Below are 143,166 nucleotides of genomic sequence, written 5' to 3' on the forward strand. Positions count from 1 at the left end.
GTCGACGAGCTTGTCCTTTCGGACTAGTGAATCTGAGGCAACTAGTTCTTAAAAATTGGCACCAAGGGGAAAACCTTCAACGATCGAGCTCGTGCTTCTAACCTCTCACATCTGCATCTTTCTCAATACGTATTTATGAGTAGGTTTTAACCTTATTTTGTAGTGGTATAACAGCACGGTTATTAATCTTGCCCCAGCACTTACTGCATAACATGTCATATACTGTACGTGTTATTTGAAATTTCACTTCGAGGATCTTATAATGTATATATTTTCGGTTTTTATGAGATGGACAGAGACATAAAAATGGCAACGACGACGCGGTTTTGAGGTGGGATTTGCCGTTGGCATTGCTTGGTTCATGCTGGTTCGATGAATGCCAAGTTGTACATTTTGTTTTCTTTACACATTGGCTGACAATATAACTAAAATCTAGAACACGATGATGAGCTTTGCAAGTAAAGTATGTTTTTGGAGTTGGGTCTGGAAAATATTCTGCAAACATAGTGTGTTTTTAGTTTTGGATTGTCATAGAAAATGATTGTTTTTCGTAATAATTTACTTTTCAAAGCCAAATCGGTACAAGCCCACATGATAATAATACATGGAAAAACCCACTAATAAACTATCTCAAATGCAATCTTGATGCAACCATATTTGCAACACAAAAATTTGTGTGAGATGGTTTCACATGTCGTATTTTGTAAGACAGATTTCTTATTTGGGTCATACATGAAAAATATTATTTTTATGCTAAGAGTTTTGTTTTTTTTATTGGGAATATTAATAAGGTTGATCCGTCTCACAGATAAAGATTCGTGAGACCGTCTCACAAGAGACTTACTCTATTTGCAAATAGCTCACATATTGGCTATGTATGCATGTTGAGGAATTCACAAGGCCAAGCGATTGATGCAGTTTTGCAGACTACATGGGAGTAATAATCAACCGTAGCTGAAGCGATGGGTATCGGAGAAGCTCTTACTTGGCTAAAGAATTTGCATATCTCAAATGTTATAATCGAATTTGATGTTTCGTTGGCGACTGATACTTAAAATAATCCAAAACTAAACCACTCCAACTTAAGTTAGTTTGTCGAAGATTGACTATCCTCGTACAAAGATATAACATCTTGTACTTTTGTTTTTGTGCGTAGGTCAGTAAACCCAAACTGTCCAAGCTCTAACAAGTCCGACTGTTCCTTGCCTGATCTTATAGAAATGACCACCACCCTCCTACAATTCTTTTGGATATTGCTTAATATTAATTCCATGTTTTATTAAAAAAAAATTAGAGCATTAAAGACTTTGAAGAATAAAGAGACATTAATTAGCCGGATATATTGTCCTTGCTATAATTTAGTAAGATAATGTTTTGTTGGAGGGATAAGGTGGGTTTATGATTTTTTAACCCACTTAATCCCATATTTGGTAGGATTTTTATTTAACCGGCCTTCTTATTAATGATTAAGTTATATTAACTGTGATAAAATAATCATTTCTCACCGGTTAGGATTATTTATCATACTCTTAATCCATCATATTTTTCCAATTTTACAATTCTCCTAAATCCAAACTCACCACCACTTCCTTCACCACCGTCGCCGACCATCGCCGCCCACCGCCGACCACCGACCGACCGACCCTTGATAGACCACTGCCGCCGACCATCGCCGCCTCCGCTGCCGACCACGCCCTCCTCCCGCCGGCCGCCGTCGCTTCCAGCCGGCCGAAAGCCGCCGCTGTCGGCAATCACACCGCCAGCCGACCACCACCCACCGCCGCAAAAGTGTAAGGACAATTTTGTCAATTAATCAAAAGATTATTAATTATCTCATTCTTAATAATCATATCAAACATAATATTATTTTATCATTATATATTATATTTCTATTTCAATAATTTTTTTTATCATTTTTCTATTAATCATTTTTTAATTTTATCTTCTAAATAAACGTAGTTTTAGAGAAGTTGACTTCAAACTTTTGAATTATTTCAGCAATTTGAACTTCAAATTCATTATTTATTTTAAACTTGAAAATATCAATCAATAATATATGTATATTTATTTAATTAATTAATGATACCATTTATCTAATTTTTTTCTATTCTTAGCCAAAAACCAAAGCAAAATGTGAATGCAATATTCTTGTTTTTTAAGCTAAAAAAATTTAAAAAATGAAATAATGCAATAAAAAATTGACACATATATCATTAAATAATTTAGAAATGGGTTTCACATAAAGCTCAAAATGAATTTTTCCATTTCTTTTAATCAGATTTTCTCGTCTGAGCATACAATATTATCATGTGCAAGGAAACCAGATTAAAGAGGAAGCGCGGCCGCGGCGCCGAATCCCGGCCGCCTGTCGCCGCCGCACTCGACCACGGAAATGATTCATCTCCCTCCGTCGCCGCTGTCTCCTCTGACAATGACGTTGTATTTTCAGTCAGCAACGTGGAGCTCATCGACCCTAGTTCTCCCAAAGCCTCCCACCACCACCTCCGACGCCGGGGCCGCCCCAGAAAAAGCCCGATTCCCGATCCTCCTGCAACTTCGAAAACCCTGTCAATACCCGCTCCATCTATCCCTAATGGATCGTTGTCAGCTGTGCTGATTAACGAGGATAATGCGGTGGCTAGGGTTGTTCCCGCCATGGACTCCGTGGTTAAGGTATTTTGTGTTCATACGGAACCAAATTTCTCTTTGCCATGGCAGAGGAAAAGGCAGTACAGCTCGAGTAGTAGTGGGTTTGTTATAAAAGGGCGGAGAGTTTTAACCAATGCCCATTCCGTGGAGCATTATACACAGGTTAAGTTGAAGAAGAGAGGCTCAGATACCAAGTATGTGGCTACCGTGCTTGCCATAGGGACGGAATGTGACATTGGTGAGACTTGCTATTTGTTCTGGGGATTGATGTATCTTCTTTTAATTTGGGTTTCCGGAGCAATATTATCATTTCTTAGATTCTAGGGGAGAGATAATTGTAAGTTGATTAATGTACTTTAAGCTGACAATTACGCATAAAATTTGATGTTTAGATTTTATTTCTCATTTTTCTGATTATGATTTGTGTTACGGGTTTGGGCTAAGGGGCTAGTGGGCTGGGTTCAAATAGTGTAGTTATAGAAGTAGCATATAAAAAAGAGGGGGATTAGTTATTTTGAAGGGTGGTAGTTTTGTTTGGAAATAACGTTACGTTGCTGGCAATTGCTAGGGAGAGGGAAGATTATTCTGTGAGAAATATTTTCTGCTCTATGGGGCCATACTCTTTGTGAGGATTGGTCATTATTTTTATGTGATCTTTCTAGTTTAGTTGATTAAATTACATTTGCTTTTATAATTGTGTTTTGAGTTAGTATCAATATGATTGCTTCCTCAACCTATCTGGTTTCACCCTGATTTTTGTTGGTCCCCCTTGCGGTAATTTGAGATAATAAAACCTAAAAATAAAGAATAAACTGGACAACGAGATTTACGTGGAAAAACCCTAAAAATTATTAGAGTAAAAACCACGGGCAAGATGAAAAGATTTTCACCATAATATTTTATGTTGTACAACTCACTCACTGTGTTTCAAAAGAGAACACTCTCTTAATACAAGAGAATAAAACACCTCACAAATATTTTAGAACTAAGCATTCAAATGCTTATAAGATGAGAGAAAACTCGAAAAAGAGATGATTTTAAAATGAAAGGGAAGAAACTCTATTTATAGAGCTTCATGTTAGTGTGAAAACGCGTTTCATATTAAATGAAACGCGTACTCAACCAATTCTCCCCAACCGCTACGAATTATTTTATAACCGACATGCAATAAATGTGACTGACATTTCTCCCACTAGGATATTTGATTGAGAATCAAACACATCTGCACACATCCTTTCAATCTTGCCATTCCCTGCTGCTTACGTTTCCGCTAGGCCACTTGAGGATTTACACCACTCAAACTTATTAGTGTTCACTGCCTTGGTCAAAAATCAGCTATGTTATCTTTTGTATGAATCTTTTGCATATTCACGCTTCTTTCCTCTACTACTTCTCGCACAAAGTGAAATTGTACTCCAATATGTTTCGTCCTGGAATGAAAGGCTGGATTCCTTGCGATGTGCAAGACAATCTGACTGTCACAAAACAAAGAAACCTTCTCTTATTTGTGCCCGATCTCCTCCAATAACCTTTTAATCCATATTGTCTCCTTGCAAGCTTGAGTATCTGCCATATATTCTGCCCCCGTTGTAGATAACGCCACAACTGTTTACAATTTTGAAACCAAGCTTACTGCTCCCCCTGCAAGCATAAACACATAACCAGTAGTAGATTTCAGGATCACTTGCATAATCTGAATCGATATAGCCCTGAGTGTAAAATATGATCCTCCATAACATAACGCAGCATTTGAGGTACCCTTACTGTATCTAAGGATCCTCTTAACAGTGCTCCAACGCTCTCGTCCAGGATTCGCCATATACCGACTAACTGCTCTCACTGCTTGAGTAATGTCCGGTCTTGTACAGATCATGACGAACATCAAACTTACCACTGCTGATGCATATGGTACTCAAGACATCTCCATCCTCTCTGCTTCACTGCTAGGACACATCTCGGAGGATAACTTGAAGTTAACAGGAAGAGAGGTCGATATTGGTTTACTATCTTGCATGTTGAAGCGTTGCAAGACTTTCTTCAAATAATTTTTTTGGGAAAGCCAAATCTTTCTGTTTTACTTCTGTCTCGATGAACTTGCATCCCTAGAATCTTGTTTGCTGGTCCCAAGTCCTTCATATAAAATTCGCTAGCCAAGTGTGCCTTCAATCCTTGGACCTGATCTTTGTTGGGGCCTGCCACCAACATGTCATCTACATACATAAGCAAAATGATATAATCATCATCAGACCTCTTGAAATATGTACAAGGGTCTGCACACAGTCTATTGTATTCAAGACTCATGATATAGAAATCAAATCTCTTGTACCAACACCTCGGCGCCTGTTTGAGACCGTACGTAGATTTGTTCAACCTGCAAACTAAATTCTCTTTGCTTTTTTCCGCAAAACCTTCTGGCTGGAGCATATAGATTTTTTCTTCAAGATCTCCATGAAAAAATGCCGTTTTCACATCTAGCTGTTCTAGATGTAGGTCAAACACCGTACATAATGTCAACACTACTCTGACTGTTGTAAGCCGAACCACATGAGAAAATATTTTATTGAAATCAATGCTTTCTTTCTGAGCATATCCTTTTACCATCAATCTAGCACGATACCGCTCCACTTGGTTATTGCCATCACGCTTGATCTTATAGACCCATCTGTTTCCAGTTGCTTTCCTCCTTCGTGGTAGTGTAACAAGATCCCAAGTTTTATTCATGTCTAATGCCTCCAACTTTTCATGCATTGCTATCATCTACAATGATACATCCGAGCTTTAAGTAGCCTCATGGAAACTCGATGGCTCACCATCCTCTGATAATAGATAATATGCAATATTGCTTTCAGTGGCATAATCTGAAAGCCAACCTGGTGGTCTTCTGTCTCGAGTTGACTGCCTCACATTGGAAACCTCAGACTCAACATGTTCTTGTTCTTCGTTCTCTGGTACTGCTTCACAAGAGATTTGATTTTCATCTGTCTTATTTTCCACCTGAAATATAGTAGTTTCTGAATTCAATGTGCTTTTGTCTCCCTTTACTTTATCTTCCTCGAAGATAACATCTCTGCTGATGACAAGCTTGTAAACAGTATCCCACAAGCAAAACCCCTTTACTCCATCAGCATAACCCAATAAGATACATTTTCCGGATTTTGAATCCAACTTTGATCTTTCTTGCTCATTGTACAAAACGTACACATGACTTCCAAATGTATGCAAATGAGAATAATCTGTTGGCTTCCTGGTCCACATCTCCATCGGAGTCTTCAGATCAATCGCTACTGAAGGAGAACAATTGATAATATAACAAGCTGTTTTGACTGCTTCTGCCCAAAATGACTTGTCTAGACCCGCAATCCTCAACATAGCTCTTGTTCTGTCCAACAAGGTTCTGTTCATCCGCTCTGCCACTCCATTCTGTTGAGGTGTTTAAGCCGTCGTGAATTGTCTTTTGATGCCTTCATGTTGACAATATGCATCAAATTCGTCACTGGTATATTCTCCTCCATTGTCAGTCCTCAGACATTTGATTTTCTTTTCAGAATCAAATTCAACCCGCGCTTTGAATTCTTTGAAGATCTGGAAAACATCTGATTTCTTCTTGATCGGATACACCCAACATCTCCTAGAGAAATCATCAATAAACGAGACAAAGTATCAAACTTCTCATAGGGATACAACTGGTGCTTGTCAAACATCCGAATGAATCAGCTCCAATATACCTTTTCTTCTGGCAGTAAAAGTGCCAAACTTTAATCTGTGTTGTTTACTGGTAACACAATGCTCACAAAAAGGTAATGACACTTTTGTAAACCCCGGCAGCAGCTTCCGTTCCGAGGAGAATTTTTAACCTTCGTTCTGACATATGCCCGAACTTTCTATACCATAACACTGTTAATTTTTCTCCTGAACCAATTGATGCAACAGCTAGTTCCGCCTCTTTGTGTGTTTCTCCCAAAAGTACATACAGATTTGCAGCAACTTTTTCCGTCTTCATAACCACAAGCGCACCCTTCACAATTTTCATGATCCCGTTCTCGATACGTGTTTTGCACCCGATTTCATCCAAAATGTCGGCCACATTTATTGCATGTCGGTTACAAAATAATTCGTAGCGGTTGAGGAGAATTGGTTGGGGACGTGTTTCATTTAATATGAAACGCGTTTTCACACTGACAGAGAGCTCCCTCCTCTTCATTATGAAATCATCCATTCTTCGAGTTTTCTCTCGTCTTATAAGCATTTGAATGCTTAGTTCTATAATATTTGTGAGGTGTTTTGTTCTCTTGTATTAAGAGAGTGTGTTCTCTTTGGAAACACAGTGAGTGAGTTGTACACCGATAAAATATTATAGTGAAAATCTTTTCATCTTGCCCGTGATTTTTACCCTAATAATTTTTAGGGGTTTTTCACGTAAATCTCGGTGTCCAGTTTATTCTTTATTTTCGGGTTTTATTATTTCAAATAACCGCAAGTGGGACCAACAAGTGGTATCAGAGCCTTGTTTTAAAATTTCTTAAAATTCTGAGTATGCTCTATGGTTGCAGCCTATATTGATCTTCCACATCAGAAAAGATTTTTTTATTAAGGCGATATTATTTTGTTCAGTCTACTAAATTGTTGTAGATACAATGGCGGGAAGATACGAGATAACAAAGTTCAACGGAAGCAATTTTATGCTGTGGAAAATAAAGATACAAGCAGTTTTAAGAAAGGAGAATTGATTGGCGGCTATTGGAGATAGACCGGTGGAAATTACGGATGATGGAAAGTGAAATAAGATGAATGACAATGCTGTTGCCAATTTACACTTGGCTATAGTAGACGAAGTATCGTCAAGTATCTCTGAAATAAAAACAACAAAAGTTTTCTGGGATACTCTGATAAATATGTACGAGGTCAAGTCTTTACACAACATGATTTTCCTAAAGAGATGACTTTATACTCTTCGGATGGCGGAATCCTCGTCGATGACCGACCATATCAACACTCTAAATACTCTATTTGCCCAACTCACTTCCATGGGACATAAAATAGCGGAAAATGAACGTGCAGAGCTTCTACTTCAAAGTCTACCAGATTCATATGATCAACTTATAATCAACATTACCAACAATATTCTTATGGGCTTTCTAAAATTCGACGATGTTTTAACTGCGGTTCTCGGAGAAGAAAGCCGGCGCAAGAATAAGGAAGATAGGTTGGTAACCTCGAAGCAGACAGAGGCTTTGCCGATGATAAGAGGAAGATTTATGGACCGTGACTCCAGTGGGAGCCAAAGACGGGGTAGATCAAAGTCAAGAAGTAAGAAGAAAAATATTTACCGCTTTAAATGTGGCGGTAAAGGACACTTCAAGAAAGAGTGTACGAGTATCGAAAAAATTTACAAGGAAATGTGGCCAGTACTTCAGGCAGTGGTGAAATATTATTCAGCGAAACGACAACAATTGCAGAAGACAGACACAAATTTTGTGACAAATTGATTATGGATTCAGGGGCGACGTGGCACATGACGTCTCGGAGAGAATGGTTTGATCAATATGAATCAGTCTCAGGAGGATCTGTATTTCTAAGAAATGATCATGCCGTGGAAATCACTGAGGTCGGTACTATCAAAATAAAAATGTTTGATGACATCATTCGCACCATACAGGAGGTACGACATGTAAAAGGACCAACAATTTTATTGTGATTGAACTTGTCGATGGTGGGAATTACCTGTGACCTTGTGAAAAAAATGCCAGCTGGAGCCATTTTGAGTTTACTTCCCTCTGTTGTCTCAATTACCTTTGGCTAATTGAAAGTGAAAACAAGCCTGTTGTGCGTGTAGTCATATAGTTTATGGAGAAGTTGTGCCAAAAAAATAATTATTTATTCTGACTTTATGTGTAAATCCAAGGTAAATATGTCTTGAGTTTTGGTGTTCTCGTCACTGTATAATTTCTTTGTAATTGAGTGCAAAATTTATGTGTGACAGTTTGAGAGAAGTTGATGCTACTGAACTCATGTCAATCTACTGGATGGGATTTCTCCTCAATTTTGAAGATTACAATCTAATAATTTGGAGAAATTTGTATTTGCTATTGTCCAAGTAAATCATAATAGGAATTACGAAGCATGCTTGGGGGGTGGATTATAACATTCATGACTCCTTTCGAGTCTATGAACAATCTCAACAGTTGGCCTTTTCTGTTATAAGATATTGTTCGGCTGTCAGTATTTCCTGATACATGGTGATAATGGACACTGTTGAGTACCTGATAGTTACATTAGGGGCCTTAAAGGCACCTGGAATGAGAAAACCTGGATAGACACATCATCATTGTTCCCAGAAACATGAAAGAAAGAAAGTTCTGGTAGAAAAGGTGTTTAAATTGGAAAAGAAGCGTCTAAATATATATGTATTCCTGTTGATGTATAGGTGACTGGTTTACAAAAGGGTCTCGAGAGGGAAAAGTCGATAACTTGCAACTGTTAATTTGCAAAATTGAATTTGTGCAAATAACTGTTTTCCCTGTGAATATGCTTCATTTACTTGCAGCTAATACTTTACAGTTAAATGACCAAAAAAAAGGGAATTGGATAAAATACATGTATATAAATACGTAATATATCGGATTAGATTATGAAGTTATTTTTACATGCGAGATGCAGCCATGCTTATGGTGGAAGATGATGAATTCTGGGAAGGGGTTTCACCTGTACAATTTGGGGATTTGCCTGCACTACAAGATGCTGTGACAGTTGTAGGCTATCCAATTGGAGGTGACACTATCTCCGTAACAAGTGGAGTTGTGTCACGGATAGAGATCCTTTCTTATGTTCATGGATCCACTGAACTCCTGGGGTTACAGGTAGATCATTCGTGTTTCACTCACAACTATTAATAGCTGTCAGAATGAATTACACCAATGCATTTCAATTTTTTTTTTTGCAGATTGATGCTGCTATTAACTCTGGGAATTCCGGTGGACCTGCTTTTAATGACAAGGGAAATTGTGTTGGTATTGCATTTCAATCACTCAAGCATGAAGACGTGGAGAATATTGGTTATGTGATACCGACACCAGTCATCATGCACTTCATACAAGATTATGCTAAGAATGGATCATATACTGGTAAGTTCATCAAGATAGATTACCTCACTCATTTTTTATTTCTCTCTCTCCTATTTTTGCATTTGACTCGCAGGTTTTCAATTGTGGTTAAGTGAACAAGGTGATTTATATTGTATGATAATATGTATGGGAATTATATTGTATACCTAGAAAAAATGGTTCACGTTAGAGGGAAAATTGTAGAATGCCAAGGTGCTTTTGTGAGATCCAAGAAGACAAACTGACATATTGAACATGCATTCCAAGATTCTGATTCCTACATATCTAAAATAACGTTCTCTCTCACAAATGTTGCAAATAGCGGGAGCGGTGGTGGGGTGGTCAGTGACCGCTTACCGCCTCGGCCGCCTAAGCACCGCTACCGTCTAGGCGGTTGAATTTTTTTAGCAATTTTTTTATATGTAATAATGCAATGTAATTACAAATAATCATAATTTTTATGTAATATATGTAATTAAATAATGTTTATGCATAAAAAATCTTCATGAAATATAATACAATCTAGATAAAGTGTAAATAAACTTATAAATGCAAATAAACAAAAATAATTAAGGCGGTGACTAATGGCGGAGGCGGTTGGAGACGAGGCAGATGGTGGCTGATGGTGGAGAACACTTGAAACCAAAAGTAAATATAAAAGAGAGTGTGATGTGTTTTTATTATATCTATGGTTTTTACATTGATTGGTTTTGACTGGTTTTTAAAATTATTTGACTTTGACAGTTGACTAGTATTTTAAAATTATGGTCCGTTTCCGCCGCCAGCTGGCCTGTCTCCCCCACCGGATAGCTTCAGCCCGCCTATAGAGACCACCTTAGATAAAGGCGGGGCGGTCGAGGGCGGTGGGCGGCCATTTCGACCCCCATTTAGAACAGTACTCACAACTCACTTTTCAGTGTTCCCTCAGTCTCACAACAACTAGCATTGATATTATGGTAATTATTTAATTAGATGTTTGAATAAGTTCTAGTGGTTATCACGGACTTAGGCTTTGGGTTCATCACCTCACATGTATAGATGATGTCCATGTGAAATGATTAGCAGATATATCTCGTGCTTGAATTTTTCTTGAGAATGTGTTACCTGAATTATTTGAGTGCTGTGTGTTAGGTTTCCCCATTCTTGGGGTTGAGTGGCAAAAGATGGAAAATCCGGACTTGCGGTTGTCCATGGGGATGAAATCTGATCAGAAGGGTGTTCGTATAAGAAGAATTGACCCCACTGCTCCAGAATTCAAGTTTTTGAAGCCTTCAGATATCATTCTCAGCTTTGATGGAGTTGATATTGCGAATGATGGAACTGGTAAGATCCAGAGAGAAGTTTCTAGTGGCCCTTAGATAATGACGTGTAAAAATGCTACCATTTGCTCTTTATGCTTAATCATGTGCTGCTTTTATGATGTTATCTTCAGTGACTAATTTTATCTCACGTAATTTAATGTTGAAGTTTTCATGCTTGACTTCGAATGGAGAATTGTGCTTCATCAAGGAGGAAAGTTCATAAAATTCAATTTTATGTCATTGTGAATAATTAACAGTAACTAGACCTCTGCTATGTGCATTTCTCGTGAGTCGTGTAGTATAAATATGTTGCATTTCCCAAAATCATTGTCAGCTGAGAGAGAAGTGGCTGGTCTATGAGTTTGTTTGATGAGCTTCGATGACAACATGGTTAACCGTTTTTGCAAATTAATGATTAATGCAAATAGTTGCCAATAGATTTCATGGCTACAATGTCCCATTAGTAATTAGTGTCTTGTGGTGGTTCTTGAATGTGACTTTGTGCATATCTGCATCTGTCGAAATACGACTCCTGTTATGCTATTCTTGCTTTCTCAAGTATTATGTAAAATTTCACATGCACTGGATGCTTTCTGTTATTGTGATTTTTGTGTCCCTCTGACTAAACTACTTGGACGTGCTTGGGCAAACATGCAATTTGTCCAAACCGTCCTCTCTTACCCCACCCTGTGGCATCTATGTAGGGGAGTAGTAGAAGCAGTATGCCGATGGAGATTAGTTAAACTATTACTTATATCTCCTTGTCCCATATATGTGCTGTATTTGGTACTTTATTCTGTCCTTGGTTTACAAAAACCCCAGGCTTGTCTTGTCGTCGTCGTGATTGTTGTGACATTTCTTCAATTGAGGATGCTCATTATGGTTCTTTTGGTCTCTTGCAGTTCCATTTAGGCACGGAGAGCGTATGGGTTTTAGCTATCTTGTTTCCCAGAAATACACCGAAGATAGTGCCGTGATTAAAGTTCTTCGTAATTCTGAAATTCTTAAGTTCGATGTTAAGCTTGGTACTCATAGAAGGTTGATTCCAGCTCACAACAAGGGAAGACCTCCCTCTTATTATATCATCGCTGGATTTGTTTTTACCACTGTTTCTGTTCCGTATTTTCGTTCCGAGGTGAGTATTCATGTTTGTTACAGCCTTCTGGTTTTCCCGATTCTATATATGCAATGTAAATGCCGTTTTGAGCTTCTTACATCTCAAGTTCACTGCAACCAGAAGTGTTTTTTAGTGCAATAAGGATTGTGCTGTACACCAATAAAAGTTTGTCGTTTCCTATACTTTTAATTTACTCAAAAATGGGGAACATCATATTTGAGCTGTATGTAAATTTGAGCATCAGTGGGATAGCATCTGTACCAGATCTTAGTCACGAACTGTGATCCTTCTACTTTTTTATTTGATGTCTTTCAAAACTGATCTTATTAAAGTAAGGTATGCGTTTCTTTTCCCTTTTGGTTGATTTTGTTGATTTCTTCTGATAACGAGCATGTCCTTCGGAAGCAAGGGCAATGATGCATTGTAGTGATACATATTTTGCTTGCCAGCCCGTCTTAGCTGTGTTGGTGGCAGGCTTTTTGTCTAGCAGCTAATGATCACTCAAACAGCGAAATAGTTCGTAACTGGCATGGCTTTTTCGGCTCTGGAACTTGTCTGACTTTGCATTGTTTGTCGAGGTTCTAGCCATCAAATGACGATATTCTTTCCGTTCACCACCTTCCTCTCCTTTGATTTATTTATCTTCAGCTGTGTTCTATACTAATGCTTAAATATGCCCCTCTTTAGTTTTGAAGAGATATTCTTGTTGATTTTCATCATGGTGTTTGACATCTTCCATGTTTATCTTGAGATCCATTTTTATTGACTCCTAAATTTGGAAATCTTGTGTTCTATGCCCAAAAAGATCTTGTCTACTTGCTAAATGTTACAACTTTATTTATTTCTCTCTTTGGATGTGGAGTTTGCATATCCCCATGATATTCAAGATGTCCAATGTCTATACTTTTCTTTATTTTCATTTATGCTGATTACAATTTTATACTGATGATTTAAATTATGAAAGCAAATAAATATAGTCAGTCATTTAGATAAGTTCTCATGTCTTTCTTGGTAATCTCCAGTATGGAAAGGATTATGAGTATGAAGCTCCAGTCAAGTTACTGGACAAACTCTTACATGAGATGCCTCAATCTCCAGATGAACAAATTGTTGTGATTTCACAGGTGCGTCACATCACTATATACAGAAACCATTTGTATTTTATCAAAGAAGAGTGTTTCTCACCCTTGCTTCTGTGTTTTTGCAAAATTGTTTAAGGTGCTTGTTGCTGACATCAATATTGGATATGAAGATATCGTCAATACTCAGGTTTGTGGTTTGATGACATTTAACTCATGCTAGGAGTTAATCGCTGCAAATCATTGTCTTCTAGCCTATTCCTTGCTTATTATTCAATATGTTTCATCTCTGTTAGGTTCTTGCTTTTAATGGTCAACCTGTGAAGAATCTGAAAAGCTTAGCCAGAATGGTAGAAAGCTGCAATGATGAATTCTTGAAATTTGATTTAGAATACCAGCAGGTGGTTCTCTATGTTCTTTTGTAGTGTTGGTGTACTATGTCAATTTAGATATCCCGTTGTAGTATATTTTAACTCAATTATATTTATTGTATTCTGAGCAGATTGTAGTTCTCCAAACAAAGACCGCGAAAGCAGCGACTTTGGACATACTTGCCACACATTGTATACCATCAGCGACGTCAGATGATCTAAAGAATTGATTGCACACCATCTTGGGATCTATACCTACTTGTCCATTGGATTGTTGAAATTTCATTCTTATATCACTATCTCTACTTTTCTTGGTGTTGGAGGCCACTTTTTCAAGTACTCTACCAGTGATCTAGCGTCTTTCGGGCGAGTGAAGTAGACTGACACAAAGTAGGTTCTTTGAGTTGTTTGTATCTGCTGGTTATACAGCCATTATAGGCGAGGCGAAGGGGTGATTTTTTTTGCTATTTCAAACCCCTCTTAAAAATAACTGCAGATTTAAAGTCAGGTGTACCTTTGTTTTGATGACAGTGTTTGTGTTTCTTGATTCATCGTAAATGCAATGCAAAAGTTCCAACTTCAAGCCGGTATAACTGTTTGTTTTTGTTGTCACTTAAACTAGTAATTTTATGGTATATCCTGTTCACCGTGGCTGAATTTCAGTTATCTCGATGCAACATTGGGTATTACCTCAACTGTTAATGCAATGGCTCATAGGAATCAATCCAGCTTTTACAGTTGAATTTACTCGTCGACCCATCTGGCTCCACATGGACCTTTGGATTAACAATTGGAGTAATATCCCCGTTCTAGCATTGAAGAAATCCTAGATTTCATAGAATAAATAGCATAATCATTCTCTATCCGTGAAAATTTCCTTAAATTTCAAATGAATTCCTTACAAAATTATAATGAATGCAGCCACTAAATGAGATTCAAATGATTTTTTTATTGGGATTTGGGTAATGAGAGGAGGGAAGAATCAGGCTTTGTTATTACAAGTTTGTTTTTGTTTTTTTCTGAGACTAGATAATTGCACGTGCGTTGCACGTAGAGAAATAGAGACAATTTGTACACGATGATAACCTTATTTAACTATGTTTAAATTCTTTTTGAAATAAGAATAACGGTTAATAGATAAATAATTAATTATACGGTTACAAATGAAATCATCAAATTTTCTTGTCTTTGATGCGAAGACCTCCTGATATCTTTTTGTTCCCATTGATTTTTATCTTCTTAGCTCTTTTTTTGGTACTCGGCAATTGGTTCGTCATCTCGAATCTCTATTTCATTTTCGTCTTCATGCATCTTCATGTTTCTGTTGATGTTTATTTCATTTGATTTTTCTTCCTTTGGTGGTACATTGCTTTGTTTAATTGGCTTGATAATCTTCCGAGATCTACGTTTCTTGATATTGGCATTTGTTGTTGGATAATTGTCATGTATCTCAATAGCTTCTGCCACAATCTTTAACACTCCATCACGTTTTTCCACTGAATTATCCAACTTGAACAAGAATGTGTGGAGCTTGGAGCTTGGAGCTTGGTTGATTTAGCAAATCTTTATATGGGTTATTTGGTAAATTCTGCATTGCAAATTTTTATTGTCAGATGGAAAATCGAAATATTCTATGTATGTATATACAAAATCATTTTTTTGTTTTAACGTATACCTGGTCATGAATTAGAATGAAATCTTCAATAGAACATCCAACAAAAGATTCCGCAACTTTTCCAAATAATGTTATTCTTGCCGTCTCATTCTCATCTTCAATTACGATTGTTATTCTATACCTGTAACATAAAGAAGTAAAGTAGTGATCATCTCTTTTTTTTAGTGTGATCTAAAACAATGGTTGGGTATTGATAAATTTTTTTTACCTTGGAATGATCGTAATTGGATAGTTGATGCAATTTGCACAACTTGCTTTGTTGTTTGTTTTTGTAGCAGCTTGGAAACAATGATCACATGCTTCATACCATGGAGTAGCTTTGTTTTCGATTTCCTTTATCTTGCTCCGTATGAAATAATAGTTGTTCTATGTAAAAATAAGAAGCATTTCGAATCTAAGTTTATTGTGAATGTTAGTTGTTAAAATTTTTAATATTTAGCATGGACAATATTTTTTTTTGTTTTGTATCATTTTAGTAATTAAAACCATTAAGATTTATAAATAGTAAGTGCAGTACCTCCGTCAACGTAGCTCTTTTTTTTGTTACATCATCTAATGTCACTTGTTTGGCGTCTGCGAGTTCCTTCGTAACCCAAAGTTCAGTTAAATTATCTTGTTTTTGATCTGCATCCAACCTACAAATTTATTATAAATAATAGTCGTTAAACATTCATATATTATAATAAACAAAATGTCCACTGTCTTTATCTAGTTTCTAACATGATTTTATATATTGAAAAAGAAAGTTGTCATGCTAGAATAATTTTTGTGAACAAATTAGTAAGTTCATACAGTTTTATGCAATGAAATATATAACTCACAAATACGAAGAGTTAGAAATTCATAAATATGTACCATGTTTGTATCGCTCTGGCAGTGTCACATAGGGGGTTAAGAATCATTGCAGTTGTCGCTGTAGTTTGTAACTGTTGTGCATCTGTTTCATTGTTTCGATTTACACCACACATTAGGCATATTTGCTATAAAAACATTTAGGGAAAGAAGAAAGAATCTTTGTTTCATAACATACTGAGAAAGATTTGCATGGTCAGATTGGAAAATGCAACAATAGGATGTTCAGACTCAATGCACTTCATCAATTGCCCTTCGTGTATTGCCAAGTCGTCTCACATAGTGACAGAAATAATTTCCATTCTAAACAAAATATCAATATGTTAACAAATTTGAAGATATGCAAGTTTATATTTGGCATTTTTTTATTTAAATTTACCTCATGTTGAGAAGCATAACTTGTCTCCTTTGACCTTCTGTTTTATCTGATCTGGTGAAATTGCTTAATGACATGACTTTATTTAGTATACCGATCACATCTATACACATTTCATTGTTGTTATGCAGATAAATATGACATCTATTTTTAACTGAAATAGTATTTATTTGTGATAAGGGATATTGATTTATCCTTTTTAGAAGCTGAGCATACGGGTTAACCTTTAATAAATCCATTAACAACAACATGATGCCCTCATCGACATCTGAATCATCAAATATAGACATTCTGTTATGCAACTCATTATCGCTATCCCAGAAATAGAGTTGGAAATATCTGGGTCCGTCCTTTGAGGGGACAAGAGGAGGCAATGAATGAAACACTTGGCCCGATACACGAAATGTATACACGCCATGATTCGACGAAGCAAGATTCTTATCAAGTCGAGCGCCGAAAGAAGTGAACGCAAATAAACTGTTGTAAAGCCGGATTTTTCGACGGAACAAAAGAGCAGAAGGAGACGACACGTCTTTAAACAAGTTGGTAAGAATTGTCGGAGCAACCGGTAAAGCCAGTCTAATCTTGCCAGAAGCACAACAGAACGATGGAGGTTCGTAAGAAAACCTCTGAGCACCACAAAAAATACAACATGACATGGGGGGAAGCACATGTAAGTAGTCCAAGTCCACCTCATTGACTGTCGAGAAGAAGATAATTTAATCAAGAGTCGAAAAATATAAACTTTTCTGTATTGTAATTTGTAAAAAACTAAGATTTGTCAAAAAACAAAGATATATAAATAGATGAAGAATGACAGTAAACTAAGTAAAAAAACTAAGATATATATATAGATGAAGGATGACAGTGAACTAACATTGGGGCAGACAACCGTAACCAAGGTGTGGAGCGTGAGAAGGCCCATGATCGTGGGTATTCCTAGGAGCAGGGGAAAAAAGTGTTGCAAACAGCAGAAAAACCGTGGAGACAAAAATAGACACATAAGGAAATTACCTCGTCACAAAACCGGAGAGAACACTCGATCTCCTTCCACGAGCCATCAAAATTATAGAAAGATAGAATACCAAAGAGTGGGGAAAATGAGGTGATGGCCAAATATGTATGTATGCATGAAAGAGTCAGTACCCAAAGATGTATGAAAGTGAGTGAAATGGATTAACTGATTACAGGACGCAAAATTTAATTGGTCAACAGAAATGGAGGCAAAATTTAATTGGTCAACAGATTAATTAGAAATGGATTAACTGATTACAGAGGGTGCAAAATTTAATTGGTCAATAGAATGAGGACAATTAATTAATGAAGATAATAGAGTATAATTAATAAGGATAATATAGTAAAATCACAATTCAATCTGTATATTTATATAGATATAGATTGTTACAACCGAGAGTCGAACTAAAGAGTTCGTCTTAGAATAGAGTTCTTGGTATCAGATAGATTACAGATCTTCGATCGTTTTTGTTTCTGTTTCCTTTCTTGGATACCTTGTCTGGATCAGCCTACTGCTTCCGTTCAAAAGGTTCTAATAAGCGACATAACTCTACGAACCATATGGAGTGCATGTAAAGAAAATTCAACTACTTGACCAATTCCTCAATTCAAGGATTATAATAGAACAATTATTTCCACATCCGCAAAACTGGGATTGAACAGAATCCAACTAACATATGTACCTCACCGCCCCCTGCCGGCAAATACATATTTATTACCAATAAATTGAGTATTTTTCAACCAATCCTCCACCATTTTTTAGTGTGCACAACCCCTTTACCATTTCCATAAAAGAACAAGATGTCTTATAAATTTAGCCATTTGGCAATACACAGTTACATCTCCAATGGTATTTCATTCTAACCGTTGCACAAATGCTTATCATTTTATGACTACATTTCTTGCAATAATCAGCTAAGAAGCACGATGAATCGAGTGCGTGTATGGTTAGTTTTCCAGGCATTGTTTCTTCTGTTGTGCATGACAAACTCGGAAACGGCAGAAGTGAGGGATGCATTGGTCATGTTCTTGGAAAAAATTAACCCCCAAGACGCTTATGGAAGAGAAAACTGGGGTTGGAATACTAGTTCAGATCCCTGCAATGGAAGTTGGAAAGGGGTGACTTGTTACGCTAATTCGCAAACCATAAAGAAAATAGTTCTTGAAGAACTCAACCTCACAGGGATACTTGATGCTTCCTCTCTTTGTGTTACAAAATCTCTCACAGTTTTGAGTCTCAGCTCTAACAGTATTGTTGGAGAATTCCCAGAGGAGATATCAAGATGCAACAGGCTGACACATGTGTATCTACATGGAAATAAGTTTTCAGGAAATTTTCCTGCATCTCTCTCGAATTTAAGCAATCTAAAGAGGATTGATGTATCAGATAATATGTTTTCTGGTGAAATCCCGAATGTGTCAAGAATCTCCGGTTTGCTATCTTTTCTTGCAGAAAACAATAAGCTCAGTGGCGGTGTACCAGAGTTTGATTTCTTAAATCTCCAAGAGTTTAACGTCTCTAACAACAATCTCAATGGCTCAATTCCTAATGTTGGAGGGAAATTCAATGAAAGCAGCTTTTTAGGCAATCCTGGATTGTGTGGAATGCCGTTGTCTAATGCTTGCCCTCTCCTGCCTCCAGCTAAAAAGACAGGCTCCTCTAAGAAAGATCATTTTCTTTACGCTGCATGCGCCGCAATTGGACTCGTTATTGTGAGCCTGATTGCTTTCAAACTGATCAAGAGTAGAAGATATAAAGAGAAGAAAAGAACCGCTAACAAGGGCTTTCAAGAAGGCTATACACATGAGAAGGTAAGCAGCACATCCAGTGAGTCAAAGGCTACTGGTGGAAAAACCTCTGAATTTTCTGTAACATCACATGAAACTGGAAAGGTCTCATCATCACTTGTAATTCTCTCAAATCCAATAGCAAATGGGCTCAAATTCGAGGACTTGCTGCGATCTCCAGCTGAGTTGATAGGGAGAGGCAGGCGTGGAACCCTCTATAAGGTGATACTAGAGGATGGCTCGACTCTAGCCGTGAAGAGAATCAGGGATTGGGATATTTCAAAGGCTGATTTCAAGAAGAGGATGCAGCGGATAGATGACGTGAAGCATCCAAACGTGATGCCTCTGGTCGCCTTTTATTGCTCTAGACAAGAAAAACTCTTGGTTTATGAATTTCAACAGAATGGAAGTCTCTTCAACCTTCTTCATGGTAAGTTTTTTCTCTTTATCCCTTCTGTCAATGTAGTTAAAGAACTCGTAAATTGCATCCAAAAAACAGAATTTCCTCGTCAGAGTTAAAAAATCCTAAAATCACCCGCTATCAAAAGGAGTCTTTGAAACTTGGCATATTTCTTTGAAGGTGGACACAAATCTTGATTAACGAAAACAAACCCAAGATTGATGTTGTTAGGGGTGATATCATAATAGATCAAAGTAAAGGTAAATTTTTTAAAAAAATTTACTTACTTTACTGCCAATTTCAGGATCCCAAAATGGCCAATCATTTGACTGGGGAAGCAGAATGAGCATAGCTGCCAAAATATCCGAGGCATTGGCTTTTATGCATGGAATGCTCCAAGCTTGTGGAATAGCTCATGGAAACCTGAAATCCTCCAACATTTTACTCAGTGACAAAATGGAACCCTTTATAAGTGAATATGGTCTGAGAGAAGTTGAAAATCAAGACCATTTGGTTCTTGATGAAATCGAAAGTTTTCAAGAAAACAATTCTAACAGAGGAACTACCCGAAAAAATGCCTTCAAGGCAGATATTTACAGTTTCGGCTTAATCCTTCTTGAGCTCCTAACGGGAAAACTAGTCCAAAACAATGGATTTGATCTAGCCAGGTGGGTTAATTCTGCCATAAGAGAAGAATGGACGGTTGAAGTTTTCGATAAAGCACTAGTTTCAGAAGGTGCAAGTGTGGAAAAAATGCTGAATTTGCTGCAGGTCGCTCTGAAGTGCATCAATTCTTTAACTGAAGCGAGGCCAAACATGAGGGAAATTGCCGAGATGATAAATTCTGTGCATGAATATGAAGAGAAATCTATTTATTCTGATCCTTGAAGAATCTTGATGAGGCACTGATCAAAGATTAACAGGAAGACAACTGTTCATTCATTCACTAGACAAATCTTTCTTGAGCCCATGATAAAGTGAATATTGTAAAAATACAACATCAGCTCTTATCGGTTGTTAAATAAATTAATTTATTTAATTTTTCAGTTATTAGAATAAATGGTAATTAGTTTAGTTATTTCCAAGTCAAATGTTAGTGGGTCAAAATCTGTAGCTAATTGTTAGTGTTTGATTATTTCTTAGTTTGTTGGGAATCTGTTGAGAAAATTAAGCTAAGTGGCTTCTCATTGTATGCCTATAAAAGGCAAAACATATCCAACAATTGTATCATCCCAAATAAATTATATTCTCTCCACTTATATTGCATAATTTGCTGTTGCTTATCTTTCAACAAATTGGTATCAGAGCCCGGTGGTTGCTAACAACAAAATATATTTCTTCTTCTCTTCCTATTGACAAGATGAGCGATCTTCAAGTTGTTGTTGGAATTTTGATGCTTAATGAATGAAAATTAAGCAAATAAATCAATGTGTTTGATTGGGAAAATTCGAAACGAAGAACGAAGCTTAATGAACTAATATTAAGTTCGGTGGTTCTGAATTAAACTCGAAACGAGTTCATCAAATGTTGAAAGAACTTAAAACGAGTAGTCGGAACATGTAAGGGACGAAAACGGAAAAAAAAATTGTTCGTGAACAGTAGCAGCTGCGCACCAGCGCGCGGATCTGCGCGCAGGTGCGCGCGCCTGCCGAGAGCTCTCGGCAGCGCGCGAGCAGGCGCGCGTACAGACGCGTCCCTTCGGATTTTTCTGACTTTTTCTGACATTTTTTCATTTCTTTGGCATTGTTTGATGATTGTGATCAGTTACAATGGCCAAAGGAACACCCCCTATGAATGAAAGATAATGTCTTTTACATGAAAAACATTAAATGATTGATTTTTGAAAATTAAAAAAGACATTACACATAACATATCATAAGCTATTGTTCTTCTTCCTTCTTCAATAAGAGAGAGTTTCTTCATTTCTTTGTTATAAAACTTGAATATTTGAGTGCTCATTATTCAAGAATTGTAGTTGTATCTTGGGAGAAGATTGCCACAACCTCTAGCATATTGTGAGGGGCAAATTTTTCTTAAGGAGAAAATGTTCAACACTTGCCTCTACAAACCATTAATTTTGTTTTCTTCTTGCTTCTCCTCTCAAATTTGAATATCACAAACAACAGTTGTTGGTGGAATCAAGAAGCTTAACAATCAAAAAATGAGCGATCTTCAAGTTGTTGGTGGAATCAAGAAGCTTAACAATCAAAAAATGAGCGATCTTCAAGTTGTTGGTGGAATCAAGAAGCTTAACAATCAAAATTACAATACTTGGTCCACATGTATGTTGTCTTATATGCAAGGCCAGGACTTGTGGGAGGTTGTCAATGGAAGTGAAGTTACTCAACCGGAGGCAGAAGATGTACATGGTACATTGAGAAAGTGGAAGATAAAAGCAGGCAAAGCAATGTTTGTTTTAAAGACTACAGTCGAAGAAGATGTGCTAGAGCATATAAAGGATGCCAAAACTCCCAAAGAAGCTTGGGATACATTTGCCACCCTGTTCTCAAAGAAAAATGACATAAGGCTTCAACTTCTGGAGAATGAACTTTTGTCGATAGCTCAACGCGGCATGAAGATCTCTCAGTACTTCCACAAGGTGAAAACTCTATGCCATGAAATTACCGAGTTGGATCCAAGTGATTCAATTGGAGAAACCAGGATGAAGAGAATAATTATCCATGGTTTGACACCTGAATATAGGGGCTTTGTTGCTGCTGTACAAGAATGGAAAAATCAGCCATCGTTAGTTGAGTTCGAAAATTTGCTTGCTGGACAAGAAGCATTAGCTAAGCAAATGGGAGGAGGAGTTTCGTTTAAGGGTGAGGAGGAAGCACTCTACGCCGGTAAAAACAAAAGGAACTCCAAGCAACACATAGCTGGGTGGTCTAAAAAGAATGATGATAAATAAAAGATCATCAAGACAAGGGAAGTACATGTTCACGGGGAGCTTCAAAAAATCACGGTTATGGCAAGAAGTTTGAAGGGAAGTGTTACAATTGCGGTGGGAAAGGTCATATGGCGAAAGCTTGTCCTTCAAAGAAAAAATTGGTGGAGAGTAACGTTGCTGCTTCCAAAAGTGAAGATGAATGGGATGATGAGGCATTATATGCTGTAGAAGAAGATGAGCTAGCTCTCACAGCAACAACCTCGGAACAAATTGATTATGACAATGCTTGGATTGTTGACTCGGGATGTTAAAATCAAATGACCGGTGATAAAGAAAAGCCGTAAGACTTGTCAGAATATAAGGGAAGCCGAGTGGTGGTGATAGCAAACAATTCAAAATTACCGATAGCCCATATCGGTAATACGATAGTCGCTCCTCAAAATAATGCAAGTGAAGTGTCACTTCAAAATGTTTATCACGTTCCAGGGATGAAAAAGAATCTCATTTCAGTATCACAATTAACATCTTCAGGACACTGTGTGTTGTTTGGTCCAAAAGATGTAAAGGTTTATCGTGATCTTGAGATTATTGAAGAGCCAGTGATGAAGGGAAGACGATTGGATTCAGTTTATGTGAAGTCTGCAGAAACTGCATATGTTGACAAAACTAGAAAAAACAAGACAGCAGATTTATGGCATATGCGGTTAAGTCATGTTAGTTACTCCAAGCTAAATGAGATGATGAAAAAATCGTTGGTGAAGGGGCTGCCCAAACTTGAAGTACAAACAGATACAATATGTGCTGGATGTCAATATGGAAAATCACATCAATTGCCATATGAAGAATCCAAATTTAAAGCAAAGGAGCCATTGGAATTAATCAATTAATCCACTCGGATGTGTTTGGACCTATCAAGCAAGCCTCTATTGGTGGGATGAAATTCATGGTAAATTTTATTGATGATTTCTCCAGGTACTTGTGGGTGTATTTCATGAAAGAAAAGTCCGAAACTTTTTCAAAGTTTAAAGAGTTCAAAAATGATGCAGAAGCAAAAATTGGTAAAAGAATTCATTGTCTTCGCACTGACAATGGAGGTGAATATACCTCAAACGAGTTCTGCAATTTCCTTCGAGAATTTCGAATATATCATCAATTCACATGTCCAAACACTCCACAGCAAAATAGAGTAGCAGAGAGGAAGAATAGACATCTAGCTGAAATATGTCGAAGTATGCTTCATGCAAGAAATGTCGCCAAACAGTTTTTGGACAGAACAATGAGAACTGCAAGAAATGTCGCCAAACAGTTTAGGTGGTACAGTTGTAAGTTGGGTGTCTAAGCTGCAAAAGATTGTTGCGCTTTCGACTACTGAGGCTGAGTATGTAGCAGTTACAGAAGCTAGCAAGGAGATGATATGGTTGAGATCCTTTCTGGAAGAATTGGGTCAGAAGCTTGAAGATAGCACGTTACACTGTGACAGTCAGAGTGCTATTCATTTAGCAAAAAATCCTGTTTATCATGCTATGACAAAGCATATACAGGTTAGGTACCATTTCATCATATCAGTGTTGGAAGATGGAATCTTGATGCTGGAGAAGATTCCTGGAAGTAAGAACCCAGCCGATATGCTCACAAAGACAGTAACCATTGAAAACCTGAAGTTGTGTTCAACTTCAGTCGGACTGCAAATATAAATGGAGATATATGAGCTGCTGCAATGATGGTGTGAAGACATGATTGAAATCAAGTCTTCAAGTGGGAGAATTGTTATGTGAGTTTTTAATGAGGTGGGGCCCACGCTGAATTAAATATTCAGAAATTGGAATCCCACATCAGATTTCTTTCATTTTTGGCTTAGGAATTCTGTTATAAATTGAGTCTTCCTTGTTTGCTTTTAGTATCCCAAAATCAAAAGCTTTTCAGCTTTGATAAAAAGAGAGTGCATAGAAAAAGAGTGTATTTTTTCTTGAGTGCGGGAATTCTCTTGTGTAAGTTAGAGAAATTATTTTCTCGGTATACTCGGGGTTTGGGAGTGAGAAATATTGAGTGTATTGGTGTATACACTTGTTGTAATATTTTTTCCAGTTATAAAAGTTGCAGTGCTCCGTGGACGTAGCCTATATTGGGTGAACCACGTAAATCTTTGTGTTCTTGTTGGTTATTTTATTCCGCATTTTTGGGTACTATTATCATATGGGTCAGCATCGCTTCGGGGTAATTTTTCAACACTTTACGGGTTAAAACAAGCACCGAGGGCTTGGTACGGTAAGATTGGAGAATTTCTTATTCATAATGGTTATTCAATGACATCTACAGATTCCAGTTTGTTTGTCAAATATGATGGAAGGCAGATAGCTATTGTGCTAGTATATGTGGGTGATTTAATCATAACAGGAAATTGGGAAGACGAAATTATTCAAACAAAGAAGAATTTATCTGTTCGTTTTCAAATAAAAGAAATTGGACAGCTCAAAAACTTCCTTGGTCTAGAAATTGATCATACTAAAGAGAGAATATTTCTTTGTCAACAAAAATATTCAAGAGACTTGTTGAAGAAATTTGGGATGCTCGAGTGCAAATCAATTTCGTCTTCGATGGAGCCAAATACCAAAATATGTGCTCATGAAGGGAGAGATTTGGAAGATGCAACGATGTATAGAAAATTGGTGGGTAGTTTGATTTATTTAACTATAACCAGACCTGATATTTCTTATGCAGTTGGAGTAATGAGCCGATACATGCAAATTCCAAAGAAGCCTCACTTGGATGCAATTTGGCAAATTTTGAGATATGTGAAGAATACACTTGGCTATGGTGTACTGTACAAGAAAGATGAAAGTTGCAAATTAGTTGGTTACTATGATGCCGACTATGGCGGTGACCATGACACTCGACGTTCAACTACAGGATATGTTTTTATGCTTGGAAAAGGACCAATTTCCTGGTGTAGCGAAAAGCAACACACTGTATCTTTATCAACAACAGAAGCAGAGTATCGAGCCGCAGCTATGGCAGCTCAAGAGAGCTCTTGGTTACTGCAATTATTGAAGAATCTACATCAACCAACATATTATGCAATCCCGCTATATTGTGACAATCAGTCGGCAATACGTTTGGCGGAAAATCCAATCTTTCATGCAAGAACTAAGCATGTGGAGGTGCATTATCATTTTATCAGAGAAAAGGTTCTGCAAGAGGAAATTGTTTTGAGCCATATCAACACAGAAAATCAAGTTGCAGATTTGTTTACCAGAGGCTTAAGTGGAAATAAGTTTGAAAAGTTTCGCCAGCGGCTTGGAATGAAAGAAAGAAATAAAGCTGATGTTGAGGGAGTGTGTTAAAATACAACATCAGCTCTTATCGGTTGTTAAATAAATTCATTTATTTAATTCTTCAATTATTAGAATAAATGATAATTAGTTTAGTTATTACCAGGTCAAATGTTAGTGGGTCAAAGTCTGTAGCTAATTGTTAGTGTTTCATTATTTCTTAGTTTGTTAGGAATCTTTTGAGAAAATTAAGCTAAGTGGCTTCTCATTGTATGCCAATAAAAGGCAAAACATATCCAACAATTGTATTATCCCAAATAAATTATATTCTCTCCACTTATATTTCATAATTTGTTGCTGCTTATCTTTCAACGAATATGGGGTGTAATTTCCTGTGAAAACACTTACAAAACCAGTAACATGATTCCTAATTACCTACCTGAGTGGTTTTATTTCAACAATATCCTTTTCTTTACCTGAAACTAAAATTTCGTAGTCATGCAAAGAAACAACCCCAACTTTTGCTTATACCAACATTTATAAACTTCGTCTCATAGTATAGATCAAACAAAAAATACGGAGCAACAGATACGACGATCCATCTGAAAAGAAAAATAATTCTTGGTTTTCAAGATATAATTTATTTCTTAAAATATTTTTTCTTTATTAATAAGATTGCGTGAAATAATTAATTAAGGGTTTTGACTTTCTAGATCTTAGATAATTATGCTAAGATTCTCATGATAATGATATTATTGTTTAAAAGAATTTATTTCTAATAAAACACTTGTTTTTCATATTTTGTATGATTCCTTTTTGGGATAACTCTAGAAGAAAAGAAGTATATATAAATAAGAGAACGAAGTGGCTGAAGAAGACTTTGGACGACGAGAAATATTATCACAGAGAATGATTAAGTCTGAAAGCATCACCGTTTGAAGATCTTCAATGCTGCTACCACGTGTTGCCGTGATTGTTGGAGACATTTGAAGATAAGACTTGTGAAAATGTTGATTGAATATCGTGTTTTTGTTGCTCCAGTTTTCGAAACATTGTTTGCATTCCTTGAATACTTTTTAATTGTTTGATGATACAATATGATTCCTTAACGTTTTAAGGAAGATAGTTTTCAAAGAATCACTAGTGTTGATTTTTGTAAACTCAAGTTATTTTCGTAATGATTATTTTGTCCTGAGGTATCGATACTTGTGCACAATTATCTCTAAGTTATTTTTGTTTAAGTTATTTATTTGTGTAATATATTATTTTACTACGTGTTGTCACTAGGTGTTACAACATCAGTGACAACATTTATATCTGATACACACAACTTTTTACAGTTTATGTTAAACAGAAATCCCGACACTATCCATCGATTCTCAAAAGCATCAGAAATCACCTCAATTATTAACAAACAAAGCACAATGGTATCCCGAAAAATTTCACAAGAATCAACCGCAAACCATGGCAGGAGCTGTGGCATTAGTCTTGCTTGAGACCATCACAATCTTGTGCAACCCCTAGATGGCTTCCATCAGCAGAATATGCCCTCCGCCTAAGACTCCTTGGTAATCTGAAGGTTTATTAACTCTTCTATCAGGAGCAATTTTTACTCAGACATATTTTCATGAACAATTACAAAATTACCTCCAATGACCAAACCGAATAATTCAGTGATTAAGTTATTGGTTTTTTTCATAACGTAAAACGTTTATTTTGAACTATGAAATCCTAGACCATGGATTCGACTCGAATCGCCATTTATCATACTGGAGAATGCTGATATAAATAAGGCTGTAGAATGTAGATGTAGCACACTTCATTCCCTTCTATGACCAAGTAAGTAATGAACTATGATCACATTATCTTTTTGTACGTACTAGGAAGGAATACGTGCGAAACGTGGAACAAATGAGATCCAAGTTGAAAATTTTATTGATGAGTATCTTAGTGATGAGGAGATTAATAATCAATTTCTCGTTGACTCATTTTTGGGCGTAAGCACGTTAGATGATAAATATGAAAATCCAAAGCTTTTATGTAATTCTGAATCATTGTTGAATGAATGTATTTTTTTTCCTTTCAATGATAACCATTGTTAAATTAAGTTGTATGTTTTCTTACTTTTTTTTTGTAACCATGATTTCTTAAGATAATATCATTTGTATCATAGAAAAAACATATTATAATTCAAGTATGAGTTTTGTTTATAATCATGGTGAGGATATATTAATTATTTGATTATTTACTGCATAAAATTCATGCATATTTATTTTTAATATAGCTGTAAATTATTTAATTTATTTTTTAAAGCATAAATGACATTTATGTTACATTTGATGTCATAAAATTACTATTAGTAATTGAATTTTTATAGTTTATTCGAGACAATTTTTTTTATGATAAAAATGTTAAATATCTAATTGTTTTTTAGGTAATATAAATTCTCAAGACCAAAATTTCTCTATTGTCGTAACACAAAATCTAATAAATAGAGGCTGTCAGATTGTAACTCTGTTTTGATAAGTCATATTTTTATAAAGGAAAATATGATAATCAAGCAGACATTATTTGAGCAGTTGATGAAAAAATATTTTGGAGAAAAGAATATCAATAATGTGCTTGTTGAAGTAAAAACTTGTGTGAGACGGTCTCACGAGTCGTATTTTGTGAGACTGATATCTTATTTGGGTCATCAATGAAAAAATATTACTTTTTATACTAAGAATATTACTTTTTATTGTAAATATCGGTAGGATTGACCCGTCTCACAGATAAAGATTCGTGAGATCGTTTCATAAGAGATCGTCGCTAAATATAACAACAATTTACAAAAACCGTTGTTGTTTGTCTAAAAAACACGCTAATCCACAACAGTTTTCTAAAACCCATGTCGATTATCCAAAAAAATCACGCTAATAGACAACGGTTTCACAAAAATCGTTGTCGTTGGTGCGTTGTTGAATGGGTTTTTTCTTGTAATGATTGCCACTGCACCTCCAGAAGAAACCATAAAATGTAACCTAAACAGTCCCATTAGACAATCACAATATATATATATATATATATATATATATACCAACATTCTAATTTTTTTTATTCCCCTAGAAAGGTAATCATGCCCCTAGTATACACATGTTCGTATATACAAACGACCAACGATGACCAACAAACGTGATATGTGTACATAACAAATCGGGAATTCCTTCGACAAATTATTATGTTTTATGTTATTGTTATTTTACTCATTAAAGTCAAATATTACTTTTGCAAGTTTGTTTTTAGTTTTATTTTGTTGGAACAATGATATACAATTTAAAATATTGTTGTGATATTGAAAAAATATCGATATATTTAGCATTATGTCAATTTTTTTTTCGAAAGATGACTAAAGTAAAAAAAAAATAAAAAATTATATAATCAGATCAAAATCTGATAAATTAGAGGACACTAACAATGAGTTGGACAATGAGACGGTTTTACGGGTCATATTTTGTGAGACGGATTCTTGTAATGATTGCCATTGCACCTCCAGAAGAAACCATAAAATGTAACCTAAACAGTCCCATTAGACAATCAACAATATATATATATATATATATATATATATATATATAATAGAAAGGAAGACAATGAAATGGTAGATGCATACACTATATAATATAAATATAAATAATAAATGGAAGACATTAATGAATGCATGCACCATATAAATAATAAAGCATGCACACCCCTTCGACTCTCGTCCACATGCGATTAATCAACTGTATACTCAAATGTTTATCATCTCTTTCAATGAATTTATGATAATAATAATAATAATAATAATAATAATAACAATTAATTGATGAATCAAAACTTTCCGAAACACCAAAGGATAGAATACCAGTGATCAATAGGCAATATCGGAATCTAAAAATGTCAAACGACATATATGTAAATACACAATTGAGATTCTTATTCATGATTTTATATAGATATTAGATAACCTTAAAAAAATATTGTGTTCGAAGCCACTAGTGAATTGCATGGCGAATTCAGCTGTGCGGGTTCGCTTACTTTTTCCCATGATGAATATTTTTTGTAGTTGTATTACTAACTTTTTCTAACGGATAACAACTTTTCGATGGTCCTTGAGCCATCAAAAAATGCAGAGAATTGAATAAGTATTTTTTTATAAGGTTAAACATGATCATTATTCTCTCTCAATAATATCCATCATAGGAAGCTGAGAGGAGTCATATATATGATGGAGAAAACTACATGATAAATCGAAAATAAATATTTGAAACATTTTTGGAGGGTAACTCGTTTAATATTTCTTGAAGTCCTTGAACATGTATATGACAAATTTATAGAGAAGGCAGTGATGTAAATGAGCTGAGATAAACAGTATCAGATTCAAGCTCGGCTCATTTAAAGTATATATAGGCTCGAACCCGCTCAGCTCAATTCGAGATCTTATCATGAGGTTCGAGCTCGACTCGTTTTAAAATTATTAGGGTCGTGAATAACTCGAGTTCGGCTCGTTAATAGATTGTTTATCATGTTTATCGAGTCTGGCTCTAGTCCGACTCGTTAAGAAGGCTCGTTTTCGAGCTCGTTAAACGGATAATTTTCGAGCTCGTTGAAGATTTTTAACCAAAAGATCAACTAAGATATAGGAATTTAAGGGGTATGCTTCTCATTTTATAGTCTAACAATTAAGGGGTATGCTTATCATTTTATAGTTTAACAATTACTTTCCTTATACTCATATTTCGATATGAGACAATGCAAGTTATTATTGTACACTCAAGGCCCAACAAACTAATCGAGCTCGCGAGCTTTACGAATAAAAAAAATCCTTAAACTCGAGTTTGACTCATTAAAATTGTTGAGTTCGATCTCGAGCTTGACTCGATAAGATAATAAACGATCACTACAAGAAAAATTTCAATCAACAACACTCATAGGAACAACGGTTTTTATTAAAACCGTTGTCTTTTTTCTTTTAACAACGGTTTTAACAAAAATCGTTGTCGTAGCCTAAAAAACCCCGCTTATAGACAACGATTTTTTAAAAACCGTTGTCTTTGATGTGTCTACGACAACAGTTTTTTAAAAATCGTTGTCTATGAGCGTTTTTTTTTGGGTTACAACAACGGTTTTTAAAAACTGTTGTCTAAGAGCTTTTTTTTTTGGGCTACAACAACGGTTTTATCAACCGTTGTCTATGAGCGGTTTTTTTTTACACTACAACAACGATTTTTAAAAACCGTTGTCTTTTGGATGGTTTTTTTGGGCTACAATATAAGATTCTGTCAAGGGTCAAAGACAACGGTTTGTGTAAACCGTTGTCTTTCGGATGGTTTTTTAACTACGACAACGGTTTTTTAAAACGTTGTCGTTTCTTAGTGTTTTATTTGGTTAAAAGACAACGGTTTTTGAAAAAACGTTGTCGTAGTTTCTAATTTTTTTTTTAAAATCGGTTAATATTTAGCGACGGTTTTATAAATTACCGTCGCTAATTTAAATTTAGCGACGGTTTTAAAAACCCGTCGCTAACTTTAGCGACAATTCTCACCTGTTCGTCGCTAAAATTAGCGACGGTTTTTAGCACACCGTCGTCGATTTAATTTAGCGATGGTTAGTAAAACCTTCGCATTTTTAAAGTCTTGTCGTTTAAAATTAGCGACGAAACAACCGTCGCTAAGTTAATGTGTGCGACGGTTGTTTAAAACACCGTCGCTCATAGCGACGGTGTAGGTAACCGACGCAAATAGAGACGGTTCCATTACAGTAGTCGCTCATAGCGACGGTGTATACATAAACCGTCGCTACTAGCGACGGTTTACTCAAATACCGTCGCACACTGTCTATAAATATCCGTGTCTTTAGTCATTTTCTTCACACACCTAAGTCATTTCCTAGTAAGTTTCACTTTTCAATTTTTTTTTTCTTCCACGATTTTCCTTAAACTTCAATTTTAAGTTAAAGATTATAAATATATTAATTTAGTAAGATTGTTAGTTTTTTTTGTTAGGTTTATAAAATTATGACCGTAATTTTTTTTATTTTACGAAAAACAATAGCGACGGAAATCATAACAAAAATCGTTGCAAAATTTTGTTTTACAACGATTTTTCAATGCTACGACAACGGTTTTTCACCGTCGTCTTTAGACGTCTACGACAACGGTTTTTCACCGTTGTCTTTGAGCGCACCCTTTTAACCTACAGTATCTTTAACAACGGTTTTACAAGACCTACGACAACGATTTTTCACCGTCGTCTTTGAGCGCACCATTTAACAACAATGACTTTAACAACATTTTTTTCTTGTAGTGGATTTTAAACGAGCTTTTTATCAAGCGGTTTGGTTCATTTATACTTTTTTTTTAAGTAACCAAATCCACACTTGAAATGGAAGAATTTGATTTTGTACACATTTTGATTTTTATATTCAATTTTTTTTAAAAAAAAAAACCCTAAAAGCTGAGTTTGGCACCACAGGTTCACAAATTCCATATATAAATACATCACTAAAAACACAGGGATTTGTAAAATAAAACAGGGATTTATTTATTTAAATTATAAAAATATCAATAGGATATTGACTTTTAATCAGTAGATTTTTCCATCACGTCCTCAATCAGTAAATCCAACGTGAGCCATGAAGAACCGCCTTCTTTCATGGCGTCATGCGCGGCTCCTCCCCATTCCGCCACCCTCTTACTCACCTCCTCCGCCACCTTCCCGCCTCCCATAAGCTCCCTTGCCTTCATCTCCACCTCCTCCGCCGCCACGTAACCCCTCACCGACCCACCCCGTGACAAGATCCTCAGTCCCACCCCTATTTCCTCCGCCACAAACCTTGCATTGAGATACTGTTCTGCCATAAATGGCATGGCCAGTATCGGCACTCCGGCGGAGATGCTCTCCGTCACCGAATTCCATCCACAGTGACTCAGAAACCCTTTTACCCCGTCATGTTGAAGGATTTTCGATTGATCAACCCATTCTTTTGCTATCAATCCTTTACCCTTCACCCTTGATTCAAACTCTGGTAGAAAATCCAACCCTTTTAATCTCAAAGCCCACAAGAAACTGACCTCCGATTTCTCCAAACCTTCTGCAATTTCAAGACACTGTTCACGTGATATTTCGGCTTGTGTACCGAACGAAACATACAAAACGGGTTCTCCCTTATCCAATTTTTCATCCAGCCACCGCAGGTAACTCGAGTTCTTCGATATATTATTCTCCGGCGGCCCTGCTGCCAAGCAGAGAGGCCCGATATTCTAAGCTTTCGGCCCGAGGTTCTTGTTCCAGTAATCCGTATAACGGGATTCCAGCTCGTAAAAGCTGTTCACAATCAAACCATTGCTCATCCCCAGAGCGATCATACTATCCATCATGAATTCTACAGAAGGCCCCGAGGGATTAATATCACCAAACGGTGGCTGAAAATCATTCCTTGTCAACTGTATCTCAGGAAAATCAGTCATCGAAAAGGGTTCATCAACTGAATCTGCACCCGCATGTGGGCTGAATCTCCCCAATATTTGGTACATGGTGGTTGAAAAGTTCCCCGTCCCGAAGAAATCCAGCCTCGGCACCCCGATTTTCTGCGCAGATTTCAGAGTCCACCAGAGAAACGAATCGGAGACGACGCACGAAGCAGGAGGCTGGAGAGTTTCCAGGGCTTTCTCGAAGCTCTCCTGCATCTGTTCTGTTGCTCTCGTGAAAGGGAGAAAGGAAGACTCGAAGGACAATTTATCAGTGTTTTCAACACCTGGAGGAACACCTTCTATGTTCTGCGGGAAAGGGAGTTCGACAATGGAAACGTCAACGTCTTGGAGGGAGGCGCGGATGCGCGGGGAGTTCCCGGCGGTGGTGAAGAGGGTGACAACGACGGAGCGCCGCCGTAGGAGGCGGGAGAGGTACAGGAGAGGGATGGTGTGGCCTGGGGACAGGAAAGGGAAGATGGCAAAGTGCGGGCAGGAAATGGAACCCATTGATTTTTCTTTGTCGTAGTTTATGAAATGGAGGAATATAGCCATCTTCTTATAGGGGATAGTTCCCTCCCCCGGCGGGTTATTGATTATATAAAGTTTTTTGGATTTTTTTTGGATTTCATTAACAAAATCACACTTTAAGCAGATTCTATAAACAAATAGTAGGTATTTTGTGAGACGGTATCACGAATCTTTATCTGTGAGACGAGTCAATCCTACCGATATTCATAATAAAAAGTAATACTCTTAGTATAAAAAGTAAAAATTTTCATGGATGACCCAAATAAAATATTCGTCTCACAAAATACGACCCGTGAGACCGTCTCACACAAGTTTTTGCTATAGACAAATAGATTGAGTGAGTCCTTTGTAATCGTTTCATTTTTGGTAAACTATCTTTTGTTTTAATGTTTTTATTTCTATTTTAGATAACAATAATTAATTTGAAACATTTTTCAAATTAATTAATAACAGATTTAAGTATTCATATATCGTTATAAAAATATTAGGAATTACAAAGAAAATTTAACTTTCAGTCTATTTTCTAAATTTCCTATAAAAAGTTCTCAGAATTTCACGTAAAATCTCCACTCGTATCATTTGTGGAAAATTCAGTCTAATGTGTGCAGATAATATGAAAAATGTTAATATATTGTGTGCCAAATTACAAGTTTTTGGTTCATATATTCGTTATTCTGTTAATATATATATAATTGATAAATCTGTATATTTAAAAATAACAGAAAAATATATTCGTTATTCTATTAATATTTTAATATATAGATTTATCAAATTTTCAAAAAAAAAATTGTATATATATATTCGTTATTCTGTTAATATTTTAAGTATACAGATTTATCAATTTTTCAAAATGAAAAATTAATTAATTTAGTGATATAAGACAAGGGTTTTGCATGGGGTCCAAGGGCTTGGCTATGAGGGGTGGTGCACCAGGGCTCGGCCAGGGCTGGTCAGGGCTCGGTGAAGGCTGTGTTGACGGGCTAGGAAGAGTCCTAGAGTGGTTGTACACTGCTGCGTGCAGATGGAAGGCAAAACTGCAAGTTGTGGGAGAAGAGATGCGCGGCTTGTCCAGACTGGCTGCGGGGGTCTAGGCGCGATCAGGAAGGGTCGAAGAGGGTGGTTCATGGATGTCTAGGTGTGTGGAGGCTATGTCTAGAGGCTAGGAGGAGTCCAGCCATGCACAAGGAAGGGCCGCGATACTAGGGGTTCATGCGCAGGGGGTGCTTCGCGTAGGCTGGGGCTGGTGTGCTGGTCCAGGTCAGTTCAGGTGGAGTTCAGGAGGGTCTAGGCAGGGTGGGTCCATGATGGCTCGAGGGTGGCTCAGGTTTAGAGGAATTCGTGGCTTGGTTTAAGGTTTAGGGCTCTAACATGGCTAGGAAGAAGGTAGGGGTCGAACCATGGTCAACGGGGGTCGATTCATGGTTCATGAGGGTATTTTAGGTATGAAAAGCTTAAATTTGAAATTTGGGAAGAAAATATTAAGTTTTGAATTTATTCGGGAATAAACACTTCACGGTTTAGTTAATAAGTCAATAAACCGAAAGGCTCGGGTTTACGTTTAAGAAAAATATTAGAAGTCAATTTTAAGCTTATATGATGGTTTGGATAGGCTCGAGTCGATAAAAGTAAGAAAACGTCAAAATCGATAATCTAAAGTCCAAAGGTAAAAAAATGGTCATTTTCGTCCCGCATAGTACGAAAGGCTTGGCAGTGTCCCGAAGAATCATAATACATGCTAAATGATATTTTAAAACATTTATGATGAAAATATGAAATTTTATGATTTATGCTAAAGCTGTATGATTTTTCTTGTTAAAATGTTATTTTACGAATTTGGAAATGACACAATATTTTATGAATACAAAATGAATGGAAAATATTTTGAAGGATGTGAATTAACTGTGACAAACATGATATGATATGATATGGTTTGGAATATCGTGAGGGAGCCCGTTTACGGGAGAAGACCCCAGATGGAGCCCGACGATTGTATATCCATTTACGACGGTGCCTAGTGCTCGTCCCATGCGCAATGGTGAGCTAAGACTGATCAGTCGACCACATGATACGATTACAGCTAATCATTTTCAAGGATCGAACTTCACCCAAAAATGATATATGATGATGGAAAGCTTTACGATTAAATGATTTATGATTACAAGCTTATTTTGAATAAAAATATGATTTTCGTGCATGTGCATGTATATATATTATTTGTTACTCATGGTTAGAACGTGATGAGTCATTAGACTCACTAGGTTTGGATGGTTGCAGATGAGGATGTTATTGAGGGAGGCACTGACGCTTGAGTGGATCGAGTCCGCCAGTACACCCTCGATGGATACTTATTTCTGCATTAGCTTGATAGTTAAAATTTTGAAATAATGATTTTGAGAATGATTTATTTAGAGATTTAATTATGTTTTATTTTGAAGTTTTGTTTTGATCATGTTAAAGATTGGCGTATGATTTTTGTTAATTGACGATTTATGGATTTTATGCACTTAAATTTTTTAAATATTAAATAAATTTCTAGATGTTCGAATTGTTGAGTTATTTTAGTATGCAAGTTTCGAATTTTATTAAAAAAAATTAGTAGCATTTTAAAATTTAAAAGTAGTGGACGTTTCAATCTTGGATCTACTAACTCAAAGCTCTGATACCAATTCTATGATCGGATGCTTTCGCTTTGCCGAAAACTATAGCTGATTATAGCAGCACAAACAATACGTTTCGATTATTCTACCCAATAGGGACAATTGTTGTATCAAACAATGGGGCAGAGTTGGTGTTCGATTCCCGAGCTAGAAGCCTTCTATCCTATGATAGTGCTCGAGATTTGTTGATGGCAACAAAGTTATAACAAGAAGAATAAACAATTTTAATGTAAGACCATTGACTGCGAGCAGAGTTCACGTTCGCTGTTGCAATGCCTATTTACAATGTGTTTTGTTTTTTGCATACTGTCGTTTGTATAAACAATAATAATATTAAGAGCCCACGAGAATTGGAGCACAGTAAATAATAACATTAACAACGTTATTTTATTGTGCGTTGTTGCTGTCGTACCGCGAAAAATCATTTTTGTTGTAGTGCACAACGTAGCTTGGTTCTTGGAGAAAATGTTCCTGCATGAAACAAGTAATTAATGCATATTCGATTTTGATTGTCATCAAAATTTTTTTGTCATATTTGGAAAGTTGTCGTCAAAAAATTTGTTTTAAAAATAAATATTTATCAACATTAATGTTTGACATACCATATTAAATATTTGAAGATAAATATAAATTAAATGCATAATTAATATGAAGTTTTTTCAATTTCTTAGTTTAATATACAAATTTGATTTTGATGTATTTTGAAAATATAAACTATATTTAATTGTCTACGTAGATTATATCGTTTAATTTAATTTCGGTTATGATTTTGAGTCGTGTAACCGTGTTACTTTCAAATATTTAGTTTTCACTACTCTATATCATATTAAATAAAAATAATTTTTTTTATATAATATTATATTTTCCAACATTTATATATATATATATAGAAATGGTATTTTTATTAAAATAATACGAAGTATAACATACACGAGGATCGTCAAATTTTTAGCCACGCAATAAATCTCGTGTCTCTAATGTTTCTTTTCTTTGCTTTTTAAAATTCTTCAGAGATAAATTTGAGAATTGTTCGACATAAAAACAACAAACTTTAATTAAAAAAATAAAAGTGTATTTATTTATTTATTATTAAAAAACATTATGAGGTGAATTGATTTTAATGTACTTGCTTAATTGTTGATATATTATATATATACTTATAATTTATTATTCCTTGATAAAATGAATTTTAAAATTAAAATAATGCAAAATAAACGTGTTGATCACACTAATATATCTTTTGTGAGACGGTTTCATCGATCTTTATTCGCGAGATGAGTCAACTATACCCTTATTTACAAAAAAAAAAGTTTCGGTATAAAAATTAATATTTTTTCATGAATAACTTAAATAAAAGATCAATCTCACGAAATTGACTTATGAAACCGTTTCACAAAATTTTTTGTGATTAATTAAAGCTCATCCATTATATATTTATAATTTTTTATGTAGATACTTATCTTGTTATAATAAAATAATATATTTGTATTAAATAAATAATTTAGTTTTATATTAAATTTCACTCGATTCAAAGATACTATATGATTAGGGACTAAAATTTATTAAACATATATTTAATTAAATGCTATTTTGTCTTATAATAATAAACTCAGTCAATAGTCAACGAGCTCAGTAGACAACGCAGTGCCGCAAACGTTGTGCAAACAATGATAGTTCCATATATGTTGAATATACTACACAATGTATTGTGAAAAACCAGATATGATGCATACCACATCATTAGATGAAAACTCCGATTGTGTTTGGATCGGTGAATTCAAATTTTGCGATGATGTGAAAGAGTGATTTCATGTTGAGAGATAAAATATATCATAATGACTTAAAAAATAACTAGCTGAGATTTAAAATTAATGTCTGATGGCAATATCCAAACACACAAAACTTCTGTGAGACTGATGTCTTATTTGGTTCATCCCATGAAAAAATATTATTTTTTACGTCAAAAATATTACTTATTATTGTAAATATAAACGAGTATACAATGTTGACTCATCTAATGGATCTTTAACTATGAGACCTCCTATAAAAGACATACTAATCAAACAAACAATTGTATTTGTTATTAAAGATTTGAATCCTCTACCTTCACATTTAATAAACTTTGGAACATTATTAAAGTGTATGTGGGCACTCGAAGTCTAAATCCATCTATGGTTGACTGAACATTTATAACATTGAAACTAAATATTTTTTACTAAGGAAATATTGTTTACCAATAAAGATCTAAGATGTGATATACCTAGATAAAGATTAAGAAGAAGATAATATGATCCCTAAATTTCGAAATATCTAAAGGATTTATATTAGATTTAGAAATATTATCCAGGATCACGGAAAAAAAATGATAATTATCCTAAATTTAAAGTTTGATTCAAAAGTTCAAACGCGAGAATAATACACGATCAAGATAGCAGCCACCTCCCTATAAATAAGAGAAGCTCCCATTCAGAATTTACACATCATTTACACATCAAATTTTCGAGTTTTGCTCTTATATTTTCGAAATTCCTCTCCAAAAATTGTGCACGAGTCATCAAAATTCTGTCCAAGTTCATAAATTCGTTTGTCTCTCTCTGGTATTCGAAATTGGATCTCCACCGTTCAAAATATGCCTCAATATGTTTTGAATAACATATCCAAATATCAGCAAAATCCAACGATTATTGTTCGTTTATAGTCTTCGCACGAAAATTGCTCATATTCTACGCGAGAATAGCATACTTACGATTTTTCGTCCATAAGAAGGTTAAAACGACTTCCAAATCCTATCTCCACCGTTCATAATTTATTTGACGTATACTTTTGAACGTACTATGAAATTTTAAGCCTGATCCAACGGTTCAATAAGGCGCAATGAATTTTCAAGATGGCTGATTTTTCGATCGATGATGTTGCTGTGTTTTCGAAGTGTCGGTTGCATGACACTTCTATGGTTTGCGAATTCATCATGTTTTCTTCCAGTATAAGGTAAGTGGGCTTCTTTTAAAGATTTAATTTCGGTTATATGGATTTTCGTTTTCAAAAATTCGGGCGAATGCAAATTTTTTTTCTACCCTCTTCTGGTTACGATTGTCGCATGATGTATCTGTTGGCAATGTGAGGATTCAACTGGATATGAGTGAAAATCCCAACCATGGTATGACCCTTACGCGCTGGGGATGTAACCGCTATATGGCCTCGCCCCCTAGATGAGTAAAAATTAGGGATTGATATTAGTAAATCATAGAAAGTAGATGCATGGTTTGTGTTTCGAATATTTATGCATTTTGTTATGTTGTGCTAGAACGGCCCCTACTTGCTGAGTGAAGACCATATCACTCACCCATTACTCTACCCTCCCTAAATAAATCAGAAGAAGAAATAGAGAAGAATAATCGAACACCAGTTTTGCGGCTGATAGTGGACGCATGAAAATTTTAATTAAGAATATGTTCTTTTGAGCTTTTAATTCAAGTTATAAACGCTTCATCATATTTTTATCGTTTTCGGAGTTACTATTATAAATACGATTCTATTTTATGGTATTTATGATATAAATTGATTTTGGTTTATACTGTACTACGAGACTTGTTTAGAAATTATGTGATTGTTGAATAACGCCGTGTCGACTAATCTCGGTCTCGGGGCGTGACACCACATCATTAGATGAACACTCCGATTGTGTTTGGATTGGAGAATTTAAATTTTACGATGATATGAAAGAGTGGTTTCATGTTGAGAGATAAAATCTATCATAATGATTTAAAAAAAATAACTAGCTGAGATTTAAAATTAATGTCTGGTTGCTATATCCAAACACACAAAAATTTCTGTGGAAACTGATGTCTTATTTGGTTCATCCTATGAAATAATATTGCTTTTTACGTCAAAAATATTATTTATTATTGTAAATATAAGCAATGAGTATACAATATTGACTCATCTAACGAATCTTTAACTGCGAGACCTCCTGAAAAAGACATGCTAATCAAACAAACAATTGTATTTGTTATTAAAGATTTGAAATAGTCTAGGTTCACATTTAATAAACTTTGGAACATTATTAAAGTGTGTGGGCACGCGGTCTAAATCCATCTATCGTTGACTGAACATTTATCACATTGAAAGTAAATAATACGAAAAATTATAAAAAGATTATATAAAAATCATTCCTTGTCAACATTATGGTTAATCGAACATTTATCACATTGGAATGATTTTTATAACATTTTTTAGTTATTTGAAAAGTTAAACCTTAGGAGAGTTATTGAGAAAATAAATATGGAGAATAACAATATATATAAACAAATCATAAAAAAAAATTTATTTATTTAAATTACAAAAATATCAATGGGATATTGATTAATCAGTTGATTTTTCCCATCACGCCCTCAATCAGTAAATCCAACGTGAGCCATGAAGAACCGCCTTCTTTCATGGCGTCATGCGCGGCTCCTCCCCATTCCGCCACCCTCTTACTCACCTCCTCCGCCACCTTCCCGCCGCCCATTAGCTCCCTCACCTTCATCTCCATCTCCTCTGCCACCACGAAACCCCTCACCGACCCACCCCGTGACAAAATCCTCAGTCCCACCCCTATTTCCTCCGCCACAAACCTTGCATTGAGATGCTGTTCTGCCATAAATGGCATGGCCAGTATCGGCACTCCGGCGGAGATGCTTTCCATCACAGAATTCCACCCACAGTGACTCAGAAACCCTTTTACCCCGTCATGTTGAAGGATTTTCGATTGATCCACCCATTCTTTTGCTACCAATCCTCTACCTTTTACCCTTGATTCAAACTCTGGTGGAAAATCCAACCCTTTTGATCTCAAAGCCCACAAAAAACTTACCTCCGATTTCTCCAAGCCTTCTGCAATTTCAAGAAACTGTTCAGTTGATATTTCGGCTTGTGTACCGAATGAAACATACATAACGGGTTCTCCCTTTTCCAATTTTTCATCCAGCCACCGCAGGTAACTCGAGTTCTTCGATATATTATTCTCCGGCGGCGCCGTCGCCAAGCAGAGTGGCCCGATATTCCAAGATTTCGGCCCGACGTTCTTGCTCCAGTAATCAGCATAACAGGATTCCAGCTCGTAAAAGCTGTTCACGATCAAACCATTACTCATCGCCAGAGCGATTCCGTTGTCTATCATAAAATCTACAAAAGGCCCCGATGGATTAATATCACCAAACGGTGGCTCAAAATCATTCCTTGTCAACTTTATCTCAGGAAAATAAGCCATCGAAAAGGGTTCATCAACTGAATCTGTACCCGCATGTGGGCTGTATCTCCCCAATATTTGGTACATGGTGGCTGAAAAGTTTCCCATCCCGAAGAAACCCAGCCTCGGCACCCCGATTTTCTGTGCAGATTTCAGAGTCCACCAGAGAAATGAATCGGAGACGACGCATGAAGCAGGAGGCTGGAGGGTTTCCAGGGCTTTCTCGAAGCTCTCCTGCATCTGTTCTGTTGCTCTCGCGAAAGGGAGAAAGGAGGACCCGTATGACAATTTATCAGTGTTTTCAACACCTGGAGGAACACCTTCTATGTTCTGCGGGAAAGGGAGTTCGACAATGGAAACGTCGATGTCTTGGAGGGATGTGCGGATGCGCGGGGAGTTCCCGGCTGTGGTGAAGAGAGTGACAACGACGGAGCGCCGCCGTAGGAGGCGGGAGAGGTACAGGAGAGGGATGGTGTGGCCTTGGGACAAGAAAGGGAAGATGGCAAAGTGCGGGCAGGAAATCGAACCCATTGATTTTTCTTAGTCGTAGTTTATGAAATGGAGGATAGCCCATCTTATAGAATAACGCCGCCCTCGGTTCCCTGCTCCGACGGTTTATTGACTATATAAATATGGCGGCACAAAATAAATAAATAAATATTATATATTACACGTGTTTATTAAATTACATTATTAAAAAATAATTTATATGTAAAAAATATTTAATTATTTTTTTAAAAATAAAAAAAACAACCTCAAGTATATGATCTAATTTGTTAAGCACAACAACAACTGCAATTTTTCCTATTTCATACATCATTGTACTCACTTTATATAAATTAAACATCAGTTTCTTGAGTAGATTTTTCGTAAGACGATTTCGAAGATCTATATCTGTGATATGGATCGACTCGATCCATATATACAGTTAAAAATTAATAAATAGTAATAAATTGTCATCAATCGTTTCGAGTCGAGTATTTATCTTACAAAATTGACATGTATGACACTTCATATGAGTTTTATTTTTGTTTCTAAACTTAGATAACAATAATCGTTTTTCAAATAATATATTTAAGTGATTATCGCTATAAAATCAATACAAATTAGAAAAAACTTCTATTAAATTAATATTTAAGTGATTATCGTTATAAATATTTAGCAAATTTCTATTAAATCTTTTGGTTTCTGACAGATCCAAAGAAAATTTAACTTTCAACATATATGAATCGCAAATTAACTCATAATATAATCGCAATTATAACTTAAAGTTGAAATAGTTTATGAAATTTTAAACTAGTACATCTAATTAAAAATAGTGAAGTTAAATTTAAAAATAGCCCTTTTAATTTTAAGGATAAAACGATAATTTTACTTAAGAAATTCAATGGATGCTTTGCTTGAACTTTTTTACGTGCTTTCATTGCCTTGTCTCTTTCATATATATATATATTATGCAAACCTTATGTCTTAGTATTTACTTTATGTGCGTGTATATCCATTTTTCCTGAAAAGATTATACGAACACCACAGAAAATCACTCAACAATCAATTTCAATTATTCTATTTTAGCAAATTGAATGATTGATCAAGACAGCTCACGCGTAAATAAGATTAAGGACAAAGTGTTGTCAAAACTTGAATCAAGTGATTTCCTATAGTAGAAAAACAAAAGAGGAAAATAATGATTGTGGTTATATTTTATAAATAATAATAGTGGATTGGATAAGTTATCAATTATGTTCGTATGGCTCTATTTTGAATTTTGATGAATAGACAAATTACGGTTGAACTTAGAGTTATTGAAGCTAAGTATTAACGAATAAAATGAGTGATAATTGAATTGTTTGTACTAACACATAAATTGGATTGAAACATAGAATATTGGTCCACTCAATTGAAAGATATCGAGAGTAGATAACGAAAAATAAGGTATGTTACGACCGAGTAACATATGACATATATCTGTGTCATATGATATATGCTTGATTGATTTGACTGAAAATATGTGTCTATATGTCTTATTTGTTGAGTTGATGTGGCATACATGACATTCATGATTGGTATATCGATGTATAAAATAAATATTTTGTTAAAACACATCATTTTATTCATGCATCGATACATGACATGCACGTTGAGCTATGATCCTTGGATACCTTTATATAATTGGATTTTGATTCTGGGGTTTTGAGCACGATGCTATGTTTGACATTATATTACTCTTAAAAACATAGTCATTCGTGGCTCATATGATTGATTAATGATTGAGATTTGGGATTTGATGGCGCTTTGCCGACGCGATCATACGGATATTCCCTTATACTCAACTGAGGCTGATATGCCAGCTCGAACATTGATTTGATAGCGATTCGATTGGTTCTGATACTTGCTCAGTAGACGAGCATTTGACCTGATATCTCCGCGACATGCATGCATTGCATATAATATATCATTGTTTAGATACATGTTGTATATATATGGTTGTTCCATACGGAGCGTTTGCTCACCCCAAGGGGGCTGTTGTTATCTTTGTGTATGGACAATGGCAGGTACTCCAGGTTATCAGGAGATCGGAGATGGTACTTCTGGAGGAGTCACAATCTGAGTTGAGGTTGAGTTATCTATCCCAGTGTATATATGTACCTATATACCGGGGCATGTCCCGGGATATATATAATACATAGCATATATTTAAAGATAAAAGTGAAGTTTTGTTTAATTTATAAATTTAGTTTTTGTATTTTGAAGTTAACATTTTTAAAATTGTTTAATTATGCATGACTTTTTATAAACGGTTAAATAGGCATGCTCAAGCCCAAGTTGCTCATAGTCAAAAGAAGCGGAAAACTTTGAAGCCAGAGAGTTTTAATTTTATCGGATACTAAGAATTTTTTTTTTATAAAACTCCAAATATATAGAAAAGTAAATTGATGCTTTTAAACTATGTTATATATTGAATTTGTAAGAGACAAAAAGATCAATTATTTAAAAAATTTGAAGGCAGAGTAGATCAACCTGCCTCTAGCAAACGAAAATTTACTACACTGAAGTATCGGCTCTGCATACATATCTTACATGGAATAATATTTTGTATTTTTGATAAATGATTTATAAAATAATTTCGTTACATTATCAAATTAAATATTATTGAAATTTAGATACAACTAATATCATCATCATTATATAATTATGTGTAAATCTAATGTCATAGAGCCACACGAGTTGAATTAACATATCTTGATATTCTATGTATAATTTCAACTCCACATTTTCAATAGATAGATGAAAATATAACCAACAACAACACAAATTGTAAATACAGACCATAAAAGTGTGGATCATGAATATTATTTTTCAATCAATGGCGGATCTAGCATAGGGAGAACCCATAAAATTTTTTTTTTCTTTTTTGCTAAATATTAATTTCTACAAAATTGAATGTATAACTAACTGGAGTGGGTCTCATATGAGACCGTCTCACGGATCCTAATATGTGAGACGAGTCAACCCTAATGGTATTCACAATAAAAAGTAATATTCTTAGCATAGAAAATAAACTTTTTCATGGATGACCCAAATAAGATATTCGTCTCACAAATACGACATGTGAGACCGTCTCACACAAGTTTTTGTCAACTAATCGACCCTCCTAAATAATATTAAAGAATAATATTTATCTTAGTGATGGACAAAGTTTAATACATTTGTGACATCCGGGTTTAAATCCTAATTCCAATTAAAATTTTTTCCCTTCTATGACCGATATGTGATAAAATTATATTTTTGTTAAAAAGTTACCATTGATGCTTAGTTGGATATAATTATCTCCTCTCCTATGCAAATCAAAATGCACCACAAGGATAGATCTGTGATGCAATTATATTTTCTTTAATTCTTTAATTGGTTAATATCATTTTCACAAAAACACCTATGAGATTGTCTCACTGGTCAACTTTTTGATATGGATCTCTGACATGACCCAATTGTATTTTTAAATATGAAGTATTATTTTTCACAACAAATATGGATCGAGTCGATCTGTCTCACGGTTATATGTGAGTTATATGTGAGATGGCCTTACAATAGACCTACTATATAGTTTTTCATTTTAAGATTGAAATTATAGACTATCACGCTTATTGTTGATAAGAGGGTTAGTTGTATTCAATATGGAGAATTAATAGCTTTTAAAGAGTCTATAGAGTTTACAAGTATAAAGATATTCGATCAAATTTTTTGTATAAATTTTTTTGAAGTCTTCTGATATCCAAAATAGACTTTTGTAGAATTTTAGAAATTTAGTTATATTCAATATTGATATTTAAATATTTTATATAGTTTAGAGGTATTCAAATTTTCAATCGAGTTTATTTCTTTCAAATACATTTCTAGGGTTAATTGCAGTCCCCTAAAAAAAGTCTGAAATACGTAAGACCTCATAAAAATATTTCTTGGAGGGACAGTTGGAGGGTCGTAGTCTTTCTCGGACAGTTGTCAAAGGATACCAGTGATCAATAGGCAATATCGGAATCTAAAAATGTCAAATGACATATATGCAAATATACAATTGAGATTCTTATTCATGATTTTATATATATATTAGATAACCTTAAAAAAATTTGTGTTCGAAGCCACTCGTGAATTGCAGGGCAAATTCAGCTGTGCGGGTGCGCACACATTTTCCCATGATGAATATTTTTTGTAGTTGAATTATCAATTTTTGCTAACGGATAACAACTTTTCGATGGTCCTTGAGCCATCCAAAAATTGAGAGAACTGAATAAGCATATTTTTTTTAGGTTAAACATGATCATTATTCTTTCTCTCCATAATATCCATTATAGGAAGCTGAGAGGAGTCATGTAATGGAGAAAACTACTCGATAAATCGAACATAAATATTTGGAAACATTTTTGGAGGGCAATTCGTTTAATATTTCTTGAAGTACTTGAAACATGTATATGACGAATTTATAGAGAAGGCGGGGATGTAAACGAGCCGAGCTAAACAGTATGAGATTCGAGCTCGGTTCAATTAAGATATATATAGGCTCGAACTCGGCTCAGCTCGATTCGAGCTTTTATCATGAGGTTCGAGTTCGACTCGTTTTAAAATTATTGAGGTCGCGAATAACTCGAGTTTGGCTCGTTAATAGCTCGTTTATCATGTTTATCGAGTCTGGCTCTAGTCCGACTCGTAAGAAGGCTTGTTTTCGAGCTCGTTAAACAAGATAATTTTCGAGCTCGTTAAACATTTTTAGCCAAAAGATCAACTAAGATATAAGGATTTAAGGGGTATGCTTCTCATTTTATAATCTAACAGTTACTTTCCTTACACACATATTTCGATATAGGACAATGCAAGTTATTATTGTACACTCAAGGTCCAACAAATTAATCGAGCTCGCGAGCTTCACGAATCAAATATCCTTAAACTCGAGTTTAGCTCGTTAAAATTGTCGAGCTCGACTCTATAAGATAATGAATGATCTCAAATGAGTTTTTTTATCGAAACGAGCTTCGAGTAGCTCGCATGCGATTTGGTTAATTTATACATTCTTGTTTTTCAAGTAAACAAATCCAAACTTGAAATGGAAGAATTTGATTTTGTACACATTTTGATTTTTATATTCAATTTTAAAAAAAAAAAAACTCTAAAAGCTGAGTTTGGCACCGCAGGTACACAAAATCCATATATAAATACATCATTAAAAAAACAAGGATTTGTAAAATAAAACATAGGGATTTATTTATTTAAATCACAAAAATATCAATAGGATACTGACTATTAATCAGTAGATTTTCCCATCACGTCCTCAATCAGTAAATCCAACGTGAGCCATGAAGAACCGCCTTCTTTCATGGCGTCATGCGCGGCTCCTCCCCATTCCGCCACCCTCTTACTCACCTCCTCCGCCACCTTTCCGCCTCCCATAAGCTCCCTTGCCTTCATCTCCACCTCCTCCGCCGCCACGTAACCCCTGACCGACCCACCCCGCGACAAGATCCTCGGTCCCACCCCTATTTCCTCCGCCACAAACCTTGCATTGAGATACTGTTCTGCCATAAATGGCATGGCCAGTATCGGCACTCCGGCGGAGATGCTCACCATCACCGAATTCCATCCACAGTGACTCAGAAACCCTTTTACCCCGTCATGTTGAAGGATTTTCGATTGATCAACCCATTCTTTTGCTATCAATCCTTTACCCTTCACCCTTGATTCAAACTCTGGTAGAAAATCCAACCCTTTTAATCTCAAAGCCCACAAGAAACTTACCTCCGATTTCTCCAAACCTTCTGCAATTTCAAGACACTGTTCACGTGATATTTCGGCTTGTGTACCGAACGAAACATACAAAACGGGTTCTCCCTTATCAAATTTTTCATCCAGCCACCGCAGGTAACTCGAGTTCTTCGATATATTATTCTCCAGAGGCCCTGCCGCCAAGCAGAGAGGCCCGATATTCTAAGCTTTCGGCCCGAGGTTCTTGTTCCAGTAATCCGTATAACGGGATTCCAGCTCGTAAAAGCTGTTCACGATCAAACCATTGCTCATCCCCAGAGCGATCATACTATCCATCATGAATTCTACAGAAGGCCCCGAGGGATTAATATCACCAAACGGTGGCTGAAAATCATTCCTTGTCAACTGTATCTCAGGAAAATCAGTCATCGAAAAGGGCTCATCAACTGAATCTGCACCCGCATGTGGCCTGAATCTCCCCAATATTTGATACATGGTGGTTGAAAAGTTCCCCGTCCCGAAGAAACCCAGCCTCGGCACCCCGATTTTCTGCGCAGATTTCAGAGTCCACCAGAGAAACGAATCGGAGACTACGTACGAAGCAGGAGGCTGGAGAGTTTCCAGGGCTTTCTCGAAGCTCTCCTGCATCTGTTCTGTTGCTCTCGTGAAAGGGAGAAAGGAAGACTCGAATGACAATTTATCAGTGTTTTCAACACCTGGAGGAACACCTTCTATGTTCTGCGGGAAAGGGAGTTCGACAATGGAAACGTCGATGTCTTGGAGGGAGGCGCGGATGCGCGGGGAGTTCCCGGCTGTGGTGAAGAGAGTGACAACGACGGAACGCCGCCGTAGGAGACGGGAGAGGTACAGGAGAGGGATGGTGTGGCCTGGGGACAAGAAAGGGAAAATGGCAAAATGCGGGCAGGAAATCGAACCCATTGATTTTTCTTAGTCGTAGTTTATGAAATGGAGGATAGCCCGCCCATCTTCTTATAGGGATAATTCCCTCCCCCGACGGGTTATTGATTATATAAAATTTTTTGAATTTTTTTTGGATTTCATAAACAAATTTACAAAATCACATTTTAAGACGGTTTCACGGATCGTATTTTGTGAGACAGATTTCTTATTTGAGTCATTTATGAAGAAGTATTACTTTTTATGCTAAGAGTATTACTTTTTATAATGAATATCGGTAAGGTTGACCCGTCTCATAGATAAAGATTCGTGAGACTATCTTACAAAAGACCTACTCCACGCAGATTGTATAAACAAAAGGATTGAGTGAGTCCTTTGTAATCGTTTCATTTTTGGTAAACTATCTTTTGTTTTAATGTTTTTTTATTTCTATTTTAGATAAAATATTCATTTTTCAAATTAATTAATAACATATTTAAGTAATCATATATCGTTATAAGAATATTAGGAATTTAAAATTAATTACTATTTTTATTTCTGACATATCCAAAGAAAATTTAACTTTATTTCCTAAATTTCCTATAAAAAGTTCTCAGAATTTCAAGTAAAATCTCCACTCGTATCATTTGTGGAAAATTCAGTCTAATTTGCAGATAATATGAAAAATGTTATAATATATTGTGCGCCGAATTACAAGTTTTTTGTTGATATGTTCGTTATTCTTTTAATATATATATATATATATATATATATATAATCTATTATTCTGTTAATATTTTAAATATACAGATTTATCAATATTTCAAAAAAAAAAATTATGTATATATTCGTTATTATGTTAATATTTTAAGTATACAGATTTATCAAATTTTCAAAAAAAAAATAAATAATTTAGAGTGATATAAGACATGCTTCTAAAGTGGGATCATGCCTTAACAACGACAATGATAAAATTTTAAAATCTCTCAAAAAAAATAAAGAAGAAAAAACAGAAATAAAATATACTACTTTACCAAATAATTCTAAAAATACTTACGACCTAACCAATATTTTAGAAAAAAGAAAGAAAATAAAAAATAAAGAGTTAACAATCCAAGATTTACAAAAAGATATAAAAGAAATAAAACTAGAACTAAAAGAATAAAAAAAAAAACAAAAACAAGATTCTGAAATATTCAAAGGAATATTAGATAATATTAATATTGAAAATTCCGAAGAATCTGAAGATAATGAAATTAAAAACATTAAAAACCTTGAGAAAATTCCAGAGAGAAATAACATCTAGAAAATACATACTAAAAATAAATCAAGTATTTTCAAAAAATTTTAAAATTAATACAATAGCCCTTTTTGATACTGTTGCTGATTTAAATTGTATAAAATCAACGATAATACCTAAAGAATTTCAAGAAAAAACTAATGAAAAACTTTCGACTGCTAGCAATTCTAAATTAAATGTTAATTCAAAAACAGAAGCATCAATATTAAACAATGGAGTTTTTATTAAAACTACATTTATTCTAGTTAATGATATACATCATACCTGTAATTCTAGGAACACTTTTTATAGGATTAATTATTCCATATAAAGTAAATAATAATTCTCTCTCTTTTAAATTAATTACAAAAAATTAGAATTTGAATTATTAGAAAAACCTCGTACAAGAAATCTCAATTTAATAAAAGCATATTCTATATATGAAAATAGTATTAATGTACTAATTCAAGAGAAAAATTTTCACCTAGAAAATCTCAAAAAAGATATTTCCCTAAAAAGGATAATAAAACAGTTAGAAACACAAGAATTTCAAAACTCCAAAAACTATTAGAAACAGAAATTTGTTCAGAAATTCCAAATGCTTTCTGGAGTAGAAAACAGCATATTGTAGATCTCCCTTATGAACAAGATTTTAATGATAAACAAATCCCAACCAAAGCTAGACCAATACAAATGAATTCTGATCTAGAAGAACATTGTAAAAAAGAAATACAAGATTTGGAAAAGAAAGGTCTAATTTCCAAATCTAGATCTCCTTGGAGTTGTGCTGCTTTTTATGTTAATAAAAATTCTGAAATCGAAAGAGGGACTCCCAGATTAGTAATAAATTATAAACAATTAAATAAAGCATTAAAAAGGATTAGATACCCTATACCAAATAAAAAAGATCTATTACAAAAACTTCATAATGCTTCTATATTTTTTAAATTTGATATGAAATCCGGATTTTAGCAAATACAAATTTCTCAAAAGGACAGGTACAAAACTGCTTTTACAGTCCCTTTTGGACAATATGAATGGAATGTAATGCCTTCTGGGTTGAAAAATGCCCTTCTGAATTCCAAAGAATATGAAATCTTCAATGATTATTCAAAATATTGCATAGTTTATATCGATGATGTCTTAGTCTTTTCGAACAACATAGATGAGCATATAAAACACCTAAAAACATTCCTTTATCTTACAAAACAAAATGGTTTAGTGGTATCCAAATAAAAAATGAGCCTATTTCAGACTAAAATCAGATTTTTAGGACACTACATATCACAAGGAACTATTAAACCTATTGAAAGATCTTTGCAATTTGCAAATAAATTCCCTGATAAAATACTTGATAAAAATCAATTACAAAGATTTTTAGGAAGTTTAAATTATGTTCAAGATTTCTGTCCTAACATTAATAGAATAGCAAAACCTTTACATGATAGGCTTAAGAAAAACCCAGTTCCATGGACAGAAAAACATACAGAATTAGTCCAGATACTCAAAAAACGAGTATTAGAAATCCCATGTTTACATATTGCAGATCCTAGCCTACCGAAAATAGTTGAGACAGATGCCTCAGATCTAGGATATGAAGATATTTAAAACAAAAACAAGGAGACAGAGAGTGTATAGTTCAGTATACATCAGCCCATTGGAACGACACCCAAAAGAATTATTCTACTTTAAAAAAGGAAATTTTGGGCATTGTTTTATGCATTCAAAAATTTCAAAGTGACTTATTAAATCAAATTTTTTTACTAAGAATAGATTGTAAAAGTGCGAAAGTAATTTTACAAAAAGATGTTCAAAATCTTGCATCAAAACAATTTTTTGCACGATGGCAGGCTATATTAAGTATTTTTTTATTTTAATATTGAATTTATCAAAGGAGATACAAATTCTCTACCAGACTTCCTTACCCGAGAATTTCTTCAAGACAGAGTCAATGCCGCCGAAAAAAGATAAAGACAAAAAGCCTATCCAAACCTTTGTTGATCCAGTAAAACCAAAAAGTTGGTATGAAATTGTTACAAAAGAAGAAGAGCTCAACACTGCACAGTCCAAACTCCAAATTCCAAAGAAAGAAAACTGTGATATTGAAACCAGACTTCAAATTCTTGAAGCTCTTCTTGAAGCATCAAAGGACAAAAAAGCTCTAGAAAAAAAAAATTCCGAAGAAAAAACCTCAAAAATCCAAGTTTCAAATACTTTCCAGGTATTGTCAAATTCAGATAATTCTCCCTAAGTATCACTGGGTAGTCTTTGGATGTATATATATATACATATATATATATATATATATAGGAATTTATATATATTTAGGCGGTTTAACCGGCCATATAATATAATATATATTTAGACGGTTTAACCGGCCATATAATATAATATATATATATATATATATATACATACAACTATTTAACACAAAAATAAAACACACCTTGGAATCAAAATAAGAACTTCAATATGAATCTTCAAAGGATTTACAAATTCTTTCTCCTTCTCTCTTCTCATTCTTACTTTTCCTACTTTCTCCACTCACATTCAAAGTGTTCTTATCCTTCAAGCTTTATGTTCTTAAAGAATTTGTAAATTCTTTGAAAATTCATATTGAAGTTCTTATTTTGATTCCAATGTGTGTTTTATTTTTGTGTTAAATAGTTGTATAGATATACATTTTATATTATATTTTCCCAAAATTCTTTACAAAAACATAGAGAAAAGAATTATAAATACCTTCATATTGGATTAGTCCAAGTTGAGATAAAACCTTTAACAAAAGAAGGATTAAATACCTCTATTCTTGCTATTTTAAGAGATGCTAGATTCACAAACTTTGAAGACTCCTTGTTAAGTTCTGTTGAATCCAGTCTGTGTACGGGACCAATTTCTTTTGATTGCTATGCAAATTTTTCAGTCTCCCTAAAAGATAAAAATATTTTAAAATCTTTAGTTCTACAAATAAAAACTCATAATTATAATATGCTTCAAGGTTCAATTCCCGTAGCCTTAATCTTTAAAGTACATTATAAAGACATGATTTCTGCTTTTGCGACAAAAGTAAAATTTCATAGTAAAAAATGAGTAAATTTAAGAAAATCTAATATGTAATTCCTAAACCGATTCAATGGAAAGATATAACACTTCCAGAAGAATGGATTTTAGAAGGTATTGTCAAAACATAATTTATAGATCAAGAAGAACCCAACACCCAATTAAAAGAAATAACTCAATATTTAGATGGAAGAGTTAAACTTTCTTTTGATAGAACAAGTAGTCATAACAGTAGATCTGATGATTCTTCAACTTCAGATACAATAAATCTAGGAAGAATATCACAAATAAACTCTCCTTATAAAACCCAACCAAGATATTCTACTTCAGATATACCCAATTCTGTAATAAGAAATGTAGATTATACCTCAGAAATACCTAGACCTATATATACCAAAAATAGGATAAGAAGACAATTGAATATTCCAGAACAACAATTTGAATCAGAACAAGATCCAACTAGTCCAACTTTTTCCTCAATAACAGAAAATATAATTAATGAACTAAATGTTATAGAAAAAGAATTCCAAATAGATAAGAACTTTCTACATAAGGATTTTTATGATAAACATAATAAAACAAAAAGATTATGGTTTTTGAAAATTTTATGAATACCAGGAAAGATATTCAAGAAAAATTCTATGAATTTATAAATAAATATAAAATTCACATTTTATTCTTCGATTGGTTTGAAATATACTCCTCTCAAAATTCTTTAGAATACCCATTTTCAAACTATGTTAATCCTATTACAATGAGAAATAAATCACCATAATGGGAAACCATTATTGATTCTAGAAAAATTCAATCTAATCATCCTCCTTTACAAGGAATTAAAATACTGGTACAAAATCAACAATTGAAGCAATCCCTATAAAAAATCCAGGAGATAATGATAAAATTAATATAAAAAACATCATAACACAAAATAATTTCACAAATACAAATTTAAATACTATAGGAAAACAATTAGATAGGATAGAAAAACAAATACAAAAACAACCCACAAATAAAATAGAAACTTCGAATACATATAGTAAACTCAAAAACCCAATTTTTAAACCATATCAAATAACTGAAAATAGTGTTAAAAATATTAAAGAGAATAATTCTGAATTTATAAAAATAATACAAGATAAATTAAGTAAAATGGTAACAACAGCCAGTAGTTCAAATCAACCTATAGATCAAACTGCTCCTGAAACACCAACCTCTAATCTTAGAATAAATACCTTAAATCATGATTCAGATATTAGTGAAGCTTTAGAAAAATTCCAAATCCTACAAACAAAATCAATAAAATAGATTGGAATCAATCTTCTCAAAAGTTACAAATTATTCCTGCTTCAGATTTAGGAATAATAAAACCTATAACACAATCTCGTTTTAATGCTTCTTTCGTTTATGATTGGAACATAGATGGAATGACTGAATATAATATTCTTAGTATTTTACAACAAATGACTATGGCAGCAAATGCCTATAAAACTCAAACAAATACACAAGATAGAACCATAGGCGAACTCCTTATAGCTGGTTTTTCTGGCCAAATTAAGGGTTGGTGGAACTATTATCTTACTAATCAACAACAAGAAGATATTCTAAATTCTATAAAAACTGATGAAAATGGGATATCAATTTTAGATCAAGATGAAAATCCCCAACAAGATGAGGTAGCTACTTTAATCCTAACAATCTCTTTACACTTTATAGGTGATCCTTCACATTTAAAAGATAAAAATGCTGAATTATTATCAAATCTTAAATGTAAAAAATAAGTGATTTTCAATGGTATAAAAATAGTTTTCTAACCAGAGTCATGCTTAGGGAAGACTCTAATCAACCATTTTGGAAAGAAAAATTCCTAGCAGGATTACCAACTCTTTTAGGAGAAAATGTTAGAAATAAAATTAGGGAATCATGTGGAAAACAAATAATTTCTTATAATGAATTTACTTATGGTCAATTAATTAGTTTAACTCAACAAAAGGTTTAAAAATATGTCAAGATCTAAAATTACAAAAACATTTAAAATGAGAAATGAAAAGAACAAAACAAGAATTAAGAACTTTCTGTCAACAATTCGATATAAATCCTAATAAACCTTCACCTTCTAAATGCTTATGAAATTGTAGTTAATCTTATGAAAAACCATATAGAAAAAATTTTAAATACAATAAGAAAAATATTAAATCAAAAGAAGAATTTAATAAGAAACCTTATAAGAAAATTAAAAATTTCAAACAATATCCTGAAAAATCCTTTAAAGATATTGAATGTTATAAATGTCATAAAAAAGAACATACTGCTAATTATTGTAGATTGAATAAACAGTTAAATGAATTAGAATTAATTGAAGAAATATTAAATAAAATTTCTAATCTTTTAATTGATTTTCTGAGTCGGAATTAGAAAATTTTTCTTCTAAAGATGAAAATGAATCTTTACAAATAGATGAATTAATTACATCTAGTAACGAATCTGAAAAACAAATTAACATGCTTTCAAAAGATCAACAATTCCTTATTGATATTCTAAAAAACATAAATGATTCTAATATTCAAAAAGAATATCTTGATAAAATTTTAAAATCTCTCAAAGAAAATAAAGAATAAAAAACAGAAATAAAAAATATTACTTTACCAAATAATTTTTAAAATACTTACGACCTAACCAATATTTTAGAAAAAAGAAAGAAAACAAAAAATAAAGAGATAACAATTCAAGATTTACAAAAAGATATAAAAGAAATAAAACTAGAACTAAAAGAATTAAAAGAAAAACCAAAACAAGATTCTGAAATAATCAAATGAATATTAGATAATATAATATTGAAAATTACGAAGAATCTGAAGATAATGAAAATAAAAACATTGAAAACTTTGAGAAAATTCCAGAAGACTTTTTTTTTTGTATTAAGAGAAATAACATCTAGAAAATACATACTAAAAATAAATCTAATATTTTCAGAAAATTTTAAAATTAATACAATAGCCCTTTTTGATACTGGTGCTGATTTAAATTTTATAAAATCAGGGATAGTACCTAAAGAATTTCAAGAAAAAACTAATGAAAAACTTTCGGCTGCTAACAATTCTAAATTAAATGTTAATTCAAAAACAGATGCATCAATATTAAATAATGGAGTTTTTATTAAAACTACATTTATTCTAGTTAATGATATACATCATACTGTAATTCTAGGAACACCTTTTATAGGATTAATTACTCCATATAAAGTAAATAATAATTCTATCTCTTTTAAATTTAATTTTAAAAAATTAGAATTTGAATTATTAGAAAAACCTCGTCCAAAAAATCTCAATTTAATAAAAACATATTCTATATACGAAAATAGTATTAATGCACTAATTCAAGGAAAAAAATTTTCAAAATGATATTTCTCCAAAAAAAATAGAAACTTATGAGGATTACGAAAAAACTCTAACAAATTTATTTGATCCTTGCAGGAAAATGGCATCATCAAGCAAAGTTAATTATTCCCAACAGAAATTCCCCATTGAATTAATTTCTTTTGGAGATATTAATCTTCCTTGTTTATCCTCAAAACTCACAAAGATGTTTCAGGACTTCAAGATCTTTTCATCTAGAAAAATCTCAAAAAACTTTATTAAATTCAATATGAAACGTCCAACCAAACGATTCCAATCAAAAAGTCATAGTCTTAAACGCCTTAGCCTATTATTTCAGTCAAATAAATCTTTCTTCCCAATCAGCACATGAAGCCGATTCAGAAACCGTATTATATTATGTTGTTTACCAAGGGAAGGTGACATGAATCTACAACCATTGGACCCGAGTGGTTGAAGTAATTAAAAATGAACAAAATTATTTTTATAAAAGTTTTAAAACCCTTCCTGAAGCTCTAGAATCAGCAAACCATTTTATTGGTCCAAATTACTTTATTGATTATCCAGTCAGAAAAGATATAAATACCCAAAAGAGTTACGGTAAACGAATAGCCAATGAAAATAGTTTTTCAAAAAAGAGTTTTTATGAAATTCCTAAAAAAGATTTGAAAACTAATTTTCAATTTTGTAACCATTGCGAGACGATGGTAAAAAATTTTGAAAGACTAAATGATTCGAAACCATTAACGTCTGATAAAATAAAGGAATTGACGGAAAAATTAAAAGAAACAGAAGCAGCCCTTAAGGCAAACCTTATAAACTTGGACCTTCTTAAAAAGATTCAAGATTTTGAAATAGACAAACCCAGTCTATTAGACAGACCTAGTCTATTTAATTCTAGCCAAAAACTGAGCCCAACAAGATTTTTCTTTAGACCACTTACAGAATTAAGCATATTACCTACCCAAATAAATGACATTATTTTCTCAAAAGCCAAAGAAAATTTCTACCAAAAATTCCAAATGATCCAAGAACTTCTTTTCTTAAAACCCGATGGCATAAAAATTATTCCTTTAAAAGGAATAATGAATATGCCAAACATAAAATTGATTGTCAAAAACAAACTTTAGACATAGACAATTGTTCTTGTCAACTTCAATTCTACATCATTTCTACCCAAATATACTTTTCATCATTCAGACATTTTTTCTTTCAGTTTAATAATAAGGAAAAAAGAATAAGTATAAATTCCTTATTAGATTTAGGATTAGTTTCAGAAATCATTATTACAGATAAAGATGACATAGACAGTCTCAACAGTGTTGCCCTTAAAAGTGCAATCCGACATCTCTTTGATACCGGCAATAATGAAGTAAAATTAGAAATAAGATCAACATGTCCAGAATGGATTAGAACAGATTTAGAACCAGCAGTTCACAGAATTTGGGTCAAGCCCCTTTGTAAATGGCAAAAACAAAAAGCGGAACCCGAAGTCCATCATCCAACCATTTGCAGTGCTACAATTCAAAAACAAATAAAACATCAGAGATTACAGACATTAGCCTTCAAGCATAAATTCATCGAAAAAAGAAATGAAGACTACAGATTATATTTTATGAACCAGATTTACAAAATCTACATAATGAGCTCATCTCCATGCGTTGATCATTTTCCAGATTTTTATATAGATGCTCCCAAAGTTTCTTATTTTTATACTAGAATGTACAATAGATTCTTGGAAGAATTAGAAGACCAGAAGATAGAAGAAATCTTCTACTCCTCAGAAGAAGATATTATCCTTGAAGATTTACTCGATAAAGAAGGAATGCACAATTTAGACACGTAATTTTTATTGAATTGTAATTTATAATTTTTGTATTTTGATTGCAATATTTGTATTAAAAAAATGAAAAATTACATCGAAATGATGCAAGCATGACATAGACAAATACTATTCAAGATTCCGAAAATACCCTTGAAGATATCTATTAAAAGAAGACAAGTCCCTCAAGGAAAGACAAGTTTTTTGATACCAAGTTTTTATTCTCTCTTTCTTTCTCCTTCTCTCTCTCTTCTCTCTCTTACTTTTCCTACTTTCTCCACTCACATTCAAAGTGTTCTTATCCTTCAAGCTTTATGTTCTTAAAGAATTTGTAAATCCTTTGAAGATTCATATTGAAGTTCTTATTTTGATTCCAATGTGTGTTTTATTTTTGTGTTAAATAGTTGTATGTATATATTTTTATATATTATATGGCCGGTTAAACCGCCTAAATATATATAAATTCCTATATATATCTTTGAAGATTTTGTGGTGTTCTTTGCAAAAGTATGCTCTACATACAATTCTTAAAAGATTGTATGCAATCAGAAACTGAAGGAACATCAAATCTTTAAAGATCTTTAAATTCCCTGCATTTAAATTCTTGTACTTAAATTCATGCCTTTAAATTCCGCATTTATATATATATATATATATATATATATATATATATATATATATATATATATATTATACATATTATATGACTGGTTAAACTGCCTATTTTATTTATTGTTGTTGCATTTTCTTTTTATTAATTGCTCATTATTATTATTTTTTATTAATTGGATAGTCGAGATCAGAGCCAATAGGCCAGGCACTTTCCGCAGGACCCGGACATTTCTTTTCTTCCCGGGTGATCGCCCAGTAAACCCGGGCCCTCAGACATATACCCGGATACCTTACCACCCGGGCACCTCGAGAATTGCACCACACTCGAGTATGATTGATACAAGATGTCTAATCTGTCAGAGCAACTTGGTCTTAGAGTATCCTAGAAGTCATCAGAAGCTACAAGTATGAGCAGCCAACTTGCCATACTTAGTAGGTGACGCGAGAATAGAGGTACCTACCCCATTTTTCTACTATAATAGCAGGTATTAATGTCATTTATAGATTCTGAAATCTTTGAACTTTCAAGCACTTACATATTTCCTCTCAAATATTGCTTATGTTCATCTGAAAACTTGCTGACTTTAGCATCGGAGTGGCTTGTGCCGGACACCTCTCCGGCGCCCATTCAGGAGTTCTTTTCTTAGTTGCAGGTGTATATATATATATATATACATTGTTATTTCAGATTTATGTTGATGACATTATCTTGGATACACTAACTCAAAGCTCTGATACTAATTCTAGGATCGAACGCTTGCCGTTTTATCAAAATTTATAGCTGATCGTAATAGTACAACTCAAATCTTTTAAAATGTATAGCAGCACAAACAACACGTTTCGATTGTTCTACCCAACAAGTACAATTGTTGCATCAAACAATGGGGCAGAGTTGGTGTATGATTCCCGAACTAGATGCCTTCTCTCCTATGAAAGTGCTCGAGATTTGTGGATAACAACAAAGTTCTAACAACGATAATAAACAATTTTAATGTAAGACTATTGACAGAGTGCAGAGTTCACATTCGTTGTTGCAACACCCATTCACAACATGTTTTTATTGCACGATGTCGTCTGTATAAATAATAATAATATTAAGAGCGCACGAGAATTGAAGCGCAGTAAATAATAACATTAACAACGTATTTTTAATGTGCGTCGTTGATGTCGTACCGCGAAAAATCATTTTTGTTGTAGAGTACAACGTAGCTCGGTTCTTGGAGAATAGGTTCATGTATGACACAACAGCAATTAATGCATACTCAATTTTGATAGTCATCAAAATTTTGTCATATTCGAAAAGTTGTCGTTAAAAAAATTGTTATAAAAATAAATATTTATCAACATTAATGTTTGACCTACCATGTTAGATATTTGAACACAAATAGAAAATAAATGTGTAATTAATATGAAGCCTTTTCAATTTCTTATTTTAAAATATAAATATGAATTTGTTGACAAGATTTTACGAATGTTTCGAGGAGAGAACAAATAGTTCTTTTTTTTTGTTCGATACGAAGACATAGGAAAAACCCCTCTTTATCATTATTATTTAGAATATTGAGAATGCATCATATCCATATTATAGTGAAGTTTTACCCCCGGATTCCCATAAAACAAAAAAAAATTCTTTTTCACACTTTAGTGATTGAATTTCTATGTTTAGTCTAATAGGAAATAAATAAAACTAAAGAACCTGTGGCTCGAATGATTATTCATCTATTGAATTTTTATGCAAACAAATAGGGGGCAATAAAACTCTATGGAAAAGGTCTCTGGTTCAAGTCCAGGATGGCTCTTAAAATATAAACTATATTTAATTATCTACATTTATTATATTATTTAATTTAATTTTGGTTATGATTTTGAGTCGTGTTACTTTCAAAATTTTAGTTTTCACTATTCTATATAATATTAAATAAAGTATAATATTTTTAATATATAATATTATATTTTCCATTGTTTTAAAAGAGTATCATCGTGAATTTTAATATAATGATTAAATATTTTAATCAATTTTTAGATCATATTAAAAATAAGTATTTTAAAGTTAATAAATAATAATAATAATAATAGCAATTTATGTTAAAAGTATTATATTTTTTAGTATATATAGAAATGGTATTTTTGGTTAAAATAATACGAAGTATAACATACACGAGGGTTGACAAATTTTTGGCCACGCAATAAATCTCGTGTTTCTGATATATCTTTTCTTTTCTTTGATTTTTAAAATTCTTCAGAGATAAATTTGAGAATTATCAACTTAAAAACCATAAACTTTAATTTTTAAAAAATAAGGGATATTTTTATGCAAAAAAAGTGTATTTATTTATTTATTTATTATTATTAAAAACATTCGGAGATAATTTGATTTTAATGTACTTGCTTAATTATTGATAAATTATATTATATATTTATAAATGCTTTTTTCCTTAATAAAGTGAATTTTAAAATTAAAATAATGCAAAATAAACGTGTTGATCACACTAGTAAAATTAAGCATATACTTTAGTTTTGTAACATTATTTGAAAAATTAGTTAAATTATCAACACAATTTATTTAAATTTAAAATTAAAAAATATAGATATGTCGTTTTATTAAATATCTCAAAAGAGTTGTATTGACTATCAGAATTCAGAAGAAGTCAGCCACATATGTTTCTCATTATTAGAATAATTTATGGTGATTTTCACCCTAATCAAATTAATTAATATTAGACTTAGTGTGATATGGTCTGATATATCTTTATTCGTATGACGATTCAATTATACTCATATTTATAATAAAAAGTAATATTTTTGATATAAAAGTAACACTTTTTTATTAGTGACCTAAATAGAAGATATGTCTCACAAAATTGACACATGGAATCGTTTTACAAGAATTTTTGTGATTAATTAATGTCCATCAATGATGTATTTAGATTATTTTTTGTAGGTACTCTATCTTGTTATAATAAAACAATATATTCGTATTAAATAAATAATTTAGTTTTTATATTATATTTTACTCGATTCAAGATACTATATTATTAGGGACTAAAATTTATTAAACATATATTTAATTAAATGTTATTTTGTCTTATAATAATAAATTCAGTCAATAGTCAACGAGCTTAGTAAACAATGGAGTGCTGAAAACGTTTTGCAGACAGTGTTAGTATGGATAATATTTTTTTCATATTTTTAAAAACATATAACAAAGGGATAGCTTTAAGGAAAAAAAAAATTTAGAGTAGGTTTTTTGTGAGAGGATTTAAAGAATCTTTATCTGTGAGACGAGTCAATCCTACCGATATTCACAATAAATAGTAAAATTCTTATCATAAAAAGTAATATTTTTTTATGGATGACCCGAATAAGATATTTGTCTCACTAAAATACGATCCGTGAGACCGTCTCACACAAATTTTTGTCAAAAATTTAAGAAAAATATTTTTAAAATACTAGCATATTGATATAGTATATTATATGCGAGGAAAAATAATTTTTTGATCTATTAATTTGTTTAATTTTGGATTTTGTTCCATAAAATTTTTAAAATTTGTTTTGATTCACTAACTTTTAATTTCACCAATTTTGATATAATTTTGATGTGAAATCAGAAAAACAACAATTTTTTATACGTGGAAACTCGAAAACGAAAGGATATTGAGACAAAAAAAACTACATAGAAGAAAATAGGGATAATGGGGAAAAAAACGTGCATTTTTAATAAATTTCCTTCTCTAGGTTATATATATTAATAAATAAAATAGAAGATATTTAACTCTACTAATTAAAATGACAAAAAAATAATTTTAGTGAAGGTTCATACGTACATTATAAAATTTGTCATTTACGAATTTAATATTTTATATTAACAAATTTCTTTTTTTGTTTTTTATTTATTTATTTTCAATTTTATTAATTTTGCATAAAGAATATTGATGTTATATTATTAGTGTTAGCGTTACATCAACACTGCATTAGTTCAATGTTAGCATCAAGTCGAAAAAATAACTGAAATTACAAAATAAATAAATAAATATAAAAGACTAAAACTAAAATTTGATAATTTATAATATCGTAAGTCGAATAAAAACAAACAAACAATTTTCCCATAATACTTGAAATAAATAATGGAGAACGTGACAATTGCGTTAAATGAACTCAACACATAAAGGTATATTTGGTACGTGATATGAGACAAATAGTACGAAGATAAGTAAATTTTTTAATAATAAAATATATAAAAATGATAGTTAATATAATGTTTGATTTAATTGATTAATTTGATTAAATTTAAGATAATATGATATTAACGTTTTGTTCCTCTTGAGAATATTAATAAAATATTTATAATATTATTTATTAATATTAATATTATAATTTTTAATTCAATGATTTGATTGATGTGAGATAAATGATTTGATTTATTTAAGATGATGATTGGTAAATGAATAAATAATATTGTGCACCAAACATGATATTGGATTGGATAAAAATGTAGATAAAAATATAGTGAAGCAAACGGTACCAAAAGACAAAAGACATATACTCTCTGTATAGACGTTGTTGTTTTTAGTTATCTCAAATATATAATTTAATTTTTAATATATTTTTAAGGGAATGTATCTCTATTAACAATATATTTAAAAATGTGAAACTATTTTTTGAATAAATTAAATAAAAATAAAATAAAAAATTATCTGTAAATTTGTTTTTTAAATAATTTTTAAATTTATATAAGAACATATATACATATTTATGACAAAATAAAATATGTACGATGTACCTGCTCTTGAAAAACAGACCACCCGACACAATTTTTCAGAAACAAATAATGCGGCAATATTAACGCATTCAACGACCTCACATGGACTGTGTACGTTAAATTATTGCACATCACGAAAGAAAGCTCACCAATTTTAGGACATATATTGTACGTTATCAAAAATAGTTTAACTCTTGTATCATTCGATTTTTGATAATTGTTTTTGTAATTTTTTTTTATTGAAATTGTTAATATGGTATACTATGATCATCAACATTACATCACCGTTATGTCGTAAAACAGACTATTTTTTTTAAGCAAAAAACAAAAATAACAAACTAAAACTAAAATTTGATAACATAAATTATCAAAATAAGAGTAGATCTCATGTGAGACGGTCTCACGAATCTTTATATGTGAGACGGGTCAACCCGACCGATCTTCATGAGACGGGTCAACCTGACGATATTCACAATAAAAAGAAATACTCTTAGCATAAAAAAATAATATTTTTTCATGATTCACAATAAAAAGTAATACTCTTAACATAAAAAGCAATATTTTTCCATTGATTACCCAAATAAGATATATGTCTCACAAAATACGACATGTGAGACCGTCTCACACAAGTTTTTGTCAAATAAATATTGATTGACTTATGTCACTATTTCGTCGGATCCCATAATTCAAAATATTATTGGTATATATGAAGATATTTATGTTGAAGATTTGAATATATGTACAACATAATGTTAAATTATATTAATGGAAAAAATATGTGCAAGATATTTCAAAAAAATCAATAAATGTCTTAGGTCCCATTTTTTTTAAAAGGACGACATAAGATTTTAAATCATTATATTATTTTACTTTTTCTCTTTAAAATTTGGTCTTGTGCGAGGACCGAATATTTTTGTTAATCAACCTTGTAATTAATCTTTTCAAGAAAATTAAGATATTGGATTCTTGAGATAAAATGAGAAATATATTGTAAATCTTTGTATTGAAAATTTTATACAATGAAAATCTTTGGTATCAAGTCATTAATATTTACACTAATGTATGCATATTTTCGAAAATTGAGAAGGAAATTTACAAAATTGGAATACTATATAAGTTTAGAGGAATTAAGGCATAAGGATTGCAAGCAAATTTTGAAATTTCTACTAGATTAAATACCTAATTGTTGTGATGGATAGATACTTGGTTAATTGGAAGAAATCATCAAAATTTTCACCAAAATCGTTGGATCTAGCCGTCTTACCTTTCCAACCAATCAAGGGAGGGGATTAAGGAATTAACACACAATTTGGTAGCTAAATAAACTTTGCTTGGAATAAAATTTTTGGGAGTCAACCGTAGGATTTGGAGGCCAATTATTGACATGATTAGACTACTTTGTTTAGCCTCCTTCCCTCACCTATAAATACATAATCAATCGTAGCATTCTCTACACCTAAATTTCGAAAATCCCTTGCTGCAGATTACGAATTTCCAGCAGCTTCTCCCTAGCCAAAACTCTGTTCAAAAAGTCCCAAAGTGAGGCTAGAAATTGAGCCGAAATGCTGCCCGAACGAGGAGCAAGAAGCGATCCAATCCAATCCCTGGAGTCATGCGCACCTATGTTCTAGCATTCAAAATACTGTAAGTCGACTTGTTTTAAAGTTAAACTTTCGTTATGCATATTTATTTCATATTTTTTTTGAAAATACGATCGATTACACGTTCTTCTTCTACTCCGTTCTTGAGTTTGTTGTCATATGATTTTTGGGCACTGTGAGGATTCAACTCGATATGAGAGGAAATCCCAACCATGAAATGACCTTTACGCGGTGAGGATGTAATCGGTATATGGCTTCGCCCCTTTAGAGGAGTAAAAATTAAGGACTGATATCAGTAAACCATTGAAAGTAGAGGAATCTCAGTGTCTGGTCAATGTTAAGCATGTGTTATGAATGATGTTATGCAAGTCATGGGATTTTTGAAATCATGCATGTTATATTGTGCTCGAACGGCCCATACTTGCTGAGTATTTCCCAAAATATTCACCCCCTTACAATCCTTTCCCAGATAGACTCGAGGAAGAGGAGTCGGACCAGTTTTGGGGTGGTGAACTTTCAAGATTTTAGATTTAAGTTTAAGTTTATTATTACTCAGTTGTAATGTTTCCGCTTTTGATTTTGTCGTTTTTCGATTTTGGGATTGTAAAGACAATTGTTATTTCTATTTGAAATTATGATAAACTGGTTTCGGTTTATAATGTGCTACGAAACTGGTTATTTTCGATTGTGTGCTTGTTAAACAACGTCAGTGTCAACCCTGAGTTTCGGGGCGTGACATATTAGCCTATTTGATTTTTTTAAAATGTATTATGTTTTTAAAAAAATTCAATTGAAAGTATTTGGCACAAAAATACCAAGTTGTAACACAATAAACACTGCTAGTTGCATCCTAGAGGATGGATCCAATACCATATATAGATGACATATGCTTTTTCATGTAGACTACATTACACAATGTATTGTGAAAAACAAGATATGACCCAACAATAAGGTTGTATTTGGATAGCAGAATTCAGATTTTAGGATTATTTGTAGGAGTTGATTTGTATCGGGAGAGATTTTGAATCTATGGTAATGACTCAAAAAATAATTAATTGAGATTTAAAATTAATGGCCAATGAGCATATCCAAACAACACAAAATTTTGTGAGACGATCTCACGAGTCAATTTTGTGAGACAGGTATTCTATTTGAGTTATTAATTTTAAAAAAATAATGTCAAAAATATAGTTTATTATTATAAATATGTATATTGTTGTCTCGTCTTACGGATACAAGTGACCTACTAATCCAAACAAACAAACTGTATTCGTTATTATAGATTTAAAATCTATAATTTCAGATTCAAATACAACGTTAGAACATTATTAAAGTGTGATGAAATAAATCGATAAACTCATTAATAATCTATGTAATTTTAATATAAATAATTTATTTAATTTTTTTAGTTAGGATACACGAGAAATTATATAAAAAAAAATATCATGCTAATTTTGACTTTTATTAAAAAAAATTGAATCATTTTTATAACATTTTTTAGTTATGTGAAAAGTTAAACCTTGGGAGAGTTATGGAGAAAATAAATATGGAGAATAACAATATATAAAAATAAATCATAAAAAAGGATTTATTTAAATCACAAAAATATCAATAACTATTAATAAGTTGATTTTCCCATCACGTCCTCAATCAGTAAATCTAACGTGAGCCATGAAGAACCGCCTTCTTTCATGGCGTCATGCGCGGCTCGTCCCCATTCAGCCACCCTCTTACTCACCTCCTCCGCCACCTTCCCGCCGCCCATTAGCTCCCTCACCTTCATCTCCACCTCCTCTGCCACCACGAAACCCCTCACCGACCCATCCCGTGACAAGATCCTCAGTCCAACCCCTATTTCCTCCGCCACAAACCTTGCATTGAGATGCTGTTCTGCCATAAATGGCATGGCCAGTATCGGCACTCCGGCGGAGATGCTCTCCATCACCGAATTCCACCCACAGTGACTCAGAAACCCTTTTACCCCGTCATGTTGAAGGATTTTCGATTGATCAACCCATTCTTTTGCTACCAATCCTGTACCCTTCACCCTTGATTCAAACTCTGGTAGAAAATCCAACCCTTTTGATTTCAAAGCCCACAAGAAACTTACCTCCGATTTCGCCAAGCCTTCTGCAATTTCAAGAAACTGTTCAGTTGATATTTCGGCTTGTGTACCGAACGAAACATACATAACGGGTTCTCCCTTTTCCAATTTTTCATCCAGCCACCGCAGGTAACTCGAGTTCTTCGATATATTATTCTCCGACGGCTCCGCCGCCAAGCAGAGTGGCCCGATATTCCAAGCTTTCGGCCCCAGGTTCTTGTTCCAGTAATCCGTATAACGGGATTCCAGCTCGTAAAAGCTGTTCACGATCAAACCATTACTCATCGCCAGAGCGATTATACTCTCCATCATAAAATCTACAAAAGGCCCCGATGGATTAATTTCACCAAACGGTGGCTCAAAATCATTCCTTGTCAACTTTATCTCAGGAAAATCAGTCATCGAAAAGGGCTCATCAACTGAATCTGTACCCGCATGTGGGCTGAATCTCCCCAATATTTGGTACATGGTGGCTGAAAAGTTCCCCATCCCGAAGAAACCCAGCCTCGGCACCCCGATTTTCTGCGCAGATTTCAGAGTCCACCAGAGAAATGAATCGGAGACGACGCATGAAGCAGGAGGCTGGAGGGTTTCCAAGGCTTTCTCGAAGCTCTCCTGCATCTGTTCTGTTGCTCTCACGAAAGGGAGAAAGGAGGACCCGTATGACAATTTATTAGTGTTTTCAACACCTGGAGGAACGCCTTCTATGTTCTGCGGGAAAGGGAGTTCGACAATGGAAACGTCGATGTCTTGGAGGGATGCGCGGATGCGCGGGGAGTTCCCGGCTGTGGTGAAGATAGTGACAACGACGGAGCGCCGCCGTAGGAAGCGGGAGAGGTACAGGAGAGGGATGGTGTGGCCTTGGGACAAGAAAGGGAAGATGGCAAAGTGGGGGCAGGAAAGCGAACCCATTGATTTTTCTTAGTCGTAGTTTATGAAATGGAAGATAGCCAATCTTATAGGATGACGCCCTCGGTTCCCTGCTCCGAGGGGTTATTGACTGTATAAATATGGCGGCAATAAATAAATAAATATTATAAGGTACACATGTTTATACAAAAAACTTGTGTGAAACGGTCTAACGGGTCGTATTTTGTGTGACAAATCTCTTATTTGGGTCATCCATGAAAAAATATTATTTTTTATGCTAAGAGTATTACTTTTTATTGTGAATATCGGTAGGGTTGACCGTCTCACAGATAAAGATTCGTGAGATCGTCTCACAAAAGACCTACTCAAAATTGTTTATTTATTTTTTTTTTTAAAGAAAAGAAAACCAACCTCAAGTATATGATCTAATTATTTGTTAAGCATAACAAAAACTGCAATATTTCCTGTTTTATACATCATTTACTCACCTTTTGATAAATTATTTTAAATAAAAAATTTGAAATAAAAAGTTAAATTTAGTATGTTGTAAATATCAGTTTATTGAGTTGGTTTTTTTTTTAAAAAGTCTCACATATTTATATTTGTGATATAGATCGACTCGATCCCATATATACAGTGAAAAGTAATATTTTTCGACATAAATTATCATCAATCGTTTCGAGTCGAGAATTCGTCTCACAAAATTGAAATGTGAGACACTTCATATGAGTTTTTGTGTTGTTTCTAATCTTAGATAACAATAATCATTTTTCAAATAATATATTAATTGATTATCGTTAAAAAATTAATAAAAATTAGGGAGTAGGTCTCTTGTGAGACGATCTCACGAATCTTTATCTATGTGACGGGTCGATCCTACTAATATTCACAATAAAAAAGTAATACTCTTAGCATAAAAATAATATTTTTTTATGGATGACCCAAATAAGAGTTACGTCTCACAAAATACGACCCGTGAGACTGTCTCACACAAGTGTTTGCTAAAATTAAGAAATTTCAATTAAATTACTATATAAGTGATTATCGTTGTAAAAATTTGGGAAATTTCTATTAAATCTTGAGTAGGTCTCTTGTAAGACGGTCTCACGAATCTTTATCTGTGAGACGGGTCAACCCTACCGATATTCACAATAAAAAGTAATATTCTTAGTATAAAAAATAATATTTTTTCATGAATGACCCAAATAAGAGATCCGTCTCACAAAGTATGACCTGTGAAACTCTCTCACACATTTTTTTTCTTTAAATCTTTTGGTTTTTGACATATCCAAAGAAAATTGAACTTTCCATAGTATATATTGTGTGCTAAATTACATATTTTTTTTGGGAATAATAATATTATTTAAATATATATTCGTTATTCTATTAATAATAATAATAATAATAATAATAATAATAATAATATTTTAAATATACAGCTTTATCAATTTTTCAAAAGAAAAAAAAAAATGTTAATTTAGAGTGGTATAAGACATGCTAGCATAAATAAAATAATCTCATTATCATTTACGTGGTTTGTTTCTTGCTATCCGTGCAGGCCGGCCTGCCAGAGCACATCTTTGACATCAAAATTTTGTTCCAACTTGGTTTCGGGTGTTCGAGCACGATTTTGATATGTATAAAAAAATCGACATATGTTAAGATTTGGACCGGTTCGGATACTCTTGACTCGTGCAAGCAGAGCATGCACGGGTAGCGTGTGTATGTTTGTGTGTTACAGCAAAAATATAATTTAGATGCAACCAAGTGTGCTTCGATTCACTGGTATATATGTCGTATGAATTTTATTTCATTTTGTTTTATATATTAAATATTTGTTTTTTTTGTTTGATATATTATGAACTTTATAGTCGATTAATATAATTATATAAAAAAAAATTATGAAGTCAATAAGAATTAACGTTTAGTAAGTGACATAGATTAGAAGACAAATATACACAACATTAATTTGACCCGTTTGGTAATCAACATAGAACAATTATTACCATACAAAAATTTAGTCTACACCATGATTTGACTGATTGGTATAATTAGATTTTGAACTCTTTTTTAAGAGTTCAAGATATATAAAATATGACGAATAAACGAGGGTTGAAAAAATTGTTTGACCATACATATTAGTAGGTTTTCTATGAGATAATCTTAGTTAGATATAAAAGTTTTTGTGGATATTAATTCGGTATATGTATATATCAAATAAGTTAAAATTGTTCAGAGATGGAATTTAAAATCTTCAATAGCATAAAAACATATAAGTTCAATAAAAAAAAGTAATTTAAAAAAATCAATTTTTGAAGTATGGTTTGTACGTGTTTTATTTTTAATTTTTTTTGAGTTACTATTTTTTATAAAAAAACAAAAAATTATCTTTTGGACAAGATTTGGTCTACGTTCTAGACGTGTCCAAATTTAAATTGAATAGGTCAAATCATTAAATAATCAACTAGAAATTAAAGGTCCTATGGAAGATGATGGACAAATTTGATTAAATGGTCAGGTTTCATTAAATACTAACACACTGTTCGGGTGTACTTGGAGTGAGACGATCTCACAAATCTTTATCCATGAGATGAGTCAATCATATCAATATTAATAATAAAAAGTAATATTCTTATCACAAAAAATAATATTTTTTCATGGATAACCCAAATAAGATATCCGTCTCACAAAATATGACACGTGAGATCACAAAATACGACCCGTGAGTTGGTCTCAAACAAGTTTTTACATTCAAAAGCTTGTCTGTGAAAATTTATTTTGGAAACTCGTATTTTAGTAAGAAATTACTATCTATTTCTCAATTTTAATAAAATAATAACAACAACAATAAAAATAGATATGTGTGTGAAAAGCTACTATAGGAGATATGTGAGACACGTTTAATTTGTATATTTAGGTATGAAAAAATATAAATTCAAACTGAAACCAAGAACCGAGTCGAGCTGAACGAAAAACTAATTTATTAATTCATATACAAATGTTAAAACCGAAGTTTTTATATAGCTCGTTTTTTGATTAGGCATGTTAAAATCGAACCGATAAGAAAAACAAAAATTTAATTAGACTGATAATTTTATTTAGATTATATATTTTATGAAATGACATTTAATGAATTAGGAATTATTATTTTTAATTTTTAATTGATTGTTATTTATTTAATTCATTACATTTTTATTTAAATGTTTTTATTAAAATATTAACTAAAAAACAATATATTATATTTTAAAATATATTTTAATTTAAATATTTGTCCAAACTAAAAGAAATATATTTTTAAAATCAAGAATCGAGCGAACTGATTAGATAAATTTTCCAGGGATTGGGGAACAACTTCCAGCTTATCAGACACTTTTTTCTACAAAACCTTTAATTCTCAATCACACATTCCCAATTTCAATATGCTATCGTTAACATCACGAAACTCCATAGTTTTTTCTGAAAATGCATTTAATAAATGTTAAAATAGAAGTTAAGATCGAGGGGTTGAGCTAATTCCAAATCTCAATATTAACATGGTATCAGAGATCAAGTTTCATCCGGAAAAACGGATAGAGTAGCGACGGTTCAACCGTCGCTAAATAGTGACGGTATTTAAAAAAACCGTTGCTAATTAAATTAAGCGACAGTTTAATAGAAACCGTCGCTTTTGTAGCGGTTTATCTTCAACCGTCGCTAATATAGCGACATAATTTACAAAACTGTCGCTAAAATTGCGACGGTTGCATACACCGTCGCCATTTTATGCGACGATTAGAATAAAACCGTCTACAAAACCGTCGCTTTTTTAGCGATGGTTTATATTCAACCGTCGCTACCGTAGCGACATTTTATAATAAACTGTCGCTAATATTGCGACCTTTAATAAACCGTCTCAATTTTATGCGACGGTTTAAAATAAAACCGTCGCTAATCAAACTAAGCGACGGTTTACTCAACACCGTCGCTCTTTTAGCGACTGTTTGGAGTCAACCGTCGCTACTGTAGCGACGGTTAATAATAAACCGTCGCAATTTTATGAGCCGGTTTTTAATAAAACCGTCGCTAATCAAAATAAGCGACCGTTCATTACAACCGTCGCTTTTTTAGCAACGATTAATCGTCAAGCGTCGCAGTTTTTTGGACATGTGTGACGGTATAATACAAACACATCGCAATATCCCCGTACGGCGACGGTTGGGTTGAAACCGTCGCCGATCAGGATCGGCGATCGGCGACGATTTATTCTTAAGCCGTCGCTATTGGCGACGGGAAAGGTGTGTCCGTCGCCACTAGCGACTGTATTTTCATAGATCGTCGCTAGTATTCTTTATATACTCAGGTTCGCGAACATTTTCCTTAAGCGATTTTCGCTTATCTCTGGTAGTAGCGAAACTATATACATTTTTCGAAGTTTCAGTTTTTTATTTTGTACTAACATTTTTTCGTATTTATTTCGTAGATTTGCTACTCCGTGCGATCTTCCAGCATTACGTGAAACTGCATATATTCGCTCACATCAGGTTTTAAAGCTTTTTTTTTAAAAAAAAATTAATACATGATTTTAATTTTTGCGTAATAGTTTATTTGTGAATTTTATGGCAGTGTTTATATACACTCCGTCGCTTCATTACACACCGTCGCTATATTAAGCGACGGTTTTTTAAAAAAACCGCCGAATAATATTGCGACGGGTTTGTAAAAACCGTCGCTTAATATAGCGATGATTTTTTAAGAAGCGTCGCTTAATATAGCAACGGTGTGCATAAAACCGTCGCTTATATTAGCGACGGTCGGCATTAGAACCGTCGCTAATGAGCAACGGTCTTCTTCAATAAAACCGTCGCTACATGCGACGGGACTTCAAAAACCGTCGCTTTGAGAAATCGACGCTAACTTCTGTTACGGACCGTAAAACCGTCGCTTTCACCTTTTAGCGACGGTTGAACCGTCGTTATTATTATTTTTTTGTAGTGTTATGTGTTGGGCCATCCATAGTTGAGCAACATGTTATGCCCATTGTTGGATCTTTTGTAACTTCATGCTCCAGACGTTCATTCATAGGCGTAAGAGAGTGTGTTAGTTGTCCCACATCGGTTGGATAAAGTTATGAGAGTCGCATATATGAACTTGGACAATCTTTCCCTCTTAAACTAACTTTTAGGGTTAAGTCAGATCCAAATCCCAATCTTAACAATAGTTTTTTACCACAAACAACACACACATATTGATTAGTAAACTCATTAGTTCTAATGTATTTAATTGATTTTTCTATTTTTTGTTTCTTAACTATAAACAAATTACTAAAAGTAGAAAGTAGTTTATGTATTCAATTTATAGAATTTGGATCCGTTTATTTTCCAACTCATTAAAAGGTCTTATAATCGGTCGGGTAATCAGTATAAATGGGCCTAGTCCATTAGAATGTATTATTTATTGGGCTTCCTTAAAGCCCAATAGTCAGAGTTTCCATTCCCATTTTCTACTTTTCAAAGTTTACGAGCTCTTGGATAGATGCCACCGCGAAGAGAATTCGAAGGTGAAGAAAGGATTCAAACATTTTGATCCCTCAGAAAATGGTGAATTTGGGAAAGCTAAAATTTTTGTCGAGAAGCTTTGCAGCTCTCTCTTCAGCTCCATTACGCATTTGTGTTGTTGGCAGTGGACCTGCTGGATTTTACACCGCGGAAAAGGTAGCTAAGCATGTGTTAAGGATTTGTTTATTGATTCTGATTTTGTCTTCGTGAATTTCAGAAATATTTATGTTTCTTTATTGTGATTATCCGAAATTGTGATGTTTTTTAATGGGTTTTGGATTAGCTTTTGAAGGCACACGAAGGAGTAGAAGTTGATATAATTGACCGATTGCCTACACCATTTGGATTAGTACGGTCTGGAGTCGCACCTGATCATCCGGAAACCAAGGTCAGTTCCGACATACCCATACGGACTCTATTATGTTAAGGTTCTAAATTATCGTTTTATTGTTAAGTTCACGGCTGCTCTGTCATGTTGTTCTTAAGCACATTACATCATGTTGCGGGTGTTGGAAAAGACAATTAAGTTTTTATGAATAACACGTTTTAAACATCAGTAGTTTTCTTTGAAATTAGTATTATAGAAATGGGCCATTGAAGTCATGTTTGTTGAAAATGGTTGCTCTGTTAGCTATGCTAGTTGTTTTATTGTAATTTAACTCATGGGTCCGAGAGAAGGGAGAACGAGGAATTATCATTTTCTTTTAATCAAACTCCAATTCATACTGTTGTTTCATAGTAGTTCTCTTATGGACTTGTTCACTGACAAAAAACCAACAGGTGGTGATCAATCAATTTTCACGGGTTGCACAAAATGAACGATGTTCATTCTATGGAAATATATCTCTTGGATCTTCCATATCTTTGGCAGAGCTTCGTGAGATGTATAATATGGTAAGATAGCATTTATGGACAAGTATTTTGACAGGATGGCTATTTGGTCTCTTGTTTTTAGCCCCTCGTACATAGATTTGATCGGGCAAGATGGAATTTTTGTGCCAGGTGGTGCTTTCTTATGGTGCTGAAAGTGACAGATCTATTGGCATTCATGGGGAGGTTTGTGTATTATTCTTGTCACACTCTGTCAGATGCTAATGTGCTTCTATCTTGTATTATTACGTTTTCAATAATGTAAAATAAGGTTTCATTTTTATTTTATATTCTTTCTGTTACAGGAGTTGGCTGGAATTCATGCTGCTAGAGAGTTTGTTTGGTGGTATAATGGGCATCCAGACTGTAGAAATCTTACCCCAGACTTAAAAAGCTCTGACACTGTTGTTATTCTCGGGCAGGTTTCTTTCTATTTTTTGTCTTAGTTCTCACAATTGATGTCAAGTTTGACTACACAATGATGGTCCTAGCATGAATCTGTTCCTCGCAAAAAGGGCGAAGCAGTATGGCTAAGTAACTGTATGATTAAATTACCTGTTGGATCAACCACATCTGCATAGAACATATTTCTTTTGCTTGTTATCATAATTAGATGTCAAAGTTTAACTCGTCCACTATGAACCATGTCATTGTCCCCATGAACTACAATGTCCACCTGCAGCAGTTACAGAAAACAAGCAGTTTCTATACCTTTGTTCTTTATATAAGCTTCTTTTGTCGGTGAATCTATTCACATCACCAAGATTTCCTTGGTGAGTTCATGATCTTCTAGTTTAACATTGTGATTGTCAAATATTGGCTGTCCAGTTTATATCTTTATCAGTTCTCATATCTGCTCTGTACGTATGTACATTACATAAGTTCCCCTGCTTCGTAGCTGGGTTCTTTTTCTTATTTCACATTTCGGTGTATAGGAGCAAATATATAAAAAAGCAACTGTTCGAGTTGATTGAGTCGTTTCAAAATGATCTTGTTTTTGCTTTATTTTTTTGTCTCCAATCATGTTTTTGCTTTATTTTTGTCTCCTCTTGTGCCTAGTTTTGCTTTTATATTAAACCATTTCCAATTCCAAAACCTTCCCAAATTTGTGTTTTCCTTGTTTACATATGACACTTGCTTTTAGGGTAATGTCGCTCTTGATGTTGCTCGAGTTCTTTTACGTCCAACAACAGAATTGGCAAGAACTGATATTGCCTGCCATGCATTGGCTGCCTTAGAAGGAAGCTCCATAAGGTTCCTCATCCACTATAATAGTTTTCAGAAACTGATGTTGGCTTTGGATTAATGTTTTGAGTTAACAATTATGATTGCAGAAGAGTTTTTTTGGTTGGAAGACGTGGACCAGTGCAAGCATCCTGGACTGCAAAAGAACTGCGAGAAATTCTGGGTAATTGCTCTATCTATTATCTGGAAGTTTAGTTTTTCACCTTTTTAACTTTTGAAAGTCCCACGACCATTTATTCTGGATCTGATGTGGGTACTTTACCTAATTCAATCCTGATTTTGTTTGCTTATCAACTTTTAGCGTTGAGTGTCAGCCGATGTCTTAGTTTGACTTAGGCTATAAGTGATGAATGTTAGTTTCATGTATTCTTCAGAAGATAGAACACCGGGATTTTACTATATAATGCAACCCATTTGTATTATTAGCGGGATTCATGTGTTCATCACCTTATCAAAATCGACTGATGTTATTCAGATGTTTATGAAAAAATGTAGGGACTTGAAATTTGCACGTATTTTGTTAAGACTGATTTGAAATTCACTTTCAGGAATCAAAGATTTGGCTATTCATATTCAGCAAGCTGATCTAGTTACTACTCCGGCCGATGAGGTATGTTTCATCTCAAGTTCTTTTGCTACCTTACTCATTTTTTTACAGAAATCCAAAACATCCTTCAAACTGATTATACTTCTTTGATTCTGTAAATTTGCAAAGATAGAAATGAAAAATAATCGGATCAGAAAGCGAGTTTATGAGTTGCTCTCGAAAGCAGCCAATCCTGGAACTTCTCCTTTGTGCAATCAACGTGAGCTCCACTTTGTCTTCTTCCACAGACCAGAGAAGTTTCTGGAATCGGATGATAAAAGTGGTCATCTTGCTGGTGTTCGGCTTGAGAAGACAATACTTAAAGGTAGTATATATTATCATATTTGTTTTACGTTGGGGCTTTTCTTATTTGTCCTTTTGAATATTACACAATTGGTATTATTATGATTATTATTGTTTTATCTATTAAGTCTTGGGTACTTTCTTTATAAAATACTTTTCAATAGCTTTTTCATGAACTTACGACACAAACATAAATACTTCTACAGTTTATCTTCTTTCTGGAATTTTTTTCTTTGTAATTGGAGCTACGGGGGCAGAAACTGAGATTTATTTTCGGAAATTTTGATCATGCAGGCCCTGATCAGTACTGTGTTTTTTAGAACCGGTAAATGTACCAATTACCACTCTGTATTTTGCTATATTTTGTAGGAGATGATGGCCAGACGAAGCAGGTTGCTGTTGGTACGGGCGTGTATGAAGACATATCATGCGGGCAAGTTCTCTGGAATTCTGTATGAGACGCATTTCATTTCACTAAATTTAAATCATGTTTAAGACTTGCACTGTTTATGAAATAGTTCGATATAATAGGACAGGACTGATGTCTGCTTGTTGCTCCCTAGAACATGTTCGCTTGGTGATTAACTAAAGGATCGGTTTGCAGGATAGCACTGAAGAGCATTGGCTACAAGTCGCTTGCTATTGATGGACTACCCTTTGATAACCACAAAGGTATATGAACGTATAGAACTTTGAGAATAACTTGTCTCAAAAGGAGCTGTTTCGTATGGGTTTGCTTCCTAATGATAGATCTTCATCTCCTTTTCAGGAATCGTTCCAAATATCGGAGGTCGTGTTCTAGCCAAGGTGTCACAAGATGAATCAAAATGCGACGCAGGATTGTATGTGTGTGGGTGGTTGAAGAGAGGACCAACGGGGATTATCGGCACCAACCTTTATTGTGCCGAGGAGACGGTAAGTTTACTCATTTGCAGTAAAGAATTTAACCATGCCAATTTATTTGTAGACATGACAATAACTTGATAAACTCATTGTAATTCTTTAATTACACTTGGTGGTGTTGGATCTCGATTTTCTACGCGTCCAAACGCAGCGGAAGTTTTAAAAATTTTTAATTTTATTTTGACAATCAAAATATCTTTTGCTTTGGGCGCTCGTATGATTTTAACAAAAGCATTCATAGGGTGTAAAGACTTTTATACCTTTGTGAATTATATCACTGGACTCCAACTAATCCGGTATTAGCGGATGTAGCTCTTGTTGTAAATCCCTACGAACATTCTTCGATCTCCTAATCCGGTCCACGACTGGAATATTTGTTCCTCTTCTAAATTGCACTAGAAATTTAGAAGATATTTTTGCGTAGAGATAGAACACGGAAGGAAAAATCAATTTCTTGCAACAAGAAAGAAAATTTCGAGAGCAGCACTTCAATCCCCTTTGGAAGAGCCGAACTTTTCATTTTAAATCTTGGAGAGAATCTCTCGAAAATCTGTACCATTTGGAATAAAGAAATCTTTTTTTTTTCTTTAATCATGATTTACTTAATTAATCTCATTAATTAAGTAAACTAAATATTTGGATGAATAATAGGTGATTTTCGAAGATCATGAGGATGGAGGCTAGGTTATTTTAGGTCAAACTCTTATTATTATATTTAACCCATGACCTAATTATCATAGTATAATAATTGGGCCCTTTAATTAACATTAATTGGCCTGATTAATTAATTGAGCTAGTCACACTAGTTTAATCCATTAATCAAGGCCCATTAAAATTTTAATTATTTAATATGTTGGACTTGTACTCCTACAAGCCTATTAAACATATTACCAACCATATTTAATTTATTAATTAATCAACTCAACTCTTGAGCTTAATAAATTAAATACATTATAAATTCAACATTTGAATTTATTATTTAAATGATAAATTCAACTCCTTGAATTTTTATCACCTCCAAAATTTAATATTTAATAAACCCAACATTTGAGTTTAATAAATTAAATTCTCAAATTTTTATAAATTCAACTCCTTGAATTTATTCTCTCCAAATTTCATAAATTCAACTTCTTGAATTTACTATATCATAAATTCAACTCCTTGAATTTATTTTCTCAAAATTTAATTATCATAAATTCAACTTCTTGAATTTATTCTCTCAACGGGAACAAACAATCCAGTACTTGTGTGACCCTCAATGATTCAGGGATACAGCTAGCCGTGGGTTCACAACTCTTTGTGATTCAGGACATAATCCTTTATTCGGGCTTACCCTAGTTAGCCTCATTCTTTTCATCAACACCTTGATCAAGAATGACAGAACTCATTTCTGATTGCACCCATCGGATCATGGTAAGAGCGTCTAGTAGCATCGCCCCATGATCCCCTAGGTATCACTGATAGTGCCTGCAAGAACCAGTCGATTATGATTAACGTACAGTACGATCCCTTCATCTCATATATCCCGATCGAATCTGCAACCATTGGTTCATCGAGAGTTGCATATTAATTCGATAACTATGTGATAACTATAATAGTGGCATCGCGTGTACTATTGGAGAACTCCTTCTCCAACGTACATCTCATGCTCTGGCCAGAGATTCCATGCACTATTATTATATTAGATCACATAGGATATCCACAACCGTAGGTGAGCGGTGAATCCCCGACTACAATGCACTGGCTCCTATATGTGTCGCAACTGTATCCAACCTCGCCACCTGATGACTCTCCTGGAGCCGGTAAACGAGTCAAAGCACAGCCCTAGCATATAGAGCCTCAGTGTTGTCCCGGGTCGTAAGGACTAATGGTGTACAATCATAACCACGGACTTATCCTCTCGATGAATGATAACCACTTGGAAAGTCCGAAGGAGGGTTGTTCGGTATAATCATCATATGACTACCCATCTGCATGTTTGGACATCTCTATGCCCTTACCAAGAAACGCAGTACACAACATCACAGATGCTAGTCTCGAGCTCAAGCGACCTTTATCCAAGTTTTAGGCGGCTGAATCGACTAGGAACGAATTTAGAATATGCAGTGTTTACAAATGAGTTTTTCAACATCGAATTACGATTCATTTGTATTAAAGCATAATCAAGGACTTTATCTATGCTGATTGCATGGGTATACAGATAAAGTATAACGAAACCATTAAAAAGTAAATTATATTAAAATAAAGATTGTTTATTACACTTGAGTCAATAAATTCCCTAGCCAACCGTTGGCTTGCAGGGCATCTATTCTAACAGGTGGTACATCCTCAATCATACTGATTGGATGTTCGCATGTGTCTCAATCCTCATCCACTGGTTGTATGATCGATACATGTCGTGTGGTAAGTTTTTATTGCGGATTGCATAGCAACAACCGTTGAAAAATATTTATGCTGTGGTAAAAATAAGCGCAACAGTGACGGAGGGAACCCTCCATAAAATTTTCTTGATAACATTTTCATCTATCTTAGATAAGTTGAGGATGTATTTTGCTCGCTAGTTCTTAGCATTTAGCTTCGACTCCTTAAAATACAAATCCTGGCTCCGGTACCGTCAATAAGGGCGATTTGAGTCAAGTTGGGTTGTGTTTTATGTTATCTCAGGGTAGTATTACTATATTGTTTACTTCTTAGCTAACTAGATATTTTGATCACCAAAACATGGCAGCTTGCGTGCATCTCAGACGACATAAGTAAAGGAGTATTAACTTCTGACTCATCAAAACCCGGGGGACAAGGGCTGCTTCAACTATTAGACAGTCGGAGGATCGCAGTCGTCCCTTTCAGTGGCTGGGAAAGAATCGATGCTGAAGAGAGAAGGCGGGGAAGTTTGAAGGGAAAACCGCGGCAAAAGCTCACAACTTGGGAGGAGCTGCTGGAAGTTGGCTGTGCATAGCGCTGCACAGAAATGCTTTGCGCGTTTGTAGCAACAATGATAATGATGCATTCTTTATATTTGTCAAAAAAATTATTTGAAGTTATATTTTTCTCTAAAAACTCTGTATTTGTGCGCATCAAATCGTAGAAATACATGTATACAAGATTTTGAGGTGTATTTATATGAGTACATACGACTGGTTTATTTATTTTTTTTGAAGAGGGGCAATGGAATATTTTACGGTCAATGTATTTGATTCTTTTGCACGTAAATTGCTATTAGACTCCAATTCAACCAGGGGAATTAAAATATATTCATATATTATAATTAGTTTTTTAATAAAACCATGTTCTTTTTTTTTTTAGGGAAAAAATATGTTCTAGTAAAACAGGAGAAAAGTATTTTCTGATCTGTTAATAATTTTGAAATCTTCATGTTTGCACAAAGTTTGTGATAAAATACATGAGTATGTCTTTTGTGATATGGTTTCACGGATCTTTATCTGTGAGACGGATCAACCTTACCGATAATTATAATAAAAAGTAATATTTTTTCATGGATGACCCAAATAAGATATCTGTATCACAAAATATGATCGCCAAAATACATTTATAATAACTAATTTTGTCCTCTAAAATTCAACAAAATTTACTCGATAAATATTCCTTGCACATATTAATTTCTTTTTTTTTTTTGTTGAGAAAATATAATAAAATGTTAAATGTCAGTTTTGATAATATTCATATAATAAATGCATGGAATAAATACACTTTCTCATTTCGATTAATTGAAAATTTTGGAATCAAGGTATGCTCACGATTAATTGGCATTGTCATTTGTCCGTAAATATGGGAAATACATCGGAGGGGTTTTTTTTTAAAAAAATAATTTAATTTTTAAATTAAAATTTCATTTTTTTGACTTTTTGTGGTTTTTCGCAGCGCGCAAATTCTCTTTCCGCAGCGCACATTGCACGCTGCAAAGATTCAAGCCATTGCATTAATTGAAAATTTTGGAATCAAGGTATGTTCACGATTAATTGACATTGTCATTTGTCTGTAAATATGAGAAATATATCGGAGGAGTTTTTTTTAAAAAAAATAATTTAATTTTTAAATTAAAATTTCATTTTTTCGACTTTTTGTGGTTTTCGCAGCGCGCAAATGCTCTTTTCGCAACGCACATTGCACGCTGCAAAGATGCAAGCCGTTGAATTAATTGAAAATTTGGAATCAGGGTATGTTCACGATTAATTGACATTGTCATCTGTCTGTAAATATGAGAAATATATCGGAGGAATTTTTTTTTTAAAAAAATAATTTAATTTTTAAATTAAAATTTTATTTTTTCGACTTTATGTGGTTTTTCGCAGCGCGCAAATCCTCCTTCCCAGCGCACGTTGGATGGTGCATAAATTTTGGCAATCAGCGACGGTTTTGTATCAGCGACGGTTTACAAAACCGTCGCTGATTTTAGCAAAACCGTCGCCGATTAAGTTTTAGCTGATGCCATTTTAGCGACGGTTTTTATATACACAATCCGTCGCTAAAATATTCCGTAGCTGACTGGACCATTGTCCGTGCTTCGTAAGTGCAGACGCTGCTCACGTGGAGTAGCGTCCACGCTTACAAAACGCGGATTACATTACTTTTGCAAAAGTTTTGTTTTAAAAAATATTTTGAAATTATTTTTAAAAAAACCCGTAAAAAGCATATACTCTCTGTATAGACGTTATTTTTCTTTTTCAATTATCTCAAATATATAATCTAATTTTTAATATAGTTTTAAACGAATGTATCTCTATTAACTATGTATTTAAAAAATGTGAAATTATTTTTTGAATAAATTAAATAAAAATAAAATAAAAAATTTATCTGTAAAGTTTTTTTTAATAAATTTTAAATTTATATAAAAACATATATACATATTTATATATTTATGACGAAAAAAATATCTGTACGAGGTACCTGCTCTTGAAAAATAGAGCATCCCACACAATTTTTCAGAAACAAATAATGCGGCAATATTCACGCATTCAACGACCTCACATGAATTGTCTACGTTAAATTATTGCACATCACGAAAGAAAGCTCACCAATTTTACGAGATATGTTGTACAATATCAAACATAGTTTACCGTAGGGATGCCAAAATTAGATACGATCCACCAACCTGATACAGTTAAATCCGAAAAAAATCAGGTTTGAGTTTTGGATTTTCAGGTTCGAGTCAGATCGGGTTGAACTCGATAGCTGACCCGAAAAAAAATGATCGGGTTGGGTTTGGTCGGGTTGGGTTCGGGTCAACCCGGATTGGCCCGAAAATTTTAAATTTTTTTTCAAAAAAATATAATTAATAAATATTGCCTATTTTTTTTATATATTGTATGTCTGAAAAAATATTTATTGTATATTTATATCATAAATTTTAATAATTTAATATTTATTTTGAATATTTTTTATTTTTTAAATAATTGTTTATTTAATTTAGTAAATATACTTTATTTTTCTATAATTATACTTTCAAATTTAAATCATATATATGAGGGAGATTTTATTATTATGTGTTTAAATTAAAATATTATTTTTTAAATTTTATTTATTTTAAAAAGAAAAATTCAAAATCAAGTTGATCGGGTTGATTCGGGTTTGGGTTCGGATTGAGAGTTTTCGGGTTGGCTCGGGTTTAAGTTGGATCCGGGTTGAGCAATTTTTGAATAGTACTATTACTCAACCCGACAAAATCCACCCGAATTAACACCCCTAGTTTAACTCTTATATCATTCGATTTATGTCTTGTATCATTCGATTTTTGGCAAATTTTTAGTATTTTTTATTGAAATTTTTAATATAATACTATACACATCAACATAAAATCAACGCTATGTCGTAACGTAGATTAATTTTTTTAGAAAAAAATAACAAACTAATCAAAAAAACAGTATAGACATAGCAAACCAAAAATATAATATTTATTTCTATTTTATTGATTCTTATATCACTATTACGTCCGATCCCATAATTCAAAATATTATTGGTATATATGAGAAGATATTTATGTTGAAGATTTGAACATATGTACAACATAATGTTAAATTGTATTAATGGAAAATATATGTACGAGATATTTCAAAAAAAAGAAATCATTAAATGTCTTAGGTCCCACTTTTTTAAAAGGACATAAGATTTTAAATAATTATATTATTTAAAATTTTCTCTTTAAAATTTGTTATTGTCCTCTTTGAATTTTTTTTAATATATTATGTTCTTCAAAAATTTCAATTTATTGTATTTGGCTATGATTTTTCATATAGACAGACTATATTAGTATATTACACAATGTACTGTGAAAAACAAGATAGGACACGTACCACATCATTAGATGAATAATTAGGTGGTATTTGGATAGGAGAATTCAGGTTTTAGAATAATTTGAAGGAGTGGTTTTGTATCGGGAGAGCTTTGGAATCCATCTATCATAATGACTCAAAAAAATAACTAATTGATATTTAAAATTAATGACCAATGGGCATATCCAAACACACAAAATTTTCGTGAGACGGTTTCACGAGTCAATTTTGTGAGAAAAATCTTATATTTGACTCATCCATGAAAAAATATTATTTTCCTGCCAAAAATATTACTTATTATTGTAAATATGGATATAGTTGACTCGTCTCACGAATAAAGATCCGTGAGATCATCTCACAAGTTACCTATTAGTCCAATTAAAGTGTGGTGTAATAAACTCGTTAATAACCTATGTAATTTTAACATCTATTGTCAAAGCTCTTTTTTATTTAATGATGTGGATATATGTATTCATCTATTATGATTAATGAACATTTATGACGTTGAAACTAAATATTTTTTTTAATTTTTTTAGTTATGATACGCGAAAAATTATAAAAAAATTATATCATGGTAATTTTGACTTTTATACTTTTTTTGAATGATTTTTATAACATTTTTTTACTTGCGTGAAAAGTTAAACCTTAGGAGAGTTATTGAGAAAATAAATATGCAGAATCACAATATATATAAATATAAATAAATCATAAAAAAGATTTATTTAAATTTATTAAATTACAAAAATATCACAAGGATATTGACTCTCACTTGGTAAATTTTCCCATGACGTCATCAATCAGTAAATCCAACGTGAGCCATGAAGAGCCGCCTTCTTTGATGGCGCCATGAGCGGCTCGTCCCCATTCCGCCACCCTCTTACTCACCTCCTCCGCCACCTTCCTGCCTCCCATAAGCTCCCTTGCCTTCATCTCCACCTCCTCCGCCGCCACGTAACCCCTCACCGACCCACCCCGTGACAAGATCCTCGGTCCCACCCCTATTTCCTCCGCCACAAACCTTGCATTAAGATGCTGTTCTGCCATAAATGGCATGGCCAGTATCGGCACTCCGGCGGAGATGCTCTCCATCACCGAATTCCACCCAGAGTGACTCAGAAACCCTTTTACCCCGTCATGTTGAAGGATTTTCGATTGATCAACCCATTCTTTTTCTATCAATCCTCTACCCTTCTTCACCCTTGATTCAAACTCTGGTAGAAAATCCAAACCTTTTGATCTCAAAGCCCACAAGAAACTTACCTCCGATTTCTCCAAACCTTCTGCAATTTCAAGAAACTGTTCAGGTGATATTTCGGCTTGTGTACCGAACGAAACATACAAAACGGGTTCTCCCTTATCGAATTTTTCATCCAGCCACCGCAGGTAACTCGAGTTCTTCGATATATTATTCTCCGGCGGCTCCGCCGCCAAGCAGAGTGGCCCGATATTCCAAGCTTTCGGCCCTAGGTTCTTGTTCCAGTAATCCGTATAACGGGATTCCAGCTCGTAAAAGCTGTTCACGATCAAACCATTACTCATCGCCAGAGCGATTATACTCTCTGATGCAACCCGGGCGAAATGGACGAGTTGGGTCGAGAACTCTGCCGAGATTGCTATCAAAATATCGAAGGAAACTTGAATTGGACGTTTGACTTGAATTGTGACTTCTCGAGCGATTTGAGGGATTTGCGAACAAGAAAGTAACCACGTGAATGAGCGTCGGAGGGGTGTCCGACGTGACCACTCCGATACTTAAGTCAGCAGGGTACTCAAGCAATAAAACCAATGTAGCCAAGTGATGGCTGTGAAATTGGTGTGGAATAATAAATGAGAGTATTTAATGTGTATTTCAATTTTTGAATAGAGAGTAAATGCAAGTAAAGAACCTGGTATTTATAGTAGAGGATGCAATGATGACCTCGTTTTTCGTGTTTGAGCATTAATTATAATAGGGTGGCTGATTATACCCTATTGTTCTGACATGTCAAATCTTGTACTAGTCACATCCAGCCCCCCTGATTTTATCAACCATTGTCAGAGATAAGTCGGCTGTACATGCTCTATCAGGTCGGCGCCATTAAATGCTTCACTCATATCGAGGTGGCCAGGGTAAAATACTTCTCGGGATTTCTTATAAGAGCCCAGGTGTATAACGTCTCGGGGAGGTTATGTTCCAGGTGCTCATATGGCCCGGCCTCTGACTGATTGGCTCCTCCATGGATTCTTCCAGCCATCCTCTCTTTATCTCGGGCAATTCCATGACTCAGGTGCTGATCCATCTGGTCGCTTTATTGGCCCGGTTAGAATATTTTATTCTCCTGACCCGGGCACATCCATGGATATGCTTCATATCCCGGGATGTCCCGGGAACATCCATGATCCGGACATCCCGGGATATAATCACTCCCTCCTTACTTAGTCGGGCTAGAGTCATACTCGCTGTCCCGATTAGTCTTGTGTGCCCGATCAGGAAAATCGCCTTGCCACTTGGTCTTTTTCAGGATAGTTGTAGCGTGTTGAAACGTGGGTGTTGCTGACGTAGGCCATAAGATTTGTCAGAGACTCTTTGTTTTTCAAGAAAATAAATCATTATGACGCATTGATTCCTGGACTTGTCTTTTCAAATATCTTTGCGCAATTTCTTATGTAAATCTGAGTCGTTTGATTCATTATGGATCAATGATGTGGATTGGCTTCCCTCTCCTATATATAGTAACCCACCTTTTGTTCAACGACATCAGCAAACTTATTATTCAAGGAATACAATGGCAGGTGCAAGCGGCTCAAAGTCCCCGGATATGGCTGTAGCTTTCAAGAAGTCTGTCTTGGAAACTCGAAAGGCTGCTATAGAAGATGAAGTTTTCCACAAAATTATTCACTACTGGGAAGAGCTTCAGAGATTGAAGTTTCTTTACGAGACTGGGGAAGCTAATGCTTCTAGACTGGTGGTAAAGCTGAAGAAGTACCGGGAACGCCTGCACGTTTCCGAGACAGCGGATCTCTTTGAGGATGATTATGTCTACGAGCTGATGCTCTACAAGGAAAGGAAGATTTTGACGGACATCGCAAACTCCGATAGCTTCCTCAAGACGTCCACTGGAGAAATAAAGGGATGGATGACCCTGTGGATGACTTTTGTAGAGGAGGAATATTATGATGTAATCCGCAAGAATTTCTTCAGATAAATAAAAACTATTTTTGTTTTATATCTCTGTTATTTTCCTAGCATCTTTGATTTTCATCAGTATATATATATATATATATATATATATATATATATAGAATGACCGACAAAACTGAGCGACCTTAGTCGAAGATAAATAACGGATAATCGACAAACCGAAATGCCGGGACCTCATATATCTCGGTTTTAGAATAAGGTGCCGGGCCCTCATATTCCCGGGCTCAAAATAAAATGTCGGGCTCTTAATATTGATACCGCCGAAAATCGTTTCATATTCCGATGATCTGATAATTATAAGACATTGATATTCGTGCTCGTCTTTTCGTCTGTCCAGCTCCATTCCCAAAATTCATCTTGAACGTTCATGTATTTATTCAAGGTTGTGATTAACTCTCCTTCTGAATAAATGGGAAGGCGTTTCGACTGCCTTGAGCCTCTCCAACTTCTTCAATATTAAATGCCACTTGTCTATAAATAAGACGATGTGGATGAAATGTGAGTATCAGTTTAATATGTCGAGCTCAAGTGATTCCAGTGCTTGCAGCAGCACGGTCTCTTCCACTGGTGCACACAGTCAAATACCAGTCGAGCTACGTCCGTATGTGGAGAATCTGAAAAGGACTGTCGAAGAGTATATCGGGGTAAAGGTTATGTCTACTTGGTACAAGATCCAAGATATTAATAACGCGCACCAAAATGGCTTGGATCTTACTCGTGCACAGAGAGCAGTGGCGAGGAAATATAGGCGGGAGCTTGAAGTAGCTCGAACTGCAGATCTAGCCACCGACCAAACTCTGTGCACGCAATGCTATGGAAGGAATGACATCATCTGAACAAGATCTCAACCGCTGAGTCCTTCACCAATCTTCACCTTTAGGAATTGACTGATTGAATAACTGAATGGCAAGATTATGTAGCTTCTAGAATACCTGTAATACGACACCGACCATTTCCTTAATAAATTTTTTTAATTATCGTATCTTATGTTCCTTTATATCTTCTGCAAACAAATCGGTATAAATTAAGAATGGATAAGCGATAAACGATAATATCCCGGGCTTAAAATTGAATGTCGGGTCCTCGTACCACCCGGGCTTAAAATAATATGCCCGGGTTTAAACTAATACGCCGAGGCCTCGTATCACCCGGTCTTAACAGAATATGCCGGGGCCTCGTACCACCCGGGCTCAACAGAATATGCCGGGGCCTCGTACCACCCGTGTAGAGGCCTAAAAATCCGTGTTTGAAATTTTGCGGAAAAATTAAAATTTTCTTTTTAAATAATTAAAATTGCCTCATTCGTAAATGAACTGATAAATAAATTTTGATGTTCAAAATGGCAGCGGAAGAAATTAACATTTTCGAAATAACAGTAGCAATCAAATAATAATAAATGCTGAACTGAGGTCCTCGGGTCCTACTACTGCCGACTCGAGCTGGCTCGCTGGTCCCCGCCCTCGATCCCGACATCATCAGTACCTAAACAATCAAGTCTAGTGAGTCTAAAGACTCAACATGCATATATCGTAAATAACAAGTAAATAAATAGTAAAATTTTGCATGGGATAAAAATATCATGTCATGAGGCATAATGTGAAAATAACTTGTCATGAGCAATTATAATACATGCATAACTGAACTGAAAATCATAGTGAAAATGTTTGCTCCTTGGAGCCCTGTACTGAAATAGCATGTAATAATTTTCTGGTGAGATTATGGTCTACGCAAGTGGTCCCTGAACTGAACTGAACCGAGCTGACCGGTAACTGGCGACCGGACTGATAACTGGCGACCGGGTTTAATAATGTACGTCTGATCAGACTACTGCCACAGTATACTGGGTGAAACAACTGAACTGACCGGTAACTGGTGACCGGACCGGTAACTGGCAACCGGGTTTAATCATGATAGTAAAGTGACCACAAGCAATATCGCATAAATCTCAAAATGAATATTTTTGCACGTAATATAATTAATCAACATAATTAAATATCCTGCAATAATTTTACTGAATGGATTGGATCTCTCCCAGGCTCGCTGCAACCTACATAAGCCATGAAAAATATGCAATAGCTTTAGGGGACCAAACTATGCAATAACATTCAAAAATGTGACAATTACGCCCAACGACTTCGTATTTAATCATGACCCCGAACCAACCCGAACCAACACTGAACCATCATGTAGTCATGATTAAAATACGCCAAAAATGATGAAATAATGCTCCTAAAATGGGGAGGGTCGAAATCTAGATGAATGGAGGCCAAAACATGAAACGCTCTTTCGAGAGTCAATTTGGCACATCGCACCGTAAATTCTCGTACGACCTCAAAATTGATCCGAATCACAAACGGCCAAAAACATGACCTTCCTAACTCGATGAGGCACTGTCCAGTCCAAGGCCATAGGCTAAAAGCCAACCGAGAACTCGAACGAGCCACTGAACCGTCACAGCAAGTTGCTGTCCAAAAATACAGCAGCTGTCCTTTGGTTTCTTGCGTCGGTTGCGAGGCTAATGGCCATTGGGGCTTGAACCACCGACAAAAACCTCTTACCAACATCCCAAGGAAGGATTTGAACCATGGCTAAGGGCCCTAGGCCAGCCACAATTCGCATCACCCCAGCAACAATCCGAAAGTTCCAATCGAGAACACCTTGCATGCGTGTGTAGTGTTGTGCTTCGTTTGCTGTCTCGTGTCATTCCAGTGGCCATTTGATTGGCCATGGCACAATCTAGACATCTAGGGGCATGGTGTAAACCGTGGCTAAGGGCCATAGGTCAACCAAGATCCACACCATTCCCAAAAAATCGAAACAACACAAGCTGTAAAAAGAAGAGGGCCGAAGGGTGCAGGGGCTGTTCTTGAGTTTTATTTAAAAACCGATTCACCATGGACCAAGCCACCAAAAGGACGACTTAGTCATGTCTTAGACATGCTAGGGGAGTGATCTAACCATGGCTATAGGCCTTGGGGCAGCCATGATCAGAAACTTTTCCCTTTTGACAGCAAGCTGGATTTTCGAAAACACAAATGGCTAAGATTGAAGAGTTGCTGTCAAATTCGAATTCTATCATGCATGGGGCTTGTTTGAATGGACCAACATGGTCTTAATGCATCCTATTACATGTCTAGATGTCGCCTTAGGAGCCTGGAATCGAACCAATACCTGAAACCATCAAAACAATTGAAACCCGTGAGGAGCACAATGAAAGTCGAAATCTGCATCTTTATTTTCTGAAAATTTTTTGATAGATTTCGGTTTTTGCCATGGAAATGATGATCATGTAATGAAAATAGATGATAATAGGACTTGATTGAAGAGTCAAGGAAGAATATATGCATGCCTGGTTTCGTTTGAAAGAAAAACGAAAGAATGAGACGATACGGCGCGGAGGAGGTGGAGCGCTTATGCTACCTTGTTTGCTACTGATTTTTCTCTCTTGTTTTTCCCCTAGCACCTCACGATTTATAACTCAATATAGGCTCTGAAATATCTCAGATTTCGGTGATGGGGAGGGGAAGAAATGGTGGTTAGGGAGTGAGGGAGATGGGTGCAAAATATAAGGAAAATGCAAGACCAAGTCTACTCTTTTTGAATTTTGAATTTTGGTTGCTAACCAAATATTTGTTGGGGTGTTCTAGAATGAGGTGGCCGAATTCTCTTGCTAATCTAGACTAGGATAATGCTCATTAATTAATTAATTAAGGTTGACTAATAATTTAAAAAAAGATTAGCATGCTAACATAACAAAGAATGTGTCAAAGGGTGAGTTGGGAAAGGAATAGTCTAGACACTAAGGGTGGCCGAATTCATTAATTAAGTGGAGGGAAAATGTTGATTATTTAGTAAATTTATAACCCTTAAAAGCCTTACCTATCTTTTTAAATAATTTAGTTAACTAACCCCTTAATTATGGAACTTAAATGAATTTATTTTCTACTCACCTCAAGTTGCTTAAATAAATCCTCAAACCTCCTTTTAACTTAAATTAACTTACTTGCTAGCTAAAATAAATTCTGGAAATGTTTTCTAAATCTTAAATTTTATCTCGAAACTCCAACTCCAGTCCGGCCTCACTGAATTACTGAAAAGATAAAAATTTAAACGACTGCATAAAATAATAAACTTTAAAGAAAAGCATTTAAATACTCATGCAATAAAATCATTTTTAAATACTAGAATTATGCATGGCTTATACGTAGTCTAATTTACGGGTTCTACAACTCTCCCCCCTTAAAAGAAATTTCGTCCTCGAAATTAAAACTCACCGAATAACTCGGGGTAACGATCCCTCATCTCCGGCTCAGATTCCCACGTAGCTTCCTCCTCTGAATGGTTGAGCCATTTGACCTTGACTCGCTTAACCAGCTTGTTCCGAAGCTTCTTCTCCTGCCTGTCTAAGATCTGCACTGGTCTCTCCTCGTAAGATAGGTTCGGAGTAAGCTGCAACGGCTCAAAGTTCAGGACATGCGAAGGATTCGCCATGTACTTCCTCAGCATAGAGACGTGGAAGACATTGTGTACTCCGGCCAGATTCGGCGGAACAGCCACACAATAAGCTAGCGTCCCAACTCTGTCGAGGATCTCAAATGGCCCAATGAATCTCGGACTGAGCTTCCCTTTCTTCCCAAATCTTATGACACCCTTCATAGGTGCCACCTTCACAAAGACATGGTCGCCGACAGCAAACTCTAAATCTCTCCTCCTCTGATCTGCATAACTCTTCTGTCGACTCTGAGCAGTCCTCATCCTATCACGGATCTTGAATACTACATCGGCAGTCTGCTGAATAATCTCTGGACCCAACTCTGCTCTCTCTCCTACTTCATCCCAATAAACAGGAGATCTGCACTTGCGACCATACAAAGCTTCATACGGAGCCATTCCTATAGACGACTGATAGCTGTTGTTATAGGTGAACTCAACCAATGGCAAGTTCGACTCCCAACTCCCTGAGAAATCAATGACGCAAGCACGGAGAAGATCCTCCAAAATCTGAATAACCCGCTCTGACTGCCCATCTGTCTGCAGATGGAAAGCTGTGCTAAACAGCAACTTCGTCCCCATAGTCGACTGCAAACTCTTCCAAAATGAGGAAGTAAATATGGGATCTCTGTCAGATACGATAAAAACTGGAATGCCATGGAGTCGGACTATCTCTCGGATATACAACTCCGCATACTGAATCATGGTGAAAGTCGTCTTAATAGGCAAGAAGTGCGCTGATTTGGTAAGACGATCTACAATCACCCAAATAGCATTTGATCCTCTGACTGACTTCGGCAATCCGGTCACAAAGTCCATGGTAACATTCTCTCACTTCTACTTGGGAATAGGAAGAGGCTTGAGCAAACCTGCTGGTCTCTGATGTTCTGCCTTCACTAACTGACAAGTCAGACACTCGGATACAAACTGTCTGATGTCCTTCTTCATACCAGGCCACCAATACAATAGCTGCAGATCTTTGTACATCTTCGTACTCCCTGGATGAATAGAGTACGGCGACGTATGGGCTTCTGATAAGATATCTGCTCGGATAGAATCGCTGCTAGGAACCCATATCCTGTCTCGGTATCTCACTATACCGTCACTGACTGAATACAAGACACTGCCCTTGGCCTCATCCCTCTGCTTCCACTTGGCCAACTGCTCATCTGCTGACTGACCACTGCGAATACGGTCCAGAAGGGAAGACTGAATGGTCAAGGTAGATAGACGGGGAACTCTACCTCGAGGATAAGTCTCAAGATCAAACCTCTGCATCTCAAACTGAAGAGGTTTCGAAACTGTCAAATGGGCCATCGCTGCAACTTTCCTGCTCAATGCATCCGCAACTACATTAGCTTTACCCGGGTGGTAGCTAATGTCACAATCATAGTCCTTCACAAGCTCCAACCAATGCCTCTGACGCATATTCAGCTCCTTCTGCGTAAAGAAATACTTGAGGCTCTTGTGGTCGGTAAAGATCTGACACTTCTCTCCATACAAATAGTGCCTCCAAATCTTCAGGGCAAAAACTACGGCGGCCAACTCTAAATCATGGGTAGGGTAGTTCTTCTCATGAGTTTTCAACTGTCTAGAAGCATAAGCTATCACTCTCCCATGCTGCATCAATACTGCGCCAAGACCGAGCTTCGAAGCATCGGTATACAAAACAAACTCACCGGGCCCTGACGGCTAGGCCAAAACTGGTGCTGAGATAAGAGCTTGCTTCAAAGTATCGAAGCTCTTCTGACACTCTTCGCTCCAAACAAATTTCACATTCTTCTTTGTCAGAGCTGTGAGTGGAACTGCAATCGAGGAGAATCCCTTAATGAATTTCCGATAATATCCTGCTAGCCCAAGAAAACTGCGGATCTCTGATACATTTTGCGGCACAACCCAATCTCGGACTGCTGCAACTTTTGCTGGGTCTACCTCAATGCCACTGCTGGAAACAATGTGGCCTAAGAATGCCACCTTCTCTAACCAGAATTCTCATTTACTAAACTTTGCGAATAATTTGTGCTTCTGCAATGTTTGCAACACTGTGGTCAGATGCTGGCTGTGATCCTCCCGATTCTTGGATTAGACGAGAATGTCGTCTATGAACACTATCACAAACTGGTCGAGGTACGGCTGAAATACGCGATTCATGAGATCCATGAAGATCGCTGGCGCATTCGTCAAACCGAACGGCATCACAAGGAACTCGTAGTGACCATAACGAGTCCTGAAAACTGTCTTCGAAACATCGGCGTCTCTCACCCTCAACTGGTGATAACCTGAACGCAGATCAATCTTAGAGAAGATCGAAGCTCCCTGCAACTGGTCAAACAGATCCTCAATCCGCGGAAGTGGGTACTTGTTCTTCACTGTAACCCTGTTCAACTCCCGGTAGTCAATACAAAGTCTCATAGAGCCATCCTTCTTCTTAACAAACAAGACTGGCGCGCCCCAAGGTGAAAAACTCGGGCGAATGAACTCCTTATCAAGAAGTTCCTGAATCTGCTTCTTAAGCTCTGCCATCTCCGTCGGTGCTAGTCGGTACGGTGCTTTGGAAATCGGAACCATACCTGGCATAAGCTCAATATAAAACTCCACCTCTCTCTCGGGTGGCATACCAGAGACGTCCTCAGGGAAAACATCTAAGAAGTCTCTAACAATCGGAACATCTGCGGCTGACTGACTGGGCGCCTCGGGGACAGATATAAAGGTCGCTAGAAACGCCCGACACCCTCTATGCATGAGCTTCCTAGCCTGAACATACAGAATAATGCGCGGTAAAGGAAAGTACCTGTCCGGCTCAAATAAGAACTGGGTCATTCCAGGCGGTCGGACTAGAACAGATCTCCGCTGGAAGTCAATCAAAACTCTGTTCCGCAATAGCCAGTCCATCCCTAGGATGATGTCAAACTCTGGCATCGGCAACACGATCAGATCCGCATAAACGAGGTTTCCATGCAGCTCAAGGTCTATGTCTCGGATCACATTGGTGGCTGTGATCTCCTCTCCAGAAGGCAATGATACTGAATAGGCTACATCTAGCCCGATGGTCTTAACTTTGAGAAAGTTTGCAAAGACCTCTGAAATAAATGAGTGGGTAGTCCCTGAATCTATCAGGGCTTTGGTAGCTGAGCCAGCTATGAAAATTCTCCCTGAAAGTTCGGAACACTAAGTTGAAACCAATAATCACAAGAGCTAAGCTTATAGGCATGCAAATGTCAGAGTTCTTCTATCTTAATCCCGAAAATAATATTGAGTAGAGCATGCAATCCTATCGCAATACTAAGTTCAAAATCTTAATCCCGATTTCCAAAACATTGGAATGCAAATATAAACTTAAAGTTGTAAGGTACATGTCATCAGCATGGTATCGGGGTTCGTCTCCGCAGCATGGAGAGCAAAAACTCTGCCTTGGTTAGGCAGATTCTTCCGGGGGCACTGCTGCAGCATGTGGTCTGTGCTGCCGCACTTGTAACATTTCCCTGAGCCATACATGCATGCTCCAGGATGACGGCGTGAGCACTTGGGACAGACTGGGTGCTCAAAAGTCCTCGGGACGGCACGTCCCTGTTGCTGCTGCTGCTGCTGAGGTCCTCCTCTGTTTCTGGGCGGGCCGTGATGCGGCCTCTTATGCTGATGCTGATGCTGCTGAGGAGGAGGAGGACGAGGACGGTGTGGTACCTGTACTGGTCGCTTTCCCAAGCGATCCCTCTCTATATCAATCAGATATTGCTCTGCAGCCAGAGCCCTAGAAACAGCAATCTCAAAGGTAGTAGGGCCAGCAACCCTAACATCGCGGCGTAATATCGGCCGCAGACCATCCAGAAAGTGCCTCAGCTTGGCACTGGCATCGTTCGCAATCAAGGGCACAAAGTGACAGCCCCTCTCAAACTTACGGATGAACTCCGTAACAGTCAGATCTCCCTGTCTCAGGGTCATGAACTCCCTGGTCAAACGCGAACGCACCTCATCCGTAAAGTACTTGGAGTAAAACACCTCCGTGAAGCGCACCCAAGACAGTGTAGCCAAGTTAAGGGCTACTAAAGCTCCTTCCCACCATAAGCGGGCATCTCCTCCGAACAGAAAAGAGGCACAACGAATTCGATCTGAATCCCCAAGCTCCACAAACTCGAAGATAACCTCGAGGGACTTGATCCAGCCCTCGGCAATCATGGGGTGCGACGTCCCTGAAAACTCCTTCGGACGCATCTTCATAAATCTCTCATATACAGCCTCGGGCCCTGCAGGCCTGGTCGCCACGGCATTGTTCGCCGCAAACTGTGCGAAGAACTGAGTCATCCCAGCTAACATTTGGGCATTCATGTCAGGCGGAGGGGGTGGTGGAGGTGGAGGTCCGTGCCTCTCTTGTCTCTGATCCTCGCCGTCCTCATAACGGCGTTCCTCCTCTCTAGCGCGCTCGAGAATGCGTCTAGGGGGCATACTGTTCCAATCATAACCCATACGTAAGTAACATGCATAATTAATTAATTTAATTTAATTTAAATACTGAACAATAAAAATCTGGACGTAAAATAATTCATGAAAACATGTTGTCAAATAATTCATGCTTTAAATAAAATGCGTAAATGTAAAACTTGCAGACCGAAGACGTGACTTCATGAGCTTTTCGTGGTCAGTAGTAGTACAACCCTTGACATAACCATTGCTCTGATATCAGCTGTAGAGGCCTAAAAATCCGTGTTTGAAATTTTGCGGAAAAATTAAAATTTTCTTTTTAAATAATTAAAATTGCCTCATTCATAAATGAACTGATAAATAAATTTTGATGTTCAAAATGGAAGCGGAAGAAATTAACATTTTCGAAATAACAGTAAAAGTTTATCCAACGACAATCAAAATGTTTGAGCAATCAAATAATAATAAATGCTGAACTGAGGTCCTCGGGTCCTACTACTGCCGACTCGAGCTGGCTCACTGGTCCCCGCCCTCGATCCCGACATCATCAGTACCTACAATAATCAAGTCTAGTGAGTCTAAAGACTCAACATGCATATATCGTAAATAACAAGTAAATAAATAATAGAATTTTGCATGGGATAAAAATATCATGTCATGAGGCATAATGTGAAAATAACTTGTCATGAACAATTATAATCCGTGCATAACTGAACTGAAAATCATAGTGAAAATGTTTGCTCCTTGGAGTCCTGTACTAAAATAGCATGTAATAATTTTCTGGTGAGATTATGGTCTACGCAAGTGGTCCCTGAACTGAACTGAACTGAGCTGACCGGTAACTGGCGACCGGGTTTAATAATGTACGTCTGATCAGACTACTGCCACAATATACTGGGTGAATCAACTGAACTGACCGGTAACTGGCGACCGGGTTTAATCATGATAGTAAAGTGACCACAAGCAATATCGCATAAATCTCAAAATGAATATTTTTGCACGTAATATAATTAATCAACATAATTAAATATCCTGCAATAATTTTACTGAATGGATTGGATCGCTCCCAGGCTCGCTGCAACCTACATAAGCCATGAAAAATATGCAATAGCTTTAGGGGACCAAACTATGCAATAACATTCGAAAATGTGACAATTACGCCCAACGACTTCGTATTTAATCATGACTCCGAACCAACCCGAACCAACACTGAACCATCATGTAGTCATGATTAAAATACGCCCAAAATGATGAAATAATGCTCCTAAAATGGGGAGGGTCGAAATCTAGGTGAATGGAGGCCAAAACATGAAACGCTCTTTCGAGAGTCAATTTGGCACATCGCACCGTAAATTCTCGTACGACCTCAAAATTGATCCGAATCACAAACGGCCAAAAACATGACCTTCCTAACTCGATGAGGCACTGTCCAGTCCAAGGCCATAGGCTAAAAGCCAACCGAGAACTCGAACGAGCCACTGAACCGTCACAGCAAGTTGCTGTCCAAAAATACAGCAGCTGTGCTTTGGTTTCTTGCGTCGGTTGCGAGGCTAATGGCCATTGGGGCTTGAACCACCGAAAAAAACCTCTTACCAACATCCCAAGGAAGGATTTGAACCATGGCTAAGGGCCCTAGGCCAGCCACAATTCGCATCACCCCAGCAACAATCCGAAAGTTCCAATCGAGAACACCTTGCATGCGTGTGTAGTGTTGTGCTTCGTTTGCTGTCTCGTGTCGTTCCAGTGGCCATTTGATTGGCCATGGCACAATCTAGACATCTAGGGGCATGGTGTAAACCGTGGCTAAGGGCCATAGGCCAACCAAGATCCACACCATTCCCAAAAAATCGAAACAACACAAGCTGTAAAAAGAAGAGGGCCGAAGGGTGCAGGGGCTGTTCTTGAGTTTTATTTAAAAACCGATTCACCATGGACCAAGCCACCAAAAGGGTGACTTAGTCACGTCTTAGACATGCTAGGGGAGTGATCTAACCATGGCTATAGGCCTTGGGGCAGCCAAGATCAGAAACTTTTCCCTTTTGACAGCAAGCTGGATTTTCGAAAACACAAATGGCTAAGATTGAAGAGTTGCTGTCAAATTCGAATTCTATCATGCATGGGGCTTGTTTGAATGGACCAACATGGTCTTAATGCATCCTATTACATGTCTAGATGTCGCCTTAGGAGCCTGGAATCGAACCAATACCTGAAACCATCAAAACAATTGAAACCCGTGAGGAGCAGAATGAAAGCCGAAATCTGCATCTTTATTTTCTGAAATTTTTTTGATATATATCGGTTTTTGCCATGGAAATGATGATCATGTAATGAAAATAGATGATAATAGGACTTGATTGAAGAGTCAAGGAAGAATATATGCATGCCTGGTTTCGTTTGAAAGAAAAACGAAAGAATGAGACGATACGGCGCGGAGGAGGTGGAGCGCTTATGCTACTTTGTTTGCTACTGATTTTTCTCTCTTGTTTTTCCCCTAGCACCTCACGATTTATAACTCAATATAGGCTCTGAAATCTCTCAGATTTCGGTGATGGGGAGGGGAAGAAATGGTGGTTAGGGGAGTGAGGGAGATGGGTGCAAAATATAAGGAAAATGCAAGACCAAGTCTACTCTTTTTGAATTTTGAATTTTGGTTGCTAACCAAATATTTGTTGGGGTGTTCTAGAATGAGGTGGCCGAATTCTCTTGCTAATCTAGACTAGGATAATGCTCATTAATTAATTAATTAAGGTTGACTAATAATTTAAAAAAGGATTAGCATGCTAACATAACAAAGAATGGGTCAAAGAGTGAGTTGGCAAAGGAATAGTCTAGACACTAAGGGTGGCTGAAATTCATTAATTAAGTGGAGGGAAAATGTTGATTATTTAGTAAATTTATAACCCTTAAAAGGCTTACCTATCTTTTTAAATAATTTAGTGAACTAACCCCTTAATTATGGAACTTAAATGAATTTATTTTCTACTCACCTCAAGTTGCTTAAATAAATCCTCAAACCTCCTTTTAACTTAAATTAACTTACTTGCTAGCTAAAATAAATTCTGGAAATGTTTTCTAAATCTTAAATTTTATCTCGAAATTTCAACTCCAGTCCGGCCTCATTGAATTACTGAAAAGATAAAAATTTAAACGACTGCATAAAATAATAAACTTTAAAGAAAAGCATTTAAATACTCATGCAATAAAATCATTTTAAAATATTAGAATTATGCATGGCTTATACGTAGTCTAATTTACGGGTTCTACAACCCGGGCTTAAAAGAATATGCTGGGGGCCTCGTACGACCCGGGCTTAAAAGAATATGCTGGGGCCTCATACCACCGGGGCTCAACAGAATATGTCGGGGCCTCGTACCACCTGGGCTTAAAAGAATATGCCGGGGCCTCGTACCTTTAACAGAATATGCCGGGGCCTCGTACCACCTGGGCTTAAAATAATATCGTTGTTTAGTTTTCCCCGGGCATTTAATGTGATGCCATAATAACACGTTCCTTCTGAAAATTTGTCAGAGTCTGTACATATTCCGAGCAGATGAATAATCATGGCGTCTCGGTTTATGCGCCTGTCTTTTCAATTATCCCGCCTAATCATGCCGCTCAATTTCCGAGGCTGATCATGTCCGTCCGATTCATTTTAGATCAACGTTGTAGATCACTTACCTCCTCTATATATAGCAGGACCGATTTTCCAAAAATCACTTGCCAATTCAAACTTGTAACGAAGCTCTGCCAAATTCCTCTCTTGAGTTTTTCCGTTACGTAGATCTCACTCCGGCGACCTTTTCCGTTCATCGACTACGGGTCATCATCTTCGTTCCTTCCTAGTAAGTCTCTTCTCCCTTCTCACATTTACCCTTTACGTCATGTCAAACTCCACCTCCTCCACCTCCGGTAAAAATGTCAGGGGTCGGTCAGAAGATAATTCCCCAACTCCTTCCGAGCAATCTGCTCATATTCCCATAGGTATTCCCGTTACTTCCTTCCGACCCCTTCCTAAAAAAAAGCCAAAGTGTCTTCCTCCCGTCCTGTCGGGAACCCTACAGGGCCCTTGTGGTTTTCTACCGTAACTTATACCCTTCGCCCGGGTAGTATAGAAGAGATTAGGTCTCTAGGTTCTATCCCATCCACTTATAAAATCAAAATCCCTGAGCAAAACGATCAACCGGACACCCCTCCTCCCGGCTTCCATACCTTCTTCCTAGAACAACTTAGGAGCGGGCTCCGTTTCCCGATTCACCATTTTTTTGAAAGCATTGCTCGGTTTTTTGATCTTCCCATCAATCACCTCCACCCTAATGCTTTTAGGATAATGGCAGCTACTTTTGTTTTGTTCCGCATGAAATCTCTTCTGATCAACTCTTCGATTTTTCATTATTTTTATTCTTGCCGGTTTAATGACGAGGTCTTTTCTTTCATGGCCCGAATGGATTACCGATTTTTAACTGACATCCCTTCTTCTTTGAAGGGGTGGAAGACAAAATTTTTCTTTCTTCAATTCCCGACTCTCCCCACTTGTGCTTTGGGTTTTCTATCTTCTATGCCCACATAGCCTGAGCTTCCCCGGGACTACAAACTCCTCCCCCCCTTTACCCAAGCCTGGGGTGCTCTAGAGAAACAATCTTATCTATCCTCAGTATTGATTGGGGGGGCAACTTAATTCATTACGGGATCGGGTCCCGGCCTGAAGACCTCGTGGACCAGATGATCGATGAGTTCGATCATCCTGGGTCGCAGGCTGGTAAACTATTTTTCTATAATTATGTATCCTCTACATGCTTAGCCATCTGACATGCTGATTTGTAACGCAGCCGAGGAAATGATCAGGGCGAGTTTTCAGGAGGCCGCTGCCAAGAGAAAAGCCGAGCAGAAGAAGGCCCGGGCGGAGAAGAGGGCCCGGGAAGCCCAGGAACAGGAGGAAAGACGGGCTCGGGCTGAGGCAGAAGTCAAGGAAGCCGAGGAGCGCCATGTTGAGACCGAGGAGACGGCTCGGGAGGAAGCCACTTTCGAAGCTGCTGAGGAGGATCTGGTTCCTCTGAATCATAGAAAGAGGAAAGCCGCAAAGGAATCGGTCATGGAGACGGTGGTTTTGGAGGATATACCGGAGGAGATCGTCCGATCTCCTCCCATTCACCGGATCATCTGCTGGTCCCTCCGGTGGAAGGCCCTGGAATCTTCCCAATATTTTTGGGGATGACGTCAGTTCGGATCTCGTGAAGATGATTCGGGGCCTTCTGCGCTCTGATGAGGTGGGGCACCTACGAAGGCTCCACCCTAATGAAATGCTACACGAAGGGGTAGCTCGATCCTTCTCTGTAAGTATCTCTACTTGTCACCATTTGATTTTATTATATCAATTTTTCTTTTCTAATCTTTCCATGTTTACAGGGTTTGCAAATGCTCATGGCCTCCTTTGAGCGAGTGGCTCAAGCTACTAAAAAGGCCCACACACAGGCCACCTCTGCCCGGGAACTGTACGATAAGCTTTAGGAGGAGACGAACCGACTGAAAGACCTTCATGAGCATGTCTTGGCTCGGGAAAAGTCCTACTGGCAACAACAAATGGACTTGGCTCAAGTGGAGCTTGCTGAGGCCCGGGCGGAGGCGAAAGCAGCAAGGGCAGAGGCAGAGTCCTCCCGCGTCCGGGCTGAGGATTTTCAGACCACAATAAGCCTCCTGAAGACTGCCCAAGAGGAACAAATGATCAATTTTCTGAAGTCCCCAGAGTTCAAGAAGATGTTGGCTGATAAAGCCTTCCCCTACTTCAAACATGGCTTTAACAAATGTCTGGAGCAGTTTGAAGAGGCGGGTCTTGTCCCCACAGACCGGGAGGACTTTCCAGACTTGGAGAAGGCCACTGCATCCCTCCCGGACGAGAAAGAGAAGCAGGATCAGGGTCAAGGCCCCAAAATAGATTAGGACTCATGTTTTTTTTTCTTCAGGCTTCCGGGCCATTGTAAATTTTCTACCGTTTAATGAAAGAATCCTATATTCCTTGAGTCTAGTAATTTTGAACGAATACTTTGCTTTCAGTGTCCTTGTAGGTTTTAATCAATATTCCCCAAACACCTTTAAATCGGGATGTAATCCTTGATCTTTGAAGAATGATCAGGGTGCGAGTCCCCGGGCCAAAATACGAGTCTTTAGATTTTAGGAAATAGTCAGGGTGGGGGTCCCTGGGCCTGGGTATGGGTCCCTGGTCTTAGTAGATGACCGGGGTGCGAGTCCTCCAGGCTGGGTCCCTAGACTTAGGATATAACCAGGGTGCGGGTCCTCCGGGCCAGGGTACGGGTCCCTGGACTTAGGATATAACCGGGGTACGGGTCCTCCGGGCAAGGGTACGGGTCCCTGGACTTAGGATAGAACCGGGGTACGGGTCCCTGGACTTGGGATATAACCGGGGTACGGGTCCTCCGGGCCAGGGTACGGGTCCCTGGGCTTTGTAGATAACCAGGGTGCGGGTCCCTGGGCTTTGTAGACATTTCCCTGAACCATTTTTTTATTTGATGAAGAAATAATAGATACACGTGCTTTTAAACATAATATTTCTTTAAATGAAAAGCATTCCATGGCCTCTTGAGAGAGTGTCTCTGAGAATCATCGAGATAGTAAGCTGCACCTGAGCTGACTCTTCGAATTACTTTGAAGGGTCCTTCCCAACGGGCTTCTAATTTTCCCACATCACCTACGGGCTTGATCTTCTTCATAACCAAGTCCCCAACCTGAAAATTTCGTGGCCAGACATGCTTATTGTAGGACTTCATCACCCGGATGCGATAAGCTTCCATTCGAATGGCTGCTCGGTCTCTTCTTTCTTCCACTAAATCAAGTTCAATGGCCCGAGATTGATCATTGTTACTCGGATAAGATTCTATCCGAGTAGAAGATTGTCCAATCTCCACTGGCAGGACTGCTTCTGAACCGTAAACAAGGTTGTAGTGTGTTTCCCGAGTAGTTGATCGAGGTGTGGTTCGGTATGCCCATAAGACACTTGGTAATTCTTCCACCCAATCTTTTCCTTTCCCGTGGAGTCGGGCTTTCAATGCTTGTACAATGATTCTGTTAGTCACTTCAGTCTGGCTATTAGCCTGAGGGTAAGCTACTAAGGTGAAGGATTGAATAATCTTCATTTCTTGACACCAGGAGGTGATCTTTTTTCCCTGAAATTGCCTTCCATTATCTAAAATTAATTTCCTCGGGATGCCATATCTGCAAACAATGTTCTTCCAAAGAAATTTCATGACTTCATCCTCGGTAATCTTGGCTAATGGCTCGGCCTCTACCCATTTGGAGGAATAATCCACAGCCACAAGAAAGAATTTTTTCTGTTCTCGGGCTATGGGGAAAGGGCCCACAATATCCAAACCTCATTGGTCAAAAGGGCATGATGCGGAGATCGGTTGCATACTTGCAGCTGGGCGGTGGTGAAAATTAGAATGGTGTTGACAACCTTGACATTTTTGAACAAGTAATGCAGCATCTTGATTCATCCGAGGCCACCAGAACCCGGCCAATATGGTTTTCCGAGACAGAGCTGTTCCACCGAGGTGTTCACCACAGCATCCCTCGTGTATTTTCCGGAGGACGTACTCTATCTCGTCTTCTGATAAGCATTTGAGTAATGGGCCCTGATAGGATCGCCTGTACAAAACATTATTCAAGAAGACAAACCTGGGCGCTTGTTTTTTGATTTTTGCCGCCTGGGCTCGATCTTCTGGGAGCTTTTGATGTACCATGTATTCAACAATAGGAGACATCCATGAGCTTTTCTGGATCGGGGGTACTTCTTCCTCGATAGATAACACCAACCGGTAAAGCAGAGAATCTCCCGGGTATTTATATTTGTCATGGAAGCAGCCAATTTGGCTAAGGTATCGGCCTCTGCATTTTCCTCCCGGGGAATTCGCTCGATACTCCAGTCTGTCAGAGACGATGCCCGGGCAGTGATGAGCCCTAAATATTTGAGCATCTTTTCGTTCTTGGCCTCATACGTCCCTTTGATCTGCTGTGTAACCAACTAGGAGTCAGAATAAATAATGACTCGGGAAGCACCAACTTCCCGGGCAGCCTGTAACCCTGCCAAAACAGCTTCGTACTCTGCTTCGTTATTTGTGACCCTAGAATCAATCCTCAAAGCCAGTTTGATTTTCTCTTCTGATGGGGCAATTAGGACCACCCCCACTCCGCACCCTGATAAGTTTGACGCGCCATCGACAAACACCCTCCATACTTCTTCTTCGACTTGTTGGATCATTTCTGTTAAGAAGTTCGTTAATGCCTGGGCTTTTATAGCAGCTCGGGGTTTGTATTCAATGTCATACTCCCCGAGCTCCACAGTCCATTTGACCATTCTTCCGGAGACTTCGGCGTGAGTCATGATCCTTCCAAGGGGAGAATTGGTGAGGACCACAATGGGATGTGAGAGAAAATATGGTCTCAACTTCCGAGCAGTCATTACCAGGGCCAATGCTATTTTTTCCAACTCACTATACTTTAATTCCGCTCCTCGAAGGGCGTGACTGACATAGTATATCGGTTTCTGATCGGCTCCTTCTTCCCTGACAAGTACAGAGCTAACAGCAAATTCAGTGGCAGAGAGGTAGACCCATAATTTTTCCCCGGGCTTGGCCAGAATAGGCAATTCAGCCAGATGTTTCTTCAAGTCCTGAAAATCTTGTTCACATTTGTCGTCCCAACCAAATCTTTGCGCTTTCCTTAGGACTTGGAAGAATGGATAACTCCGATGGGCAGATCGGGAAATGAAGCGCGACAGGGCAGCGATTCTCCCGGTTAATTTCTGCACATCTCGGACAGACTGAGGAGAAGGCATGTCCATTATTGCTCTGATTTTCTCAGGGTTAACTTCGATTCCCCTGTCAGTTACCAAGAAACCCAAAAATTTACCACTCCTGACCCCGAACACACACTTTCTCGGGTTGAGCTTTATTCCATATTGTTTTAAAGTGGTGAAAGTTTCAGCTAAATCATCAATGAAGTGGGAGACTTTCCGGGTTTTGATTAGAATGTCGTCCACATACACCTCAATATTCCGACCTATTTGCTTTTGGAAGACAAGATTTATCAAGCGTTGATACGTAGCCCCCGCATTCTTCAATCCAAAAGGCATAACGACATAGCAAAAGGTGCCCCCGGAGGTAATAAAACTTGCTTTATTCTGATCTTCCAGAGTTAAGGGGATTTGGTGATACCCCTGATATGCATCCAGAAAGCTTAATAACTCGCATCCAGAAGTGAAATCTACCAACTGGTCAATCCGGGGAAGTGGATAACAATCTTTTGGGCATGCTTTATTCAAGTCCCGGAAATCCACACACATTCTCCATTTCCTAGTGGATTTTGGGACGAGAACCACATTTGATAGCCAGGTAGGGAATTGAACTTCCCTGATATGCCCGGCCCTTAACAACTCTCCTACTTGCTCTTTAATTACTTTATATTTTTCATGGCCAAAATGCCTCTTCTTTTGCTTCACGGGCCGGGATCCCGGGAGGATATTCAATTTATGTTCGGCCACTTGGGGTGAGATCCCGGCCAATTCCTGTTGAGACCAGGCAAAAACACTGATGTTAGTTTTTAAACATTGCAAGAGATTTACCCAGGTGGATGTGCTGATGTCTCGGGCCACCCGGACGTGCTTTCCTAGCTCAGTTTCCACCACTTCTTGTTCTTCCTCAGCGACAAAGTGCACATCTCTCTCCTTGACCCCCTCTTGACACTCTTTCTCCTTCCCTTCCCTCCTTGCCTTTTTTTGATCTACCAGGAGTGTCTCCCCATAACACCTCCGAGAAGAGGGCTGATCTCCTTTAGCTTCCCCAACTTGTCCTCGCACTGGGAATTTGATTTTCTGGTGATAAGTGGAGGCCACGGCTCTCATCTCATTCATGGTCGGCCTTCCTAATATGATATTGTACGAGGATGGGGCATCCACCACTGTAAAAGTAGTCATCACAGTCTTCGTCAGGTCTCCAATGCCCAGGGTCAAGGGTAGAGTGATTTCCCCCTCAGGATACACAACATGTCCAGCAAAACCAAACAAGGCAGTCTCAACCGCCTCTAACTGATACTCATGCAGATCCATTTGGACCAAGGCTTCCTTAAATATGACATTGACAAAGCAGCCATTGTCAACAAATACCCTCAACACATCGTAGTTAGCCACTCGGGCCTGAATGACAAGAGCGTCATTGTGGGGGTAGACTAACTCCTCTGAGATCCTCTGGTCCAAAGCTTATGACTGGCTCGTCTCTCTCCCTCCCATCGACCTCTAAGCATTCCCTCCTGTTTTTGGCTTTCCGGGCCCGGTTGGAATCGCCATCATTGGACCCCCCCGAAATCATTTTGATTACTCCTCGGCTTGGGGAAGGGTCCTTCCTCTCTACTGGTCTGCCCTTTTCTTCCCGAGAACTTGCTTCTCCCCTTCTTCCGCTCGAGATATTTGTTGATTTTGGAGGAACATTCGGTCTGGGATGTCTAGACAACCAAGGTGGCTGTCTAGACTTATCTCGAGGAGGATGGGATGCTGGCATAGGGTGCCTAATGGATTTCTTCCCCAGGATCCGGCATTCATTGGTGTTATGGGAACAATCTTTATGGAGGGTGCAATACCCTTTCTGCTCTGGCCTTGATGCTCTTCCTGTCGGACTGGGAAGCGGGGCTATATCTGAACTACATTCCTGGATCTCTTGGTCCCGGGCAATTCTTAAAGGTACATGAGAGAAATGTCCTGGGCCATTTTTCTTGGGAGATCTTTCTTCGGGTTTGACAGCCCGGTCTCCTCTTGATCTCTTCAAGGCCTCTCTTTTCTGATTTTGCGCTTCTTCCATATTAATGTATTTCTCTGCTCGGGATAAGTGATCTTCGAAGTTCCCGGGCAATTTCTTAGTTAAGGATCGGAAAAAATCCCCTTCCCACAACCCTTGCATGAACGTTGTAGTCTTCGTCTCGGGTGCACAGGTCGGCACATCCAGGGCCACTCGGTTGAATCTTTTGAGATACGTCCTTAGGGTTTCATCTTGCCTCTGCTTTACCTCAAATAAACTGAAAGCAGTCTTCTTGTACTTCTTGCTGCTGCTAAATTGATGCAAGAATACCTTTTGAAAATCTTCAAAGCAATTGATGCTTTGTGGCGTCAACCTTTCAAACCATCTTTGTGCGGAGTCCACTAAGGTGGTGAGGAACACTTTACATTTAATTTGGTCTCCATAACAATGCAACATGGCCATGTTTTCGAAACGAGCGAGGTGCTCCTCGGGATCGGAACTCCCATCATAGTCCTTGATTTTGGCTGACTTGAAATGCCCGAGTAGTGGTTCCCGGACAATGATATCTGAGAACGGGCAACCTTTTACAACTGGAGCACTGCCCTTAGAACCAACCTGTCCCTCCAATATCTTGACTTTCTTCCTCAATTCCCCTAATTCTTTCGCAACGGTGGGGGACTTATAACCCGCGCTCGATTCCTTATCCTCCTCCCTTCTCTCTTCCTCTTTCGGCTGCTCACGTTGCTGCTCAGGATGACTGGAATGACGAGTGGTGGCCATCTTTGTCGTAGCCATCTTAACAGCATCAGTTATAATCTTTGTTAACTCCTCGAGAGTTAAATGAATGGTGGGTTGAGGACCATTAGGGGGAGGGCCACCTGCACCAGAAAGACGAGTATTGTTCTCGTCCTGGACTCGAGAAGTGTCTTGGTTTGCTCTTCTAGTAGGGGCCATATCAACGCCTTAGAACTCAGAATTTCCCACAGACGGCGCCAATGATGCAACCCGGGCGAAATGGACGAGTCGGGTCGAGAACTCTGCCGAGATTGCTATCAAAATATCGAAGGAAACTTGAATTGGACGTTTGACTTGAATTGTGACTTCTCGAGCGATTTGAGGGACCTGCGAACAAGAAAGTAACCACGTGAATATGCGCCGGAGGGGTGTCCGGCGTGACCACTCCGATGCTTAAGTCAGCAGGGTACTCAAGCAATAAAACCAATGTAGCCAAGTTATGGCTGTGAAATTGGTGTGGAACAATAAATGAGAGTATTTAATGTGTATTTCAATTTCTGAATAGAGAGTAAATGCAAGTAAAGAACATGATATTTAGAATAGAGGATGCAATGATGACTTCGTTTTTCGTGTTTGAGTATTAATTATAATAGGGTGGCTGATTATACCCTATTGTTCTGACATGTCAAATCTTGTACTAGTCACATCCAGCCCCCTGATTTTATCAACCATTAATGTTATTGTCAGAGATAAGTCGGCTGTACATGCTCTATCAGGTCGGCGCCATTAAATGCTTCACTCATATCGAGGTGGCCAGGGTAAAATACTTCTCGGGATTTCTTATAAGAGCCCAGGTGTATAACGTCTCGGGGAGGTTATGTTCCGGGTGCTCATATGGCCCGGCCTCTGACTGATTGGCTCCTCCATGGATTCTTTCAGCCATCCTCTCTTTATCCCGGGCAATTCCATGACTCAGGTGCTGATCCATCTGGTCGCTTTATTGGCCCGGTTAGAATATTTTATCCTCCTGACCCGGGCACCATCCATGGATATGCTTCATATCCCGGGACGTCCGCGGTACGTCCCGGGAACATCCATGATCCGGACATCCCGGGATATCATCACTCTCCATCATGAAATCTACAAAAGGCCCCGAGGGATTAATATCACCAAACGGTGGCTCAAAATCATTCATTGTCAACTTTATCTCAGGGAAATCATTCATCGAAAAGGGCTCATCAAATGAATCTGTACCCGCATGTGGGCTGAATCTCCCCAATATTTGGTACATGGTGGCTGAAAAGTTCCCCATCCCGAAGAAACCCAGCCTCGGCACCCCGATTTTCTGCGCAGATTTCAGAGTCCACCAGAGAAATGAATCGGAGATGACGCATGAAGCAGGAGGCTGGAGGGTTTCCAGGGCTTTCTCGAAGCTCTCCTGCATCTGTTCTGTTGCTCTAACGAAAAGGAGAAAGGAGGACCCGTATGACAATTGATCAGTGTTTTCAACACCTGGAGGAACGCCTTCTATGTTCTGCGGGAAAGGGAGTTCAATAATGGAAACGTCCATGTCTTGGAGGGATGCGCGGATGCGCAGGGAGTTTCCGGCTGTGGTGAAGAGAGTGACAACGATGGAGCGCCGCCGTAGGAGGCGGGAGAGGTACAGGAGAGGGATGGTGTGGCCTTGGGACAAGAAAGGGAAGATGGCAAAGTGCGGGCAGGAAATCGAACCCATTGATTTTTCTTAGTCGTAGTTTATGAAATGAAAGATAGCCCATCTTATAGGATAACGCCCTCGGTTCCCTGCTCCGAGGGGTTATTGACTGTATAAATATGGCGGCTATAAATAAATAAATATTATAAATTACATGTGTTTATTAAATTTCAATATTAAAAAATAATTTATATGTAAAAATTGTTTATTTATTTTAAAAAAAATAAAAAACCAACCTCAAGTATATGATCTAATTTGTTAAGCATAACAAAAACTGCAATTTTTCCTATTTTATACATCATTTACTCACTTTTTGATAAATTATTTTAAATAAAAAATTTGAAATAAAAATTTAAATTTAGAAGGTTGTAAATATCAATTTATTGAGTCTCACATGTTTATATCCGTGATATAGATCGACTCGATCCATATATACAGTGAAAAGTAATACTTTTGCCATAAATAGTACTAAATTGTCATCAGTAGTTTGGAGTCGAAGATCCGTCTCACGAAATTAACATGTGAGACACGTCATATGAGTTTGTGTTGTTTCTAATCTTAGATAACAATAATCATTTCTCAAATAATATATTTAAGTGATCATCGTTATAAAATTAATACAAATTAGGAAATTTCTATTAAATTAATATTTAAATGATTATCGTTAAAAAAATTTAGGAAATTTCTATTAAATCTTTTGGTTTCTAACAGATCCAAAGAAAATTTAACTTTCAATAGTATATAGTGTGCTAAATTACATTTTTGTGTGGAACAATTATATTATTTAAATACATATTCGTTATTTTATTAATAATAATAATAATAATAATAATAATAATAATATTTAAATATACAGCTTTATCAATTTTTCAAAAGAAAAAAAAAGTTAATTTAGAGTGGTATAAGACATGCTTGCCTGCGACCAAATTAGGAGCTAGCATAAATAAAATAATCTCAGTATCATTTACGTGGTTTGTTTCTTGCTATCCGTGCAGGCACGGCCTGTTGTAAGGCCCGAGGATTTGAGTATGGTAATTTGAAATGATTCGTTAATTAATTGATGTGATTATAGACAGAACGGATCAGACCGGGGGAGCCGAAAAGAAGTTGTAATTTTGTGCGAGGAATGAGTCTCGCGCATATGCGCGACCAGACCGGGCGCATATGCGCGAAATGGGCAGAACACCTCGCGCATATGCGCGACAGGAATCGGCGCACATGCGCGAGGGTGCCCGAGAGTTGTGAAGAAATTTGAAGGACCTCGCGCATATGCGCCGATTGAGGGCGCGCATATGCGCGAGGCGTTGTGCATGACACGCGCTGAGACAATATTGTCTCGCGCATATGCGCCGAGTGATGTCGCGCATATGCACGAGACGTGTTGAACAAAGAATAAGCCATTTGCCCATCACCATGCAAGATATATATAGGAATTGGCTTCATTTCTTTCATTCTCCAGCAACAAGAACCGAGAGAAGAGTTAGAATTCCTTCAAGTTTCAAGATATATTAACAACTTGGTTGTGCAACATCTAACCATCCGATTTTGAATCCGAGCTTAGATTCTTGCTCCTTGCATCATAGGCTTTTAAAGGATGTAAGTTTTGTTATGTTATTGATTGAATTGAAATAGCATGTTGGGGAAATCAGATTTTGAGCTATATGATGTGTTCATGATATGTCGAGATAAGTAGAATCGAAACCGAATCGAAGAAATGTTACCGTATGCGATTATTACGATTTTCCAGCATATATGTGTAGGAGATTATGCAGATTTCAGCATGGTAGATTGTGTTATGATGAGAATTATGAGTTATGGTTATTGATTATTGGTGTTTGAGTTGACCGGTATTGCGAGATTGTGCCGTTATGCCGTCGAAATGTACCGGGAATGAATATTGATACGTACCTGTATTGGTTGAGTTATTGATTGATATTGTGTTATTCGACATTGCCATTTCAGATTGATATCGACAAGCTTCAACGTCAAGACTTCGACATCGACAAAGATTGAACCCGGAAAGGTATAATTCAATGTTGATTCGGGAAGACACAAATCAAATTAGATCTTATTTGAGTTTCCCAAAATCATATACTAGATTGTTTATAATTTGATATGGTTATGCCTTGTCTATAGAGTTGTAGCAATGCACATGAGATAGGTGAGTCGTTGGCAGATATGCCAAGATACCGGATGTTCCGTAGTGTCGAGGTACGTAGGAGAAGATTGACTCCTATTGTAGATATTCGATACAGAGAGGGCCGAAGTCCGGGAATAAGACGTACCACCACCCCGATTGGGAGAGTAGGTGGGAGATTGTTAAGTCTTATTTACACCGGGATCCCTAGACTTAGATTGGAGTCGAGTCAAAGATTTGAAGTTCAAGATTTGATGTATAGCATTCTTTTGATCTATGTTTTAGATTAGATACATGTTCTTGATTTATGCTTTATATCTTACATATGCTTGCATGATATGCATGATACGTTGTGTTATACTGGGATTTGTTCCCACCGGAGTATCTGGCTGTTGTTGTGTCTGTACGTGTTCATGACAACAGGTGGAACAGGGACATGATCAGGGTCAAGGAGAGCGTGACTGAGATTGGATAGCGTGGTGATTTCGGGCGTAGAAGACAACTAGATGTTCTACATGTGATATGTAGTTTGTTATCAACACTAGTTTGTATAAATGAAATGGAACAAGATATGTACTCTTTTTAATGAAATAAATAGAGTTATCACATGCGTATGATCATATAAAATAATTTATAATGTTTAAAAGAAATTTTTTTTTATGACCCATTTTTTAGCAAAGATCCACTTAATCCCAAAGATAATTGAGTTAGAGCCCGGGTCCCCACACCTGCAGAGTCCCCATCTTTGACATATCAAAATTTGGTTCGGATTCGGTTTTGTGTGTTAGAACGCGATCTTGATATGTATAAAAAATCGACATATGTTAAGATTTGAATCCGTTCGGGCACTCTTGGCTCGTGCAAGCGGTGCACGCACGGGTAGCGTGTGAATGTTTGTGTGTTACCACAAAAATTCTTGTGAGACGTTCTCGCGGATCAATTTCGTTAGTCGAATATCTTATTTAAGTTATTCATGAAAAATTGTTACTTTTTATGCTAAGAGTATTACTTTTTATTGTGAATATCGGTAGGGTTGACATATCTTACAGATAAAGATTCGTGAGATAGTCTCACAAGAGACATGTTCAAAATATAATTTAGATGCAAGCAAGCGTGCTCCGGTCTACTGGTATATAAGCGGTATAAATTTTATTATATTTTTGTTTTACATATTAAATACTTGTTTTTATTATTTGATGGATTATGAAATTTAGAGTCGATTAATATTTTTATATATAAAAAAATATTGGTGAAGCCAATAAGTATTCACGTTTAGTAATTATGTCAACAATGATCACAAACAATCTTTCGCACCGTTTGGTTGGGCGGATTAGATGTGATAGATTATTTTATCACACCTAATCCTGCGTTTGGTACGATTTTTAATTAACCAGCTCAATCTTTGCTATGAGTGATTAGGTGGTATTACATGTGATAAAATAATACCTCCTTCCTCCGTAGGATTATTAATCTCTCATCTATCCCTACTCTCTTTCCAATTTTACCCTTCTTCCTTCACCGCTATTTAACCACCTCGGTTGCCGGACCGCCGCCGCCGCCCGCCGGCGTCGCCGTCGCCGAACCTCCGCCGCCGCCGCCGGATCGCTGTCGCCAGACAAACACCGGACCACACCGCACAGCCGTCGCCGAACCTTCGTCGGAACGCCATTGCCGTCGTCGGACCGACGCCGTCGCTGCCACGTCGGCTGCCGGATCCGCCGCGGGACCGCCGGACCGCCGGAGTGGAAGAAGAAAAAAAAAGAGGAAGGGCAATTTTGTCATTTCATCAAAAATTTCAAAATTATCCTACACTTAAAAATCTTACCAAACATACTACCATATATTACATATCTACGACAATCATTTTCTTTATCATTTACATACTAATCATTAGTTTATTTTATCCTGCAACCAAACGCAGCCTTTTAGTCTACACCATGATTAGACTGCGTTATATAATTATATTTTGAACTCAAAACTTTATATTAAATAAAAAAAATTATTTTCAGAAACGACAGTATAATTATTTGATTAAATTATATAAACGCACAACGTGAACCATTAATTAAATTTATATTGATATTAATTTTTTAAGTGTTCAAGTTATATAAAATATGACAAATACATGAGGGTTGACAAAATTGTTTGACTATACAACAATTTAATATTAATAAATTTTTTATGAGACAGTCTTATTTGTATATAAAAATTTTTTTTGGGTACTAATTTGGTATCTGTATATAACAAATAAATTATAATTGTTCATAGATGGAATTGAAAATCTTCAATAGCATAAAAACACAAGTTCAATAAAAAAAAAAATAACACAAAAACTCTTGTGAGACGGTCTCACGGATCAATTTCGTGAGACGAATATCTTATTTGGGCCATCTTTTGAAAAAGTATTACTTTTTATACTAAGAGTATTATTTTTTATTGTGGATATCGGTAGGGTTGACCCGTCTCACAGATAAAGATTTGTGAGATCGTTTCACAAGAGACATACTCAAAAAATAATTTAAAAAAAATCAATTTTTGAAGTATTTTACTAGTATTGTTTGTCTGTGTTTTATTTATTTTTATTTTTTTGAAGAGTTATTATTTTTTTAAAAAAAACAAAAAATTATATTTTGGACAAGATTTGGTCCACGTTCTAGACGTGTCCAAATTTAGATTGAACAGGTCAAATCATTAAATAAATGTCCTACGGAAGATGATGGACAAATTTGACTCTGATTAAATGGACAGGTTTCATTAAATACTACCACATTGTTTGGGTGTGTCTGGAGAAACTATGGTTAAAAAAAAAATAGTCAGTGAAAATTTATTTTGGAAACTCGTATTTTAGTAAGAAAGAAATTACTATATATTTCTCAATTTTCAATAATAATAATAATAATAATTTTAAGTAAGAAATTACTATCTATTTCTCAATTTTTAATAATAATAATAATAAAAGAGAGATGTGTGTGAAAAGATAATATAGGAGATATGTGAAAGACAGGAAATACAAATTTCTTTCTATTTTATTAAGAGTGATATTTAGGTACGTTCGAACTATGGATGACAATTTTCTCTACGGTTTCGGGTTCCACGGGGAAAACCCGGAACAGAGATGAGGATATCTGATTTTTTCGATTTCGGGTTCGGGGATTTTTTTAAATCTCCAATGTAGTTAGGGGCGGATATGAGATTACTATCCCGATCACCGAACCCGCCCCGAAAATAATATCAATAATAAAATAATAATATCATTAGTATTAATAATATAATAATAATATTATTTTTTAAAAAATGAATAATAATATTATTACTAATAATAATATATAATAATAAGTTTTGGTTTGAAAAAATCTTCGAATGCGTTATCGTTTTGCCATATTAATATTTTTGAAACGGAGATGGAAAGTTGATCCCCGAAATTTCGGGTTTGGGGATTCCCCGAATCCGAAAAAATGGGGATCGGGGCGGGTATTGGGGTGGAGATGGAATTCGGGGACGAGGATGAGGATGGGGATGGAGAACCCGTCCCCGCTCCTCCCTGCCCCTAGTTCGAACTTTGGTTTAGATCGAAAAAATATAAATTCAAACCGAAACCAAAAATCAAGTAGAGCCGAATAAAACAAAATTTATTAATTCAAATACAAATGTTAAAAACGAAGTTTTTATATAGTTCGATTTTCTGATTATACATGTTAAAATTGAACCGGCAAGAAAAACAAAAATTTAATTAGATTGATAATTTTATTTAGATTATATATCTTATGAAACGACATTTAATGAATTAAGAATCATTATTTTAAAAATTTAGTTGATTATATTTAAATGTTTTATTAAAATATTAACTAAAAAAATATATTATATTTTAATTTAAATATTTGTCCAAACAAAAGAAATACATTCATATATCATATTATATATTTCTAAAGTCAAGAATCGAAGAGACTGATGATAAATTTTCCAGGAAATGGGGAATAACTTGCAGCCTATCAGACACTTTCTTCTATAGAAATCTTTAATTCTCAATCATATATTCCCCATTTCAGTATGCTCTCTCATTTACATCACGAAACTCAATAGTTTTTCTGAATTTCCCAAAGTTAAATCACTGAAGACAATTGATTCAACATAGTTCGAATTACTTTAATAGATGTTAAGATCAGGGGCGGAGGGAGCCCAGGTGGCCCAAATTTTTTATTTTATTTTTTTAGTATGTATTAGATTTTGTCCAGCCCACTGAGCCGAGGTCCAAATTATATAAGCCCATGCTCCAAAGTCCAAATGTTTGATATTGGTAAAAGGGAAACAAAATTGAAAACGCTTACAGAAGCAAACCCTCCTCCCAATTCCCAACCCGTCGTGTCGCTCATCTCCTCTCCCAGCATCAGCCGTGAGCCGAAACGGAGTTCCAACCACCGCCGCGATATCAGCGACAGCCCCAAGCTCTGCACGGCTGCGCCTTCTTCAGTTCTTCCTGTGCTGTGCGGCTGTGCCGAATCGAAGAAGAAGCCACTCGATTTCAGCTCCTGTTCTTGCGTTCGATACTTCGATTCTTGCTCGATTTAGGTAATGATCTTGCTTCATTTTATTTGTGGTTAGTGCCGTGCTTTAAGCTATAGAATTTGTAATAAGTTGATCTTCGTCCTTGACTCCTTGTATTAAATAATATGATTTGAGTTTTGTGGACTGGTGAATTGGGTGTCAAGTTGTAAATTGGGTGTCAATAATAGGCACCGACTGGCATATTCATCCTGTTAATTAATAGTCAATAATAGCTGTTAATTAATAGTCAATAATAGGCACCGATATGGCCCCAAGTTGTAAATTGGGTGTCAAAAAGAAATTAATTAATTATAAATGTGACAGCTACCATGATCACAATTGGTTTTATTGAATTTGCACTTTCTTGGAAGGTCACACTTTGTCTTGGTGCCGCCGTTTCATTTTGTGGCCAAACTTTTTTGTTCGTCTTCTATTCCAATTGGTATCCTAAGACGTCTTTTATTTTATCAAGTTGTTGATATAATATTACATTGTCAATGTTTTGTCGGTTTCTGAATCTTACGAGTTCAATAACCAAAATATCGAAGATTTTGTTAATGTGAAACTTTTTGAGACTACGATGAACCGGTATCATAGTTATTATTTTGTTTTTTGTTAAAAAAATTTAGCCCGGGTAGATTCCAAATCCTGGCTCCGCCACTGGTTAAGATCGATGGGTTGAGCTAGGTCCAATTCTCAATCTTAATATAGTATCAGAGATCAGGTTCTACCGTTATATGTTGGTTGGACCAAACATAGTTGGACCACCCGTTCTACTCATGATTGGACCATTTGTAAACTTCAAGCTCCAGACGTTCATTCCTAGGCGTGAGGAAGTGTGTTAGTTGTCCCACATCGGTTGGATAATGATGCGATCCTGGTGAAATGGTTGAGCCGGGTCGGCTGCTCCACCGGATCAAATCAATAATGTTGTTCAGGAAAATGAGCAAAGTAGATGGCTTCGGCTGTCACCTGCACACAAGGAGATAAACCACGTGAATGGGCGCCGGAAAGGTATCCGGCGTGGCCACTCCGATGCTTAAGTCAGCAGGTGATTCAAGCAAAAGAACCAATGTAACCAAGTGATGGTTGTGATATTGGTGTGAATGAATGAATGTAAATGTAAAGAGAGAACCTGATATTTATAGTAGGAGAAGTAATGATGACCTCGTTCTCCGTGCTACCTACTAATTATAGTAGGACGGCTGATCATACCCTATATTCTGACATGTCAAATCACACACTAGTCAAATCTCTCCTGTCTGCTTTTGTCAACCACTTGGATCGGTGTCAGAGATGGGACAACCGTCCATATCCTATTCTGCTAGTATACTCGAGTGCGGTGCTTATATCGAGGTGGTCAGGGTAGAATACTTCCCGAGAAGTGACACAAAAACTCGGACACCCAATAGCCCGGGGAAGAGACGTCCCGGGTGTTCAATGGCCTGGCCTCTGAAGAATCCATCCTGCAGATTTACCCTGATCTGAGCTATCCATTCAATATCCCGGGTCGTCCGTGACCCGGGCTTTTATGCGGACGTCATCAATGGTCTCGGGTTACCCATGACCCGGACACACCCCGGGGTATCCGGGGGTATGATCACTCCCTCCTTAAATAGTCGGGCTAGAGTCATACTCGCTGTCTCCTCGGCACAATAAAGGTTGGTGCCGATATTCCCCGTTGGTCCTCTCTTCAACCACCCACACACATACAACCCTGTGTCGCATTTTGATTCATCTTGTGACACATTGGCTAGAACACAACCTCCGATATTTGGAACGATTCCTGAAAAGGAGATGAAGATCTATCATTAGGAAGCAAACCCATACGAAACAGCTCCTTTTGAGACAAGTTATTCTCAAAGTTCTATACGTTCATATACCTTTGTGGTTATCAAAGGGTAGTCCATCAATAGCAAGAGACTTGTGGTCAATGCTCTTCAGTGCTATCCTGCAAACCGATCCTTTCAGTTAATCACCAAGCGAACATGTTCTAGGGAGCAACAAGCAGACATCACTTCTGTCCTATTATATCGAACTATTTCATAAACAGTGCAAGTCTTAAACATGATTTAAATTTAGTGAAATGAAATGCGTCTCATACAGAATTCCAGAGAACTTGCCCGCATGAAATGTCTTCATACACGCCAGTACCAACAGCAACCTGCTTCATCTGACCATCATCTCCTACAAAATATAGCAAAATACAGACAGTGGTAATTGGTATATTTACCAGTTCTAAAAAACACCGTACTGATCAGGGGCTGCATGATCAAGATTTTACGAAAATAAATCTCAGTTTCTGCCCCCGTAGCTACAATTACCAGAAAGAAAATAAACTGTAGAAGTAAATATGTTGTGTCGTAAGTTCATGAAAAAGCTATTGAAAAGTATTTTACAAAGAAAGTACCCAAGACTTGATAGATAAAACAATAATAATCATAATAATACCAATTGTGTAATATTCAAAAGGATAAATAAGAAAAGCCCTAATGCAAAACAAATATGATAATATATACTACCTTTAAGTATTGTCTTCTCAAGCCGAACACCAGCAAGATGACCACTTTTATCATCCAATTCCAGAAACTTCTCTGGTCTGTGGAAGAAGACAAAGTGGAGCTCACGTTGATTGCACAAAGGAGAAGTTCCAGGATTGGCTGCTTTCGAGAGCAACTCATAAACGCGCTTTCTGATCCGATTATTTTTCATTTCTATCTTTGCAAATTTACAGTGTCAAAGAATTATAATCAGTTTGAATGATGTTTTGGATTTCTGTAAAAAATTGAGTAAGGTAGCAAAAGAACTTGAGATAAAACATGCCTCATCGGCCGGAGTAGTAACTAAATCAGCTTGCTGAATATGAATATCCAAATCTTTGATTCCTGAAATTGAATTTCAAATCAGGCTTAACAAAATACTTGCAAATTTCAAGTCTCTATATTTTTTCAGAAACATCTGAATAACATTAGTCGATTTTGATGAGGTGATGAAAACATGAATCTCGGACTAATAATAAAAATGGATTGCATCATATAGTAAAATCCTGGTGTTCTATCTTCTGAAGAATACATGAAACTAACATTCATCACTTATAGCCTAAGTCAAACTAAGACATCAGCCGACACTTAACGCTAAAAGTTGATAAGCAAATAAAATCAGGATTGAATTAGGTAAAGTACCCACATCAGATCCAGAATAAATGGTCGTGAGACTTTCAAAAGTTATAATAGATAGAGCAATTACCCAGAATTTCTCGCAGTTCTTTTGCAGTCCAGGCTGCTTGCACTGGTCCACGTCTTCCAACCAAAAAAACTCTTCTGCAATCATAATTGTTAACTCAAAACATCAATCCAAAGCCAACATCAGTTTCTAAAAACTATTATTGTGGATGAGGAACCTTATAGAGCTCCCTTCTAAGGCAGCCAATGCATGGCAGGCAATATCAGTTCTTGCCAATTCTGTTGTTGGACGTAAAAGAACTCGAGCAACATCAAGAGCGACATTACCCTAAAAGAAAATGTCATATGTAAACAAGGAAAACACAAATTTGGGAAGGTTTTGGAATTGGAAATGGTTTAATATAAAACCAGAACTAGGTACAAGAGGAGACAAAAATAAAGCAAAAACACGACCGGAGACAAAAAATAAAGCAAAAACAAGATCATTTTAAACGACTCAATCAACTCGAACAGTTGCTTTTATATATTTGCTTCTGTACACCGAAATGTGAAATAAGAAAAAGAACCCAGCTACGAAGCAGAGGAACTTATGTAATGTACATGCGTTCAGAGCAGATATGAGAACTGATAAAGATATAAACTGGACAGCCAATATTTGACGATCACAATGTTAAACTAAAAGATCATGAACTCACTAAGGACATCTTGGTGATGTGAAGAGATTCATTGACAAAAGAAACATATACGAAGAGCAAAGGTATAGAAACTGCTTGTTTTCTGTAACTGCTGTAGGTGGACATTGCAGTTCATGGGGACAAGGACAGGGTTCATAGTGGAAGAGTAAAACTTTGACATCAAATTATGATAACAAACAAAAGAAATATGTTTTATGCAGATGTGGTTGATCCAACAGGTAATTTAATCATACAGTCACTTAGCCCATACTGCCTCGCCCTTTTTGCAAGTAACAGATGCATGCTAGGACCATCATTGTGTAGTCAAACTGGACATCAATTGTGAGAATTAAGACAAAAAATAGAAAGAAACCTGCCCGAGAATAACAGCAGTGTCAGAGCTTTTTAAGTCTGGGGTAAGATTTCTACAGTCTTGATGCCCATTATACCACCAAACAATCTCTCTAGCAGCATGAATTCCAGCCAAGTCCTGTAACAGAAAGAATATAAAATATAAATGTAACCTTATTTTACATTATTGAAAACGTAATAATACAAGATAGAAGCACATTAACATCTGACAGATTGTGACAAGAATACTACACAAACCTCCCCATGAATGCCAATAGATCTGTCACTTTCAGCACCATAAGAAAGCACCACCTGGCACAAAAATTCCATCTTGCCTGATCAAATCTATGTACGAGGGGCTAAAAACAAGAGACCAAATAGCCATCCTGTCAAATTACTTGTTCATAATTGCTATCTTACCGCATTATACATCTCACGAAGCTCTACCAAAGATATGGAAGATCCAAGAGATATATTTCCATAGAATGAACATCGTTCATTTTGTGCAACCCGTGAAAATTGATTGATCACCACCTGTTGGTTTTTTTTGTCAGTGACCAAGTCCATAAGAGAATTACCATGAAACAACCGTATGAATTGGTGTTTTATTAAAAGAAAATGATAATTCCTCGTTCACCCTTCTATCGGACCCATGAGTTAAAATACAATAAAACAACTAGCATGGCTATCAGAGCAACCATTATCAACAAGCATGACTTCAATGGCCCATTACTGGAATTTTACTACTGACAAACTAAAGATGAAGCTTGAGAACCAATTCCAAAGTCCTAGGAATTAATTATGATGATTTCCTAAGATCCTAAGAAAATAAACTACACATGCCTATAATACTAATTTCAAAGAAAACTACTGATGTTTCAAACGTATTATTCATAAAAACTTAATTGTCTTTTCCAACACCCGCAACATGATGTAACGTGCTTAAGTAACAACATGACATAGCAGCCGTGAACGATAATTTAGAACCTTAACATAATAGAGTCCGTATGGGTATGTCGGAACTGACCTTGGTTTCCGGATGATCAGGTGCGACTCCAGACCGTACCAATCCAAATGGCGTAGGCAATCGGTCTAGTATATCAACTTCTACTCCTTCGTGTGCCTTCAAAAGCTGATCCAAAACCCATAAAAAAACATCACAATTTCGGATAATCACAATAAAGAAACAGAAATATTTCTGAAATTCACGAAGACAAAATCAGAATCAATAAACAAATCCTTAACACATGCTTAGCTACCTTTTCCGCGGTGTAAAATCCAGCAGGTGCACTGCCAACAATACAAATGCGTAATGGAGCTGAAGAGAGAGCTGCGAAGCTTCTCGACAAAAATTTAAGCTTTCCCAAAATCACCATTTGCTGAGGGATCAAAACCTTTGAATCCTTTCTTCAAAAAAAAAAAATCTTCGAATTCTTTTTGTGGTGGCTTCTATTCAAGAGCTCGTAAACTTTGAAAAGTAGAAAATGGGAATGGAAAATCCATAGTTGTCAAGGGCGCAAGGCGCACCGAGGCGCAGGCGCAAGGCGCAAGGCGCACCGAGGCGCGCGCCTTACCGAAGCAAGGCGCACGTTTTTAATTATTTTAAAAAATATATTTATCTTAGAATAATATATTAAAATATGAAATAATTAAGTCACAATGTCACACAAAACAATAAATAATTAATAAGCTCATAATAATAAGTAACACGATTAAAATTCTTCAATCATCCAAATCAAGTTCATCTTCCTCCATCGAATCATCAGAGTCCCTAGAACTTTCGGACTTGTATTCTTCTTGATCTTCACCACTTTCTTGATCATCATCAATTTCTTCTTCCTCTTCATCCAAAAGATGTGAAATTGGCCTTTTTCTGGTTGTTTTGGATGTAGATGCCCTTACCTCGTTTGAAAAAGACGAAGCACGAGATCTAAAACCATAAATCGGTTCCCCAACCCCAGCCGCTCGGCCTACATCACCCCATGTCAAATCATCATCCCCAAAGACTAGATTATTTTCTTCATTGTCCAATCCTCTCATCAACCATTCATTGCTATCATCGATATCATCCAATGAAATAGGATCAATTTTGTCGCGCAAATCATATCGTCGTTTCAATGCCCTGTTATATTTAATGAAGACTAGATCATTCAAACGCTTCTGCGCCAACCTGTTTCTTCTTTTCGAATGAAGCTGCAAAAATTTTAAAATACATTCATCCTTCATGAATTGTTCAAAATAATAACTACAATTAATATGTCAAGACTCAAGAGTATCCATTCAATGTTAAAATTTAAATACTTACATGCTGAAACATACTCCAGTTCCGCTCACAACCAGAAGCACTGCACGTAAGGCTGAGAATTCTCACAGCAAAATCTTGCAATTGTGGGGTCGTAGAACCATAAGCCAACCAACATTCAGCTGTCAAATGAGATAAACAAAATTTCAAAGTTAAAATTCTTCAAGTTTTCAACAATATGTTATGATCTTGAAATAAAAAACAAGAATTAATTACCTGGTGATAATTTATTTCTATGTCTAATAGCCATAGAACCGCCAAAAAGCCCATCAACATTTTTATATTTTGAGAGTTGATATGTGATTTTATCTTGAACGTCAACATCTTCACACATCTTTTCAACACACTCGTACAACCCCTTCATAACTTCAGCATCTTTTTCTATCTCAGGATTCGTATAAAAGAATTCCGGGTTCAAAAAGTAACCAGCTGCATGCAAAGGCTTATGAAGCTGATCCGTCCACCTTTTATCAATGATTTCAAAAATCTTTTGGTACTTCTCTTCATTGTTGTTGAAAGCCAAAGCAATAGCCTCCTTAGCTCGATCCATAGCCTCGTATATATACCCCATGGCAGGTTTTTTTCACCATCAACTAATCGAAGCACTTTAATAATTGGGCCACCAACTTTAATGACATAAACAACATGATTCCAAAACGAAGGCATCAATATAATCTCTGTTGCACGTTTACCTTCTACCTCCTTCGCAAATCGACTCGTGTTCCACTTTTCTGAAGTGAACATCTTTCTTAAATTCACCTTCTGTTTTTGAAACCTTTTTAATGTAAAAAAAACAGTGGCAAAACGAGTTTTAAAAGCCCTAACCATTTCTCTTTGACCTGTGAATTCTCTCATCATGTTCAAGACTTGTGGCCTATTATATATATAGCCATTCACCATCATCCCCCTTTCATAAACCTTCTTCAGTACAGGAATTTTGAACAAATCTTCAAGCATTTAATCCAAACAATGGGCAGCACATGGAGTCCAGAATATGTGTGGAAATCTTATCGTCAAATACTTCCCTGCATATTAAAGATTAATGTTATTCCTTATAAGTAAAAAATTTAATACTTGTTACAAAGTAATATCTTGAATTCACATTTCATACCTGCTGAAATATTTGCAGAGGCATTATCTGTAACCAGTTGAACAACATTCTTTGGACCAATTTGCTCCACATACTTTTCAAGTAAGTCAAACAACTTGAGACCGGTATGAGAAAAGCCGGATGCATCCACAGATTCCAAAAATATTGTCCCTCTTGGACCGTTCACCAAAAAATTAATCAAAGTTCTATTTTTTCCATCAGTCCATCCGTCAGCCATTAATGAACATCCATATTTTTTATAGTCTGCCTCGTACTCTTTCAAAAGGATTTTTCGTACTTTGTATTTCTTTATTTAAATAAGTTACCCTAACTTCATGGTAACTTGGGGGCTTCCAATCATGAGTACAATAAGATGCAGCTCTACAAAATTCCTTAAAACTATCATACTTTACAGCATTGAACGGAATACCTGCATTGTACATCCATTTGACAAAATACTGTACCACAGAGTCTCTCGCTTTTTTCTGACTCTCATCATATTTCTTTGAATCTTTTGCTCCTTTCTGCTTTCCTTGACTAACAACCTGATACATATTGTTGACAAAAAAATAATCAAGAAAACCAACCGTCTTTGTCTTTTGACTTGAGAAAACAGGGGGGATGGCGGCGGAACTCGCTGTTGAACTAAATATTGGTTGTTTCCCTTTTCGAGGGATTGAAACCACATCATCATCTTCCAAAATTTCCAATTGCTCATCAAATTCATCAAAACTAGGATTCATGTCCATTTGCCGCTTGATTTCTTTTTTTTGGATATGTAAACTTGAATTTCAGTTCTAACATGCTCGGGGCATTTTGGACATGCTTTGGCATTTCGATGACCTCCAGCAAGATGTTGCTTGAGACGAAAAATTCCTCCCTTGAGAATTTTGTCACAAAAAACACATTGCACGGAATTAATGTCTTTTGGATTGATTAATTTCCCATAATTCCAGCCAGGATCTTTACGATTCTCCAAATTTTCAGAGGCAGACATTAACCTGAAGAAAATATTGCAACATATTAATCAATAATTCGGTATATATACAATAACATAATTTATAAAAAACCCGAGGTAGACATGACCACAATCTCAGTTTATGGCAATCAAAGTAGTTAAAAGATATTTCTCAATTATTCGTGGGTCATTCATCCACATCAAAGTTCTAATATTCATCTTCTCAAATATCAGATATCTTACAATCAAATATTTCACAATTAAATATTTACGAGTCTCGTGATCAAAATATTTAAGGTTTCCGTTTGACGATCAATTAATTAATATTTATTTACTTTTTTATTTAAGGCAAAAATTTATTTTTGAAAAAAGCTAACATGGAGCATGGTGGGATGCGGTTGGCAGCCACCACCGCGCTGCATGCAGCAATATATTTTTTTAAAAAATAAAAAAGTGGAAAATTCGAGAGAATTTGTAAAATAACATCATTGCCAATTATTTTCTTAAGATGAGCTATGATACTCTCGAACATACACATAGTTATTGGATTTATCATGCCATAAAAAAGGTATTAAACTCTTAAAGGCAGTGGGATCCCTGGTTTGTCTAAAGATTAAAAAATATTAAAGGCAGTCCAATTGATATTATTGATTACGTGTCCCCTTAGTTGTGGTTTCATGGATTCAAGACATGTGTAGTTTTAAATTTCATTTTAATTTAATAAGGCGGTCCAATCAAATATGCTTTGATTTCTGCATGCCTTTCTCCCAGTTCTCTATCTTTTTTTGCACATGTGCTACATTCTTTAATATGAATTCTAAAAGAGGTACCGGCACTTCTGCTTTTAGAAAGTAAAAATAGAAATAAGATATCGACAATATCAAGAACCGATACCTGAGCTTCTTCAATAAATGGTTCTTGGCCTTTCTCTTGTCTTATTCACGCTGTCGTCACTCGTCACGTTGTTGGCTGTATTCTGTGGTAGTCTTCACAGCTTTGTCGCTTATATAATTTCTTACCTGGGCTGCTAGGGTTTGGGATTGGGCTGGGCCTTTTACCTTTAAGTTAATATTAAAAAAAAAAAAACAGAGTGCAACTTCTCTGTTACAGAATTTTTTTTAAAGGAGCGCCTGGGCTCGCCTTTGTTAATTGTTGCGCCTGGGATTGTCAGGCGAGAAGCGCTCGCCTTTGACAACTATGGGAAAATCTGATTATTGGGCTTTAATAAAGCCCAATAAATAATACATTTAATGGACAAGGCCCATTTATACTGATTACTCAACCCCTTATAAGATCTTTTGAGTTGGAAAATAAATGGATCCAAATTCTATAAATTTGAATACATAAACTACTTTCTACTTTTAGTTATTTGTTTATAGTTAAGAAACATAATGTTCGATAAAATTTTATATACATTTGTATATTTTACAAAAACTTTTGTGAGACGGTCTTACGGATCAATTTCGTTAGACGAATATCTTATTTGGGTCATCTATGAAAAAAATTACTTTTTATTCTAATAATATTACTTTTTATTGTGAATATCGGTAGTGTTGACCCGTCTCACAGATAAATATTCGGGAAACCGTCTCACAAGAGATATACTCGAAATATTTTCGTCCCTTTTCGATTTTTTTATTTTTATTAAGTAAGGTGCTAGATGTAATTATTTTATTTCACTTTCCTCCTCTTAAAATTTGCACTTGTCTCCCTAAAAATTTAATATATTTTTCCGCCCCTCTAATCTCATTTTTCTGGCTCTGTCCCAGTGGCCAGGGGTATCAAGATATTAATCAATCAATACATGTTGTTTATTTATTTCCATTAGCACAAGTGTTGGTCACATGCCAATAATTATAGTGACACTCAAAATTTCATCCTTTTTCAGTAATGATTTTTGAATGAACTAATTTTGTGAACGTCGCAATCTATTAAAAATAGAAAAAAAGTAAATACATTAGAACTAATGACTATACTAATCAATACGCATGCATTGTTTGTGGTAAAAATCTATTATTAAGATTGAGACCTGAACATAACTCAACCTCAAAAGTTAGCTTAAAAGAGAAGATTGTACAAGTTCATATATTCGACTTTCATGACTTTATCTGATGCGATCCTGGTGAAATGGTTGAGCCGGGTCGGGTGCTCCACCGGATCAAATCAATAATGTTGTTCAGGAAAATGAGCAAAGTAGATGGCTTCGGCTGTCACCTGCGATAATGGATAGCTCAGATTAGGGTAAATCTGCAGGATGGATTCTTCAGAGGCCAGGCCATTGAAACCCGGGACGTCTCTTCCCCGGGCTATTGGGTGCCCGAGTTTTTGTGTCACTTCTCGAGAAGTATTCTACCTTGATCACCTCGATATAAGCACCGCACTCGAGTATACAAGCAGAATAGGATATGGGTGGTTGTCCCATCTCTGACACCGATCCAAGTGGTTGACAAAAGCAGACAGGAGAGATTTGACTAGTGTGTGATTTGACATGTCAGAATATAAGGTATGATCAGCCGTCCTACTATAATTAGCCGTCCTACTATAATTAGTAGGTAGCACGGAGAACGAAGTCATCATTACTTCTCCTACTATAAATATCAGGTTTTTTCTTTACATTTATATTCATTCATTCACACCAATATCACAACCATCACTTGGTTACATTGGTTCTTTTGCTTGAATCACCTGCTGACTTAAGCATCGAAGTGGCCACGCCGGATACCCCTCTGGCGCCCATTCACGTGGTTTATCTCCTTGTGTGCAGGTGACAGCCGAAGCCATCTACTTTGCTCATTTTCCTGAACAACATTATTGATTTGATCCGGTGGAGCACCCGACCCGGCTCAACCATTTCACCAGGATTGCATCAGATAAAGTCATGAAAGTCGAATATATGAACTTGTACAATCTTCTCTTTTAAGCTAACTTTTGAGGTTGAGTTATGTTCAAGTCTCAATCTTAATAATAGATTTTTACCACAAACAATGCATGCGTATTGATTAGTAAAGTCATTAGTTCTAATGTATTTACTTTTTTTCTATTTTTAATAGATTGCGACGTTCACAAAATTAGTTCATTCAAAAATCTTTACTGAAAAAGAAGGAAATTTTGAGTGTCACTATAATTATTGGCATGTGACCAACACTTGTGCTAATGGAAATAAATAAACAACATGTATTGATTGATTAATATCTTGATACCCCTGGCCACTGGGACAGAGCCAGAAAAATGAGATTAGAGGGGCGGAAAAATATATTAAATTTTTAGGGACACAAGTGTAAATTTTAAGAGGAGGAAAGTGAAATAAAATAATTACAAATAAAAAAATCGAAAAGGGACGAAAATATTTCGAGTATATCTCTTGTGAGACGGTCTCACGAATATTTATGTCTGAGACGGGTCAACACTACCGATATTCACAATAAAAAGTAATATTATTAGAATAAAAAGTAATTTTTTTCATAGATGACCCAAATAAGATATTCGTCTCACGAAATTGATCCGTGAGACCGTCTCACAAGAGTTTTTGTAAAATATACAGATGAATATAAAATTTTATCGAACATTATGTTTCTTAACTATAAACAAATAACTAAAAGTAGAAAGTAGTTTATGTATTCAAATTTATAGAATTTGGATCCATTTATTTTCCAACTCATTAAAAGATCTTATAAGGGGTCGGGTAATCAGTATAAATGGGCCTTGTCCATTAAATGTATTATTTATTGGGCTTTATTAAAGCCCAATAGTCAGATTTTCCTTTCCCATTTTCTACTTTTCAAAGTTTACGAGCTCTTGAATAGAAGCCACCACGAAAAGAATTCGAAGAATTTTTTTTTTTTTTTTGAAGAAATTATTCAAAGGTTTTGATCCCTCAGCAAATGGTGATTTTGGGAAAGCTTAATTTTTTGTCGAGAAGCTTCGCAGCTCTCTCTTCAGCTCCATTACGCATTTGTGTTGTTGGCAGTGGACCTGCTGGATTTTACACCGCGGAAAAGGTAGCTAAGCATGTGTTAAGGATTTGTTTATTGATTCTGATTTTGTCTTCGTGAATTTCAGAAATATTTATGTTTCTTTATTGTGATTATCCGAAATTGTGATGTTTTTTTATGGGTTTTGGATTAGCTTTTGAAGGCACACGAAGGAGTAGAAGTTGATATAATAGACCGATTGCCTACGCCATTTGGATTGGTACGGTCTGGAGTCGCACCTGATCATCCGGAAACCAAGGTCAGTTCCGACATACCCATACGGACTCTATTATGTTAAGGTTCTAAATTATCGTTCACGGCTGCTCTGTCATGTTGTTACTTAAGCACGTTACATCAAGTTGCGGGTGTTGGAAAAGACAATTAAGTTTTTTTGAATAACACGTTTGAAACATCAGTAGTTTTCTTTGAAATTAGTATTATAGGCATGTGTAGTTTATTTTCTTAGGATCTTAGGAAATCATCATAATTAATTCCTAGGACTTTGGAATTGGTTCTCAAGCTTCATCTTTAGTTTGTCAGTAGTAAAATTCCAGTAATGGGCCATTGAAGTCATGCTTGTTGATAATGGTTGCTCTGATAGCTATGCTAGTTGTTTTATTGTATTTTAACTCATGGGTCCGATAGAAGGGTGAACGAGGAATTATCATTTTCTTTTAATAAAACTCCAATTCATACTGTTGTTTCATGGTAATTCTCTTATGGACTTGGTCACTGACAAAAAAAACCAACAGGTGGTGATCAATCAATTTTCACGGGTTGCACAAAATGAACGATGTTCATTCTATGGAAATATATCTCTTGGATCTTCCATATCTTTGGCAGAGCTTCGTGAGATGTATAATTCGGTAAGATAGCAATTATGAACAAGTAATTTGACAGGATGGCTATTTGGTCTCTTGTTTTTAGCCCCTCGTACATAGATTTGATCAGGCAAGATGGAATTTTTGTGCCAGGTGGTGCTTTCTTATGGTGCTGAAAGTGACAGATCTATTGGCATTCATGGGGAGGTTTGTGTAGTATTCTTGTCACAATCTGTCAGATGTTAATGTGCTTCTATCTTGTATTATTACGTTTTCAATAATGTAAAATAAGGTTTCATTTATATTTTATATTCTCTCTGTTACAGGACTTGGCTGGAATTCATGCTGCTAGAGAGATTGTTTGGTGGTATAATGGGCATCCAGACTGTAGAAATCTTACCCCAGACTTAAAAAGCTCTGACACTGCTGTTATTCTCGGGCAGGTTTCTTTCTATTTTTTGTCTTAATTCTCACAATTGATGTCCAGTTTGACTACACAATGATGGTCCTAGCATGCATCTGTTACTTGCAAAAAGGGCGAGGCAGTATGGGCTAAGTGACTGTATGATTAAATTACCTGTTGGATCAACCACATCTGCATAAAACATATTTCTTTTGTTTGTTATCATAATTTGATGTCAAAGTTTTACTCTTCCACTATGAACCCTGTCCTTGTCCCCATGAACTGCAATGTCCACCTACAGCAGTTACAGAAAACAAGCAGTTTCTATACCTTTGCTCTTCGTATATGCTTCTTTTGTCAATGAATCTCTTCACATCACCAAGATGTCCTTAGTGAGTTCATGATCTTCTAGTTTAACATTGTGATTGTCAAATATTGGCTGTCCAGTTTATATCTTTATAAGTTCTCATATCTGCTCTGAACGCATGTACATTACATAAGTTCCTCTGCTTCGAAGCTGGGTTCTTTTTCTTATTTCACATTTCGGTGTACAGAAGCAAATATATAAAAAAGCAACTGTTCGAGTTGATTGAGTCGTTTCAAAATGATCTTGTTTTTGCTTAATTTTTTTGTCTCCAATCGTGTTTTTGCTTTATTTTTGTCTCCTCTTGTGCCTAGTTTTGGTTTTATATTAAACCATGTCCAATTCCAAAACCTTCCCACATTTGTGTTTTCCTTGTTTACATATGACACTTGCTTTTAGGGTAATGTCGCTCTTGATGTTGCTCGAGTTCTTTTACGTCCAACAACAGAATTGGCAAGAACTGATATTGCCTGCCATGCATTGGCTGCCTTAGAAGGAAGCTCCATAAGGTTCCTCATCCACTATAATAGTTTTCAGAAACTGATGTTGGCTTTGGATTAATGTTTTGAGTTAACAATTATGATTGCAGAAGAGTTTTTTTGGTTGGAAGACGTGGACCAGTGCAAGCATCCTGGACTGCAAAAGAACTGCGAGAAATTCTGGGTAATTGCTCTATCTATTATCTGGAAGTTTAGTTTTTCACCTTTTTAACTTTTGAAAGTCCCACGACCATTTATTCTGGATCTGATGTGGGTACTTTACCTAATTCAATCCTGATTTTGTTTGCTTATCAACTTTTAGCGTTGAGTGTCAGCCGATGTCTTAGTTTGACTTAGGCTATAAGTGATGAATGTTAGTTTCATGTATTCTTCAGAAGATAGAACACCGGGATTTTACTATATAATGCAACCCATTTGTATTATTAGCGGGATTCATGTGTTCATCACCTCATCAAAATCGACTGATGTTATTCAGATGTTTATGAAAAAATGTAGGGACTTGAAATTTGCACATATTTTGTTAAGACTGATTTGAAATTCACTTTCAGGAATCAAAGATTTGGCTATTCATATTCAGCAAGCTGATCTAGTTACTACTCCGGCCGATGAGGTATGTTTCATCTCAAGTTCTTTTGCTACCTTACTCATTTTTTTACAGAAATCCAAAACATCCTTCAAACTGATTATACTTCTTTGATTCTGTAAATTTGCAAAGATAGAAATGAAAAATAATCGGATCAGAAAGCGAGTTTATGAGTTGCTCTCGAAAGCAGCCAATCCTGGAACTTCTCCTTTGTGCAATCAACGTGAGCTCCACTTTGTCTTCTTCCACAGACCAGAGAAGTTTCTGGAATCGGATGATAAAAGTGGTCATCTTGCTGGTGTTCGGCTTGAGAAGACAATACTTAAAGGTAGTATATATTATCATATTTGTTTTACGTTGGGGCTTTTCTTATTTGTCCTTTTGAATATTACACAATTGGTATTATTATGATTATTATTGTTTTATCTATTAAGCCTTGGGTACTTTCTTTATAAAATACTTTTCAATAGCTTTTTCATGAACTTACGACACAAACATAAATACTTCTACAGTTTATTTTCTTTCTGGAATTTTTTTCTTTGTAATTGGAGCTACGGGGGCAGAAACTGAGATTTATTTTCGGAAATTTTGATCATGCAGGCCCTGATCAGTACTGTGTTTTTTAGAACCGGTAAATGTACCAATTACCACTCTGTATTTTGCTATATTTTGTAGGAGATGATGGTCAGACGAAGCAGGTTGCTGTTGGTACGGGCGTGTATGAAGACATATCATGCGGGCAAGTTCTCTGGAATTCTGTATGAGACGCATTTCATTTCACTAAATTTAAATCATGTTTAAGACTTGCACTGTTTATGAAATAGTTCGATATAATAGGACAGGACAGGACTGATGTCTGCTTGTTGCTCCCTAGAACATGTTCGCTTGGTGATTAACTAAAGGATCGGTTTGCAGGATAGCACTGAAGAGCATTGGCTACAAGTCGCTTGCTATTGATGGACTACCCTTTGATAACCACAAAGGTATATGAACGTATAGAACTTTGAGAATAACTTGTCTCAAAAGGAGCTGTTTCGTATGGGTTTGCTTCCTAATGATAGATCTTCATCTCCTTTTCAGGAATCGTTCCTAATATCGGAGGTCGTGTTCTAGCCAAGGTGTCACAAGATGAATCAAAATGCGACGCAGGATTGTATGTGTGTGGGTGGTTGAAGAGAGGACCAACGGGGATTATCGGCACCAACCTTTATTGTGCCGAGGAGACGGTAAGTTTACTCATTTGCAGTAAAGAATTTAACCATGCCAATTTATTTGTAGACATGACAATAACTTGATAAACTCATTGTAATTCTTTAATTACACTTGGTGGTACATCCTCAATCATACTGATTGGATGTTCGCATGTGTCTCAATCCTCATCCACTGGTTGTATGATCGATACATGTCGTGTGGTAAGTTTTTATTGCGGATTGCATAGCAACAACCGTTGAAAAATATTTATGCTGTGGTAAAAATAAGCGCAACAGTGACGGAGGGAAGTAGTATTACTATATTGTTTACTTCTTAGCTAACTAGATATTTTGATCACCAAAACACGTGGCAGCTTGCGTGCATCTCAGACGACATAAGTAAAGGAGTATTAACTTCTGACTCATCAAAACCCGGGGGACAAGGGCTGCTTCAACTATTAGACAGTCGGAGGATCGCAGTCGTCCCTTTCAGTGGCTGGGAAAGAATCGATGCTGAAGAGAGAAGGCGGGGAAGTTTGAAGGGAAAACCGCGGCAAAAGCTCACAACTTGGGAGGAGCTGCTGGAAGTTGGCTGTGCATAGCGCTGCACAGAAATGCTTTGCGCGTTTGTAGCAACAATGGTAATGGTATGCATTCTTTATATTTGTCAAAAAAATTATTTGAAGTTATATTTTTCTCTAAAAACTCAGTATTTGTAAAGAATTAGAATTTAAAGAACATCAAACCGTACAAATACATGTATACAAGATTTTGAGGTGTATTTATATGAGTTCATACGACAGGCAATGGGATACTTTATTTATTTATTTTTTTTAAGAGGGGCAATGGAATATTTTACAGTCAATGTATTTGGTTCTTTTGCACGTAAATTACTATTAGACTCCAATTCAACCAGGGGAATTAAAATATATTCATATATTATAATTAGTTTTTTAATAAAACCATGTCCTATTTTTTTGAAGGAAAACCAAGTTTGTGATAAGATACATTTATAATTGGCAAAAACTTGTGTAAAACGATCTCACGGCTCGTATTTTTTGAGACAGATATCTTATTTGGGTCATCCATGAAAAAATATTACTTTTTATGCTAAGAGTATTACTTTTTTATTGTGAATATCGGTAGGGTTGATCCGTCTCACATATAAATATTCGTGAGATCATCTCACAAGAGACCGACTTTTTATAATAACTATTTTTGTCCTCTAAGTTCACCAAAATTTACTCAATAAATATTCCTTGTGCATATTAAATTTTTTTTTAGAAAATATAATCAATGTTAAATGTCAGTTTTGATGATATTATTATCATAAATGCATGGCATAAATACACCTTCTCATTTCGATATATGACATAACTACAATTTTTTTGAGAAATAATTCTTTATAAAATATTTTTTGGACTATTTTACAAAAATTAAATACCAGAACAAATTGACCGTGGGTCTCGGGTTTTTTTTAAAAAAAATTTAAATAATACAAAAAAGTAATTATTTATCAAAATATCATATAATAAGTTTTTTTAATTTAAAAATACATAATGAAGTAAGGTTCAAATAGTGGAGTTTGAAAATACAACTATGAAGATACACCGGAAAATAAAAACCGAAAAAAGTTGGTGTAATAGTTTGTCGAGTTAGTACATTTATAATAATTGATAATTGATATAAATAAAACAACTTCTAATACATAGAAACCATTCAACAAATACCAATAAAAATATCTTCTTGTATAGAGATTATCATGGGACGGGGACGAGGACGGGTTTGTCCTATCTCCGTCTTCAAATTTTATCTCTACCTTCATATTCGCTCCAATTCCTATTTTTTCAGGTTCGGGAGGAAATTGCGGATATTAAATCCCCATTCATCCCCATTCTTGCCATCATTTTCATTTAAAAAAATTAATGGGACAAGACAGGGCAAGGACGAGGATTTTTCAAACCAAAATTTATCATCATTTATCATTAGTATTAGAGTATGTCTCTTGTGAGACGGTCTCACGAATTTTTATCTGTGAGACGGGTCAATTCTACCGATATTCACAATAAAAATTAATATTTTTAGCATAAAATGTAATAATTTTTCATGGATGACCCAAACAAGAGATCTGTTTCACAAAATACGACCCGTGAGACCGTATCACACAAGTTTTTGCCTTATTATTAGTACTTTTAAAAATAATAATATTATTATATTATTAATATTAATATTTCTATTATTAATATCATTTTCGGGACAAGTTCGCAGATGAAAATAATATCTTTATACTCGTCTCGAACTATTTCGTGGATTTAAAAAAATCCCCGAATCTGAAAAAAAATAAGATCTCATTCCCGTTTCGAGTTTTTCTCGCGGGTCTCCCTAATACCTTTAATTTTTTTTAAGGGTCGGGATTCGAAACTTTGACATTTAGGTGTATTTATGTTTGCTATATGGTCTTTGTTGTACGAATGAGATCGAGAGTTATCCTATCCAGCTAGAGATGAGATTCTATCCGTAATGCCCAACGCTCTTTCTCAGCTCCTCTATTTCGAGAAAATATCTCAAAATTTTGGAAAAGTTTACGGGAAAAAGGGTGAAAATCATTTCCATAACCTCAACCCACGATTCAAGATTGAAAATTAAGCTAAGAAATTCAAGATGTCAGTGGCTAATGCTTGGGCGACTGGGCAGTCCGCCGTTCCGCCGCCCCAGCTCCGACCTTTCTCATCATCTTCACTAGACACCGGCCCTCTCTCCAAGAAGAAACATTCAGTCGATTTCGCTTATAAAGTTCTTCTTACAAGAAGCAAGAACTCAAGGTTGGCTTGCATTTGCCGGAGTAATATTGAGAGCGGTAATCATGGCACCTCTGGCAGTAATGGTAGCAGTTTTTGTTATTCATCATCGTCATCTGCAGATTGGGATTGGAATAGGTGGACCCGCCATTTTTCAGAGATTGAGCAGGCTGAGAACTATGCTTCTGTTCTCAAGGTTCAGTTCTTTTGAACACACCGGTTCTTGTAGATGTTTACGAAGACAGTTTGTGCGTTGTTAGTTGTTTTTTTCTCTCTCTGGGATTTAAGAGATGGTTTTTGGTATATTTGTGCATGATGGCTTATACAGTTGTACTGTTGTGGATTTACTGTCAGAATTGCTTTTGGTCTTGATTTGTTAGGATAATCTTTTTTTTTTTTTTTTTATCTTATATATGTGCATTAATCTATTCTAGTAGGATTTCGAAGGTGCTACCGACGCGAGGCAGTCCTCCTGCACGCATATATCAAAGTAGATTAAGTTCCATCCCTACTCAAAAGCCATAGCAGCATTTAGTATAGGATGAGAATTGAGAAGGGCCTTGGGAAAGTTTTGGCTGATTGGTTTTAGTCTGTCAAATGGTCCAAATTGAACTATGTAATTGAACTTTAAATATTTGCCACTGTCTGTTCTAACCCATCATCTTTATCAAAGGGGCTTTGGGCATATTTTTCACTTTTTCTGATTGCAAGTCATTAACGTGGAAAGTAATTATTTAGTTCTAAGCAAATGATAGGTTGTCTTTTGGTAGGTAGATCAGCTTATTTTTCAAACATTTTTTTCTGGTGGAGTTTGTGATTGTAATTTGTACCCCACCTGTTATCTTTGACTTATGTGGCACAGTATGTTTTGCTTGCCGAAGGATTTGAGACTGGAAGGGGTCTCTAATTTATCGAGTGATTTATAGGAAGAAGAAATTTTTGACTACTGTCATTCCATTTTGAGAAATAATGACTTGTTATAGTTCACAGTTTCAACTGGATGACGCAATAGAGAGTGAAGACTTCGAGGAAGCTGCTAAGTTGAAAAAAGCGATTGCGGATTCAACATCAAAAGATAGCATTGCTGAAATTATGGCTCAATTGAAGGTAAATTAGTATTCAAATTGAGTTATGTGCGCAAATTTTCTAAAAATTTTATCAGTTTCTGTTTGCTCCAGTATGCAATCGAGGAAGAACGTTACCAAGACGCCTCAAGATTATGCCAAAGTACAGGAAGCGGTCTGGTAATACCATAATATTCTGTTAGCTTTTTGACGCTTTTTCTATCTTGATTATCTGGTTTCCTGCTTTTGTTACTCTTGTCTTTTCCACTTTCATTTTAATGATAGGTATTAATTTGGAGATTCTGAGTTGCAGAATATTGTACTACACCTTAAGTTTTGTCTGATTATATACAGAGTACACAAAATAAAACTTGATAATAGCAACTGTATTCCTTCATAAATCTCCCTCACCGGTAAAGACTTTGATTTCTGAGTTCTAACTTCTTATCTACTAGTTGCTAGCACACACCATACATATATGTTGTGTATTATTTGGTCTGTAATGTTGTCATTTGTATTTTTTATTTGACCACATAGGTTAGGAGAATTTTTGAACAAAACAACATACAGTTCTATAAATTCGAATGTTGATGTACAAAATAATCAAGTCTAAACACTAATTTAATCTAAGTAATTGAAAAAGTTATATTATTTTGATCATTTCAAGAGTTTGTGCACGAAAGAGACTAAAAGGAAACTATAATTAGCTCTTAATTAAATGTAGTGTGGATAGATATGGTTAGCTATTGAACATCCCATTCCTTGGGTAAATTGATGGCATGGCTGATGACTGTTTTACGCAAAAGTAAACAACTGCAAAAGATTTTACTGTGCAAAAATGAATCCTACTTGCACGTGCTACTTCACTAGAGCAATTAACTGCTTTGCTATCACACATCAAGTTTGATGGTGAAACACTCAAAATTAAGCGCTGGAGATATATTTCAGAGCTTGATCAAACACAACATTCTTCTATTATTATTTTTTCCATGGTTCTAAAATTCACTAGGCGCTAGTCGGGCGCCAGTAGCACCTAGAGCCTAGGCCTAGGCGGATTCCACGGCATGAAGAGTCTTGTAATGGGTCTTAAACTAAATTTCAGCCCAAACTTTTTTAAAATCCAATTGACACCTGGTTCATTCTCCCTGCTTAAGGCGGATCAGAATAATAGGCAATGCAAAAGAAACCAAAATAAAGAAAAAAATTACCTTTAGGGTCTGGTTTGATTTTCTTATGTGTGCAGAAGTAAATAGACAAAAAAGATGAGAGTGACATGTTAGGGCAAGCGCAACCCAACAAATCGTTGTTTTAATTGGGCTTTCAATCACAAAAAATTAAAAGCACGAGCTTATAATTCTTTCTTATGTCATATTCTAGTTTAATTCGGCTTTCAAAAATTAAAAGCCCAAAAATAATTTCCCAAAAAAACTTCAAACGCCTAGGCCCGCCTTGAACCGCTTTGGACCGCCTAGATCCGAGTTTTAGAACACTGATTTTTTCTTCCATGATATTGTTTTACAAACAGTGCTCTATCACACAAATACCTTGAACGCCCTACATTTGATAAACCCATATGATCAACGAACCATCACCAGATAATAAATATCTAGTACACCCTTCAAATTCTTTTCAAGAACATGACATAGAATCAGAAGCACCACATTGTATTAGATTGTGGTTATTGATAAAAGCTTAAGATGTTTCATCAAAGATTATTTGATAAGAAATCTGAAGGACTCCTAGTATAGATTTATTATTTTTATTCATATCAGAGGCTGATAGTTTTCTTTGGAACATTTTATGTGGAGCCGCAAGATTTATTATTTTTATTGATATCAAAGGATGATGGTTTTGTTTGGAACATTTTATGTAGAGCCATAATCAGTAGTGCATGAATAATAAATAAAATAATAGTAAATTGTCATGGTGTTATTCTTTGACATAATTCTACTTTCGGATTTAAGAATTTCATGATTTTGACATTCCATGAGATGTCACCTGCATGCTAATTCTCAGTTCTGCTTTTGCAATGCCACTATGTCCTGGTACAATATGTGTTTGATGTCTTATAACACTAGTCAAACTATCTCCGTTGGTACTACAAGGACATTATATGAGAAATACAAAAAATATGTGAAGAGGGGATAGATACAGAATGATTATTTCCATATATTTAACAGATGTGGGAGAACGTTGCAGATGCTCATCCTTACCTTTCTTGTTCCTTGTTTCATGAGTTCAATTTCTTGCTCGAAAGTTAGAATCTGACACTGCTCATATTTATTTCATGCATGCAGGTTGGTTGGTGGGTTGGATATTCTAAGGACTCAGATGATCCTTTCGGGAGATTGATTCGGATCACTCCTGGAATGGGAAGATTTGTTGGCAGAAGTTATAGTCCAAGGTGCTAATAAGAAATTAAAGAAGAGATCATTTTTCTTGTTTTGATCTCCTTAATTATGCAAGCATAAAGTCTCCAGTAATGAAATTATTGCAGGCAGTTGGTCACTTCATCTCCTGGAACTCCACTGTTTGAAATATTTGTGGTTAAAGATGCAAATGGGACACATGAGATGCAGGTGATCTGAATATTCTATCAATTTTTGTTGCTAGTTATGGCTAAATGTTGAAGTTTTCCATTGGAATTTTCTCTTATCCATTTTTCTTTTAAAAAAAATAATTTTAAACGTGTGTGCACATGGTGTGACTCAAAACAGACAAAAAATCTTGGAAGACCAACATCTTCAACAATAAACTAATTGGTTGGCCACAGAAAGCTTATATGATTCAATACTTTTTTCATTTCGAGTTGCGAGTCAAATAATATTTCTCCTTTCATGAGAAATGTTGATTTACTTGGGATGAATTCAGAACTCATGAGCATGGGGTTGAAATCAAGCTTCTTTCGCCTATATTTACCCCTTAACTGTTTTAAAAGTCCAAGAAATTTGATCATATTGCTGAAAATGAGGCCAAGTCCACTCATGTTTCGGACCTCTTGTAGTAAGTGTTGTGGCTTAGGTTCTGCCCTTTACACCTGGAATTGCTCGCCCATCCATATTTCTGATGATTATATAGATTTATCATCTCCTCAGAAAAGGTTCTTATGCAGCGCATCTCACAGGTTGTATTTCTAAAACGAACTAAAGGAAATTCACGTGCATCATCTGATAAATCCACTACGCCATCAGCAAGTGAGATTGTGGATACACCAGTAGTTGATGATAACGTAGAAGAAAGTGAAGCGGAGAAAGGGAAAGTAAAAAGTATCGACATGGAAGGAGCTGATGAAGGAATAAAAAGTGTCATGAATTTTCTTAAAGAAAAAATTCCAGAACTTAAGTTTAAAGTAATGAAAGTTAATATTACCGAAGACATGACTGAGGATGCTGTGAGGCAATTGATAGAAGAAGATGATGAGAAAACAACCAGTGAAGATTCCGAGGAGGAAGCGGGTGATATAAATGACAATAAGCAAGATCAAGTCACTGCTCAAGGAGATAATGACACATTGGAAGATGAAAAGAATCTAGACATGAAACTTTACATTGGAGGAGTATTGCACAATAAAGAAGACGATCATACAAAAGATGAGTTTGTTCGTGTCCCAGCTAATATAAAGGATACGGAGAGGGATTCCTTTGTGTTGCATATTCCAAAAGGAGATCAAGATAATGGCGCAGAAAAAAATGCAGCATCGAAGGTGGAGGTGGTGGCTGCTATCACTGCCCATAGTGTTTCTGAACTTATGCCTCCTGATGTGGCCAAGGTGTTTATGGGCTCTGATAAAGTTTCTTCCAAGGTATTAATGAAAAATAAGTTGAGTGTACTTTATTAAAGAAAGAGTTGTAGAAAAAAACAATTGGTAAACATGTGCTTCCAAAGGTTCTGTTTTGAATGAGGAGTTGAAATATCGCATCTGTGAAAACGTGCACCTTTGGTCCAATAAAGTTTACTCCTATGTTAACCTCCTGTGAGGTTGGGGAAACTTGGGGTTATCCTGATCTTTTTCATGGAATATGTATTCCAATTTGGCATTTTCTATGTGGTTATTGATTTTGAAATTTGCACTAGAAATGTTCTGCCACCTTGAATATGGGTCTTGTTTCGAATAGCTCTATATATGTATCAATTGTTTCGATCTCCAATGCTTAATGTTGATTTGTTTCAAAACTCAGAATTATCTTGTGATCACGTAGATTTCCAAAGATGTTCGAGAAATGGTTAAGCTTGCTGTCAGTCATGCGCAGAAGCAGAATAGATTATCCGAGTACACAAATTTTAGTCGTATTACTACCTCCCAAGGTGATTTAGATCTATTTGATGGTGAGTTTACGTTCTCGCCCTTTTCCCATGCATGTTTATTTTGACACAAATGCTTCTCTTTCACTCTAGATGTATTATTGTTAATTCAGGTCTATATGTTGGTGCATTTGGCCCTTATGGTACTGAGGTGGTTCAACTAAGGCGGAAATATGGCAGCTGGACTGTGAATAGTGATGATAAATCTTCCGAAATGGAGTTCTTCGAGTATGTCGAGGCAGTTAAGCTGACCGGAGATTTGAATGTTCCAGCAGGGCAGGTTAGAGTTTGGCCCATTTTCTCGTTTAACGATTAGTTTGTTGGATATATACTAACTTTGTGCCTGACATCTGTCTAGGTGACTTTTCGTGCTAAAATTGGGAGAGGTAACCGGCTTGCTAAGCGGGGAATGTACCCAGATGAACTTGGAGTGGTAAATACTCGCGACCCTCTTCTCTTTCCCCCATTGATGCGCCTAGCCCACTGAATACACTTGAATTCTATATCTTACTTGTGATAGAGTGGGGAATGATGAAGGTAATGAAGAACGGGAAAGTAGGTTCAAACTGATTATGAAAATAAAATAAAAATGAAAATGAGTATTGCATGAGCGAGAGAATTCAGAACTTGCTTCTTTTTAAAAGCGGCAGTTGAGTCGAGCATCTTTTTGTTACAAATGAGGCTGGAAAGTTTCCACCTTATTGTGCCAATTTGTGGATCTGTTATGTTAAACGGAGCTGAATATTGGTCTGTAAATCAGCATGAGCAAAAGATAAGAGTTGCAGAGAGGAGGATGATAGGGAGGATGTGCGGACATACAAGGTTGGACAAGACAAGAAATGAGAACATTAGAGTCTAGAGAGAGTCAATGTTGTGCTTGTTGAGAGATACACGATTAAGATGAGATAGATGTATACTCAGGCGACTAATAAATGACCCTGTTAGTTTTTTGTAAGACCATGAAAATATTTGCATTATTAACAAGGTATTTGCATTATTAACAAGGTAAAAGAGAGGGACAAAAAAAACTTGGTTAGGAATGATAAAAGAGGATAAAATTATTTAAATATAGACGAGGTGGATATAGTATAGGATATAGCACAATGGTGTAGGGCGATCCTACTCAGTTGGATAAAGACTTCTTGTTATTGTATTGTGCCAAACCGTGGCAAGAGTCGCCCTTGAGAAAAGATTAAAGTTTTTCTATGTTAGGAACTTCAAAACACGTATTTACGTTCTTCCAGGTTGCAAGTTACAGAGGCCAAGGAAGGATCGCAGAATTCGGGTTCCAGAATCCCAAATGGGTTGAGGGGGAACTGTTACAACTGAACGGCAAGGTACTGAAGTCTCATGCACAAATGCCTATCAAGTTTTAGCCTCTAGTGTTGCATTGTTTATCGGTCACTCTCGTTGATTGACAGGGTTTGGGTCCATATGTGAAAGGTGCGGACCTTGGTTTTCTTTATGTTGTCCCCGAACAGAGTTTTCTTGTGCTGTTCAATCGCTTGAAACTACCAGAGTAAGTCGAAGCAGCAAAATCATATACTTTCTGCGGCTAGATTTTGGAACTGACACTTTCGAGTAACTTTTTTATTCTTTTTCTTTTTTACTTTTATTTTAATGTTGTTTAATCTTGTGCTATGACTGGAGAAATTTTGACACTTGGTTGTGGTGCATGAGATGATGATAGAAGAAACATATGTTTGATATAGTGTGGAAGGCGATGAAGTCTGGCGGTAAATGTAGTTTGGTAAAATACCATCCTGTGAATGTTATTTCTTTGGTGTAATTTCTTTGCTGGAGAACCATGATGATCAATCCCTGGTGTATAATAAAACTAGAACGAGAGGCATGGGAATGTTCAGTAATCGGTACATGATTTAAATATAAAAGAATGTGTGAATGAATGGGTGGACAGCATGAAGCTAAGCAAATTGGGGTACACTAGTATAAAAAGTACTCTTGATCTTGGCACTTTTTTTGTGCACGTAAAAGTGATAAAGCCAGCCAAAAAATCTCCATTTCCTTGTCACCTTATTGCCCTTGAGAATCTCCCACTTTAGAAGAAACCATATGATTACAATGCTTTGTATCCTCTTGTGTTTTCTATCCTTCGAGTGAACCATGGATCTGAACGATGAAACGTCTTGCAATCTGATAAGTGCCAACTATTTCGATTTCTTAGCAGTAAATTCTTGAACTTTAGTTTGATGGAATTTCTGAAAATCATCATCATTGGGAAGGCTGAGCTGTGTTGGAAGAATCCGAAGGCTAGGCCGTCCTCCTTCCGAGCCCCTTAAATTCGAGACTCTAGCTCTGTCCCCCTAAAATCGAGTTGAACGGAAGGTAACTAGACTTGATCCAAAAAAAAAAAAAAGATACTTGGAAAGGTGGTTTGGTCGCTTTGGCTGCACACGTAGTACTGAGTTTTCATAGATAAAAGCATAAAGCTTACTTTATT

The 143,166-nt window shown here is 36.0% G+C and overlaps 15 protein-coding genes and 1 long non-coding RNA gene across 20 annotated transcripts; 5 read left to right on the forward strand and 11 right to left on the reverse strand.

The window, feature by feature from the left end:
- The first annotated feature begins 2,257 nt into the window (after positions 1–2,257).
- Positions 2,258–14,200, forward strand: LOC142520771 (protease Do-like 9). The gene is made up of 9 exons (XM_075623895.1): positions 2,258–2,887; positions 9,307–9,506; positions 9,590–9,770; positions 10,881–11,072; positions 11,953–12,185; positions 13,190–13,291; positions 13,386–13,436; positions 13,543–13,647; positions 13,749–14,200. Exons 1-9 carry the CDS (start codon positions 2,308–2,310, stop codon positions 13,845–13,847), a joined length of 1,743 nt encoding a protein of 580 aa, XP_075480010.1. The 5' UTR covers positions 2,258–2,307; the 3' UTR covers positions 13,848–14,200.
- A 2,513-nt stretch (positions 14,201–16,713) lies between these two features.
- LOC142520018 (uncharacterized) lies at positions 16,714–17,587 on the reverse strand. The gene is made up of 3 exons (XR_012813873.1): positions 17,535–17,587; positions 17,398–17,459; positions 16,714–17,220 (listed from the first exon to the last, which is right to left on the reverse strand). It is a non-coding gene; the product is annotated as an uncharacterized LOC142520018 (long non-coding RNA).
- Positions 17,588–18,190: 603 nt separating this feature from the next.
- Positions 18,191–21,105, forward strand: LOC142520894 (putative inactive receptor kinase At2g26730). Its single transcript, XM_075624054.1, has 2 exons — positions 18,191–19,752; positions 20,027–21,105. The coding sequence occupies exons 1-2, from the start codon at positions 18,462–18,464 to the stop codon at positions 20,608–20,610; spliced, it is 1,875 nt and encodes a 624-aa protein (XP_075480169.1). The 5' UTR covers positions 18,191–18,461; the 3' UTR covers positions 20,611–21,105.
- Positions 21,106–32,448: 11,343 nt separating this feature from the next.
- Positions 32,449–33,883, reverse strand: LOC142520873 (UDP-glycosyltransferase 90A1-like). The gene has a single exon (XM_075624026.1). The coding sequence runs from the start codon at positions 33,878–33,880 to the stop codon at positions 33,164–33,166; it is 717 nt and encodes a 238-aa protein (XP_075480141.1). The 5' UTR covers positions 33,881–33,883; the 3' UTR covers positions 32,449–33,163.
- LOC142520400 (UDP-glycosyltransferase 90A1-like) lies at positions 32,483–33,084 on the reverse strand. The gene is made up of 2 exons (XM_075623384.1): positions 33,054–33,084; positions 32,483–32,991 (listed from the first exon to the last, which is right to left on the reverse strand). Exons 1-2 carry the CDS (start codon positions 33,082–33,084, stop codon positions 32,483–32,485), a joined length of 540 nt encoding a protein of 179 aa, XP_075479499.1.
- A 6,919-nt stretch (positions 33,884–40,802) lies between the features above and the next one.
- On the reverse strand, positions 40,803–42,379 carry LOC142521267 (UDP-glycosyltransferase 90A1-like). The gene has a single exon (XM_075624496.1). It carries the CDS (start codon positions 42,317–42,319, stop codon positions 40,925–40,927), a length of 1,395 nt encoding a protein of 464 aa, XP_075480611.1. The 5' UTR covers positions 42,320–42,379; the 3' UTR covers positions 40,803–40,924.
- A 5,146-nt stretch (positions 42,380–47,525) lies between these two features.
- On the reverse strand, positions 47,526–48,977 carry LOC142520948 (UDP-glycosyltransferase 90A1-like). Its single transcript, XM_075624108.1, has one exon. It carries the CDS (start codon positions 48,974–48,976, stop codon positions 48,260–48,262), a length of 717 nt encoding a protein of 238 aa, XP_075480223.1. The 5' UTR covers position 48,977; the 3' UTR covers positions 47,526–48,259.
- Positions 47,579–47,902, reverse strand: LOC142520401 (UDP-glycosyltransferase 90A1-like). Its single transcript, XM_075623385.1, has one exon. It carries the CDS (start codon positions 47,900–47,902, stop codon positions 47,579–47,581), a length of 324 nt encoding a protein of 107 aa, XP_075479500.1.
- A 17,904-nt stretch (positions 48,978–66,881) lies between the features above and the next one.
- Positions 66,882–68,481, reverse strand: LOC142521205 (UDP-glycosyltransferase 90A1-like). Its single transcript, XM_075624429.1, has one exon. The coding sequence runs from the start codon at positions 68,452–68,454 to the stop codon at positions 67,057–67,059; it is 1,398 nt and encodes a 465-aa protein (XP_075480544.1). The 5' UTR covers positions 68,455–68,481; the 3' UTR covers positions 66,882–67,056.
- A 5,221-nt stretch (positions 68,482–73,702) lies between these two features.
- LOC142521156 (NADPH:adrenodoxin oxidoreductase, mitochondrial-like) lies at positions 73,703–81,518 on the forward strand. Of its 2 annotated transcripts, XM_075624381.1 has the most exons (14): positions 73,703–74,102; positions 74,230–74,334; positions 74,727–74,840; positions 74,949–75,002; positions 75,122–75,238; positions 75,961–76,070; positions 76,151–76,224; positions 76,610–76,671; positions 76,777–76,972; positions 77,320–77,383; positions 77,555–77,622; positions 77,720–77,865; positions 80,582–80,845; positions 81,500–81,518. In XM_075624381.1, exons 1-13 carry the CDS (start codon positions 73,986–73,988, stop codon positions 80,807–80,809), a joined length of 1,455 nt encoding a protein of 484 aa, XP_075480496.1. In that variant the 5' UTR covers positions 73,703–73,985; the 3' UTR covers positions 80,810–80,845; positions 81,500–81,518. The 2 variants fall into 2 exon arrangements, with proteins under 2 accessions (XP_075480496.1, XP_075480495.1); XM_075624380.1 differs by lacking the exon at positions 81,500–81,518 and having other exon boundaries at positions 80,582–80,871.
- A 3,383-nt stretch (positions 81,519–84,901) lies between these two features.
- On the reverse strand, positions 84,902–85,718 carry LOC142520467 (UDP-glycosyltransferase 90A1-like). Its single transcript, XM_075623444.1, has one exon. It carries the CDS (start codon positions 85,677–85,679, stop codon positions 84,906–84,908), a length of 774 nt encoding a protein of 257 aa, XP_075479559.1. The 5' UTR covers positions 85,680–85,718; the 3' UTR covers positions 84,902–84,905.
- A 23,050-nt stretch (positions 85,719–108,768) lies between these two features.
- On the reverse strand, positions 108,769–109,494 carry LOC142520402 (UDP-glycosyltransferase 90A1-like). The gene has a single exon (XM_075623387.1). It carries the CDS (start codon positions 109,492–109,494, stop codon positions 108,769–108,771), a length of 726 nt encoding a protein of 241 aa, XP_075479502.1.
- A 6,446-nt stretch (positions 109,495–115,940) lies between these two features.
- On the forward strand, positions 115,941–133,343 carry LOC142520464 (NADPH:adrenodoxin oxidoreductase, mitochondrial-like). Of its 2 annotated transcripts, XM_075623439.1 has the most exons (14): positions 115,941–116,176; positions 128,588–128,707; positions 128,835–128,939; positions 129,433–129,546; positions 129,655–129,708; positions 129,828–129,944; positions 130,668–130,777; positions 130,858–130,931; positions 131,317–131,378; positions 131,484–131,679; positions 132,027–132,090; positions 132,267–132,334; positions 132,432–132,577; positions 132,916–133,343. In XM_075623439.1, exons 2-14 carry the CDS (start codon positions 128,591–128,593, stop codon positions 133,141–133,143), a joined length of 1,455 nt encoding a protein of 484 aa, XP_075479554.1. In that variant the 5' UTR covers positions 115,941–116,176; positions 128,588–128,590; the 3' UTR covers positions 133,144–133,343. The 2 variants fall into 2 exon arrangements, with proteins under 2 accessions (XP_075479554.1, XP_075479555.1); XM_075623440.1 differs by lacking the exon at positions 128,588–128,707 and having other exon boundaries at positions 115,945–116,176.
- On the reverse strand, positions 117,667–121,853 carry LOC142520465 (NADPH:adrenodoxin oxidoreductase, mitochondrial-like). 3 transcript variants are annotated; one of them, XM_075623443.1, is made up of 12 exons: positions 121,619–121,853; positions 121,387–121,491; positions 120,780–120,893; positions 120,618–120,671; positions 120,382–120,498; positions 119,553–119,662; positions 119,399–119,472; positions 118,976–119,037; positions 118,675–118,870; positions 118,276–118,339; positions 118,036–118,103; positions 117,667–117,938 (listed from the first exon to the last, which is right to left on the reverse strand). In XM_075623443.1, exons 1-12 carry the CDS (start codon positions 121,733–121,735, stop codon positions 117,682–117,684), a joined length of 1,338 nt encoding a protein of 445 aa, XP_075479558.1. In that variant the 5' UTR covers positions 121,736–121,853; the 3' UTR covers positions 117,667–117,681. The 3 variants fall into 3 exon arrangements, with proteins under 3 accessions (XP_075479558.1, XP_075479557.1, XP_075479556.1); XM_075623442.1 differs by having other exon boundaries at positions 117,800–117,938; positions 118,257–118,339; positions 121,387–121,482; XM_075623441.1 differs by having other exon boundaries at positions 117,800–117,938; positions 118,257–118,339.
- On the reverse strand, positions 121,912–125,896 carry LOC142521424 (uncharacterized). The gene is made up of 5 exons (XM_075624627.1): positions 125,604–125,896; positions 123,773–124,752; positions 122,878–123,686; positions 122,665–122,783; positions 121,912–122,552 (listed from the first exon to the last, which is right to left on the reverse strand). Exons 3-5 carry the CDS (start codon positions 123,230–123,232, stop codon positions 122,082–122,084), a joined length of 945 nt encoding a protein of 314 aa, XP_075480742.1. The 5' UTR covers positions 123,233–123,686; positions 123,773–124,752; positions 125,604–125,896; the 3' UTR covers positions 121,912–122,081.
- A 1,675-nt stretch (positions 133,344–135,018) lies between the features above and the next one.
- LOC142520069 (protein EXECUTER 2, chloroplastic-like) lies at positions 135,019–142,416 on the forward strand. Its single transcript, XM_075623022.1, has 11 exons — positions 135,019–135,535; positions 136,330–136,446; positions 136,518–136,583; positions 138,701–138,807; positions 138,901–138,982; positions 139,528–140,205; positions 140,603–140,729; positions 140,819–140,985; positions 141,064–141,138; positions 141,950–142,042; positions 142,127–142,416. Exons 1-11 carry the CDS (start codon positions 135,203–135,205, stop codon positions 142,226–142,228), a joined length of 1,947 nt encoding a protein of 648 aa, XP_075479137.1. The 5' UTR covers positions 135,019–135,202; the 3' UTR covers positions 142,229–142,416.
- The last annotated feature ends 750 nt before the right edge of the window (positions 142,417–143,166 follow it).

The sequence above is a fragment of the Primulina tabacum genome, chromosome 12, assembly GCF_025594145.1.
Source record: "Primulina tabacum isolate GXHZ01 chromosome 12, ASM2559414v2, whole genome shotgun sequence".
In the NCBI taxonomy this organism is placed as follows: Eukaryota; Viridiplantae; Streptophyta; class Magnoliopsida; order Lamiales; family Gesneriaceae; genus Primulina; species Primulina tabacum.

Excerpts from the sequence above, each read along its gene's own strand:
- LOC142520400 (XM_075623384.1), bottom strand. The coding sequence starts at position 33,084 with ATGAAAAATTGGATAAGGGAGAACCCGTTTT. Across the intron at positions 32,992-33,053 it reads GATAAGGGAGAACCCGTTTT|GTTTGGAGAAATCGGAGGTC; the intron begins GTATGTTTCGTT and ends AAATTGCAGAAG.
- LOC142521156 (XM_075624381.1), top strand. The coding sequence starts at position 73,986 with ATGGTGAATTTGGGAAAGCTAAAATTTTTGTCGAGAAGCTTTGCAGCT. Across the intron at positions 76,973-77,319 it reads TGAGAAGACAATACTTAAAG|GAGATGATGGCCAGACGAAG; the intron begins GTAGTATATATT and ends TATATTTTGTAG. Across the intron at positions 77,866-80,581 it reads TTTATTGTGCCGAGGAGACG|CTTGCGTGCATCTCAGACGA; the intron begins GTAAGTTTACTC and ends AAAACATGGCAG.
- LOC142520465 (XM_075623443.1), bottom strand. The coding sequence starts at position 121,735 with ATGGTGATTTTGGGAAAGCTTAAATTTTTGTCGAGAAGCTTCGCAGCT. Across the intron at positions 119,473-119,552 it reads TTAGAAGGGAGCTCTATAAG|AAGAGTTTTTTTGGTTGGAA; the intron begins GTTCCTCATCCA and ends TTATGATTGCAG. Across the intron at positions 118,104-118,275 it reads TATGAAGACATTTCATGCGG|GATAGCACTGAAGAGCATTG; the intron begins GCAAGTTCTCTG and ends ATCGGTTTGCAG.
- LOC142520873 (XM_075624026.1), bottom strand. The coding sequence starts at position 33,880 with ATGGGTTCCATTTCCTGCCCGCACTTTGCCATCTTCCCTTTCCTGTCC.
- LOC142520069 (XM_075623022.1), top strand. The coding sequence starts at position 135,203 with ATGTCAGTGGCTAATGCTTGGGCGACTGGGCAGTCCGCCGTTCCGCCG. Across the intron at positions 140,206-140,602 it reads CTGATAAAGTTTCTTCCAAG|ATTTCCAAAGATGTTCGAGA; the intron begins GTATTAATGAAA and ends GTGATCACGTAG. Across the intron at positions 141,139-141,949 it reads ACCCAGATGAACTTGGAGTG|GTTGCAAGTTACAGAGGCCA; the intron begins GTAAATACTCGC and ends ACGTTCTTCCAG.
- LOC142520771 (XM_075623895.1), top strand. The coding sequence starts at position 2,308 with ATGTGCAAGGAAACCAGATTAAAGAGGAAGCGCGGCCGCGGCGCCGAA. Across the intron at positions 9,507-9,589 it reads CTGAACTCCTGGGGTTACAG|ATTGATGCTGCTATTAACTC; the intron begins GTAGATCATTCG and ends TTTTTTTTGCAG. Across the intron at positions 11,073-11,952 it reads TATTGCGAATGATGGAACTG|TTCCATTTAGGCACGGAGAG; the intron begins GTAAGATCCAGA and ends GGTCTCTTGCAG.
- LOC142521205 (XM_075624429.1), bottom strand. The coding sequence starts at position 68,454 with ATGGGTTCGCTTTCCTGCCCCCACTTTGCCATCTTCCCTTTCTTGTCC.
- LOC142520894 (XM_075624054.1), top strand. The coding sequence starts at position 18,462 with ATGAATCGAGTGCGTGTATGGTTAGTTTTCCAGGCATTGTTTCTTCTG. Across the intron at positions 19,753-20,026 it reads TCTCTTCAACCTTCTTCATG|GATCCCAAAATGGCCAATCA; the intron begins GTAAGTTTTTTC and ends TGCCAATTTCAG.
- LOC142520401 (XM_075623385.1), bottom strand. The coding sequence starts at position 47,902 with ATGGTGAGCATCTCCGCCGGAGTGCCGATACTGGCCATGCCATTTATG.
- LOC142520467 (XM_075623444.1), bottom strand. The coding sequence starts at position 85,679 with ATGAGTAATGGTTTGATCGTGAACAGCTTTTACGAGCTGGAATCCCGT.
- LOC142521267 (XM_075624496.1), bottom strand. The coding sequence starts at position 42,319 with ATGGGTTCGATTTCCTGCCCGCACTTTGCCATCTTCCCTTTCTTGTCC.
- LOC142521424 (XM_075624627.1), bottom strand. The coding sequence starts at position 123,232 with ATGGGGTATATATACGAGGCTATGGATCGAGCTAAGGAGGCTATTGCT. Across the intron at positions 122,784-122,877 it reads TAGAAATAAATTATCACCAG|CTGAATGTTGGTTGGCTTAT; the intron begins GTAATTAATTCT and ends CTCATTTGACAG. Across the intron at positions 122,553-122,664 it reads ACTGGAGTATGTTTCAGCAT|CTTCATTCGAAAAGAAGAAA; the intron begins GTAAGTATTTAA and ends AAATTTTTGCAG.
- LOC142520948 (XM_075624108.1), bottom strand. The coding sequence starts at position 48,976 with ATGGGTTCGATTTCCTGCCCGCATTTTGCCATTTTCCCTTTCTTGTCC.
- LOC142520464 (XM_075623439.1), top strand. The coding sequence starts at position 128,591 with ATGGTGATTTTGGGAAAGCTTAATTTTTTGTCGAGAAGCTTCGCAGCT. Across the intron at positions 128,708-128,834 it reads GATTTTACACCGCGGAAAAG|CTTTTGAAGGCACACGAAGG; the intron begins GTAGCTAAGCAT and ends GTTTTGGATTAG. Across the intron at positions 129,709-129,827 it reads CTATTGGCATTCATGGGGAG|GACTTGGCTGGAATTCATGC; the intron begins GTTTGTGTAGTA and ends TCTCTGTTACAG.
- LOC142520402 (XM_075623387.1), bottom strand. The coding sequence starts at position 109,494 with ATGGGTTCGATTTCCTGCCCGCACTTTGCCATCTTCCCTTTCTTGTCC.